Consider the following 111,847-nt stretch of genomic DNA (forward strand, 5'->3'; position numbering starts at 1 on the left):
AAGTAACTTCAGTATCCACCAACAGATGAATGGATAAAGATGTGAGATAGATAGATAGATAGATAGATAGATAGATAGATAGATAGATAGATAGATAGATAGATAGATAATGGAATATTACTCAGCCGTTAAAAGGAACGAAATTTTGCCATTTGCAACAACATGGGTGGAGGGTATTGTGCTAAGTGAAATATAAGTCATACAGAGAAAGACAAATACTGTATAATGTCACTTATATGTGGGCTCTAGAAAGTAAAGCAATCTAGTGAATGTAACAAAAAAGAGAAATACAGATATAGAAAACAAACTAGTGGTTACCAGTTGGGAGAGAAGGGTAGGGGAGTAAGAGTTACAAGCTACTATGTATAAAATAAATAAGCTACAAGGATATATGGTACAACACAGAGAATACAGCCAATATTTTATAAAAACCATAAATGGAATATAATCTTTAAAAATTGTGAATCACTATGTTGTACACCTGAAATTTTTATATTGTATACCAAATATACCTCAATAATAAAAAAGTCATGTAAAGTACCAGTAAGCCATTTTTTCCCATCCTTAAACTCTGTGGAAAGTTTTTGTTTTAAATCAAATTTTAAGATTTTATATTTATACCTGTTAAATATCAGTTTCTTAAGTTTAACCCATTGTTTACAGACTACTACCCAAAGGATAACACCTGAATTTCATTTACTTGAACAATATTTTTTACTGACTTTCCAAAACTGTAAGCCGTAAAAGGGCAGTGATCTTATTCCACAAAAATACACATCTAAAGCACAAAAAACAGTGCTTGACAGTATGCATTCAATAAAAATTTGTAAAATTGATAAATTACGGGCAAGGTACTATGACTGTAGATATGCAGATAGCTTTTGCTATTAAGATCAATATTTTGTATAGGAAAAAATCAATTAGTATGTAATGCAATAATTATATAACATTATGGCATATGCTAGGAAAATATGTATGGTTGGTATATGTTCATTCTCAAGTAGGTTCAAAAGAGGAGAGAGGTTATCAGTGAACACTCTCCCAACCCCAACATTGATTTCGGTGACATTTAGCACCCAGTAACAAGGCTTAAGCCTGGTCCTCAGGATTGGGCATTTTCTTAGTGTTGGACTGAAACAAAATTGGTAATTTGATATACCAATTTTGTTGTCTTAACACTAGTAAAATGCCATCACTGCACTTGTGATTAATCTTAAGGACTGTAGGCAGTGATGAAACTTGGGACGGTACTCAGGTGACTCAAGGTTACAGAAATGAACAATACATAGTTTTGAAGTCAATTTAGGCTTAAGAAGGTAGGATGCTGTGCTTTTTATTACACTTATTCTGACATGAGGTTCATGTAAATGAGATTTCAAAAACATTGAAAACTCTTAGAAAAAATGTTTTTATTATTTTTTTAAAAGAATTTTATCTATAATGAATTTTCATAAGGAGGGCTGTTTCTGGGTATATCTTCCTTCTAGTTCTTTCTTGGTTTATGACAACTGCAGAGAAGAACCAGCCAATGATAAAAAGTTATATAACTGATAATTAATTTTAATTTGGTGACTTTCTTATTTAAGGACTATAAGGCTAAATATAAAAGAGTAAATAATGGTCTTCCAGAGTAATTAATGATCCTTATTTTTCTGGGTCAAAATGTTACTCTGTAAATTACCTTAAGTTTCCAGGATATATATATGTCATCTATCTCTAGGAATTATTTGGGAATAGAATTAGGCAGGTTTATTGTGTGCTAAAAGGGTTTCTTGGAAGGTTAATTTGAAAGGAAAGAGTCCTCTAGCCTCCCTTTCTCTTATTGATCCTTTCTAATTCTCATTTAAACACTAATAAAAACAAACACTTGAGAAATGTACTGTATTCTGCAAAAAATATCAAATGCCAAAAATTAAGAAAGATTCATCTGCACTAGATGATTAAATTTACCTGGTCACAAATAACTTGGGTAACTACAGTGGGTAAGAAAGTTGGGGTACCCTGGCTGGAGAATCCTTGGGTATTCATCCTTTAATTGCATTAGGTATCTCAGTGCAAGGTCTGTGCTCAGCATTGTGTTCCTCAAACCTAGCCTAGAATCTGGCACATTAAAAGAAATCAGTAATTACTGGATATTTATTTATTTATTCAATATTTATTTGGGTATTGAGTATTTATTTATTTTAATATTTATTATTTATCCATCTAGATTCTATGTATATTCAAAGATGCCAGAACACACACATTTATTTTCTTATTTATTGTCTATCTAGATTTCTGTGTGTGTGTGTGTGTGTGTGTGTGTGTGTGTGTGTGTGTGTGTGTGTGTATAAAGAACCCAGAAAATGGGTAAAGGGTAGGGGTTGGGTATTTAATTTCTCCAGGAAAATATTAGATGCTTGGATAATAAGTTAGTCATCACATATTTTATAGGTGTGTATCAAATATTTACTTATTATGTTGTGTAGTTCTTCATGAATTCAAAACCAGTGGTCTTAGTTAGATTGCTATTATTATTCTATGAATAATTTTGTTTACCCTCTCTTACCATTAAGCCTTTTTGTAACTCTCTATCTGGAATTCCTTAGTGTATGTTTTGAGGTATAGATTTAAAGCAATTCTTCTCCATTCTAATATTTAATTGCTTTTATATGTTTTTATACTGTGTGTATTTTCCCATTGTTGTGTTGCATATTTTGTGTTGCTGATAGAATTTATTCAAAAAGATAACTCAGAGTTCCAATCAGCATAAAATAGGCCTTTATCAATTGATTGACCAATGAAGGTACATTTATGTTTTAAGTTAAAATAGTGTGGTTCTCATTTTAAACAATTGTTTTGATTAACGACCGGCCTCAACTACATTGAATAAGAGGGATTCTTTACACAATTTCTGCAACTACAAATAGACCTTGTTGATAGCTCTCTGGGAAGCCACTTTTGTAAAACTGGTATTAGTTTCAACAAATAGTGCCATTGCTGTGTGAAATTAGTTTAATGTTCTGGATTAGCTCTGTGACGCAGTGGCATACTCTAATTTAATGCAGTCTTGAGGGGCAGCAACTTTTTTGTTTTCCTTAAGTTTTGTTTAATTATGCGGTTTATAAAGAGAGGTGGGGGTCAGAAAGGGAGGAGTCTAGGTGTAACAGAACAGAGACTTACAGGGTATGTCAATTTCCTTTCAAAGTGGTTTCATTAATAGCTTTATCACCATATTGTTTAAATTATAAGTAACCCTCTTCACCCCCAGCAGACCCTGGATTGTGTCCCACTACCAATTTCACCAGTTCCACCCACCACCTGGCACACTGTGGAAGCCTGTAAATTCTGGGCTGGATGGGCAACCATTCCATATAGCCTGCTTCTAAGGGGAGAGGTTTTAGGCTGTGTTTTTCCATCATTAGCCCAGATCTTTCCATTTAGTCATTGCCTCCCAAGTATAATTCCCAATAAACCACTGTGTTTATGTCATCACCATGTCACACGAACCCAGCAACCATTTGAAACTGGCGTATCAAGAGTTCCTTTTTCAGGTTTTCTTTTTCTAAGGTGGGGTGGGGGTGGGAAGCTGGCAATCTTTTTTCTTTCAGTTTTTTTTTGAGAAATAATTGACATACATATGTTTAAGGTGTGCAGCGTAATGTTTTGACTTACATATATTGTGAAATGATTACTACTCTAAGTTTAGATCAGGCTTTCTATACGCAGCCTATCATTCTACAACTCCAATGTTTATTATGTTTTGAAATTTGGTGTCTCATGAACCTCATTTGTCGCTTTTCTTTAGATGACTCACAATCACTATGATACTGTTTTAGTGTTAATTGGTATTAAAAACATCTGTATGCTCATTTCCCTGAACATCATATCTGACTACATTTTATGTATCTTCTTTTATCCTCACTGGCGTTTTAATTTTCTATTAATAAATCTCAAGTATTCCAAGTAAAATTGATACAAAAAATAAAATGTTATATTTTATTTCAATAGAATCTCTTTATTGTGTGGCTTTAATTTATATGTTAAAGTTTTGCATCTTATTATGTTACACCTATAGTCACTAATTGTGTGACTTATTTTATGTTAAAAGTCTTGTAGCTTAAGAAGTTTTTTGTTATGTCCAGAGTCGCTATTAATTGTGTGGCTTTACTTCACATGTTAAAGCTTGTAGTTTAAAAAGATTTTTATATTATGCCCAGAGTCACTATTAATTGTGTGGCTTTATTGATATGTTAAAAGTTTTTACAGCAGGAATGATTTCATTGACTTCCTGAAGTATTCTGGGTAAATAATGGATACTGGGTTGCTTGACTGATGTATTCATTTTACCACCCCCACCACTTCCCAAATTACCCCTACCCTTCCCACCCCACTCCCTCTTCCCACCCCCAACCCTCCTCACTGTCCCATTCCCCACCCCCCGATGGCCCCTCCTCACTGTCCCGCCCCCTCCACGGTCCCCTCCTCACTCCTCTATTTTTCTTTACCCTCCTTTCTCCCCCTTCTCCAACCTCCCCCATTCCTGCTTCCCCTTCTCTCCTCCCCAACCCTGTCCACTCCCTCACCATGTTCCACTAATGCCCGTGAACACTGAAATGATCAAGACACAGTTTGCACTTAACCACTAAATCTTTATTAATTGAATTCTTATTATAACATCAATACAATATTAGTAAATAGAGAGAAATACAGAGTAAAGAGAATAAAGCAATGGGGAAGGGTGGGGAGGTAGGGCAGGGGTAGGTAGGAGGTGTAGAGTTAGGGAGAAGAGGCATGGGTAAGGAAGAGGGCTACTGACAGGGGCGTAAGCAACAGTTCTTATCCATCACTTTCCTGTAACTCCCATGAATCTTTACCATCCATCATTATCAATTTCACTCCAGCAACAATTTCTCAAAGGGCATCAATCTATCCTAACTCTCTAAAGACTTTGCTTACAATCTCAATCCCTGGAGTTAACACCCAGGGCAAAGATCCTCTATTAAATTATTTATCCAATCATCTTTGAACTTTCTCCCACTAGGGTTCTATCCAGGTCCAACAGCCCTAAAAAAGACTGATCTCCCTGCAGTTCCCTCCGAGTTTATTTGAAATCATTAGGGGTAGCAATCATGGGGTAAAGGATCACAAGTAAGTACACATGTCCACTTATAAAGATACCTAGTACATAGTATCATGCTTTTTAACTAATCCCACCCACTTAAGATTACTTAAGTCCCTCCCATTCTAAAATACTTATGATTATGATATATATCCCCAATTACTTAAACTGATTACAGAAAGAAATAAAAACAATGCAATTTTCCACAGACCAATTCAATAGCATTCTACAATCTGAAACAACAAAGAACTTTCCATCCCAACAGATGTGCATTCTTTAGATGAAAATGTCGTGTGGTTCCCTTCAGCCACTTCATCTCTGTACATGGTCCTTCCTTCATTTCTGCCCAGGTCTTTCCCGCAGTGTTCTCTGTTGCCAATCTTGGAATTCTGTCTGATGTTAGATGTCTGTGGTAGATGACAACTGGATCAATTCAGGAGTCCAAGAGGTACCTGCAAACTTAAACAGAAATCCAGACTGCACTATGTAGATGTGCCCCTCCTATTTTGTGTACCTGCAAGTTCACTGTGCTAGCTCACATGATTTAATCCAACTTATTCTCCATTTTCCAGTATCTAATACAAATACCTCATTGCTCAAACTGAATTGACCCTTCAGAAATGTATGTAAACTGCCTCCGTTTCAACAGCCTAGCATGGTGACCTTAGCTAGTTCTCTCTAAGTCTGCCTAACAATGGGAGCTTATATCTTCTTCACTGATTTTTTTAAACACTGAAAATTCAGGCCAAAAGTCAATCAATTTTGCCAATTTGTTTTAAAAGGCAGACTACTGATTTTGCTTAATAATTTTGATGTTGTGGTTTATATGTCTTGTTTTGATTTTGCTCCCTTTCCACCTTCTTTAGAGATTTAATTCCTTTGCTTTTCCCTTTCTTATGAATAAAGGCATTTTGTCGGAAAATGCCAAAAAAATTTAAACTATTCAATTCAAATTGATCAACAGCAACAAAATAAATCGAGTGAAAGGAAACTTAATAAAATTCTGATACCATAGAATAAATTTGAGATTACTTATCCTTAACACCTACACTTATAGATAGTATATATAGCTATAGAGCATAGCACACACTGCCAAAGTTTTTCACAAGCTTTACAAAACAGCCAAAAGTGTGTCAGGGACTTCATCCATGAGTTGTTAACCCACACCACCATACTCCCTTGATGATTGTTGTTGTTGGCTCACATCTCCAGACTTCCACTTGCAGTGATGGCAAATGTTCGTGTGCACATGCCGGGGCTGCAAACAATAGCCCATTTCTAGGCCCTTTGCAGCTTGAAGATCAATTGACAACTGTAAATTTGACACAAAACAACTGGAATTCAAATGTATGGAGGATGGGTTGGTATCTGAGGTAAACTGAAGTTAACGCTTCAAAAAGTCCAAAAGCACAAATGCACCATTTAAAAAGTAATTACTCAAACACATGAGTGACTGTCAAGCTTTCTGATTCCATTGAAAGAAAAAAAAAAAAAAAAAGTAAAAGTTGTTTTGGATTAAGTAGCCAATCAGGTATCTTCTCTGAATTTGTGTATCATTTTGTGTGATTTTTAAAGGCCCAATTAGAAAACAATTAGATGATATTAAAATAGAGGTTTGAAGATGAACAGGATGAACTATTATACAAATACTCCAGTTCTGAGGAGCCTCTCATTCACAGTGTTTTAAGAGAAGTTCACAGTAAGAAATATTTTACACTACGTTACCTATCAATTTTAATTAGTTTAACAATAAGAATTGGATAGTACTTTGTTATTCAATGGAAATAATTTCTGAAAGCAGAGTCACCACTTTAAAACACTGTTAAAGAACACTATCAATCTACAGCTAAAACTTTTAAGTGTTTAAACATGCAAGAATAGGGGTGGGTGATAATGAATATGTGAAAGATGATGTTGATGAAAAGTGAAACTTCACCATTAGACTCCTCTTCATGACAGGCAATTTGAAATATATACCACGTTGTTTTCTACTGCTCAAACTGTTTTGGCAATTGGGGGCTGTGTGTTGAAACAAATGCCCCAAGAAGCCTGCCTCTTTCTTCTTGCATGGCAGCAAAATGGAGTCTCGGCAACCAGGCAGGAAGGATGACACAAATCCTGCAGCAGGGTTAATGGCAGTAGTAAACAGAAAGAGAGAGGTTAGACAAAGAGTTCAAGGTATTAGCAAGGGACCAGGCTAAAGGAAGTCAGGCAGTCCCAGGTTAGCACAAAGCGTCTAGGAGACATCAGTTGATGTCACCAAATTGAAGACAACTCTTTTGTGTTGTCTGTTGCTTTGAGTTGCTTTCTGAGGCCTTCCATTCATTGGCAGCTTGTTACCAGCTCCATCCCCTACCGGGTGCTAAAATTATTTCCCCTCCCTAAGCATCCTAGTGCTACAATCTAGTGAGGGGACTGATGATGAAATGCCCAGATGCATATGGAGGCAGAGACATGGACAGATGCTCCCAAGACTTCAGGTCATGCTCTTCCAGCCAATTAACAAAGCTTGTAAAAATTCTGAAGTTCCAGGACAAGTTGATAACATTAACTCAGAGTCTCTTTTTTTAAGAGTTGGGTATGGGATTTAGGAGTCCTTTTGACTTGCTACTTGTTAGCCCTCATACATGACTGAGAGGTGATCACACTTCACAAACATCTAACACACCTGGAACCATCAAAGTCTCTGGTTACCAGGATTAACGTTGTGTGGAAGCCATTGCTGGCATGATGATGGTAAGGTGTTGTGACAGCCAGAGTTATTGGGTACATGTGATTTGCACCAGGATGTGAAGGCACACTCAACATGCAAATGTCCATCTGAGAGCACTTCCTTCTGAGGCCTGAGGTGTTTCTGTTGCAGGGGTTTTGCCTGCTCCTGGGAGAACTGGTCGAGTTGCTGCTCCTTGAACCATCAAAGTGTGGAGTCTGAAGATGGTGAAGTTTCAAAAGGTGCAGCAAAAAAGATCACGGAAGCCATTTCATACTGCACCATTAATTCTGGCTTCCTTAATAAGGCCTCGGTCCTCTAGTGATGTAAAGAGTACCGAAACTACAGGAAAAGTCATGTCCTCCTCCTCCTTGTCTCCCCCTCCATAAAGAAAACAGCATTTCCTGTGTTTGCATCAGCTTCTCTGTAAATGTTAAACGAGGACTTTGGCAGTCTTTAATTCAGATGGTGACAGTACTTTCAGCAGGTAAAACCCAGGCTTCCAGGGTTTGCTGGGAAGTAAACTTACTACGAATTCTAATTAGATTGGCAGTTAATTTGTTGGTAAATATTTTGTCACTCCCACCAAACAGTGGAGGTCCCTTGGTGCTTTAAGATGTGTGCCAGTCCAGGGCGGCCCTGACCTTCTGTAACCATTTCAGAGAAAACCTGTGCCTCAGGTTGGTCTGAAGGTGCAGTAGCTCAATTTAGCACACAGTCACTGATTGAGAAGCTGAACAGGAGTACATTTTGAGGGCAGAGATCCTGAAGGATGACTGGTATTTATTTACAGGGTGCTGTAAGAGGGCGGCGGTGGCGGCGGTGGCGGCGGCGGAGGTGGCTGCGGTGGCGGATACTGAGGCACCGGAGGCTGGCGGTACCAATGTGGATTCCAGGTGATCATCACGGGGACATAGAGCGATCGTCCATGTCCATCTCGCCCCACAGGGTACCAGGCGAATCCTACTGGGTAGGTTGGGTACGTGGCATACGCAGGGTAGGTCGGATATCCTGGTATTTGAGGTACATACTCAGTGTACGTCGCCAGGTGAGCTTGGTCTTCTAAATTTGGAATAGAGAGTCGAGGGTACTGATTCTGGATGGTGAAATTGTTGGGAGCTCGGCAGTCGTAAGAAACTTGCAGTTTCCATCCCCTTTTCACTTGGAGAACTTGGGCTCCGTTTGGTGCGATTGTTGGAGTAATCAGCCCATCTTTTACGTTTCTGGCCACAAAATCTCGCAGAGCTGCCATCTCTGATTCTGACAGTGAATACACGTGTCCGCTGGGAATACTGTGTGCTCCAGGGATCATTTCTATGTTCGGGTCAACCAGGCGGTGGTCTGGGTAGACGTTTTCATCTACTGGAGTGTACACATTCTGGACGTAGTAATACCTCACTGGTTGGTAAACTCTGTATCCTTCTACTGGGTAATAGAATGAAGGTTGTGCTGGTGGTGGGAGCGGTGGTGGTATTGGAGAATACATCCGGCAGTGGTATCGGCAATATTCGGAATCGAAGACGATCGATCGGGTGCTCCACGTGATATTGGGATCGTGTGTGCTCAGCCAACGCACCCCAAGGACGATGGGGAAGAATGGAGACTGAGTCACATCAAATGACAGCACTTCACGGTGATCTCCCAAGTCGACTATCAGGTCGTGTGTTTCATGGACAACTGGTCCCGATGCTATGGGACGTCCATCGATCGCTTCTACAAGTATTGGCCAGTCCTTGACTCGCAGAGGAATGCCATTCTGGGCAACGTATTCGTGATCAATGAAGTTGCCAGAAGCACCAGAATCGATCATAGCTCGGACGAACAGGGTGTGTCTGCCCGGAAGATGAATCTGGAGCATCACTTGCAAGTGTGGAGATGAAGCATCATCTTGTGGGGACCTTATTAATTCCGGCCCGGTCGCTGAAGGTCCCTCTACAGCGGGGCCGGGGAGTTTCCCGCCGGCGAAGCCTTCGAGGCCTTGGCAGGACAGTTGTCGGCGTAGTGACCTCCATTCCCACAGTAGAGGCACAGGTTCAGCTTTCTGCGTCTTTCTTTTTCTTCCTGGGTCAGGCGCATGCGGGCACCTCCCACGGGCTCGGTAGGATCTACCTGGTGGTGGCTGCTGACATGAGGCATCACCAGTGCACGTGGCGGAGAGCGCGGCTTGCGGGCGGCAGCTGCCCTGGCCAGCCTTCTCTCGATGTGGATGCACTGGCCGATCAGGGCGGGCAGTGACTTGGCAACTTCAAGGCGTGACAGCTCCGCCTGAATGTGGTCGCTGAGGCCCTCGTGGTACTGGTCAATCAGTGCCGGCTCGTTCCAATCCAGGTCCTGTGCAATCATCTGGAAAGCGTTGGAGTAGTCGATGACTGACCCCATGCCTTGGCGCAGACGTCTGATCTTGCGTTTGGCAGCCTCGCGCCGCTGAGGGTCTTCAAAGACATGCTTCATTTCAGTCATGAAGGCTGGGTAGTTGTGCATCAGGTAGTGGGATCGCTCAAGCTTGGCGGAGGCCCAGCGGGCAGCACGGCCGGTCATCATGCTTGTCACAAAGCAGACACGGACGCGATCAACTGAGAAATCTCTGGTGCTCTTTTCCATGAAGAGCTGGCACTGGGACATGAAAGGAACCAGCATGTCTGGGTTGCCGTCAAACTTCTCGGGAAGGTCATCTGGGCACTCTTCCTCGATCGGAGTGGCTGGGGCAGCAGCGGCTGCAGCACCACAGAGCTCAATGTCGTCTTCCTCGTCCTCGGGGGCGGGCTCCACTTGCTCACGGAGGGAGGTGTTCTCCTCTGTGAGTTTCTGCACCTGGTTCTGCAGGTTGTTGTTCTCCTCAGACTGCTTCATGACCTTTTCTCTGAGGTTGTTGATCTCTTCAGAGAGATCGTCCCGTCTTCGTTCTGCCAGGTTGGGGATGTACTGGCCCCTTTGGCCGCTGCAGGAGGCGGCGGAGGAGGTGGAGGAGGAGGAGGAGGAGGAGGAGGAGGAGGGACCGTTGGGGGGAGGAGGAGGAGGAGGAGGTGGGCAGTCGGGCCCCAGGGTGAGATTTGGGGTGGGAGGAGACCTCCCAGGTGTAGCTTCACTCCTGTGGGGATGGAGGCCTGGATCTTGGCCTCCTCTTCCACCCTTTCGGCGTTTGGTTTTCAGAAGCTTTTTGTTTCTGTAAATAATAGAAGCATAAATTCAACATATACATTCAAAGCAGCACAATATAAAGAAGATTTTAGCATTTAAAATATCTATTAAAGTACCTTAAATACATGAGTATTTAAAGTATCTCTTTGCTTTACTTGCTTACATCGGTAGTTAATAAACAGACAAAAACCCTGCAAAAAAAGAAATCAGTTAATCAATGAGGACAACAGATAATGAAAAGCACCCTACTTTTTCTTGTCCAAATGTCCTTTTCATCCTCAAGAATCACCTGTTCATTATGATTCAACAATACACCACTGTATCAATAGCACAATTACTTTTACTGGCTAATAAAAAAAGTGGAAACACTCCAAACAAGAAGTTTTATATCCAGAGAGCAAAGCAAGAAACTTTCAGGACAAAGACTGACACCAGAAAAGTTACACAAAATGAAGCCAAAATTGTAACTGTTATTAGAGAAGTTACCTGAAAACACCTACTGTTTCAGCCAATAGAGAACCAAGAAAAAGAAGAGAGGAATTAAAATCACGATGCCTGTATTCATCAACCCTGGGGGATGGGGCACTCTGGCCAGCCCTAATCCACATCTAGAAAGAAAGTAACTGGTTATGAGAACAAACAAGCACCACCACAAAATCCACAGGACTGTCTAAATTACTTTTTTCCTTTGGGACAGAAATGGCACTAGGCAGCAGCGTGTGTTTATCAGTTTCCTTTCTTATTATACAGTCAATTAACAGATGTTCGTTGATGCCTCCTAGGAGTAGTAGGGCTGAAAAATGGGGCATTCATTCAAAGAAGCCCAATAATAGCACACCTCAAACTTAAGGGTAAGGATTTAATTAAATAATGCAGGTAAAGCACATAGTGAATATTCAATAACTGTTAGCTAATATTAATAAAGTCACTGATAAAAAAACAAACTTTAACTTTGTGTGTAAAGAGGCTGAGATTAAAATAGGGAGGGGCTGCAACTATGGCAACCTGGATATGTACCTCCCACCAAAAGATACTAATTTAAAAAACAACAACAAAAACACTGTTTGTCAAACAAATCCAGGGCCTCATTAGACTTCCAGGTCACCAGTTTGCAATCCCTGGTTTTTAAGCAAGATTTGTCAGCATAGCCCCACCCCAAAGTTTGTGATTTAAAGTGGGATAGGGCTTCATGCTTAGGGGGTGGGTAGATGTATGTGCGTGGGTAGGGGAGATTAATTGTCCTAATTATGGGTATGGTAACAATAAATCACACATACAGTAACAGCACACATTGCCTGTATACTTCCTGAAAATAAGGTTAAATGGATTTAGAGTACTTATTTTAACATTTCAATAATTTTTTTAAATGGACCTTAAATTCTCATATTTGGAAAACTCTAGGAAAAGGCCAAAAAGTTTAAAAACTTAATATATAAAGCAGGCAGACTGCCTATTCACTACATTTTAATTTGGCAGTCCTGGCCACCTGTTCTTCTCTGATCCATCAAGGCAAAAATGGACACCAAATTAATTACATAAAATAAAACCACAAAGATAAACATGTATTATTCAGAGAAGTTTGGTGAAAAATAGCTAATATTTCAACCAACAGGGTACAAGGTAGGGAAAAAGGTGATGATAATCAAACATGATGCCTGGCTGTGGAGAAATATCCCTTCCTCCTTCTTTCCTAAGGCCTCTCCTAATTCTTTAGGCCCTCCCCTTTGCCAACCCTGCCACCCACTGCCATTTTCCCTATGCCCTGCAGTGTTGGTACGGCCTCTCCAAGGAGTTGCTAGATAGCAGAGTCCTTGAGGAACAGAATCACTGTGCCGTTTTAATAGTTTTAAACTGTTACCTAATTACTTTAATAACTTAGGCTACAAAAACAATTAACAGTTGATATTTAAGATAAGATATTCACGTTTAGAAGAAATTATAAGGTGTAATTAACACATCATAACCTGTGACATTCAGTTTCATTTCCAACTGCCTGAAGACAACTGTACTGGTGACACTCAGATTATGAGGTTACAAAATAATGCAACTTTTATTTATTAAATTAAGAGTTTTAATGTCCCATAGAAAAGCAACTAATAAGCACACAGGTGACTCAGGTGCCACTTCTGTCATCAAGACATTAATTAATACTTTCAAAACTTAGAGACAAGATTTCTGAAAAGGCATTCACAGCATGGTCTGGCGTAGCCTGACCCAGGTCAGGAAGGTTAACAGCCTACATGTCAGTCACAGTCACTGGGGTGGGCTTTACTGAGGCCCAGGTCTGATGGTTTTAACATCTGCAAAACACAATGATAGGACAGAAATAACAGTACATTAGGAAATCAGCAAACAGTCACTGTATTGTTTATGGAAACAAGAAATCAATAAGAGTTTAAAATTTAAATGCTGTTGGTAGAAAGGAAGATAATATAGAGGTGAGAAGGTTGGAAACAGGACAATAGTGAGGGGCAGCAACTATTTAACATGGGGATGCATTCCCCCCTGCCCAAACATTGAATTCTTGTAAAAATTTTTTAATCCAGTGCTGGTCTAACAAATTAATGGCCTTATTTGGCCTGCAAGGTCAACAGTTTGAAGCTCCTAACTTATATCAATATCAGGCCTAAAGCTCCCATCCCTGGGGTTTGTAATTTTGGGGTAGGACCCTAAGCCCTAAAAGAGATAACTGCCCAGAGCAGAGAAATTTAACACTAAAAGTGAAAGGGTAGTGGGCAGGCAAATTAACAGTGTAAGTTTACAAATGTTTAAACAGCAACTGGAGCACCAATTAACATGGGAACAGGAACACTGTGACTTGATTTGAATTACAGGACTATGGCTCCTTAAACGCCCCCCTTAGTAGGGGCTGGATTAGGGAGGTGAGGTCAAGAGGCCCCATTCCTAAAACCTGAAAGGACATACAGCTTAAAGCTAAGCAACTTGGGACAGATGCCATCTTTACATATGAAAAAGAGTTCAGTATTATTGTATTTAAGAATTAAATACATTTGATTCAACCTTTGACTCTTCACAATGACTTCTGAAAATTTCTATTTCCCTGACCCCCAAACATAGCAAAGTAAAATAGTAGCCAAAAACTGCCACACATTAAACAGCCCATTAGGAAATCGCACTTCATTAAACAATGCTTAATTGTTTTACATTTGCAAATATCCACATTTCTTTGAGAACTATGAATGCTATTTGTGAAATGCAAATTTTATTAATGTGCACATTCTTTTCTTACCATTGTTTTGAACCTTTTTAAAATGCAGACATATAACTTCCAAAGAGAAGGGGGGGTCAGGGGGACATGGTGCATAAAAGGGGCCTGGGGACTTACTGAAAGCTGTAATTATGATAAGCACATGATACCATAGTTTGTATACTTGTTGGGGCAGGGGGGGGCGTGTTGGTGGAGTGTGACAGATTTTTTGGAGCCAATGTTTCCAAACCCCCCTGTAACGAAGTCCTGGCTCATGGTTTATAATATATGGAACCAGGTTTTATAATTTCTTCATATAGTTAGAAACAAACATCTGACTGTCAGTAAATTTGTTTTATGTATATATTTTTAAATGCCAGCTAAAACCCTCAGTCTGTATTTTGCAATGTAGCCATTTTGTTACATTACACAAATTTTAAATATGACAATTATGGACCATTAAAAAATCCTCCTGCCCCAAATTTAAATAATTAGCTTTTGCTTTTTAGTTTATAAAAAAAGTTAATTATCTGGAATATTTTGAATTAATTTAGTTGTTTTAAATTATAATTAAAGCTAAATTATTGGAGTTTAAAATACATACTTTTTTTTTTTTTAAAGATCCTGTTAAACGTGAGAGAGATAAGGCAATGTCTTGGACATCCCAGGACAGCAAAGCACCATAGGAAAGAGACAGGTGCAAAAACCCAGAAAACATCTGCAGACACCAAGGAAGACAAGGAATAAACCAACTTACTCTGGTCATTTAGCACATATTTAATGAATGCCTACCATGTGCCAGGCACAATTAATAAATATGTAGGCAAGTTAGCCAGGGCTAATCCTCTAGCGTTCCAAGAAAAAAATCCAGCTTCATAGGCATGCAGATAAACACTTCATCCTCCCTCAGAGGCCAAGCTGCAGCACCAATAAGGCCACGTAAAACTCCTATGAAACAAAGTTCAAGTTGTTCTTTATTTTGTATTCACAAAAGCATCCGATTCCAGTAGATCCCATCTCAAAGGTCCACTAGTGTGTCAAAAAAGTCTTAAATGTTAAAGTATTTATAATATTTTATTTTTCATTTGTAGTAAAAACATTTAGCTGGATTGCTCTTACAGGTGCCAGACATGTCAGTTTAGAAGCACCCTTCATAACCCCTAATAGGAGTTTAAATTACGGGATTATGTTATTTAACATATGCAGAGTGCTTAGAAAACATGCTTATTAACGTCATGTCTAATTAATATTGTTGTTAGATTAATTATTCTTATTTATTACTCTTATATTTGTTAGACACCAGTGGATAAAAAGCAAAACAGGCGCAGCAGAAACCACAGGAGGGCGGGGCTGTGCAGCCAGGCTCAGACAGTGAAGGTGCGCAGGCGCAAAGGAGGGGTACCTGATGGGAGGGGTGGGGGCTCACACTGCGCAGGCGCAAGTGGGCTCTGGGGGAGGTGGGGCCATAGGCCCCCTCAGAAGAGGCTGGTTCAGGGAGGGGCCAAGCTTAGAAGAAGCGGGGTCTGGGCAAGCCACCTCAGAGGAGGCAGGCTCAGAGAGAGGAGGTCTGGGGGGACCACCTCAGAGGAGGGGGGCTTCAGGGGGAGGAGAAGTCTGGGCGGGTGGCCTCAGAGTAGGCCGACTTAGGGGGAGGCGGGGTCTGGAGAGCTGCATCAGAGGAGGCAGGCTCAGGGGAAGGCGGGGTCTGGGGAATCACCTCAGAGGAGGCGGGCACAGGGGGAGGCGGGGACTGGGGAGGCAGCGTCTAGAAGGCGCGCTCTGGGAAGGCGCGCTCTGGGAAGGTGCGCCGCAGAGGAGGCGCGTGGAGGAGGAGGCGCACGGCCGAGGAGGCGCGCGGCCGAGGAGGCGCGCTCTGAGTAGGCGCTGGGAGGCGCTAAGCCTGCTCTGAGCAGATACTGCGGAGAAGGCACGCTAGAATGGGCGGGGCAGGTCTGAGACTGGCTGCAAGCCTCTCCCAGGATCCCCCCTCCCAAAACCCCTCCCACAGCCAGATTCATTTCATGCAACAAGAGCAATCACCCCCAGATCCAATCCTCCCCCCGCTTTCAATACTCAGCGGACCAACAGTTTCCACAAACTGTTGCTGGACGCCAATTCGCGCCACCACTACAACTACACCGCCACTTCAATTAAACGCAACTAGGCATGGCAGTCCACTCTGCCACCACCAAAAGATTCCCTTTTACACTCAAGTCAATACCTCTCCACTCCACTGCCATAGCAGGAATGGTGTGGGCAGAATGTTAAACACTAATTTTTGCCCAGGGCTCCATTTTGTCTAACAGCACCATCATGTAGAGAACAGTCCTGTAGAAAAACATAGTGGGAGCCATTCCAAAGGTGTGTTAGAGACAAAGGGTGGGGTTCCTGTAAGAGAGTAATCTTACTCATGTCTGCTTCAGCTGGTTTCTTTGTAGCGCAAAGCAGTCCAGTTACTGTACCTCTGCAGTTGCTATTACTTTGTAGTGCATTTAAGGGGTAAAATTTTCCGCAGCTCATGTACCTCTGCAGTTCCTGTGTTTTGTAGCGCGATGAAGCGCTGTTAGGAATGGTAATCATATAATTTTTGTGGCGCCAATCTTCTGCAGCTCAGATTTTGTAGCGCATTTAAAGCGCAAATCAGTCATCAGTCTGCAGCTCATATATCGCTGCAGTTCATACTGGTTTTAGCGCAATGAAGCGCCCAACAATCCCTAACGCATTTAAGTGCCCAGTCTGTAGCGCATTGAAGCGCCCATCTGTAGCGCAATGAAGCGCCCATCAGTTTGTAGTGCATTTGAAACGCCTATCTATCTGTAGCGCATCTGAAGCGCTCATCAGTTTGCGGCACATTCAAAGCGTTTATCAGTTTGTAGCGCATTGAAGCGCCAATTAGTTTGTAGCGCATATCACTTTGCAGCACGTCTGCAAATTGTAGCCCATGTCTGTCTGCAGCTCATGTTTGTCCGCAGCTCATATCTCTACAGCCCATATCTGGACTTGGGTTCTGGAAATCAAAGCCCTGAAAGCTTGGTTTCTCCATCAGTTTGGGGGTACAGCCAGTAAAGGCGTGACAAGGTGTGCGTGGAGACATTCGGGGCGCTACTCCATCTCCCGCAGCTCCCGATAAGAACCGGGAATGAACGTGATCTTAAAAAAAAAAAAAAAGAAACATCCTCACCGCATACTCACCACGCGAGGACTCCTCTGCGAAGACAGGAGGGACTGGGTCCCACACCTGTGCCAGGCGTGGGCTCCGCTGGGTGCTCGGCAGCCCGGAGTGGCTCCGGACGCGAGCCCGCTCAGCGGACCTTTCGCGAGGCTCGGTGGACCCTCTTCGCTGTTCTCCTCAGGTCGTAGTCAGGTTTCTTCGACACACACCAACCGAAGTTGAAGCGCGTGTACCCGGAGCGCGGACTAGGAGCCTTATATAGGCTGAACAGAGAAGGGGGGCGCCAAATCCCAGCGTGCTCCGCGGGTTAGGGGGGCGGAGGGGGAGCGGGGGCGGAGGGGATGGGGGGATGGGGGAGATGGGGGTGGGGGCGATGGCCACGCTACAGTGGCCCGCCGCTAGAGGGAGTACGGGATTAAGGAGGGGGTGCAGGATGCTGATGCTGAACTGGCCAAGCTGGGAGGAAAGAAGAAAGGGAGGGGAGGGGAGAATCGAGGACGGCCGGCCTAGCCAGGCCAAGAATGCAATTGCCCCGGTGGTGGGAGCTGGGAGACCCTTGTGCTTGGACGGGACAGGGTCGGGGGACACGCAAGATGAGCCCCGCGACCACTGGCACCTTCTTACTGACAGGTTAGTGGGCTGCGCGCGACGGGAGGTCCTGGGGCCAACAGGCCGCCGCCTCCCCATCCCCCGCCCGGGTTTTGGGTACCCGGGCGCATTTTCTGGGCGTCAGCCCCTCTTGCTGCGGAGTCCTCAATGCACCCCTCCTCCAGGACGCCCCGCACTCCACTTCCCGGGCTTTTGCGTCTCTTACGAGGCTTGACCCCTGGCCTTTTTCTTCCGCGCCCCCGCGGGCCCCTCCCTGCCCAGAGGCGCCGAAATTCCATCTCCAGTTTCCATTCCCACCCCCAACCCCACGCCAGCCCTGGGTGGACATCTCCCGATCCCTGCAGCAAAGAGCTGGGGGGTCTTGCCCATTTGGGTGGGGGGGCGTTATCCCGTGAGTGGGCCTCTGCGGCTCAGAGGCGAGCTGTAGGAAATGGGTGTCAGGCTGCGCCCCCCTCTACACAAACAAAATCTTTTTCTCCTTTTCTTGAATCCCATCTGGAGAGAACACAAAAATGTGTATTTGAAACGCCTAATTCTCCTCTCTTCCTAAGCGAATTTCTTAGCGGCGGAAATCTCGTTTTTCTTAGGTTTTACGGAGTAGGGAAACGGAATCATGAAATGCTAGGAGCTAAACAAGGCGTTCAAGTCAGGGTTAACCCCGGCTAGGGGCCAGAGGCGCCAAAACAGAACGGTTTGCCCCACCATGTGCACAGTTTTGAGAAAGCAAAAACAATTAAAAACAGCTGTGGATGCCTTCTATGTATCTGGCGGGCTTTGGAGGCTCCCAGCTACGGCCTTTTGGTGGTGATTACGAGGTTTACGCAGAGACCTAGCTCTCCCTTCAACGTTACATTTTTCTAAATCTTGTAGGGTGAATGAAAACATTTAGTTACCGTAACCGCACGTTTAATCCTTGAAGCGTGTTGCCGAGATTCGGTCACAAATGTTTGTGCATATTTAAACGTATGAACATACATTTTAGGTTAGAGAAAATTGCAATGAGTTATAAGACTAAAATAATGATGAGAAAGGATGCTAAAAAAAAAGTCATAGCGTGGATTTCAATTTAAGCGCCACAAAGTGTTAGGCACTGAGAAAACGGACAATCTGTTGATGATCTTAGTAAAAGAAGTTTAGGTTAAAGTGAAAAACCAATTGTCTACAGCTGAGTGAGATTCATGAAACACAGTTGGGACACATTTGTATTTGAAGGCTAAAATTGAGCATAGTTAGGTAACATTGCTACAGATTATTTTATATAGAGAGGATAAATAAGAATTTGACCCATTGTAGATGACAGGGTGGCAGGGATCGCACTTAACGCGAGCCTTTCTAGGAATAAACAAGACTGTAGCACATTTACTGAGATTCTACTTTTTGTCAGAAATAAAGTGTTGACCATTAGATACATGAAGTGCAGATTTCCAACACTGAAAGGTATTTTTCTAGGAAGTTGGGTGAACACAATATACTCTTTAGAAGTGCCTAGTGCCTTTTAATGTTTAGAATGTTCACCCTTTTCTGCAAGATAGAATAATTTCAGAATTTCTTATGTTAGCTAGAGAACTGTTCTAGTAACCGTCGGACTGTCAAATTCTTAGCATTTTTTTAAATTCAGGAAAATTACTTCATCTAGTTGTTTGTTAACTGAATGAAGTGAGATTAAGAAAACAGCATAGGTGATAGAGAAAATTCAGGCTTAAAAATCTATCCCAAGACTTAAAGTTTGAACAAGTTTGAACCTATTTGAATTTTTATTTCAAAATGTTAGCCAGGATTGGGGGCAGGGGGGAGGGACTGGAATAGCTTTAGTGTTATCTTTATCATAATAAAAGTAAAATTCCTATTCATTGTACAAAATTTAGAGGAAAAAACTCCAGAGAACTGGAAGAAAAATCGAGAAGAAAATCAAGATCACCTGTAACCTCTTCATCCTGAGATAACCCCAGTAACATTTATGAACTCTACTTTCTCTATGCATATATATGTGCCTAAATAATATATTTTTTTCATAGAGTTGCACATAATTTCTAAAAATTAAAAATGTGATCAAATTAATTTCCTCCATTATTTTCTTTCTGAGGAGCCTTAGCTATCAAAATAACATTATATTTGTAGGGTTCTTTTTAAAGGAAATAATATTAATTCCTTTTTCTAATGAAAGTTTTGAATGGACAATGTTAGTACATAAACATTTAAAACCGAAGAATTGAGAATTTCCTCTGATCTCATTATTCTAACATGCACATAGTAATCATTTAGTATATTTCCTTGCATTTTTACTCCTCTACATACATGTGAAATAATTTTTACTTTGCTTAGATTTTCCTAAGGAAAAAACATCAATAGATAAGTAGTTTTGATAGAACTTTTTAACCTAAAGCAACAAAATAGCATTAGAAATAAAAACAAAGATTCAATGTTAATGGATAAATACTTTAGATGACATTTTTGTGTTACCTAAAACAACAAAACAACATTAAAAAACCATCCCTCAAATTAACAGACTAGAATTTTAAAACACTTTTTTGACATTTAATATCATAAGTGAATTTTGGATTTTCTTAGATATTTGTTTCTAGTGTTGACTGTTTCTTACCCGTTTTGACAAGATTTCCCACAAAGCAAAAAAGGTGCTAATGTGCATTATTTATCAGTTGTAACTGCCTATTGTATTTGAACATTTTAACCAATTTTTATGAGAATTTTCTGTGGATCTATGAAGCTGTTGATTTACCACCTGTATTTAACTTCTAGTGTAGTGGGAAAATTGTATTTCAAAACAAAGTGGTATTTTCACTTGTCAAATAATAGAGTTTCTAATTGGACACTTTTACTTATTTAAGACAAGTTACCATGTATCTATGAAGCTGTTGATTTACCTTATATATTTAGCTTAATTTCTAGGGTGGTGGGAAAATTGTCTTTTGAAACAAAGTGGAATTTCACTTGTTAAATAATAACTGGACTTTCTAGTTGGACATTTTGCCTATTTTAAATGACAATTTGCTATAGCTCTATGAACCTGCTGATTTACCACATTCATTTGACTTAACTTTTAGTATGGTAGGAAAAATTTATTTCTAAGTAAAGTAAAATTTTCAGTTGCCAAATATTAATTGGACTTAGTACTTGACCATTTTATCCATTTGTTATAAGAGTTTTGCCATAAATCTGAAAACTGTTGATTTACCTCTTATATTTAGCTTTAATTCTAGTGGAAAAATTGTATTTCTAAGCAAAGTGGAATTTTCTCTTCTCTCAGTTACTGAAAATTAGCAAGGGACGGCAACAGAGAAAACTGATGAGAGAGAAAGGTAACACATACCCAGTTTCTAGCACTGGTTTTAACTGATTAAAAAAACCATACTCCAGAGAAAATGATGAAACAGTGAAGAAACTCTGACGTGTTAAAAAATTCACAAATATTCAGAACGTCTGGAGTCGTAGTAAGTGCAGTATTTATGGGTCACATTTTCTCCAAAATAATCAGCTACTTTGTTTCTTTTTCTTTTTTACTAACTGTCCACACTTACTCTGATTCCTTTTCTTAAAACTTACCCTTACTTCAGTTCTAAGCATCAAAGTCTAAATTTTGCTGTTTATCTTATTTCCTACTCTTGGTGTGAAAAAGGACTCTAGGTGAAGAGATGATATGGGTTTCTGTGTCCATTAGAGATTCTTTTAGTCCAGAGCTTCACAGAAATATTAACACAATTTTTTTTTCTCTCGATCCTTTTCAACCTCTCCAGCAGAGACGGAGAGACAGACATGACAGAAAGATAGACAGACAGATGGACAGACAGATGGACAGAGAGACAGACATGTGCGTGCACACACATGCATAACATGAGACTTTGTGTAAACTTCAGGATCCAGTTCTCCAGTTTGCTATCTCCCTGATCTCTAGAAGTATTAAGTCAAAAGCAACAATGCAAAACATTAAAAAGTGGTTCTAAAGATCAACAAGTCTTTTCAAATGACTATTTTTCCTTCTGGGCTTTTCAGGTTGTTAGAATCAGATAGTCTCAGTGCTCTTAAAGTTATTTCACATTAACTGCTTCCAAGCAAAATTCTCTCTAAGCAAAATTCTGGTGTCTTCAATTTTTTAAACAATGTAACTATAGTAAAGACAGTATTGAATAAAAAACAATTTCCACAGTCTGACACTAGAACAAACATTTCCATTGATGTTCCTTCCCTTCTAATCTTTGTTCTGTGTGCATATATATTTTTACATGACTGTAATTTTAATACATGTAGTTTTTTTACACTTTGTTTTGAAAGATAAGTGAATCTTGCTTTCTGTGAAGCATTTGTCAAGGCTTTAGGATGCTCTTGTGTATGAGATGCTGTGTTGACTAGCAGGATTGCTTTGTGATCCTGAGGCAGGCTGAACCAGCACCCGCCAGGTGTGTGGGTTACAGGCTTTAGGTCAGGAAGTGGTCCTTGCTGAAGGATCACAAGACCTGGGTCTTCTCTGCTTCAACATTTTTATGAATAACTTGGATGTAGATCTAAGATGGTTGCTTTAAAATCCATGGATGACTTGGAAAAGGGACAACTGTTACAAATAGATGACAGAATTTAGAGTTAACAGTGTTTAAGTAGGCTGCAGTGCCAATTTAAAAGATATTTTATAGCAGTAAATGCATCATTATTCATTGATGTGTAAGGAAAGAGGTGACTTTATATGGTGGCAATTTCTGAGGAAAAAGACAGTTAATATGAACCAGCGGCATGATATGACTGTAAAAAAAAAAAAACAAATTTAGACTCCGGTAATAGTATAGTGTCCATATGTCACAAAAAATTAATAGTACCCTGCTCTAATTAACCACATCTGTAGTATTGTGTTCATTTCTGGCTGTCATATTTAAAGAGAGATATTGACAAATTAGACAACTTCCAGAACAGTCCATGGGGATGGTGAGGGGTCTGGCAAACCTGTCATAGGAGGTATCCTCAAAGGGTCTGGAAATATTTAGCTTGAAGGCTAAAAGTAGACATAAACTCTCTTCTGTTTGCTTCAGAAAGCTTCACTGGGTGAAAGGTAGAGATGGATTTTAACTTGAGACATTTCTAACTGTGCAGCTCAGCAAGGAAATCAACTTTATACCTTTACTTGGTCTATTCTTTTAAAGTATCAGGATATTCACCTTTATTGCAATGACTTTAATTTGAAGGCCATGATAACATTTTAGTGTAGGACAGCAAAGATACTTGTGATGGAAACATTTTATTTTTTTCTGATAAACTGTCCAAAAAGAATAGTCCTGTGTGTTTGTTGCAGGTTGATTTTCTTACAACTTGAAAATAGCTCACAAGAGGACAGTTTTAACACATTCTTTCCTCCCTTCTCATTCCGTTTCAAACATGAGAATCTGAGAAGTAAAGTTTTTTTTTTTTCCCCTGCAAAGTATCCTGGCTTTATCTTGCTTCCTAGAGTTGTTCCTTTCCTGGGATTTCTTGCTCGCCGAGAACAGGCTTCTCAGGCAGAGTGGCTGCAGATACTGGGGGCACCCTGGGTTCAGGAGGAGCAGACCCCCTCAGCTGCTGGTCCAGGACAGCTCAGTCCTAGGCTGCTGGAGCCTCTTACCCACAGGGGGAATGTGAGCTATTCGCCCTTCTCCAGTACCTGCCCCCCGCCCCCACTTCTATGTCCTTGTAATCCTTAGCGTTACAATTTTTAGTTTTTCAATAGAAGATAAAACCTTTCAATCAAAAGTAACTGCTGACCGTGTGCTCTTTTAACTTCTGTTCACTTCAAGTTAGGCTGGTTTCTGACTGCCTCAGTGGCACGGTCTTAGTGTCTGAAACGTGTGTTGGGGCAGATTTTTCTTTCCTCTCTCCATCTGCCTATTGATTGTTTGTTTTGATTACCGTCTCTAACTTTGAAAATGTGATTGCTCAAAATTAATTTGTGGAGTATGCACACAGAACCCCACTTCTAAGAAGTGATAACCCGTAACACATCTGACGCCACAGAAACTATTTTTATGCCTCTGACCCTTAGAAACTAAGGGGACTCTGATGAGAGATGTGAAGAAAGAAGACAATATTCTTCAATTATCTTTTTAAACCAACTTTTTCCTGCTTCATCTCCCCATATGCAGAACTTCCTCCTCCACTCATTGTTAGCTCAGAAATATGGTCATTCTAACTCTGACTGTGTGAGGTGTATTTTTAATGTTGAGCAAGTTTCTCCTCTGCTTATTTTCTCTATCTTTCATAAAAGTGTCATGCACTTTTGTGGGATTGTAATAAAGTACCGGGCTACTTGTGATGGCTGGGTTCCCAGTTGTTGAAGATGCCACAGGCATTCCTGAGCTGAGCTCATATTTCCGAGAGAGAAATGCTCAAAGATGAGCTTCTGGCTTGTCAACGATCGCTCACCTGATCTGCAGGCGGCTACTTGCAATTCCTTGAATGCAATACTTGCTCCTGTTTCTGGGTTTGAGAAGTAAATAACTCCCAATGTTTAAATTTTAAACTTCAGAAAGTTAATCTTAGGGAGTAAATAGGTAGCCTTGAAGTACGAGTTACTGGCATGCTTATTAATTGTATTCTTGAAAAAATCAACATGTTAGTAAAGCTCAAGTGTAGTTTTCTTCTTGGGTCACTATGGTAGAATTTTTGTTTTTTTGTATCCTCATCTAAGAATTCTTATGTAATAGTGGTTTAAATGTGTTTTATCACTTAAAAAGCACTCATCTTTAGCACATCTCATTTTCTACCTAATTGCCTCAGACTAATCAGATTTTTAGAAATAGCTTTTTGGCATTCTGGACCACGGGTATCGCCACGGCATATGTTGTGACATGGAAGGTAGACTTCTTTTCTAACAAATGAAGCCGTTCATTTCAAAAATGTTTAGGAGTTAGGCAACTCCGGTGTAAATTCTTTCCCATTCTTTTGCTTTTCATTCATTCATCTGGTCACCACTTTGATTATTATGGAGATTTGGAGTTCACTGTGAATTTGAAAGAAGAGACCACAGTTAATTTTCCTATAGCAGTTAAAGTGAAATATTTTAGTTCCTGATTTCTTTTGCAACAGGCATAGAAGTAAAGTTGATCTTTTTTCCTAGGATGTTTCACATGTAAAGAAGAGCGTGGTGTATTCATATGTGTATGTGTACAAACATGTTTGTGTATGCGTAGATTATGGGAAGATGTAAAGACTATTAAGACTAAATACCCTCGGCAGTGGCATTGGAGGGACGACAATAGATAATGTGAGAGAGAGCTTTTATTTTTTTACACCCTCCTGGTTACACTATTTGAATGTATTACAGTGAAAATGTATGGGTTTTATAATAAAATTAATGACAGTTTCAAGTTAATACCCATTATTACATGATTATTATGTATTTTATCTTGAACAGAATATTTTCCTGCAGTTTTCCTTCCCTAACCCAGAAGAGAAAATAATGAGCCCTAAGGATTTTTTTTTGTCTTAACAAATTGGTGTTTCTTGCTGTGCAGTAAAAATGACACTGATTTTTCTCTCCTATGAAATAGTTAATCAATGTAGCACCTTTAACATTTTATTTTCTATAGTTATATGGAGTTGATTCCGATCGAAGGCAACTGCTGCGGAAGTGGAAGCAGAACAGGTTACTGCATGTGCATATCAAAATTTTCAGTGTGCTTTATTTTTTATCTAGCCGTTTTACTTCTAGGAATTTAGCTTACAAATATACTCATTTAAATGATGAAAGGTAAAAGTATAAGGATATATGTTATAATATTAATTGTGACAGTGAAAAGCTGGAAAAAAAATAGTGGTCATCTTACTAACTAATATTTCTTTTACTCATTTATTTTTTGAGTATTGACTGGTTTTGAGTCTCCGTGTTAGATGCTGGTAAAAACACTGTCCCAGCTGTAGGGAACTTCTACGCTTGTGGTTTGACAAAGATTAATCAATTAATCACACATATGAATGTGCCCTTAATAAGTGCTACAAAACACTACTAGAATTTCTAAGTCAGGGATTTGGCCAGACCGGAGGATTAAGGAAGGCTTTTCTGCAAAGGTACTTGGATCCGAAGGATGAGTAACTATTAGTGAGGTGAAGAGGAAAGGTATATTTGAGGTAAAAGGAAGAGCTTTATAGAGGGCCTGGGGCAGGATGCCCTGGCAAATAGAGGGTGCTGGAAAGAGTCCAGTGAGGTTGGAGCCGAGAGAGAAGAGGGAGCACAATGTGAAAGGAGGCTAGATAGGAGGTCAGGGAGCAAATTTTGCAGGACCTGTTAGACTGCCTGAAAGAGTGTAATCTTCATCCTAAAACCTACGGGAAGTCTTTGGAGGGGTTTAAGCAGGACAAGATCAGATTTGCATTTCAAAAAGAGCACTTTGACTGCTTTGTGATGGAAGGATTGGAAGGGTCTGAACAGACTGCTGCAGCAGTGCCAAGGCTACTCTAGTACCCCGGAACAGAGGTGGTGACTTCCTGGGCTGGGGTCGCAATGGGGAGATGAAGCTCAGAGGGACAGTTTGAGGGGTAAACAGCAACAGGAGTGGGTCATGGATTGAATTTGGGGTGCAGGAGGAGATGTCAAGGATGATTTCTAGCTTTCCGTCATATTCATGGGGGTGACCGTTGGTGCCGTTCTCGGGATGCCGGAGGAGGACCAGACTTTATGGGAAGATCAGGAGTCCTCGTTTGGACAGGCTGAGTACGTACGAGGTGATGATAAATTATGATTGACCCACACAGTATAAAGCAAAGCATTCTTAAAATGTGATACCATATAAACATGTTCAAGATGCATGCTAAGGGAAAAAAGCGTGATCACATGTAAAGAAGAGCGTGGTGTATGTGTGTTCATATGTGTATGTGTACAAACATGTTTGTGTGCATAGAATACGGGAAGATGCAAAGACTATTAAGACTAAATACCCTCGGCGGTGGCATTGGAGGGACGACAATAGATAATGTGAGAGAGAGCTTTTATATTGTACACTCTTCTGGGGTACAATATATTTGAATGTATTACAGTGAAAATGTATGGCTTCTATAATAAAGAAAATTAATGACAGTTTCAAGTTAATACCCATTATTACATGATTATTATGTATTTTATCTGGAACAGAATTTTTTCTGCAGTTTTCCTTCCCTAACCCGGTAGCTCTTACTGCTTTGCCTTTTAATCCTTCCCCACTAGATTAAACTATTCTGCTAGATTTCACAGTCTCTGTACTATTTTGTATTCTACCTTTCACTAATTTTATTAATTTCAAAACAGTCCAACATTTTGCAGATGAAGACATTAAATTGTAATGGTGCATATAACTTCTACTTATATTATGTATCCTATTTTTTAAGGGTCCCACTGGTGCTCCTTATTCACCTAGTATTTCTGAGATAGAATACAGAGAGTACTGTTTCCAGGCAGTGAAAACCCAGTACATCCTTTAGTTGGGCTATTTGAGCAAAGGAGTAAAACTACAAAGACAAATAGATAACCTTCCCTTTTCCATGAACTATTTTTATTAAACCCATACTTCTTTTATTGGACATTTAATTTTTCCTCCAATTTTGATATGTATAATACAAAGTTGAATCTTCTGCCCATACAGTTTTTGCTTTTGTTACATGATTTCCTCAGAATAAATACCTAAGAGTTTCTGAGAGCCAGAGAGTACAAATATCAGTACGACTTGCTTCTTATTACATCTGGTTTTCCTCAAAAGGGTTAAACTGCAGCTCTTAACCAGTATGCCTGCCTTGGCCAGTGCTGGGAAAGAAGACTTGCTAAGATGTCACCTTCTCAGCCCCCTGGGAGGCCATGTGGAGTTTGGGGTGGTTGGAGCCTCTGGTGAGCAGCCTTTAGCCTTTACTTCACTCTGCCATAGAAATATCATTTTTCATTTATCTCATGACCGTGAAGAAAAAAAAAAGAGTGCTGTATTCTATAATGCCAACCGTAGTGACAGTGTTTTTTTCATTTGAACATCTATTTTCTAAAAAAATTACATTTAAAGAAATTAAAATTTCCTTCATATTAATTGAAGATTCAGTATAATAATAGCTCTATTTTTTGAGAACATCAGTATGTGGTAAGCACTCTTCTAAGGGTTTTAAGTGCATTATCTCATTTAATATTCACAGTGTCTCTATGAAGTGGGCAACATTCTGTCACTACCAAATGAGGAGACTGAGGTACAGAGACATTGAGTAACTTGCCCAGTGGACAAAAGCTTGGATTTTGAACCCCAGTAGCCTGCCTCCAGAAACTCTGATTTAAATACCACCTACTCCAATTTTTATTTCACTCTCAAGTGTAAAATCTTACCTAACTTGTGGTAAAATTATAAAATTATAATAATTTTAACATAAATAATTATTTATGTTCTACCCTGCCAGGCTCTTTTGTTTTAATGAAGTTTAGAGACTTCTTATTCTGGCATTCATGGTCATGGTTTAAAGTCTTGCTGTTACACTTCTCTCAAGAATATCTTTCCCTGACTCCCTTCCAGGTTGGGCTGGACAGTCCTCCTCAGTAAAGCCATTTTTTTTTTACCATGGGTTCCAACTAACCTTTTAGCTTTCCTCTTTTTAACAATTGTGTGTTTGTGTGTGTGTGTGTGTGTGTGTGTACATAATACATAGGACTAATTTCCATGGGTGTTGCCTCATTGCTAGCTACTTCTAATCTGGCAGTTAGAGGAAACTTATCTTTTTCTAGAAAGAAAAAGAAGTTGAAGAGAACCTACTAGTAATAATAATAATATTGACCTACTAGTAATAATAATAACACCTCAGATTACATTAGAAATACATAGTTTACAAATTGCTTTCCCATGTAACCATTTGAGGGTAGCATTGGTGAGCAGATGACAGTGACTTGCAGGCAGCCAAAAAAATGTAGAAGGCAAAGGAGCAACATAATGACATGGAGGGTGGTGAGAAGGGAAGAGATGTAGAGGACATGAGTCTTCTGTCCGGTTTATGAAAACAAAGTCTGTGTCCCCTTTGAGTAAGGTAGGAAAAGAGACAGATGAAACAGTGGACAGAGAAAGGCAACAGTTTAGTTCTAAGTTGAATGTGTTAATCAGATTAAATTTTATTTGGCGTGTCCTGCTGTTTACTTGGACAGTGATGTCAGACTAAGTTATTATTTATTATTTCTATCTCTTGACATTCCGATTAGCTCATCAGTGATCAGTCACTATTCACAGCTCTTCAACTGCTTTTATTAAATAGCAACCCCCTCCTCCCCGAATCAGCAAATTATTCAGATTTGGGAAAGAGTAATGTCTCTTCAGAGAGTGTTTGCCCCAGGCCAGATGACATGTCGTCATGCTGCTACAAGACTCTGGATGAATCATGGAATCTTAAGACAAACTTTAAGTATTGAATGGTTTCTAGGGAATTTAAGGGCATGCCAGCCACCATTGAATTAACTCAGGCTTTGACGATTTTTGAGAGGAAGCACTGAGGAACTGGTTAAATTGTATACCTTGCTATGCTAGCTAATTCTATGAATGTCGTCTTAATTTGGGCTCTGTAAACACAAGGTGCTGTTATTCTTTGCTTTTGTGGTTATGAATTAGAGCAAAACTCACATCCAGGTACAACTGTAGATAGATTATCACGAGCCCAGTGAGCACAGTGGATTTCCTTTCAAGATTTCTGAGGATGGTCCATTATCTTTGGAAAGAGTCCAAGAACCAGTCTATACAGGTTGACGTGTCTTTTTTTCACACACTAGATTTAATCTTGTAAAGTTATGTATAGAATAAATATTTTTAAAATTGAGTCAATTTTCCCATCCTAAGGAACTTTGTTCTCATATAAAAAATTCTAATGAAAATCAAACTTTAAAATACTAGCTTTTTCCAGTGAGTATTCTGCATTTGTCACTGTACAGATTACTACACATTGTACAGATTACATTGTACAGATTTTCTATACAAGAAGTTAGTTGAGTGGATCCATGATCTTGGGCACACAAACAGTTATATCCATGTTTTTTAGATTTCTTCCTCAAGATGTGGGGCTTGAATGTTTAAGCAGACACATTATCTGTGGTGTTACGTTGTGCCTTTATTGACATTGTCTGGTGAGTGGAGCCATAAAAAGTTGTCTTTTTATCTAGATTCATTCGACTGTGGTCTTCTGTGGTCAAGTAGGACTTTAGTAGGATGGATCAGTATGAAATTTAAATAAATGGATATACTCAAAGCATTGCCAACCTTAAAACAGAGCTATATATGTGGGATGTGTTTAAACTATTTTGCCCTGCTTAGTTTTTAACAATTGAGGCACCAATCAGATTTGACTTTTGAATATTGAAATTTGTCTGTAGAAGCCAACTAGACCACCCTTATATCAGATCTAGAAAGTATGAGCAATGATATGGTGGTTCTTTGGTAAGGGCGTGCAGTAGCATTAGATCTTATGCTGGGTTAGTGAGGTTCTAAAAGCCAGAGTGTAAGACATAAAATTCTGTAGACTTAAATTATTCTAGTAAATCCTTTAAATCACCCATGAAGTACAGTACATACAGTTTTGTGTTTATAACTCTGAACAATAATTCTTATGCTCAACATAGTCTGAGAACCACTGGGCTAGAATAAAGGAACAAAAGGGGTGCTGTCTGGACACTCAGACCATTCTTTCTTTATGGAAACTCCTCAGTCCGTGGTAAAGTGGAGAATTCTAAAGAATGCCTACTTGCCTGCAGGATTTACTCCATTCTGCTGTAGCATCAAGCCTCTGTAATCTTCAGACACGTGAATAGGGTGGTTTGGTTTTATAAGGATTGAACTAGACAATCTACATGAAATCACCTTTTTCAGGACCAGGCAATGTAGTGGATTTAAATGTAAATATTACTTGTCAGGTTTGCATATATACATTGTTCTTTGAAAAGTTATGGAGAAGAATTTGGCTACCTGCTTCCTGTCTTTCTAGGTTGGGATTTCCCACTGTCCAGCAGAGACTTACATATTCTTGCAGAAAGGCTGCACCAGTGGGTCTGTTGGAGGTAGGAGTGGGTGAGGTTTTCTGTCATAAGGTCTGCCCTACATTTGACACACGTGATGTGATTCAGTTGAATATCCCATATACCTTGGGTTCTGGAGGTCTTCTGTTGGTCTTCTGGAGTTCATATTTGTGTATGAGAATCACCTGATGAAACTGTATAACCCACCTATCTAGATTGTCCATTGTGGAGTCATGAATATGTGTTTTAAGTTTTTTATTATGTTTTTTTGGGGATTTGTGAATATGTGTTTTCAGAGAACTGCCTGAGTGATTCTTACATATATAATCAGAATGTTGTCTTTGGAATCCAGCATTTAGGAGAAACCTGGAGGATGGGGTATTTTGCTGTAAGAGACCAGGAACATTTTTGATCCTATGTTAGCTTAAATTATTTAGGAAATGACTACTGTATTTTCCAGCTAGAATTTAAAAGCATATAATTTCAGTTCTCAAGTGAATCAACCATTTATTAGGTGAATCATCAGTAAGACTGGTATTTTAATAGACATAAAAGTAGTATATTTAAGTTTACTTTTAAAAATTGATTACCAACCAAGTCATTTATTTGCTTGGGGTGGTAGGGCCTTTGATTTCCACTCCCAGGTATCACTGAAATGATCCTGAGGCTTTATTTGCTTGTTTATTTGTTTTTAATAACTTGGGTTCTGAATTATATTTTTTCACATTTTGGAAGGGGACTTAGTATTTCTCATAATTTAGTTTAAGTTTAGAATTTTACTCAAAATTCAGTTTGAAAAGGAAATAAGCATTTCATCTCTGATTCACTAGGGTGAGTAGCCCTTTCAACATTAAGTTTCATGTATCCCAACAAATGTTTCTGTCTTCACCTGTCCTTACTTTCTGACTCATGAAGTATTTACTTGTATATGCTTGGGCCCACTCATTGTAGTTTTTCTGGGATTGTGTCTCATCAGCTGTGCTCCTTTTCTTTATATTTAGTCTCTTTCTCTCTTCTTATGCCTTTTCCTTGGCTTATAAACCAAATCTGTTTCCCCACACTAAAATAACCAACCTTTCTCTCCACTTGCTACTCATCAGTCTGCCATATCATTTTATCTCTTTGTGTCACAATTGTGGCCAATGTTCTTGAAAGATTAACTGTACTTCTTACATCTACATCTTGACCTTTTGCTGTCTGACATATACTCTTATCACTTTATTGGAACTTCACTTTCAAGGAGTCACAGAAACTTCTCACTTTTCACATCTAACAATCTTTTCTAAGCTCTCATTCTCTTTGACCTTTTTTGCAGTAAGTGAAGATGTTGATCACACTCTCTCTTTTGACATCACTTCCACTGACATATATATATATATGAGATATATATATATATATGACATATGTATATATATATGAGACACTTTAGGCTCTGTTGTCCAACACTTCTGACTGCCATGTCTCTTATTTCTCTGCTTTGGCTATTTAAATGTATTTATTAACATGTTTTCCTGTCTTTGTTGTTCCACCCACTTTTGTGTTTTCCTTCTTGCTATATTTCAGCTCCAAGACCCAGGAAAAAACTATGTGGTATACTCTGGAGAATTTCTGGATTGAGGTGAACCCAAAGGGAGCATACCTGAAGTGGCTAGAGGAAGGGAGAATGAGATGGAGACCCAGTGTTGTAGTTAGGGAAATGGTACCCAGATATTACGCCTGGAAGGTGAAGGATCAAAAATGGGAGAGTAAGCAGTAAGATTAGTAGTTTGTGTGATGGTCAAGAATATGAATGTGTATCTTCTCCAGATCATTTTGTACCTGAGAGTCTAATGCATGCTCCCCGAAAGCATGATCTCTTTAAGGAAATGGACTGGGGCTTTGGCTTCCACAATCATTTCTCTGGGTATGAACTTCAAATCTGCATCTGAAGCCTGCCTTAGATTCTCTTATGAACCAGAGCTATATTTCCATCTTCCTTTTAGATGGTTTCATGTGGATATCCAGCTGGTACCCCAAATGTAATGTATCTAATATTAAATTTATCATCTTTCTTCTGGAATGGACTCTTTTGGGGGGTTCCTAATATATTACTGTTCTGTGTCATTCTGGATCAGAAATTCAAAGCCATTGTTGATTATTTTTTTAGCCCACATGCAGTAATTAGAAAAGTATTGTCAGTATTGTCTTGTAGCTGGCCCAACTTTTACTTTTCTTTTGCTTCAACCCCTGATTTATGGGCTGAATGATACCCTATACTCCAGAGATAGCCCCCTATTTAGTATCTCCTAACCCTAGTTCTGTTCCTTGCTGCCAGTGTAATGTTTCCAAAACTCAACTGTGAATTTAAAAGACACTGAACTTATCACATTCCTAGCTGGGGAAAATTGCTTCCCCTCTGTGTTATTGTAGCATTATATCTTCTACCATTGGGTGTATATGTTTAATTATTATAAATACACTATTTTATATTTTACATATATCTTTTTCTGTACATGAATTATCAATCCCTAAGATTGTAAGCTCCTTAGAGGGCAGGAACTGTGTCCTGTTTACCTTATATCCCCATATATTCCTTGTATTGACATGCAACAAATATTTATTGAATGTAATTAAACAGCTAGCTTGGCTGGAAGGAATCTGAACTGATCCCAGTTAATGTAGTAGGTGATCTGCGATAGTCATTTAATTTGACATTAATTTCGTTTTTTGTGCATTTGTTTTATTCTGAAAAGCTTTATTATTAAGCTGTGCTGATGGCATAAATGGAACAGTTAACTGGAAGACCAAACAGGCCAACAATTTTATTATCAGCAGAAAAATGACTGCTGGGAAGAAAGATGGTGAGTTTAGGTTGTAACTCTAACTCCCTTTGGGGGAGTCAATTAAATGTTCGCTTCCAGTATTCCTTTTGCTTTTTCAGTTGTGTGTGTGGATTTTTTGATAAGTCAATCTGAAAAAAAATCAAATTTTGTTTTCCTAATCTTCTAAAACTTCTGATCTTCCATGTTCTTAATTCATTATTTTCCAGGTGTTTTTCTTTGCTGTAGTTTTGCCTCTTTTTTTAACTAAAAAATAATTCTCGTTTTTAACCTGTCGTTGCCCTTATCCAGTCACTAGCTTGCCACTTAAAAAAATTGTCCCAGTGTGGTTATTATAACAATTTGCTTGTAATATTGAAAAACATTAAGAAGTACATTTAACATAAATCATTTAAAAACAGTTTTTACATAACCTTTGGAAAATGGTCATAAAATATTTTGGCTAATTGTGGATGATTTTTTGAATGATTTTTGTTGCAAAACCAAATTGATATGTTTTGCTATTAGATAATTAATGGCACTCATTTTCAATTGAAAGATGACCTGACCCTTGAATGATTGATTGTCCTTCTAAATTTTTCTTCCCTATCTTTAATGTGTCCATTAGCAATGTGTCAGGACCCTTGAAATAATGCATTTCATCAGGCAGAAAAAAACTTAATAACCGAAAGATTAGTTGTTTTAAAAATATCAATTATCATCATGAACTTTCACTTAATATTTCTGGATTATTTGTCTTTACAATCCCTCTTAACTGCCCCACCCCCAACGTACACAATTTTGGCTGTATGTGGTCATGAGCATTAGCAGAATAGTAACCTAATTTCTATAACTTTGAGGTAACCAAAGTGTCCATAAAAATAATAGCAGTTGAAAAATATTTTTGAAAGAACAGTAATTTGATGTGCTAAAATGGCTTCATTGCCAGATAAAACTTTCTAGGTCCCTTCTAGGAGTGATTCCTTGCTTACCTCATTTTCTTCATACATTCCTGAGTTGGAGTCACTAAATTTTTTCCAGCTAGCACCAAATTATTCGTCAGCTGGAATCTTCTGCTCCCAGATCTGTTTCACAATAGGATCAAGACCGACATCCCTTCTACTCTGCTGTCTTTGAAACAAACCCACAAACATCATTGCATTTTTAAGGAATTTTCATCACTAATATTTTTAAGAAAATGAAGTTTTATAACAATGACTTCCCAAGAAAAGAACACAAAAATTTTTGACGCACTTGTTCTAGGCTCTAAGCCCATCATTCTGTAGTCCTTTCTCAAGGTTCCTCAGATATTCTTACGAGTTCCTTCAGGAGAATCACCCCTGCCTACCTCATCTGGCTGGTTCTTTAATCAGGCTGAGGGCTTTCAGCTTCTTTGGCACATCCACTCTTCCTGTTTTCTAATCTTTCTGGTTATGGCCCCAGATGGCCCTCAGAGTTACCATCTGCAATGTACTTCTGTTCTGTCATCTCCCAAGGATTTGGGACCTGCCCTGATTCCTGCAGCCTCACATAAGATCACTAAAGACTCTTCCTCTGGACGTCACACCATTTTGCACTAAACTGCAGCCATTCTTTCCCTTTTCTTCGGTCTTCTCCTTACCTTTAGTTCCTAGACCTCTGTCCTCTTTGAGCACGTCCCTCCATTTCCTATTTGGTTTTCCATAAAGGTTCTCTCTAACCAGTGGTTAAGCCCAGTGTAGTCATCTACTATGGTGCTGTTCTTAGTGAAATGCACAGCTCCAAGTCTTTAACAGCTTTCTCTAGGCTCTCCAAGAGACACTTGTCTCTCCCTAGTTCAGATTCCCACTGGACCTCAAAGTGATTTTCTCCTTGGATCCTGAGCAATACATATAGCTCTCAAAATAGAAATGATCAGTAATACATCTTGAATCTACTGAGGTAATCATTTCAGGTTACCATGTTCTCTTGTTGCCTCAGTTTCTCTTGAACTCATCCTTTGGCTTCTTTTCCCTGCCTGGTCTCCTCATCCAATTTAAATCCTATCATTATAGTTCTGCATTATTAAAATATCTCATACAGAGTGATACATTTCATCAACTGTATGAAGAGAATTGTTTCTAGTGGCTTATATAGCAAGGCCATTTAAAATGCTATCTTAGATATTAAATGTTTTTTGAAATATTCTTGGCCATGAATCTCAGTCTTCTCTTTTCAATAATTTCAAAAGAGCACAAAATATTTTAAGAGCATTTCTATAGTAAAATAACTTTAGCGGTTGTATTTTTTGTGTAACTTTCTTTTAAAATAATATTCTAGTTTTTAACTTTAGCAGTGAGATGGTGTCTCTTCTAGAAATGGTATTTTGAGGAATTTTGAATCTTTCAGATCAACACATTTGGCATCATTCTACCTCAACATGCGTTAAGTGATTGCAAAAATCATAAAGAGCAGGCTAAATATGCATTCCCTTCTCTTTTTACTCAGGTAAAAGTAGAAGAACTTAAAATTTACCCCTGGAATAATTTAAATAGAAAAAGAATAAGCTTTCATATTATTTATTTATATACTTCACTTAGATAAACATCCTCAAATTCTCCTTTCTTACTTAAGACAACTCATGTTCTAAAATGGGTCAGCCTTAGGTCTACTGATAAGCTTTCATTGTTTTTTTTTTTTTTTTCTGAGAAACAAAGAGAAAGTATAAATGATTGTGACCAGATTTCCTAATTATTTTCAACTTCAATTCTCTTCTGCCGTCTCAAAGGAGGCTTTTTCTTAGCTTACTGATGGTCAAGGGACTGCATAGATCGAAGACAGAAATGTCTCTCTAGATGATTTCCTTTCCTCTGTTGTTGGAGGTGAGCAGGAAGTGCCCATAGGGCTGAAAATATGTATTCTTCTTGGCCTCTGAAAGGTCGCAAAGTCAGGAGGAAGGATCATAGAGTTCCAGGACTTCAAAAAGACTATCTACCAGAGCTGTGAGTTTCTTCTCCTAGACTCTGGCTATGAAGGCTGAAATATCTCCTTCTAAGCTTTGGGTTTGTTTCTTTCTTTAAAGAAACTTCAGGTTGGTTTCTTTCTTGACATCATGATTGTTAACTCACTTCTTCCAGTTGTGTAGTATAATTAAGATAACCTCATGAAATAATAAGATTATCTAGTCAAGCTCTGGTTCATGGTAAAACAAGAGAGATAATTAAGAAAGTTATGGAGTTATGCAACATAATGTGTTTACTATAGTGGATTATAATAAAATAATGGACAACCATCAAATACATAACCTCAATCAACAAAATACATGACTATCCTCGCTTAAAGTCCTAGCTCTTCCACTTGCTAGTCCTGTAGGTTCACTTAGTCTCTCTTGGTTCAATTTTGTTATCTATAAAACAAAGGACTGAACCCTCCAGGAAAACAAATGCATGCCAACTTGGATTGGTATTATCTGTCAGGAATCCTGAGTTGAGTAGATTGCTGAGGCCATATCCAAGCAGGAAGTAATGCAATGATCTGTCTCTTAGAGAAACTTTCTTGGCATGCCCCGACAGGATGGCATCTAAAGCCGTTTTCAATTGCAGAGTTCTGTGAGACCAATTGATTACCAATAGACAATGGTTTGCAACCACTTTCCAACTGACATTTAAGAAAAAAACAAAACAAAACAAACACGTGATCATTCTATGGAAAATCACGATATTTACCTTCACTTTAGAAAAATGGTTTTAGTAAGTGGCTTTAGTTGGGGGGGGAATCTCATGAAGAAGCCTTTCTGCTTTTTGTAGAAAAAGATCCAAGTAGTGGCTTTTCTTTTACCTCATGTAAAGAAAAGTGGTCCTATCTCTTAGAGGAATGAAGTTTTAAAAGGCAATTTAATGCTTTCCCTGGGATGAATTCTACAGCCCTGGTGTGGACTGTCTGTGACTGAAATAAAAACAATAGCTGACCTTGCTAAATGAATGGCCCTCAGTACTTTGATGTTGAGTAAACTCGAGGGTGAAGGGCAGACTGCTGAGAAAAGCTTTTGATTCTAAGCCAAGATTTATAAACCTGAATTGATAAAAAGATAAATCTTAATGAGGAAAAAAAAATCCAACACAGGTTCTATACCTGGCTGGATATTGATGTCTCAAAATATTTTTCTATAGCCATTATCTGGTTTAGTAATTAAATTTCAATTAGACTACAGAAGTAACACATTGAAAAATAAATTAGGAAGGAAACCATAAATATATCAGGCTCTGAAAACCCTGAAATGGGTTCTCTTGATGCAGAGGTAGCAAATGGGATTTATCTCTTGTAATCAATTCTGATGAATCGGTAGCAGATTCTTGGAGTGTTCTATATGCAGAGGCTCCGAGACTCATAATGAGTTTTTAGCTGTTAAAACTATAAAAGAAAAGACAAGTCTTATTTTTCCTGTCAGTACTAACAATTTTTAATGATCAGAGATAATCACATAGTAAAATACATTTTCAGCAATTGTATTTTTTGTGTAACTTTCTTTTTAATAATAGTTCAGTTCTTAACTTTAGCAGAGGGATGATGTCTCTTCTGTAAGTAGGATGTTAAGGAGTGGGGATATCTAGTTGCTTAGGCCAAAGTTTGTTTTAAAAGCTGTACCAGGTAAGTGGCTATTCAGTATTATCTTTATATCTTAAACATATTTAAAAGTCTACTTCATCATTCTTATCCAAAATTTTTTTCAGATAATACTTATTAAGGCAGTACTATGAACATTTGGGAAATACACACTATCTTATTTAAGTAATTTGCACTCATTTCAAGCACCGTTGTCACATTTCCCAATGCGTAGCTTACGTCTTAAAACTCTGAACATGAGAGGCAAATTAACAAAATTGAAATGCTTTTAGAAATAGGCTTCAATTTCTTATTAATGAATTACTTATTTTAGTGTGTTTATTCTTAGGCTGATATAGCTATTGCTGAGGGTAGTAGATCTCTTAATCCATAGATCTCTTTGTTTAAATTATGCAGTATATTTCCCATACATGAAATATGTTAGAAATTGTTTTACACAACACATTAAATCTATTCATTTTGATTTGACAATACATATAACATATGGGTTAAATTAATAAGACTTTCCATGGTACACTTATTTATTTCTGAATGTGTTTCATACACAGCTTATGCTGCCATCTCCTCAAGTAACGGCTGTCTCCCAGTTATAGTAAGATCATTGTTTCAGAAGTACACTGTGTCAACTAGGAATCAGAAAATATGATACAAGAGGGTCTCTGGGTAGCCATAATAGATGTGGCAAATGTAGGCTTCTGTTCTTCACATCTAGCAGAGCCTTGCATGCATTGAGACGGCACAGATTTGTTCTTACTTTAACACGCCAGTCCACCTCATTTGGTAGTCTCATTTCTAAACCTGAAGCAGATTAATAGCAGCAAATTAGAAGGGAAAGAGAAGCTGTTAGAGGAAACATACTGATAGCGATGAGAAATGACAGCTGACAACTTATCTACAGATGAGAAAACAGAAAATCTATAAAACACACAACCTTAAAAAGCATTAGCAGAAGGCAACCCGCTAGCGCTACTGCGATCGGTAAAAGACAAGGTGACCAAACAGTCCATAAGGGCTTCGCTGTATAATAGAGCAGGGTGCAATAATTGGTGTGCCAAATGATGATCTTAAACCATCATGAAAAAGGACCGACCGCTGAGTACTTTAGAAAACTAAGCTCTCTGAAATGTTTCCTTCCTTGGGCTTCCTAGTAAATTAAGATTTTACTGTATACTCTTAAATCTCAAAATTTAGAAAATGATGATATTAGTAGATCTTTTAAAGTGATTAATTTGTTGATAAAGCATCTATGAGAGAGAGATACACATTATAGGTACCTACTAAAGGTCACCTTGACGTGAATACCGACAATACTTTATGACTTAAAGATTTCAGAGGAGGAAGGCTTTAAGATATAAGTCTAGCTGAGACTTGCAGGGTCTCACACTCAGCAACCAGTGTATCTTTATAGTCATGTACTTGTTCTTGCTGATGCAGAAAAAGGGCTGGTAAGTGTTCTCTGGACTTTTTTGTAGAGAGTGGACTGTATGTGCCTGTGCACGTCTGTATGCCATTAAAAATAATCATTGTAGTAATTGTGATGTGATATGCTATAGACTCATTAGCAATGCACCACCACAATCCTTTCAAAATTTGATGTTTACTAAATACATCCAGATTTGTTTTTGTTTTTAAGTAATTATAAATAAGCATACAAATGCACACCCTCATATTTTCATCTCCCATAGGGAGGAGACTTCAAATGGACTATTAATAAAGGAAGATAGGATGCTATTTAGCTAGCATGAGGTCCGATTTTATTGCACTGCCATCACCGTCTGTTACTTGGTTCTTGGCTCTCTGCTGTCACATAATGTACATCGTTGAAATGGTCTGCAGTTTTTATGCCTTATGACTAAAACATGGAGAGAACAGTTTTGCGAAAAGATTTTGGTAGCGTGGTAACAAGGAGCATTGGAGCTGCATTTAGGGAGGGTGAAATATTATCTTTGCCACTTGCCCACATACCCTTTTGCTCTTCTCAACTCAGATATATAATTTTTCCTTAAAAATTCTGTTATTTATGACTACCTGTCTTCAGTTTTTAATCTTTGCAAATCTAGCTACCCTTGTTGTTTGAAGATGATGTCTTTGACCCCCTGTGGGTCGGACTTTTTGGTTTAATTGTTTTGCCCATTAATGGTGATGGATTTTCACGGATTTAGCCACACACTGGTTTCCAGTTTCGTTTGTATCCAGTGGCATGCATTTGCAGAGGTAATGGATTTGCAGCCGTAGACGATTGCAGAGCCATGTGATGCACAGAGCTGCCAGACAATGTGACCTCAGCTTGATTAGCATGGTGAGGTACACATGTATATTTCAGAGACTGTTTCAGAGATATGTATTTCAGAGATTTTTAGAGTGTTTAAATTTGATTTTCAAGACTTGCTTTTAGAGAAAGCAATATGCTTCAAGCTTACTGTTTGTGAGTACTACTTAGACACATGTGAGTGCAACACGTGTTCACTGTTTAGTATCAGCCTTTGTTGGTGTTAGTGCAAACTTATTAGTATTATTTATATAACTCATGTTTAGAACAAGAGCCTATAACTTTGAATTCTCTGGCATTTGTTGTTTTCAAAAGGAAGCTAGGTGGAAATACTGCCCAAATAGCCGCTGTTGAAGAACTATTTGTTTTCCAAGTAACAAATGGGAAAGGTAAGGCAAAGGGTACTTCTCTAAAATGTTGTGTGGGTGCTTATGATTTAAACTGATGCTGCAGAAAGGAAATATTATTTTCACAAACAAAACATATTGGCTTAGTCATTTTCCATTTCTAGATGATGAATGTGTCATACATCTGTATCATGTTTTTCTTAAAGTGAATAGCATACTATACTTAAAGTGAAGCAGGCTTTACTGTGGAGTTGCCAAGGTAACTGACCAGCAAGTATGCAGTTCAGCAGATTGCAGAAAGGCAATTGAGTACACATGAATAAAGAAATGTGCATGTCATCTTAAAGCCCAGGAGGGCCATGGTAGATTGTGGTTTGGCTCTGTAGATAGTAGAAATGTTTTCTTTATAAAAACAGAAAGTGAGATGTTCTATGCTAGTCCTTGAAGTGAGGTGATAAGCAGTGACACGTACCCTTTTTTGGTTCCATATCAGGCCCTGCTATGGGCCGTATAGAAAATAAAATCATTTCAATATTATTTAATATGAACAACCTTTCTTTTTGATTTATAAGCTAGCTGTTACTACCTTATGGTAGCAAAAACGAAGGGAGACCGTTAGTAATTTATAATGTAAATAGAGGATAACCCAGAAACTGCTACACACATATGAGAATTAATTTAAGTTACAAAACTGAAATTGAAGCTAAGTATTATATATATTTAGTCCTCAAACATGAGAGCTGTGTTTCCCTCTCCAGTGCTTTGTACTAGAATGTATTCATCCATTCAGTAGGCATTTATGAAATTATTCACATATGCCAAACACCTTTTAGGTGCCAAGGAAATAACATAAGTGAATAAAGTTTAGCGCTGGACTTCAAGATGTTTTTAATAAACCCTAGAAAGAGTAAATTATATAAGCTCCGAAGAGTTTCCTTTACATTATTCAAAATATTCCTGTGCTTTGGTTGTAGGGTTGTGATCTAGAATTTAAACATGATTATGTATAGAATGAGACAACTTCTCAGCAGGAGTTCACAGTGCTCCATAATTTGATCTTCTTCCCAATTTTCCTCCCCCTACCTTAAATACATCCCAGTGTCAAGCATCACTGGCTTAATTCCCTTTCTTGAAAGGGCTCGACAGGATCCCATGATTGTATCTTGCATGTATTTCACCAGTGAAATTGCCCATCTCTGCATTTCAGAATCCTGCTAGTACTTTAAAAGCCTTGTTGAATTCTACTTCTTTTTCCAGATCTTTCCAGCCTCCATTGCTTCTCCCCATCTCTGCAGGTACTGCCAGAGCAGTTTGTATCCCTGGGATCATACCTAGTTAGGTAGGCGTTGGTCTCCCAAACCAGATGGTGAACTCATGAAAGACAGGGATTGGGTCTCCTTCATCTTCACATTCTCCACAGCACCTAGCGTTTAGGGGATGCCATGGAATCCAACTGGTGAAAAATCTCCAATTCTCATCCTCACTATTTTCCTATGATTCGTTCATTCTTGAATGGGACCATTTTCACAGGTGAGTAAGTTGTTCTAAGGTAGAAACTGGGTACTCCAAATGCCATAGGAAGATTGCGTTCAGATGCTAGTACAAAACAAGTCAGGAAAGAACGAGTCTCCCTGCATACCTGGTTTAAACCTAACTTGCGGCTTCCTTTCCTCTGCTACAGAGCCTTTGAAGTTGTGTTTTTAGTAGTAAAGCTATGGCTATGTGAAGCTCCAAGCCAAATATTTTAGTTCCATTTCCCATTTTTGGCAGCCATCCACAGAACTGCAGGGACAAGTTTTCACAGATAAAGAAACATTTTGTGGGAGTTGCTATTTTTATGCTGAAAAATTTACTGTCAGTGATTTTGCCATCCAGGGCTTTTAGTTAGTCGTGAGCTTGGAGTGAGCAGCCTTGAGTTCTTAAGGTTAATGACTACATTTACAAATCTATCAGTGACTAAGAGAAAGAACTTACCTGCTAGAGCTTATCTGTTTAAAAATTGCAGCCACTAGCCAAACAGGAAGATAGAAAACCGAAAAGAGATTGTAGAGGTGACAAGGGTAATGGCAGTAATGTGTTGGTGGAGATGATGATATCAGAGGAAAAACGATAGGTTGAAACTAATCAAACCAATTTGGTCATTTTAATGTACTCACATCATATATCTTAAGTAACCAGTGAATCATGAAATCTGCCCCATTTCACTTGAAGAAATGATTTGCACTGAATTTTATTATGTAACTGTTACTGCTTATTTAGGAGGTAGCATTATAGACTAGATTATATGTGTGAATTGTTAATTGTCAAGATCAGGTAAAGTGGAATAAATCACTTCTAGGAGAGAGATGAGGAGTAATACTCAACAAAAGAGTATCCAGTGCATTTTTATAAGAATATATGAAATTCACCTTACATAAATCAGTGGTGGTTTAAGGTCTGATGTGCTTTGTCTGGCAAACAGTTAAATACAGTGGAGGTTCTTACCGTTTAAAAAGTACTCTTTATACCTTGCTTTGAAAAAAGGAAAAAAAATACACTGTAGCAATCATATAGTTGGTCAGTTCTCATGAGGTATTTTGTTGGTAATAATTTCCATAAAAACTTACCAAAAAAGATACGATGGATGTCTTTATTATATAATAACAATTAAAAATATTAAATGTGCCTAATTCTGCTTACACAGTATTTGAAATGTCTATAAACACACCAGGTTGAGAGTTGTTCCACGTTTTGTCTTAAAACCACTTCCCTTTAAAACAAACTTCTTAACAATATTTTGCATGTTGCTTCAGTTTTCTCAGAAATTTCTACATAGTGAAACCTTTCTTCAGAGTGTAAGTGGATTATCAAAAGCAGATCTCATTATTTGTCTTTCTATCTCTTATCTTCCCTCTTGTTTTCAGTGTACACTATTTTCTCCAGGGTGCACTCTGACCGGAATGTCTACCCATCTGCAGGTGTCCTCTTTGTTCATGTTTTGGAAAGAGAGTATTTTAAGGGGGAATTTCCACCTTACCCAAAACCTGGTATGTTCTTGGTGGGGAAAAAAAAGTGGTTAATGTACTAAATTTTCTTTTTGCTCAGTGTGCGTCATCTAAATGATACATGGGCAGATATTTGTAGCATTAATTGAAATGGTCTGGATGTGTGATAAACTGATTGTTGCAGGATATTTTCCAATTTAAAATTAGAAATTTAATTACAGAAGAAAATAATTCATTTTTGAACTTTAAAAAAAGCATATTTCTGATTTCCCAGTCTTGAGTTTTGTTCTTCTGACAAATGATCTACCTGTATTCTCATAGAAATAATTGTAGCTGTACAATTGTGATTTTTACATATTAAGACTTAGAGTCTTACATAGTACATTGATTTTTAGGAAACTACATATGTTGTAGAAGATTATGAAATATGATATTAAGAAAGGGTTCTCAAGAAAGCTTTTACAATGTGAGATAATTTTATACAACTAAATAATAGTATAATGGAGATTAATTTTTCTTCAAAGTAATAGCAATTATGAAGTCTTACTTAATTTACTATTGGTTTAAATTATGTTATATTGGATTGTCACAAAAGCCAACAAATTAATGAGGATATAGAAAGAATAACAAGAGAAAAATATATTGTTATTATAACTCTTATTTAAGTAACAAATAAAAGTGAATTTTTTGAAAATTATAGCATTAGAATTAATATAAACATTATTTTTATGGATTAGATGATGAATAGCATACCTAACAACACTCATAAAATATAGTTAAGCATGTTCTCAGCAGCGCTCAAGAAAAAAAGGTGGTCTTTTCATCAATTATTTAAAAACTGTTTCCTTGTGAGGCGTTCTATGTTTGCAAAACTATACAGCTCAACCTTTTGAACAGCTGCTTCAACATTGGAGAAGAAAACATGTAGTTAAGAGCATAGTTTCTGGAGTCAGCCAAGATTAAATTCTATTTCAGCACTTAATAAGACCATGAAGAATTAACATGGAAAATTACATATTTCATTAATAAAATCAAGGCTAATAATAGTACTACTTTTATTGATATATTTGAAAATCAGATGAAATAAGGCCTGTAGAGGCCAGGCACAATAACAGGGCCAGGCACATGCTAGTCAAATGATGCTGTTATTATTGTTTATTATTAATAAATGTCATATTATTACAGTTCTTCTGAATTTGTAACATCTTTTTCAACTCATCCTCCAATGTTTTTAAATTGCATTATTTTTGTTTTGGTGACACTTTAAAAATTTTGAGATATCCTTTAAGATTAGTTTGATAGTGTTCAGAGTTTCATCAAAGGAAGGTTTCTCAAAAGAATGAATATACCAGAATGACTGGGAGATTTTCCTGAAAGGTAACTGTCTTATTGGCAGAACTTTTTCACTGCTATGTGACCAAAAAAAAAAAAAAAAAAAAAAAAAAAAAAAAAAGAAGAAGAAGAAGAGGAAAGAAAGAGAGAAAAGGAAGGAAAATTGTATGAATATACTTTTCTTTGTTTCATCAGATTTCTAGACAAACTAAACAACCAAAAGGATTGTTTTCTTTACATGAGGCCCTAATCTAAATTCCCAGATGGATTTTTTTTTTTTTGGTGTGTATTTAATTTGCTACAAATATAAGAAAAAAATTTAGACAGACATATTTTTATTGGAACTATCAAAGCAACGTTTGAAAACAACTGTCTCATAACTTGCTTCTGTGTTTCTTGTCTAGGTGAGATTAGTAATGATCCCATAACATTTAACACAAATTTAATGGGTTACCCAGACCGGCCTGGATGGCTTCGATATATCCAAAGGACGCCATATAGTGATGGAGTCCTATATGGGTCTCCAACAGCTGAAAATGTGGGGAAACCAACAGTCATTGAGGTAATTTACTTAGATAGAGCAAAATTATATAAATGTATATATATTATATATATTAATTTGAGTTTCAAATGTTGTAATTACAGTTATGTGGCAGTGGGAGTCAGTATTTTTGCATGGAAACACACTAGATAACATTTGGAAATGTACCATCCCTTTCTGTTCATTTACAAAGTTTTTTTGTTTCAGCTTTTATATAAAAAGGGGCTAAATTAGTGAAAAAAACAACTGAGACATTTAAAAGAAACAGATTACTATAATACAAATTCTATTGAAGAAAATGAATACAAACTTAAAAACTGATTCCCTCCGAATTTTAATTTCGTATGTCATGTTCATTCAAATACAGTCACTAAGCAGACATCTAATGAGCCCCTCCCATGTGCTAAGCTTTATGACAGGTGGTGGTAGGAGAATGATGAATGGTAGCTGTGTCCCGTCATGTCTTCAGTCCAGGGGTTGAAGCACTGGAATGGAAAGCCACACTTAGCCAACACTGACATAACTGTTATAATAAGAAGGTGCTGTTTGATGCAGAGTTGTAAGAGGGTAAATAGAAATTCACAAAGTAGAAGGAAGGCTATTTTAGGCAGAAGATACAGCACATCAAAATCTTGGAGGCATAAACAAAACCAGACGGTCTTAGGGAACTCCAAGTGTGGCTTGAGGACAGGATGCACGCCAGAGGGCAAGTGATGGGAACAGAGGTGTCACTGTTGCTAGGGGCAGATCTTTGAGGGCTCTGAAAGCCATGCTGCATGTTTAACCTTTATTTTGGAAATGGTGGTGTTAATAATTAATCAGATTTTTATCAGTACCTGGTTTCATACCTGGAAGATATTAGAAATTAAAACAACAACAAAAGCAATGATGACATTGACCCTTTAATGAGAATTAATCTTTTTAAAAAATGAATGAGTATAAAAGCTAAAAATGTTTCATTCTTTACTATATCCAGCAAAATCAGAATTATAATGGCAATTAATGACAGGAGAGTCCTACTATAGTTTTAGGCCCAGATGCCTTCAGGATCTTAAATTGGAATTTAACTGTTCAATTCCATAAGGATTTCCTGGTACTGACCAGGGCAGCAGCATAGGAACTGTTAGTGAAATTGTTGAGAGTTTGTACAGGTCCTATATGGCATGTTTTCTACCTGGTACAAACTCTCAAGGGATTACATCCTTTGAGTTTTTCTCCAAAGTCTTAATCAGCCATGGATTGTGGATATGAGCTTCCATATTGGCTAAGAGAAGACGGTGTTTCTTCCTTTGAGCTGAAGTTTGTATTAATGTGACTTTTCAATGATTTCTGTCTATAAATCTGTTTTTTTAAGATATAAATATGTGTAGCTATAAGTAAAAAAGTTATTTTGAGTTATTGTCAAAATGATTGTTAAAAATATTCAGGAAGTTATAAAAGGAATATATAAATGTAAGTTATCACATTGCTAGATTAAAAAAGAAAAATAGCACAATCACCCTGAAAGATGCAGAGAAAGCATTTAATAAAATTCAACACCTATTCTTGATAAGAAAAAAACAACTCTTAGCAAACTACGAATAGAGCTGAACTTCCTTAACCTGATAGGTTATTTACCAAAAATAATAGCAAATACCATTTTTAATGGAAAAAAACTCTAAAAGAATTCCATTTAAATTCAGGAACAAAACAAGAGTGACCCCCTCTACAACATCTGTTACAGAATATATTAGAAGTCCTATCCAGGGCAGTAAAGAAAGAAAAAGAAATTTTTAAAAATTCTTAAAAAATTAAAAAAATCAAAATTAAAAAAAAGTTTTTGAAAGGAAGAAATAGAATAGTAAATGATATGAAGAGTCCATAGATTATTAAAACCTTCAGAAAGCCTAGTAGTAAACTACAGCATCAATATAAAAATTTAGTTACATTTCTACACCAGAATAACAAGTATTGAGAAAATACATGTTTTTAAAACATGCTATTTTTAATAGCAACAAAAATTACAATATACTTAGAATAAATCTAACAGAAGATACTCAAGGTCTGTATGGGGAAAATTATAAAACTTTATTGATATTAAAGAATTCCTATGTAAATGAAAAGATCATTGGTTCAGGGATATGAAGACTCAAAATCATAAAGGCATCACTCTCCCCAAATTGATCTGTAGATTCAGTGCAATTTCAACAAAAATCTCAATAAGTTTTTCATGAAACTTGACGACTAATTCTAAAATTTATAAAGGAGATAATGGCTTAGAAAAATCAAGACAATCCTAAAGAAGAAAAAAGAGGGGAAAGATTTCTTTCCTCTCCAGAAATCAAGATTTATTATAAATCTTTAGTAATTAATCATAAGGTTGTATTGATAGAGGGATAAATAAATTAACCAGTGAATAAAATAGAGAGCCCAGAAACAGATCCATCTACATAAAAAGTAATGATACATGTCTAAAGAGATAGTGCCACCGATCACAGATTAGGGAAAATAAGGTCTGTTCATTGGCTGGTGCTCAGCTATATGGCAAACATAAAATTAAATTCTTATTTCACAGTAAGTACAAAACTCAAGTCTAGGTAGGTTAAGGATTTAGCAAAATTTTAAACTATTCTATGAAAATGTAGAAGAATATCTTTCTGAGTTTGAGAATAGGGAAGGATTTCTTAAATAACATCTAAATATTTTTATTTAAGAGAAGAGATTGATAAATTTTACCATATTAAATTTCTGGACTTCTGTTCATCAAAAGAAAACATTAAAAAAAAACCCCACATGCTGGAAGGTGATATTTTAAATATATATAGCTGACTAATTATAAGTATGTAGAATATAAAAGAGGACTCCTACAGTTTCAATAAGAAAAAGACATGAATAGATATTTCACTGAAAAGGAGACTTAAATGCCAATTAAGTAAAGACACTTACTTTCATCAGTAATGAGGAATATTCAAATTAAGACTGCAGTGAGAATTTTACAACAGTAAAATTCATTACCGTGGACGTGGGAATTGGCATAACCATTTCGGAAAAACTGAGTATTTCACATAGCTGAGTATCACTGTACCCTGTGATTGAGCAGCCCCACTTCTAGGTATACACGTAAAAGAAACACTTGCAAATGTCCACCTGAAGGCATGCACAGTCATGTTCATTGAGCAATGTTTGTATAGCAAAACACTGGAAACCCACAAAGCATTTGAGACCCAGGAGTCTCTAAGTCTGTATTGTGGAGTATTCACACAGTGAACATTCATAGCAACAATGAACCTAAGTTTGCCTGGCAACATGAACGAATGTTTTGAATGTAATGTTGAAAAAAAAAATTCCCAGAAGACTACATAACAGTTACCATTTTGATAGAGCTCAAAACCCAGCTAACTGAACAATATATTTTAAGCATACATGCATTTATAATAAAACTGTATTTTAAATGGCTGGGATGATAAACACAAAATCCAAAATGGCTGCTCTGGTTGGAGAGAGTCAAGGGGCTAGGATAGAAGAGAAACATATGTGTTGAGCCAGGATTCACTGTGGTTCATTACATCTAAATACCAACATAGAATATTAGGAATATGTATCAAGTAGTATGCTAAAGAGATGATGATGAAAACTTACATATCTTTCATCTAACACAAGTAGTGATTTATCTGTAAATAACTCATTTCTACATCCATGTATAATAATGTTTTCAGTATTTAAAAGTATTCCATTAATAATATAATTAAAAGATTTTAATTATATAAATCCACAATTATAAATACATTTATTCAAATAAATCCACAATTTGTTCAGTAGATATTTATTAAACATCTAAAAAAGATCAGCCACTATTTTAGAAATAGGGGATCAAAAAAAGCACATATGCATGCACTCCTCTGCTGTGAAGGGCTTCACGTCATGACGACAAGTAAAATTTGATTGAGGATATTAACAGTATTTAAATATCTCATTAGAAGTGATAGAAGGATTGCATTCTGTTATAGCTGTTAAAATTAAACATTAACTATAAATTCAGATAATAAAATTCTTCCTCCTGATTTATGAAAGGTTCTTCACTCTTGTGTAGCCTATGATTTAAAAAAAAAAGCTTATTAGAATTTATGAAATTTATAATAATGAAATTTGTGATAATCATGGGAAGGCTCACCATAAAAATATTACCATTAATTTGAAAATACCTAATCTTTCTGAGCATTAACTTTGAGATATTACTTCAAATAGTATCTAGTATTTTTTTTTCCATTGAGAATATTCTTAAGTTTTTTCCAGGATAAACTTCTAAAATCATGAAAATCCCCAAATGTTTTCTGCATTTTTTTTCTTTTGCTCTTTGTGAGCAATAGTGCCTAGTTGATTTTAGTGGCTAGTCTTAATTTTAGTGTTCAGTGAGAACCTAATTGATAATGTGTCCCAACAGAGAGCAGCAAAGAAGTCATTAAATCCAAAAGAAATTTGACAGATTATGGAGAGAGGTCTTTTAATTTTGTGGAATAATATGTTTTTCAGAATATATACTTTTAAATATTGTTAAGGTTTGGAAATTTTTATTCCAAAATTCGGGTTTTTCACTCTTCTCTCAAATAATATTTCTGATGGCTGTAATGTGTTTTATTTAAAGCTCATATGTGATGCTATTAAGGTCTTTGATACTTGTTCTTAAATATGCAAGGTATTTCTTTTTCAGTTTCAATCAGTTTTGTCCTGCACTCTCATCTCAGTGTCAAACTACAGCTGCAATGACTGCCAGAAGGCTAGTGCTGGGATGCTAAGACTTTTACACAATCAATTTGGTTTTTTTGGTTTGGTTTGGTTTGGTTTTTTTTGAGGTACTGCAGGCCTGAATGAATGATTTAATACCTGTTATAAGTTAATCATTCCTTGATTTTTTTTTTTTAAGCCGTATCTTGTTGTTGGCCTTTGCTTTGTTTGTTGTTTGCAGTGGCTGTTTCTGAGTTGACTTTGATGTAAGTTCATTGGCTCTGCAAACATTTACTAATATTGGACTCTGCAAAGGGATTGATTTTTGTTTTGAGCATGTGCCATAAGCTGCATAGATTGTGATTCCTCCTGCTTTATTTCCATTTTGAGATATGATTTCCAAACAGTTATTTTATGACATTTTTTGAGTGGTTGGTGTGCAGTTTAGTACTGAATGCAAACAATACAAAGATGTGCTGGTATGATCCTTAAGTTCCATTTAAAAGTACACAAATATATTGTTTGGTTTTTTTTGAAATTTTAGAATGGCACTGGTAAGTGATTCATAATGGTTAATCCATTTACTAATGATGCATCTGCATTACTACTAGCACTTAACAGCCTTCTATAAAAGGATTTTTCTGATTTTAACTTGTTGTTTTAGCATGTTAAATAGACCTGACTAATTATCTATTTTCCCATAATATTGCTAAAAGCTCTGAGTCCTTGTTGCTCAGAGAAGGAATATTTTGTAAGTATAATAAACAAATAATGAAAATGGAGAGAAGGACAATTTGTTTTCATTTTCTCCTTAATGAATTTCATTTTCCAAATAACATTTCACTTCCTTAATATGATTTTCTTTTTCCAATAGATAACTGCCTACAATAGGCGTACTTTTGAGACTGCAAGGCATAATTTGATAATTAATATAATGTCAGCAGAAGGTAGGTATGGAAAAATAAGTCACTGATTGTTTCCTTATTTGTAAGAAGTATTTCATTATGTTTAATATGTATGTAAAACATAGTGAAGGATTTTAAAGTACCATGAACCTGCTATAACTAATGAAATAGTAAAATATAGAAAAGAAACTAAGCAATATTTAATTCATTATAAAGTATCATGATGCATTATGGTGCTGAAAAGCTCAGGATGGGGAGCCAAATATCTATGTCACTTATTTCCAGACCGTGATTGCATCATCTGTAAAATGGGACTAAGAATACCATTTCTCTCATAAGTCTAGGATAAGGATTCCATCAGTTAAGATTCAAAATGTGCTTAACATAGGGCTGAACATGCAACACGTGATCGATATTATTTTACTTTAATACTTGCATAGGTGGTCCAATTGTATGTGACAAGACAGAGTTGTTGACAGACAAAAATAAACCACAACTTGGGCCACAGTCTCCTTTCAGAATAGCTAATCATGCATCAATAATTGCTGGAGTCCATCAGCGGTTTAGATTTACATATACCCAAACTGTAAGTGATGACTAAGATGTAAAAGGTTAAGGACACAGAAGATGCTCCAAGAATTACACTTAAATATTCTGACCCTATTTTGGCATTTGATTGGGAAAAGTACATACCACTAAAAACTTTGTAGTTAAAATTTAGAGATCATGGAATACTATACCAGATATCATTTATTAGGGTAACAGGAGAAGAACTAGTACAGCATTTACCCCCCAAAATACAAGAACACAATCATGCATCCTGGATAGGAAAATTCTTACTTCTATTTACTAGTACAATTAAATACAAATGAATGAATACAACACATTTTATCAGAGCCTGCTAATTTGGAATTCATAGTGACTTAGGAAGGGCTGGGTTGAAAACTGCCTTTACACTATATGAAAGAAAGCAATTTCTGTAGAATTGATGACACAACACATAATTGGGGAGAATGCGTGAAGCTTTTGAACCCCTTAAAATGAGATTTCCCCAGGCATTTTAGCTGTATAAATTGCAGACAACAAATGTGCTCATTTAAAATTTAGAGTGACCTTCATATATGAAAAGAAAATTCAAGTACCTGTCCCATTGGCCTGGATGGAAGACCCACTATTCCACCTCCTAAGGACTTTTGGTAGGTATCCATGTTTGGATCATGGAGATTTTTATTCTTGACTCCAGTTGTAATTGGATACCTGCATCTAGTCCAAGCTGTTCTTATAGAATTGGAATACCCTTAGTGAGCAGAATGGCTATGAAATTTCCTTTCTCCTTGAGAATCTACCAGTATGATTATATGCTTCCATTACAGTGGGCTTGGACCACTACCTCGGTATTACGCTCTCAGGGGGACTCAAAATCCTATGTCAAGTATGGAAGTCCGTACAAACTGAAAGGTAGCCTGGTGTGCAGTTTGAACCTCTTCCTTGTCAAGTCTGGTCTCAGTCCTATTGATACAGAGTACGTAGGCATCCTAACAGGAGATGCTGACATGTGGGGACCCACGTTCAAGCGGATACTAATGGAAGACTGCTAGATGACTGTAAGTTGGTATTAGGGGCTATTTATCTAAATGAGAGGTGAGGAAGGATGAATACACGGGTTTTGAAAGCCTCCTTTCACATAGAGGTCAGTGGCCAAAACTCTGAAAAGCAGTGAACCAAAATGGGAGGCATTTTTCCTTGCTCGTGTAGATGGAATTATATGAGCAGTAGGATGTAAATCTTTGAGCATGGCCTACCCACGTCATTTCTCCCAGATAAGGTTAGGAAAAGAAGTAACAAGAGTTGAATATTAGGATAGCCATGCTCATCAGTCCAACTCCCTGCCCAGCTGCCTCCTGCTCTGGGAGACCTAATGGGAAATCAGTCATGTAGAATCACACAGCATGGAGCTCAAGGAAAGTACATAGAGTGATTCTCTAAATTGGATTTAGTGCCTCAGAGGCCTGCCACCAATCTGTTGGCCTACTGTTCCCTTGGCCTCTGTGATGTCCAAATATAGCAGGCATGGGATTTCCCCAAAGTTAGAAAGCTACTGTGAGTCATCTCGGGGAGACCTGGCAGCAGCACTTGGCTGGGTAGACAGCAGGCAGCTGCACAGCCTGGAGCCTTGAAGGGGTGTGGCAGCAGCGGGTCTCAGAAAGGAGCCGTGAAGGGGGGGTCACATGGATTAGGGAAGCCAAAAAACAGTTCTCCAAAGAATAGCATTGATAATAAGGAAAAAGTTTTGCACGCTTTTTTAGAAAAAGTAGATAGAAAAACACTGAATGACAGTAATAGATGATAGATTTCTAGCATACTCAAAAGCTATTTGGTATTATTTATAAATATTATTTATTGCCAAGAAACTGTTCTTCATGACATTTTTTTGCATAACTATTTTTCAGTATGGGGGAAAATGTAGCATGATTAAGCTGCTGTTTTTCCGTATAAAGCAGGAAATGTGTCTGTATAAAACAGGAAACTTATCTACATAAAAGAATAAACATCATATTTTAGAAGATTGCAGATGGGCTATACATCAAACAAATCTAACAAAATCATAAGAAGAATAAGTCACAGTGTAGGAGATGAGTAAAGAACCTTCTGTGATTAGGGCTTTGAAAAACTTCATCTCTGGGAAGAGACACCACACTCCAGAAACACTTCTGAAAACTCAAAAGCCAGAATATCTCCCTGACTTCAACTCTGACATCCAATGTCCTTTAATATTAAAGGAGCTTCATAATAAATGAGGTCATCAAGATTTCAGTTACTCATTATATAACTTTTATTTTTCATTTATTAAATAAGAGTGGAGTACTTTACAGATAGTACATGAGTTTTAATGAAATAAATCAGAGTATGTGTGTGTGTATATGTATATATATATATATATATATAGTATAATTACTGTTGGGGACTTTAAATCTGTGTATGGTCCAGAAGTTTTTTTTCTTTATAGGGCAGAATCCAAGTAATCAACCTGTGCATATTATTATAATAATTGCTAACGTTTAATGTTTTCTGAGTTCTTACTCTGTATTGGGAGCTCCACTGAGCTCTTTATAAATACAGTCTCCTTTAGCTTAAATAAAAGTCATATGAGGTAAGTTCAAATGATCTAGAGATTAGCTTCTGCTTCTGAAAGTATGAAGAAATGTACAAGTACCTGCTCATCTAGTGGTTGTGAGTATTAAATATAGTAATTTACCTCAGTCTCTTAGCTTGGCCTGCTTCATAGTAAGTATTCCAAAAATGTTGCCTTTATTATTACAGAAATACTATTAAACAAAAAGAAAACTATTTTTTGTCATAATTGGACAACCAGAATATAGGAAATTATAGTTTGTAATTCAAAAGTAATATTTGAGAAAGTAAAATAAATTATACTTATTTAGAGCTTCTTATATTGAGAATCTGAATTGGACTTTGAGTTGGTTTACAGTATTATTTCTGGAATCTTTAGAGGGAAATGATTGATGAGACATTGAGGGGGAAAAAAGCTAACTAAATCTCTAACAACATGAGATACAGAATTTCATGAGAAATTTAAATTATGATTTCTCTAAAATATTTAATTATGGAGTGATGAAAAGAGTGAAATTGCTGTGATTTCAGAGTTGTTAATGAAAATATGATCAATAATTATTTCAGTAAAATGTAATGTTTTAGCATACCCCAAAAGATCAATAATACTGCATGTTGTAAAAATACGGTATTTCATATCATGTGTAAACAACCCACAAGAAAGTACAGATATTTTATAATGTGTTCTCTGTTTGGAAAGGATGTTGCTCTGTGCCTCAGCTTGCTCCCCTGTCCAAATGGAAATAGCAGTACCAAGGATTGTAATGATTAAATTTATGATGTATTTGAAAAAGATCTGTGAGTTTTAAAACACTACAAATACAAAATATTTTTCTAAGTTCTAGAAGTGCACCTTCTACCTGGGTGCATTGGCAGAGTCAAGAGGCCAGCAGATGAAAGAGACAGATAGGGCATCTTTTCTTCTTGCTTTTTTTCCTTAACTGTGTATTGCCCTGCTGTTTGCCGGATTTGATTATATTGTAGATAAAATTCTGGGTCAAATATATGTTATGTTTTTAGATGCATCCTCTGTTATATAGAAAAGCCTTTAAAGTCAGTAATAATACTGTTCCTCAGAGCCAGGATTGTGACAGAAATCAATAAATCTCAAATTATTCTTTTGTTTCCCTTTCAAAAAACTATTTCATTAAAGATATGCATACCCTTTTTCACCAACATTAGACTTCCCGTTACCATACCAAGCAGAATTCTTCATTAAAAATATGAATGTAGAAGAAATGTTGGCCAGCGAGGTTCTTGGAGACTTTCTTGGGGCAGTGAAAAATGTGTGGCAGCCTGAGCGTCTGAACGCCATAAACATCACGTCGGCCCTGGACAGGGGTGGCAGGGTTCCACTTCCCATTAATGACATGAAGGAGGGGTAAGCAGACCTTTATCTTGTTGCCTTCAATATGGATTTTTAAGTATGATGATCTTATCAAACTTATTATAGATGGAAGGTGGCCTGTTGCATTTTTCTTTTTAATAAGAAATAGGTATTGTAAAGACGTGAAAAAACTAGCAATTTTCTATATTGACAAAGAGGTTACATTAATGGCTCTTTATATCTGATGTTCCAGGCTGTGAAATCTAATTGTAGATCAGGATCAGCATCATAAATTATAGCACTAAATCTTTTGTACCTTCCATAGAGAAGCTGCTTATTTACGGCCCTGAATTTCAAAGGAAATTGATGCCCCAGTTATCAGCTGCAGGACATGCAGACTTCTGTAACTTTATTCTAGGAAAGTATTTCTTCGCCTTTAACATTCTTTCCACCATGTGGCGGTGATTGATGGCTGGGGTGGATTTGAAATCCATTCCTAAAGTCTGGCCTTGTCACTCACAAGCTGGGTGACATTGGGCAAAATGCTGCACCTCTCTGGGCCTCAACTTCCTCATCTGCTCCAATGGGGATGGGAGTCTTCCCCAGGGTTGTTATAATGATAAATGATACCATGCATTTGAAAGGGACTTGTCTATTCTCAAGACTTACAGATATGAAGTATGATTTACACCCTTGAAGAGGTTAAGAAACACTCCTTATGCCTGGGTAAACTGATAGATTGTATGAACCTATCAAATTAAATTTTACTCTTTAATTTTTAGTCTGTAAATTGAGGCAGCTTTGCCTTTTTTTTCTTTCTTTCTTTTTTAACCAATCCCATAAATGTATGAGTTACAGGATAAATTACATTTTGTATCACATACCCCTTTCCATCTCCTTTGTCCATGGTCTCAGTAACATTTTTATACAGATGATATCTGAGATTAACTAAAATACCTGGATTAATAAGAATTAAGTTTAAGGGCACCTTTAACGGAGGACTTTGTTGGAAATAAGGGAAAAGATCACAAATAGCATGGATGACATATGAGGGAGAGGGCAGAATGGGGATAAGGGATAAGCAGTGAGCTGTAAAGTCCAACTTACAAATTTCAGAATTAAACTGTACGTTGTATGGTACAGTAATAGATTTTGAAGTCAGTCAAGCACACATAGAAGTGCTTCGAGGAAAATCGTTGCTTTATCTCTTGACCATCTGCTGGTTGGCTTTCTCTATGAAAACATAATTCTGGAGCTTAAAATTTTACTTCACAGGTACAACGTGGTTCTCTTTCCCAGTCAGTAATTAAAGTAGAACCATGGAAAGAGATGAACAGGGGTATCACCCCTGAAAAGTAAGGAATCTTTCCAATGGTTACTTAAAGTAATGTGTTCCACAATGACTGTTAAAACAGTGGTCAGAAGATGTTGGAGGAAGCAACGTGAAAACCAAGCATTGGTAGAGTTTTCCGTAGTTGTGCTTTCTCCTGGGCTCACCCCCTCCCTAATCAGTAGTGTAGGTGTCACCAGTAGAGGCACTTTTAGAAATAACTAAACTAAATTGAACTAATAACTCTCTAAACCAAACTTTGTCCTAAGACAGTGCTGCCCAAGTATGTCTAGCCTGAGAATTGCCAGTAGAGCTTTACTAAAAATGTAGCTAGGTTCCTGTCCTCTGATTCCCCCTAGAGATTCTGGATCTTTGAGTCTAAGGCTGGGCTTGAGTATGTGACTCTAAATTAAGAACAGAATTTTTGTCCTACAAGTACTTGTTAGAGAATTCAGTCATTAGCTGAGTGACCCCCAACACCTGCTAGCGGGTGGCATGTGCTGTCAGATATTTGAGAGAGTCAGTCCCGTGGCATTTATTTGGACCCTGTTGTCTCAGATCCCTTCCCAACTTGAAATGCTTTCCGCGAGTTTTAATTTAATGTTAAGCCGTAACCTTTACAAACTATTCATATGATAAGTCTTTTAAAATAGAATTTCTATAAATTGTACCCAACGCCAACTCTATTACTCCAATATCCTTATACAAGCACCAGTGAAGTAAGATCCTACTTGAGTATAGTTCCAGAAGAAAAATTTGTCCCTGGAGATGATTTTGCATATTTTCCTTAGTTGTTGTATAATGTCATGGTAACAAAAATAGGGTTGGTTTTTTTTTTTCACCCGATTGCCTTAAATTTAGAGATAAATCCAGTACTTAACTCATCTCTTGTGGCTTCCTTTCTTTTTAATGGTGTAAACTGTGATTCTTAATTCACTTATTAAACTTTTTGACTCTGTACTTCCTTTTGAAAATAACATAGACTATAAATCCCTTTAAAAATGAAATACTGAAAAGATCGAGAGGGAGGGTTAGAGATGGCAAAGGAATTGCATCCCTTTCTTTTCTAAAATTGTATTTAAAACTATATTCATACACTTTGGAAGTATTAATTAAACACCTAATAACTATGTTCTACTTAATACTTAGTGTAAGTCTTAATCTCTGATTAAAAAAAAAATCTCCATGAAATTATTTCCTAATACACATGGCAGCCAGTTTACTAACTGCAGATTTTTCCGTATTAGTCAAACCAACAGCAGATGACCAAGAGAAGCTCTCAGTAGTAGACCTCAGAGTAAACCTGCGGCCCTTCCACAGCCCAAAGCACCATTGTGTCAATCATCAAGAGCCCCGTCTGCAGCACCCCAGCTCCTTCCTCATCCTTCTTGATCTGCTTATTTTCTTCATCTCTTCAGACCTCACTGACAACTTTCAAACTGCTTCTGAATCTAACAGAAAATAATTATAAAGATTTACTTCAAAGTTAGTAAGCCTCTGCAAAGGAAGGGTGAGCCTCCTGAAAAGATTCCCTTTCACTTTCCAGACCTATAACCCCAGGGTAACGGTGCTGTCTCTGGGCATGGTGGCCAGGCCGCTTTTGCTCCCGACACTGAGCCAGAGGCTAAGGACTTGTGGGTGCATTTAGCCTGGGATAAAGCTGGTGGAAAGAAGAGCAGGTTCATATTTCATTCTGGCCATGGCAGAGCTGCCAGCCCAGGGTGAGTGATGTGGTGTAAATGGTAGTTATGAAGGGAATGATGGGGTGTGAGGATTAAAGAATATGCTCACTTTTCATAAGAGATTGTCAAACCTACCACTATTTCCTCTGGTTACCAAAGCCTGTGGATCTAGCCTCAATCAGCAACAGAGAATCCCAGTTTATTCTCTAGACAGTCTCACAAAGTGCTCCTTCTAATTTAATTGTCTGCTTTTTGCCCTGTAAAGGCCTCGGTGAGAAGTTACATTTCAGGAAGAGAATGTAAGTCAGTGGCTGCCAAAGACTGCTCTGATGCAAGGTCATAGTTTTAGGCCAGTCTGTAGTGATGGGCTGAATCTGTCCCCATGTTTGGTGATTTACAAGGTAGTCCTTTATTCTTAATAACATGCCTCTTATATTTTTTATGCAAATCTTCTGTCATTTAGGAAATGGCCATGATATGAGATTGGAATTTTTGAAAAAAGCCTTTAATAAAATAAAAATTGGAAACCAGTATAAGTCCACTTTTATAAGTATGAAAATAAATAAATAAAATCAATGCAACTATATGTCTTTAATATCTGTTCTTAGATCTGTTCATAGATTCATTTTTTCTTTCATTTATTCAGCACTTATTAAGTATTTTTATAGGGAAACAATTTATTAATCTCTAGGATACAGTGACTTAAAGAATATAATCTATGCTCCCAGTCTGTTAGGGACCAGGCAAGTAATCAGATAATTAAAAAACAGTATTGTCCTTATCACAGTTGAGGTATTCATGGAGAGGGCTCCTCCCCTGCTTCTGCTCCACGCCAACGGTTTCACAGAGGAGATGAAGCCTGATCTGAGTTTACAATATGAATACAAATCAACCTGCTGAAAAAATGAGAACGGGAGAGTCTAGGCAGAGGGAACATCTAGGGCAAAAGCCATTAGGTGGGAGGAAGCTTGGTTGATTTGAGAACCTATTTTTTGTAGAAATGGGGGCCAGGGATCCAGGAGTGATAATAACCAAGGAGGCAAAGACCACACCATGTAAAGCCTTGTGCACCAGGAAGAATTGTTGGGCTTATATCTTTTGGAAGTATTAGGGACATTTGCAGAAAAAAAATTTCATTTTCTCGAGTAGGCCTGCAAAGCCCCATCACATGGTTGAAAGAGTGGACCAAACCCAAATGCCTTCTTTCTGCAGGCAGGAAAACTGCCCCCGCAAAAAACCTACAGGCATCTGAGCTCTGTGTGCCAGTTCCCTCTTCTGACAATTCATCCTTTCTTCTGGAAAAAGGAGCAACAAGCAGGAGAACTAGAGCTAGAAGTGACCTTTATTCTTTATTTTATTTTTTACTCTGAATTAGATTAGCTATTTAGTTTTGTTTATTCTTTATTTTTCGTCTTTTTTTTTTGATTGATATTCAGAAGCGCGATGGGCTACGGGCAAGAGTCATGAAGCATTTTTATATAGAGCTCAAGAGTTCTGAGAAAATGTGTAACATGTGTGGACACTTTCTCGTCTAAACTGTCCTTTATCTCCTATTTACACAAAATAATAAAATGCATTCATTACTTGGAAAATGAGGTAAAAAATACGATCATCGGATCTTTCTGGCTGTTGCTGAAAAAAGGAGAGTTTTGACTTAAATTTTTTTACCTGTTACTTGATTCTCCACATTGTATGAGTAAAGGCCTCAGTAAATGCATTTTATCTCAAAGGAAAGTGAGTTGTTCAAATTGGAAGAAAAAAAATCCTTCATAAGGAACATGTTTTATTCAGTGTACTCAATTCCCAAGATTTTGAGTTACCATGTTTTGTTAACATTGCTTGAGAGCCTTGTACTTGATAATACACTCCCATTTCATCTCTTTGAGTATATTTAAAAGTTTGAAAACATGTGGTAAGGTCATAAAGGTAAAAGATCATCCTCCTTTCACTCATAAAATTTTGAAATTTCTGCATATCAGAAAGCTAGCCTATAAAAATAGCAGCAGATGAAAAAAAAGCTGCATATGAAAACAGTAGATTATGAAAAATGCAATTTTAGCATGTATAGCATAGAATTATTACTGTTATATATAACCTCATATAAATTAAAAGTCAACATGTTGAAACTTACTGGCTAACAAGAAAAATACACATTTTTTTTTTTGATTTACAAGGCAAATCCAGTACCAGCTTCTCTTGAGTAATCTGGTTGCATTTTATTAACTTATTTATTTTCCCCATTTTATTGTGATATAATTGACAGTGTAACATTGGATAAGTTTAAGGTGTACAGCATGATGATTTGATATAAGTATATATTGTGAAGTGGTGACCACAATAAGTTTAGTTAACATCCATCACTTTACATAGTTAACAGTTTTTATTCTTGTGATGAGAACTTTTAAGAACTACTCTCTTAGCAACTTTTGAATATACAGTTGTTTCTGTTTTTAAACTGACTTTCATTCTGTAAACAGTTTCCCTGAGGTTAGCGAGAGAGACTGGTTTCAAGGAGAACAGTTAGGGGCTGTTGCTTCACTCTCTGTGGGAAGTGATGGTGACCAGCACTGGGGTGGTGGCAGTGGGATGGAACAGAGTGGAAAGTTGTGTTTGAGAGTTCTTTCAGGGTAAACGTCAGAGACTGATGATGGTTTGAATATGTGGGGAAAAGGACAGGAGTCAAAGATGATGGTGCTTGAGCATCTGGCCATGCCAATCACTGAGAGAGAAGAAGATCGAAGGAGTAACAGGTGGAGGTGGGGTGGGGTGGTGATGAGCTCAGTTCGGAACATATTAAGTTTGTGAAGCTTCTGGATCATCCAAGTAGAGATGAAAGTAATTTGGCAGTATGTGTCAACTGTCATAAAAATGTTTCCACTTCTAGGCATCTCTTTTAAGATAGTAACATTAAGGAATATCCACAGAGATAGTCCTTACAATATTATTTATAACATCAGAAAATTGCAAGCAACTTACATGTTTAACTCTGAAATAATTACTGACTAAATCATATGCACTTAAAAATTATATTGCTATGAAACTGTAATTACAAAGACTGTACAACATGGAAAATGCTTATGGCACATTAAGCGAAAAAGCAGGGTGCAAAATTGTATTTTAGAGATGATTGCAATTAGGTTAAAATATATGCACTTGAAAAATATTCTGCAAGGTACATTGGAAAATTAAAATCGTGATCTTGGTAATAGAAATTAATTGTTTTTAATATCCCAAGTTTTATGTAATGTTTTCATATTGCTTTTATAATTTGAGAAAAAAATAAAGCATTTCAAAACACCTAAAACTTATGCACATTTATATTATCTTAAAGTGAATTAACTTAAAATCTTACTAATTATAAATGCAAATCAATGTTATGTAAAAGCAAGAGGACTTTTAACAGTTTTTTAAATATTTCATTTCTATATTTACAAATATATTTCATAATTATCAAGGAAAAATATGGTCTTTGCTAGGTAGTTTATAAGGAGATAGAAATTGGCTTTACATGAAGCTTACAAGTAAATTGTTGTAAAAGAAATATGTATCTGTTCACTAATCATCTAAATTATTTACCAATGGTTTCTTACATCTACTTTTGTTCTGAACTTTAAAATTTTTAACCTGATTTTAAATTTCAGTCTATTATACACTTTTTATCTCCCAAAGACACCATGTTTTTTTAAAAAATTGTCTTTCAAATGAATTGTAAGTCCTAATATAAATTTGACATAAAGAACAACCAAATGAATTTGTGTAATCGTACTCTGGGACAGAGTTGTCACCTCACAGTGTGACTTTGTACTTACATTAACACAGCTTTGAATTTTTATGCCACACTTCTATTTCATTTCATTTAAAAAACAGCTTACTGAGCTATATTTCACATATTATACAATTCACCTATTTGAAGTATATGGAGCTCAATGGATTTTAGTTTATTGACAAAGTTGTGCAGTCATTACCATAGTCAGTTTTAGAACATTTTTATCCTCCCAGCACTCCCTTTGCATACCCATTAGCAGTCACCACCACCACTACCCCCAGCCCTAGGCAACCACAATTTATTTACTTGCTGTCTCTATAAATTTGCCTGTCCTGGACATTTCATGTTAGTGGAATCATACAGTCTGTGGTCTTCTGTGACCAGCTTCTTTCACTTAGCGTATTGTTTTTAAGTTCCAACCATGTTGTAGCATGTACTGGTACTTCATTCATTTTTATGGCTGATTAATATTCTATTGTATGGATCCTCCATCTTTTATCCATTCATTAGTTGATGAGCATTTAGGTTGTTTCCACTTTTTGATGTTACAAATAATGTTCCTAAGAACATTTATGTGCAAAGTTTTTTATAAGCATATGTTTAAATTTCTCGTAGGGCACTTACTTAGGAGTGGAATTACTGGGTCATATGGTAACTCTGTATTTAACCTTTTGAGGAACTACCAGACTGTTTTCAAAAGCAGTTACACCATTTTACATTCCCACCAGCAGAGTAGGAGAGTGCCAATTTCTCCACATCCTCTCCAGCTCTTTCTATTAGCTATTATTTTCATTATAGCCATCCTGATGGGTATGAAGTGGTATCTCATTGTGGTTTTGATTTCTACTTTGCTGATGGCTAATGATGTTGAGCATCATTTCATACACTTATTGGACATTAGTGTATCTTCTTTGGAGAAATATCTATGTCTAGTCCCTTATTAAATATATGATTTGCAAGTATTTTCTTTCATTCTTTGAGTTGCCTTTTCACTTTCCTGATGGTGTCCTTTGGATCACGAAGTTTTAAATTTTGATGAAGTCCAATTTATTTTTTTTCTTTTAATTCTGGAACTATTGGTATCATATCTAAGAAACCATTGCCTAATCTAAGGTGATGAAAATGTATGCCTGTTTTCTTCTCAAAGTGTAATAGTTTTAGCTCCTACATGTAAGTCTTTGATTTATTTTGAGTAAGTTTTTATATGGTGTGAGGTAGGGGTCCAACTTCTTTTGCATGTGGATATCCAGCTGTCCCTGTACCATTGGTTGTAAAGACTGATTCTTTCCCCCGTTAAATTATCTTGGCACCTGTGGCAAAATCAATTTACTAAAGATTTTATTTCTGTGCTCTGAATTATATTCCACTGATCTACATGCTTAGCCTTATGCTAGTTCCACATTATCTTGATTAATATTGCTTTATAGTAAGTTTTGAAATTGGGCATGGTGAGTCTTACAAGTTTTTCTTCTTCAAGAATTTTGTGTGTGTGTGGCTATTTGGGGTCCTTTGAATTTCCATGTGAATTTTAGGATCAGTTTGTCAATTTCTGCAAAAAAGGCAGCTGGAATTTTGTTGGCTATATTCCATTTTGTAAGTAATTATATAATTGTCATTAGGAAAAAGAAAAAAAATAGTTATTTAGAGGAATTTCCTGGTTTTCCCTTTTCTTTTGAAAAACCCATGAAATTCCTACTTTCCCAAGCTGCTCCAAGATGATTTAAATACTATTATCACCATCTTCTCTTTTATTGTGAAAATCTTATTGGCCAATTTTAGAGTTCTTTCCCCCTATTGCTAAGATACACATCAAGAAAATAAATTTTGTTTGCCTAATTTGTATTTACCAAACAATAGTTTTTCTCTTATATTAACTTCTTAGATAAAAAATTGAGAGACCTTATAGTGAGAGACTAATGGTAGGGGTCTGTGCAGTAGAAAAGCTGGCAGACAGAACTCTTAGGTAGAATAGATAAGTCTGCCTAAAGCTCCACACCTCCAGGATGTAATATCACAATCTTATTAAAATGCAGTCAGATGAAGATTTATTTTGGTAATATTTTGGTGATAATGTTATTTTATAAACAATTTAAGAATAATTTTTGAATGGAAGTAGGCTATCAAAATATGATACATGATTATTTTGAATTAAATAAGGTGAAAAGAATTTTTAGAAATTAACAGAGTCTCAAGAGAGTGTCTGGTGCACCAGAGGACTCAGTAAATATTGGTTGAATAAAGGAAAGAATGAAAAGAAGCCCCTACATGAATCACTGCTTTTAAAGCCCAGGCCCCTACCTTAGGGATGATTCTAGATAATCCCTCAATTCAAAAGGATAAATCCTGCTTTCAGGGTAGATTGTTTTTCAGTGCTTCCAATTTTCTTAAAGGATAACCTGAAAGTTTCACATTTTTGCAGCGTTTATGTCATGGTTGGTGCCGACGTCCCATTTTCTTCTTGTTTACGAGAAGTTGAAAATCCACAGAATCAATTGAGATGCAGTCAAGAGATGGAGCCTGTAATAACATGTGATAAAAAATTTCGTACTCAATTTTACATTGACTGGTGCAAAATTTCACTGGTGAGTTTTTATTTTGTTTTTGCAAATGTAATTAGAGGTCATGTGGCTGGAGATAGCATTTGCTATCTTGAATTGCTTTTAGGAACAAATCCTGGGTTTACTTTGTTAACTGCAACTGACTTCTCTTGACTTTAAGGATTTAGCAAGCTCATTGACAGTGCATCCATTTAAGAAATAGTACCTCCACTTTTGTACTCAGTCCACCCTTGGTTAGTTGTTGGGGCCAGATTAGCTTTGCAGGTGGTCCAAGTGATCGCCCTGGACATCCAGGTGGCTGCTAAGTCCAGATAGATTTTGGAGTCAGTGTGACATGTGCAGGAAGCCTCAAATATGCTGCTACTATCCCACTTTGGAAGGAGACTGGACTGCAATAATAAATCAGAAAATAAAGCAATGTTGTACTCTGATTCAATGCCCTGGAAACTCAAGTTGTAGGGAAAGATCAAGGAATCAAAGAAAAGAAGAGGAAAGTCAGAATCTTACTGACAGCCCAATAAATATTAAATATTTCTTTCTAAATTACCTCTTAATTAGCATACTCAAAAACGTAAAATGTGGGTAAGATTTTATATATATGTAATATATACATATGTATAATTTTATATAAAGTATTATATTTTTGTTCCTACTTTTTGTAAGATAGGAAGTTATTTTATTCCTTTAGTGACCTTTAGATTTAACTTCTGTCAACTCTTGATGATTGGTGGTGAGTGAATCAGGTCTAAGTTTAAAGTTGACATTTGAACAAAGTTATTGACACATAAACACAACTGTCACTTCATGTCTTAGAGAACCAGCTGCAGGCACCTTTCCCGGATCCAGGACGGGAGAACATACTGCTCACACTGTAGCACTTAGCACCTGTGGCCCTTGGCCCCAGACTCGTCTTTCCATGTTGCTTGTGTCTTAGAAAAATAATGCTCCTTTCTTTGTCTTCTTAAATCGAGTAAAATCACTTAAATGCGGTGGTGGATGTGTATTATAGATTAATGTTGAATTTGCAGAGCTCAGTATTTCAGTCATGGTGCTAAGTGTACAAGGGTGCAAAAGCCTGAATGGCTAAGTCACAACGTAGATAAACGTAGATACTCACCAGAGCCAGCAGACAGTGGGCCCTGACCACGCCATTTTACTTGTGCTGTCCAGCATTCATGTTTAGGAATATTACCTAATTTCTAAAGGTCTAAAAATGACTTATGCTTTGAAGATTTTATTTTTGGTGGTGAGACTTTCTAAGTAGAAATGTTGGGAATTTTCATTTTTTCTTTTACATGTATTTATTTATAGGTCACATCTTACCACTGAGTATTTCAGGAGGCTTAAATAAAAGGGTCAGTGAACATAATATATTAAATATAAAAGAAATGGAAAATCAGGACCTGAACTGTACCCCAAAATAAACCTAAGGTCAAGTTTGACAACAAGCCCCACAAAGTCCAGGATTAAATGAGGAAACTCAACTGTTACTTAGTTTTCATTCTTAAAGGAACATCAATTCCTTGGCAGAAAATAAAGTTTTTACTAGCACTATATTGTGAACAAAATTCTTTAGGTGGAGTTTTATGGGAGAGGATTACTGAGAAATGCCACAAATAATTCTCCCCAACATTTGTTTAAGGAGGGAGCAAATGTAGTGACGTATTTCACGTGGCTATTTTTGTAGTGTCCTTCAATACAAATCATGGCATAATTAAATGCAACTCAGTGAAAGCAGTTCGGTTAATGTGGAGGTAAATTGATATAGTGCAAGTGTTGTACATTTTTTCGAGCCCAGGATAGCATTTAATAAAACTATATAATTGGATGGATTACCTGTTTCTTATATTGTCTTTCCAAAAAACAACTGCTGTCAGCTGGATGGCAGAAAGATTAAGGTTGTACTCATTTAGAAATTCTCTTTTTTTCTTTTCTGTTTTGCTAACCTTAGAAACTATACCTGAATACTGGTTATCAGCCAGCCAGTTCACGGCTGCACCAGAGGTTTGTCACTAGGAAATAAGAAATTTCCATAGTAGTATGAAGGACTTCTGCTTTGGGGAAGTAAACTGAAAAAGAACAACTCCACACACACACATGCATGCATATTTCTCATGTGTGTATACCTTTGTGTATGCATATATGTTGTGGGAGGGACATAGAAAGTAGCCAGTATAAACTCTTTAATTTATTGCTTTTATTCATTATTTCTTCCTACCTTCCAGAAATTGCAAGTTCAAGGTGATAAAGTAATTGGAAAAAGTTGCTATTTAGAAATGTGTCAAAGACTGTCTTGATATGTCTAAATTTTAAAGTTTCATAATGTTTGCAGCTATTAATTTGATGTGTAATTGTCTTCTTTTGTATCAGGTTGATAAAACAAAGCAAGTGTCCACCTATCAGGAAGTGATTCGTGGAGAGGGGATTTTACCTGATGGTGGAGAGTACAAACCCCCTTCCGATTCTTTGAAAAGCAGAGACTATTACACGGATTTCCTAATTACACTGGCTGTGCCCTCGGCAGTAGCATTGGTCCTTTTTCTAATACTTGCTTATATCATGTGCTGCCGACGGGAAGGAGTGTGAGTACTTTAAAACACTAATAAAAATTATAAAGCCTACTAAGGTAACAACATATAAGATTCCATTAAAAGCCAAGTTTCATTTAGTTCATAAAACACTTTATAAATGAATTGAAATCATGTGCAAGTCAAACTACAGCACTTTATTTCTTTAAATGAATTAAAATAGTTTCGAGTCTAGGAAATCAAATTAAGGGATATAGTTACTTCATTCAAAAATTCTAAAGGCTAGATGTAAATTCATGCTGGCAAAACAGCCCCAAGAATAATTGAGGCTAGATATTTCGGTTGTACAAGTCATCTTGTGTAAGTAGAGACTGTGGAAGCTATTGACAGTGTAATTGCACTTTAAATAAATAAATTATCTCAGTCAGTTTGATCAGAAACAAGTGTCAGAATTCTTCTTGAAATTGTTCTGTCGTCAAACAGGATGATGCAATCTAAATGTTTTTAAATATATGTACAGATAGATATATAAACACTTAGGAGTAAATTAATGAAAATAAGATGATAATTTGGGTAATGAGTCCTCACTTTGTGAATCGTTAGTACTTTTGGGGCATCTATGTCAATTAAAACAATCTCCCATGATTATCTGGAAGTCAGGGGAACAAAGCAAAGGATAAAAAATTAATAAAGCAGCAAGTAACAAATTCTTCCATTTTTTACGTGTAGCCTAATTTCATTATGTCATAGAATTTATTTCCAAGAGCTTGATTCTTAATCTCCACTTCTTTTTCATTTTTTCTGTGTTTCTCATCAGTATTCCATCTCTGTATGTATACTCATCCAAGTAATGTCATAAACCTGGTGGCAAATGCTTCCTGGTTGCATTAATAGTAGCAATGTCAGCATTTCCACCTCATGCAAGATCCATGCGCATATAGTCTTAATGTTCCAAATATCAATGCTATTATTTAATTCATAAATTTTGTTTTGTTTCTAGGGAAAAGAGAAACATGCAAACACCAGAGTAAGTGTCTTCTTTCCTGTTATTTTCTTTATCATTTTTTTTCACTTCTCAGTTGCTCATCATGCTCCATACATGTGTGTCATGCTTTTTTCCCCCCATTCATCATCTTTCATAGTTTATTTCATAAATGTGAAAGCTGCTTTCTAAATAGAAATATTTAGGAGGGGTAGAAACTAAAACTAAAAAGGATTTGAAAACTAAGATTATAAAGATAAAAATTAAACCTAAAATATTTTAGATTCAGAATATTAACTTGCCATTTATATTATGTGATTTCCCAATCTGCATTTCTATAAACCAGAGAACAGATGAAAAGACCTTGCATACATGTTTTCCTGACTCTACAGTAATAACCTACCATAAAATGAAATTTCTGTGAGTATTTATAAATGCCCCGTCAGAAACAACAATATAAAAGCTATGGTAGTTCTATCTTAATCATAGCAATTAAATAGAATACTAGTTTCTTACCTAGGGCTGTAATATTAACACAGTGCTTTATAGCTTAGTTTAATGAGAGACACATTTATTAAAAAATTACTGTATAATTTTCAGTTTTGCTATGTCAAAAGTATATGAAATGTATCTTTTTCTGGGTTAACCTGTAGAATGCCCAAAGTGCAATAAATAATGTCTTCTTATTTTAAAAAGGAAAAAAGGTTCCATTACTTTTTCAAACTGATGACTCATGGGACTAATGTATGATTTTAAATATATGTTGTTTTATTTCTTTTTGACCTAGCATCCAACTGGTCCATCATAGTGCTATTCAGAAGTCTACCAAAGAACTTCGTGACATGTCCAAGAATAGAGAGATAGCATGGCCCCTGTCAACACTTCCTGTATTTCACCCTGTGACTGGGGAAATCATACCACCTCTACATGCAGACAATTATGAGAGCACTAACATGCCATTGATGCAAACCCAGCAGTAAGTATCCACTTGGAACCATAACTGTTAATGCATGAATATATCTACTTAATGTCTGTAAAGACCAGAGTTCCTCATTATTGCATTTGTTTGTTTGTTTGTTTATAACTGAAAAAAAATTACCGAAAGAACACTGAAAGTATAGATCCCAGCCCCACTTTGCTGATCCAAATAGAATTACTTCCAGGAAGTACTTTTTTTGCCTTCACTGATCCAAAGAAGATGACATTCACCTTAATATTTAAGAAATTGGCGCTGCTGGTCAACTAACATATGTTTGCTCAAGGATGACTTCATTGTGAAAAGAGAAGCATATCCTAAAGCATAACAAATTGATTATTTTTTAGGGCTATTATTAGAATTACTTGGTTCTGTTAAGCTATTTTTTGAATGTTAGTGCCATAGATCTATTTAATCTAAATTTTTTGCTTCAGGATTTTTAGGTTGTTTTTTGTGATTTGCTTGTGTATCAGAATGAGTAGTTCCAATTTTGGCTATAAGCACAGTTTATGAGTGCAGACTTTCTCTGTAGTGCTGGAAGGACTATGATCAAGAAGCCTGGAAGAGGCTTTTGTCAGGGGTTGGTATGCGGGAGACTGGTTAAGAAGTTCCTCTTGAGAACCCATGTTATATGTCTAGAAGCTTGGTTTTGATATGAGGAAATTGTAGGGAAAACTGTCATTTGTTTCTAAGAACATGGCTCTTTTTTCTTTTTTAACCATGTGTTGAAATGGATTAAATTCATTTTCCCTGAAGAAGTCACAGATTTGCTTTTGAGATCCTCCTCTTTTTCACTTTACTTCTGTAAGTAATGGATATACAGAAAATTCTATCATGCCTCCCCACCTCCCCCCAAACAAATAGAATGGGATATGAGTAGCCTCTTACTGATTAAAGATTTATGTGGAAACCATATTGAGTGCAAACATTTTCCTATTGCAAATGCTTATTTTGTAACCGTGCAAAATGCATGTGGTAATTTGAAGATTAAACAGTAATTAATATAAATAGTATGGACAGTCAGATTATAAATTTGCCCAAAATAATTTGGTAATCTAAAAATATTATGAATATTTTCCTGAAGTCCTCTAACATCATTTACTTATTGTTGCATAGGCCAAGGTATGTGTTTGTATGTGTGTGTGAGTAATTAAATCAAATTCTATTAGCAGTGGGGAAAATTGCATACATTTAAAATTTTGAGTTTTAGAAACATTAATATTCTGTCAGGGATGTAAATATGAAAGTCTCACAAAATTTAGTTGTACTGAATGGAACGGATGGATTTCTATGTTCTTTGATGGTTAGTGAGTGGGTCATTGTAAAACCCACTTTACCAGAATTAGATACTGATGAGAAAAATGAGGAAAAGTTCAAGAGTATTATACAGTTTAGCAATCTGCCTTGTCTTTTTTAGATGTAAATTATGAATAGCCTTATCATTCATTTTCAAAATGAAAAGAATTAAAGAATCCCTTAAGGCTACCATTTCCTTTATTTTTTACTGAAGATTGCTAGTGAAATGATGATACATATTCTTCAAATTTTGATATATATCCTCAAAAGTGAAATGGTCAAATACATTTGAGAAACAGGATTTTTTTGTTTTTGTTTTTTTAAACTATAAGGGTTCTCAGATCCTTTAGTGTGTTGATATGCTTTGTGAATCCACAGGAAAAGTTCAGAAGAGGTAACTCTATTTAAAGAACATAGTTTGGGAAATGCTTCTGTTGACAAAATAACAATTTTATCCAATTTTAGAAAAGAGGAATATTTATTATAATAAGTAGGGTAACTTGAATGCGTTTTTAAGTCAGTAAAATTTTATTGCTTGTGAAGTTTAAGGGAAGAAAAAAGGCTGGGTCATTTTTTAGATATGCTTTCTAACCGTATATATTAAAAATTACTCCTTAAAATTAATTTTGATTCTCTGTGGTTAGGATTTTGCAATGTTGCTACTAATATACAAAGGAAATAAAATTTCCTCTCTAGTTTATAACCAAATGCATCTTCCTAGTCCCTCCATAACGCCATCAAGACTGTCACTGTGTTGATCACATCTCTCTATTTGCAAATGCAATAGGTTATTTTATAGAATTGCAACAATTTGACCATATATGTATTTTTAAGTCCAGAGAACCTTTATATTATTCAGATTTCTGCTAATGGAAAAAGTCCATTAACAAGCACTTCTATATAAATAGGGTACATAGATAATTGATGATGTTCACAATGATTATTCTGAGGCACTGCAAGATCATCAAGTGCATCTGACTCATCAGAGGAAAATTAAATTACATTTGATGTAGTTTCAGTGTTGAGTGTATATTATCTTTTATTCTTGGAAACAGATAATATGTGCATGGTCTCTATGATAACTCCCCTCCTTATAAGCCAGAATGTGTGATTAACCTCATTTTCCAACCATACCAGATAATAGGGAATTTATTGTATCAGGTTCATCACAGCTGTCCTTTATGCAAATTCAACTTTTACTCCTTACCTGTTTTTAAAGGTTTATTTCAGCACCAAGTACACATATAATGTAAATATTTTGGTCATTTGGATCAAACTGAATTCTCAGTGTTAAAGTGAGATATTTTATTTGATGAGACATCATAGTACCTGATAACCAGGTGTATCTTTGGCTAGTGTTGCCTGGCATTTATTAATTAACCCTTCCTAAAAGGGCATGCATTTCATCTTCACTTATTTATACAAACTGTACTGAATTTGTCATTCATAAATAATTTGGCTAGTTGCATCAGTTGGTGTTTATTCCTCAGACTTGACATCAGAAATATGCAGGCGTAATGATACGACTGAAAGTTTATGTTGGCTTCTAGACAAGACTCAAGAACATTCAAAGCTTTCTTTCACAGCTGCATAGAAACTTGTTTGGGTCTTTTAAACAGGTTGATCCACGAGGAATAGTGAACCTCACAACAGTGAGGGTCAGAGAAGAGAACGTAGAACAGTTGTGTAACGGGAGACTGCCGTAGTTATTAGTCAATTTGACAGTAGTATTTTCTTTTTGGTAGAATGCTTCATAGGACTCCAGACTGGCACCTTCAATTGGACAGTAAAAAAATGTTTAATTATTTGCTATTAATAAAATTCCAACATGGATAAGAAACAAAGCTAAATTAGGTCAAAACTGAGACTAGATTATTTACCTGTCTTGATATCAAGTCAGATAGATAATGTGGTCATTGACCCCGAAGGATTTCTGTTTCAGGTTACAGGCAAAGTGGATGAACAGATAGTGGAAAGGGAAACTGGAGTAGGCCTGGGAGACAGAACACCTGCTAGAAAGGAGGGATTTCATTTTGTGCAGTGTTCTTTCTACTTGTAGATTACAGAGACAATATAAACAAGCTTTTAAAATTATCACATAGTATAGAAATAAAAGGTAAATTTAGTTTACTCTTTGCTAATGTATTTATTGTTTAATGAACTTTTTATTTTGGAATGATTTTCAAGGTATAGAAAAGTTACAAAGATAATACAGGGTTCCCAGGTGTTCCTCACCCTGTTTCTCCCATAGTTAGCATCTTACAGTGCTGCGGTGTATTTGTCACAACGAAGAAACCATCATTGGTGCTTTAATATTCACCACACTTTTTTTTTTTTAATAGATTTCACTAGTTTTTCTCCAAATGTCCTTCTTTTGCTCCAGGATTCTGTCCAGGACATAATAATTGGCATATATCTCTTCAGTCTACTCTGGTCTAAGCAGTTTCTTATGACCTTGTTTCCCATGACCTTGACAGTCTTGAGGAGCACTAGTCATGTCTCCTGCAGGATGTCCCCCATCCCACAGAATAGTCAGGCTTTCTGCGTCTATACTTAATCAGTTATCTTTGCAGCTCAGAGAATAAATGTTACCATTAATAGGAAGTAAATTTGTTCCTCTATTCAGTCCCCTGACTTATTACAATTCATTGCTGAAAATCACATTCTAAAGTAATTCTTAAAAGTAAATTTGCTTTGCCCAAAGAATCATTGTTGTGATTAGGGGTTATGTTTTTGACCAAAGACTTAACATCAAAAATATATTACATATTTGACTGAAGTACTTCAGAGATAAGCTTTTGTAATGATGTAAATTAAGAAAATCAAATTCCAAGGTGTAGCATTTGAGGTCCTAAAAGGAATGTCAAGAGATGGTCTAGTCTGGTTGTAGGTCAAACCAAGTTGTGGGTCGCATTCACCTGTAAGGCTTTTACAATCCAGATCCCAGGGCCCTGCTTCTGAGGGTTTGGGAGCTGGTGGATATGTGTATAATGGGGGAGCAGGAAAAAAGGTTGGAAATCCCAGATCTAAATAATTAAAGGACCTGCGCTTTAGGGTTCAGTATTTCTGGCATTTCTGCTGGGGATGGAGGTGGAGAAAGGATTGTTATTCGTTCTCCTCCACGTAGAGTTTTAAAGGGGGACCGGTTTCTCCTAATTCCCCCTGAGGAATCTGTGCAGAATAAAATGTGAAAGGGGGCAGTCCAGAGTGTTAGGTCTGCTTGTGTGTTTCTGCTTATCAGCCTCTACACTTTCACACTTTCCTAAACTGCTGGAGGAGGATGGGTGGAGAAGTAAGAGATTAGTGCTGATTAGAGAGTAATGTCTGAATGGGACAGAAAAATGAAAAGCTAAAAACCACCCCAAAATTGTACTCATTTTGCAATTTTATGGGAGGCATTGACTGGCAGATCCCAAATACTTAGTTTTCTAAAAAACAATTTATTCTTAAATTTGTAATGTATAGTATGGTCTTTTAGGAAGTAGATCTGCCTCATTATTCTTTTCTTATACCAACATCAATATCAGTTGATTTTTCCTGAATGGGAAGCATCTTCATAGAGGAATTTATATGAGGAATAATAGGGGAAAGTACCCAGCCATTTTCTAGGAAGATTTTAATTGGCTTCCCAAAAATTGTCTTTATTCATTATACTAAAAATAGTACTTAATCCAGGGCAATTGGGTCTCCCTCAAAACAGGAGGTAGGTCATGTTTAATCTTTCACAAATTAAGGTGTGTAAAAGTAGAACTAAGTCTTCTAATTATAGATATTTAGTAATTAATCATTTTAGCTTTTATCTAAAGTATTTTTCCATTTGTCTTCCCTTGGGTACTAGTGAGAACCAACTTCATGGTAAAATTCCATAAATAAAAAATTAAGTTTCAATAAAAGTTAATAACAGTTGAAGACAATGTTGCAGGGGATCAGATAATGATTTACTGGGTTTTTTTTTTTTAACATTTTTTATTGATTTATAATAATTTTACAATGTTGTGTCAAATTCCAGTGTAGAGCACAATTTTTCAGTTATACATGAACATACATATATTCATTGTCACACTTTTTTCTCTGTGAGCTACCATAAGATCTTGTATATATTTCCCTGTGCTATACAGTGTAATTTTGTTTATCTATTCTGCATTTTGAAATCCCAGTCTATCCTTTCCCACCCCCTGCCCCGATAATGATTTACTATTGACAAGAAGTGTCAAGCAGCCAAAGATTTTGGAGCCATTGACTTTAAAAAAAAAAAATCAGCGAGCATACACTAAAAGCGATAGATGGAATATCTCTGATGGAGTTTAGTCTTGGAGGTTAGGACTTCAGTTTAGAGCTGTGGTAGGTTTGCTTTTGGCTTTATAAAGGTAGGGGAAAAAACTAAAAGAAAGAAATGGATGTCTCTTTTCTTCTTTATATTCTCTATATATTCTATATTGATTTTAATTAAAATTAGATTTTGAAATTTAAAATTATGGTGATGTTTCCAATTTCTTTGTGTCCTTCCTTCCTTGGCCCAAATAATGGCCTGGTTCCGTACTAGAAGTAGTCATAGGGTCCAAATCAGCATTTTTGTAGAAAAAAATTTGTAGAAAATTCAAGATTTGGGTAATCAATTTTGCTGATAATTGGGAAATTCCAAAAAGCTAGTACTGTTTCACATTGTTAAATGAATCCATACAAACTCAAAAGGGAGTGTTTTGTATTCCATATGACTAAACTAATGTCATTTGTTTTTAACTCTGGCACAGATTTTGTGGCTTTATAGAAGTCACTTAACCTCTCTTTGCTTTTGAGTCTTCAAGCAAGTAGGAATATAATGAGTTGATAATCATCAACCTTACTCATAGCATTACTCTACAGGAGATGCAGGAATGTCGAATTACCTTAAAATGGTTGTACAAATAATAAATAATTGTGTACTCCCTCCAAATCACTTATTTATTAATTTGCAAGTTATTACCTTTGCTTTCTTAAAGGGTAGAGTTTGTGCAATGGCTAATTTACGTAATTTTCTACTTAAATGCCTGTAATTAATGGTAGTAAAATTAGAAAATAATTAATGCTAATAATTTAGAGAATTTGCAGTTTTCGTAAACCTTTTTTTCAACATAATGTGGTTTACACATAATAATCTTTCAGTTAGTTCGTTAATAACTTAATTATTCCAGGTAGTTCTATGACTTTATAAAGGTCCTTTCTTTGAAGGATTATAAGACTTCTATTTGAAGTCAACCCCCACTTTCTTGTCTAATTGCCTTCAGCAGCCTGCTTTCAACCAAAGATGGAAATGTTTCCGTTTTCTTATTGCATTCCCTCCTTAACTGTAGCAAAGTCAGTTGTAGGCATTTTTCCACTATGCCTGAAGCAGCGCTCTTATGAGATGCCTCCCTTCAACTTTTAAATGGAATACACACTTTAAATATGCTCATCATAGATATATTAACACTCTGACACTCACGGGCTCACATGTAGACACTAGTTTGGGCAACCACAAAATCAGAGTTATGCGTGCACACCTTGGAGACTATGGGGTTGTTGAATCTCCCCATATTTTTTTGTTGAGCACCTTTTTGTACACATAGCACTTGTATGTAATTCATCTGAGTTTCCATTGAAGTTGCAAAAAGCAATGTCATTCAGACTTAACCAGCTAGGATACACATTGCAGATATTTTTAAATCCCTAAACCAGTGTAATACACACAATTGCTCATATATCTCCTCCAAATTTCTTGCTAGTTTATGTGTGGTATTTTCTCAACCAACCATTTCTCTTTGAACCTAAGCAAGCCCATTGCTATTTAGAAAGTTCAGCGGTTTCAGCAGAAGAGGGAAAAAAACAAAGGCTAGGGAAGAAATGACAGGGCATAGATGAGGTCGACTTTGATCAGTGGTTTTTAAAGGTGTGTTGCATAGAAGGGTAAGCTGGACTAGCCAGCGGGAGAGGGGGTTCCAACTACTTCATGCACATATTGATTTTGAATTTGGTTATCCTTGTCTAGGGCTTTTGAAGGGCTTTCTTTGTCCTCTCTGGTATCTTAATTTTGTCAAAATGTATTGATTTAATCCATTAATAGGCTAGGTAGAGCTAGGATGACAGGAAATGAGGAAATGTGTGTGGGCGTGTGTATGTATGCTGCATTTATTGCTAATGTAGAATAGACCCAAAGTAGTTGTACCTGAGAAGTTAAAACAAAATTCATCTCCCCCTCCCAAATACCCATGAAATTGCATTTTGACTTTGGTAGTACAGATGTTTGTTTTCCAATCTTTAAATCTATAACTTAATTTCCTTTTTGTGGTTTATAAATTAATCTTTTTACTTTCATGATCAAAACCACCTATAAATACACTGTGTGAAATACTGAAAGAATAAACAAACCAAGAAAAATACTCCTAGAGACCACACAAGGATAAGTAGGGCTGAAAGGTAATAGCAAGAAAAGAATGTAATTATTGAGATGAATTAGTACGTAACTTCCTCCAATTGAATTAGAATTGATTTTATTTCCTTAACTGTATATTTAAAATGGAACGGATTTTTTTAATTTAATCACTTGGAGTCATTAACATTCCTATGGATTAGTTTTGGTGTTTAAACAGTATTTAACTAGCATGTACTGTTTTCCAGTTTAGATCGTTGTATTTGGAACATAATATTTGCCTGGCTGAAATGATTCAGATCAGTGGTTTTCAAACTCTGTTTCTTGGAGGTTTCTTAGAAATGCCTTAGGGGCCAGCATGTGAGGCAAAGGAAACAAAGCAGGCTGGATTCCTAGCTCCCTGGTTTCAACCGGGGCAACTCACATTTATCTCTTTTGTACATCAAGAGTTCTGCTTAGGATTTCAATTAAAAGGAATTCTATTGCTGACGAGAAACAAAAAACCTTGAAAATCCCTGGCTTGGATCAAGCCCTGTTCTGTAGCAAGGGGCTGACTCTTAGAATTTCTTCTGCACAGAATATAAACTGTCCATGTTTGTATCCTAATTTTAACATCCAAATTTGAAACTAAATGGGTGTATGTGAGTGTTAATAAACATGTGTGTGTTATGTGAATCTTTGTAAATACCTTCATTTTTGCATGTACCCATTCAAGAAATATTTACTGCATGCTTACTACTGGGGATACTAAACAAAATAGGATGATTTTACTGTTAAGGCACTTTGGGGTAGTTAAACCTTGTGTGAGGAAAATGCAATGACAGTCAGTATGTGTGTGAAAGCATGCTAAATGGTAACTGTTTGAGGAAGGGGTGCTTAGAGAGTGAGGAGGCATAGAACAGTTGGTATTTGAGATGTTACTTTTTTAATTAAAAATAATAAGTTAGATAGTTTGATTAACATTCCTTGTGGGATAGTTTTAAATCGCAGAAGTAATCTGAGTCCACTATAACCATTTTTGAGTTGAGTTTGCAAGGACAAATGGGAGCTGGTTGGATGCAAGAGATGGTAGTAGCCAAGGTGGTGGTGGTAGTTGTTTCAAGCAGTTCAGAGACGGCTCCAGGTACAGACCAGATCTATAGATAGCCTTCTAGGCTACACTAAGAAACTTGAAACCTACCTTGCAGGGAGATAAAGGGAAAAAATGAAACATGTTCATTTGAAGGACATAATCAGGTTTGTGTCTTAGAAGATCATCTGACAGCAATGTGCATAGTGGATTATAAGGGAGCAAGAATGGGGATGAGGAAACAATTCAGATCAGTTGCAAAGTTCCAAGTGAGAAATGATGATGGCTTCAGCCAAATAGCAGTGGAGGTGGGGAAGATGAAAACATATTAAAGAGATTGAGGAGCATCTTCACGAGTTCCCAAGTGACTGGATGTGAGGACTGAAAGAGAGAGAAGGGTCAGTGATGACTTCTATATTTTGACTGGTGCATCTGGGTGGTTAGCCAGTGTCATTCCCTCGGATGGGGATGGAGGAGCACAGGTTTGGAACTGTGAATGAAGATGGTGATATATGTTGTTCTGTGAGTGTGTATATGTGTGTAGACCTGGATCTAACAGTGTGCAGATTATAAACACAGCCCTGGAGCCCCTGTGTTCACATCTTTATTCACCACTTCCTGGTTATGTAACCTCAGACCTCTAAGCCTGTTTCCTCATCTGTAAATTGGGGAAAATAATACCTGCCTCCTAGTGTTGTTGTAGGTGTAGCAGGAACTCTGAATATTATCAACTGTTGATATTCACCTTCCTCAAACCTCGGTTTCCTCATCCATAAACTTATGAGGAAAGGGGGTGGGGCATGTTTGTGCTAGATTAGGTGATTTCTGGGGTCCTTTCTAGCTACAAAGTTTTTCATTCTAATGTGCCTGCTCTATGTTTACATGTGTATGGACAAACACACTTTTACTAAAAATGTTAATCGTTTCCAGGAACTTGCCACATCAGACTCAGATTCCCCAACAGCAGACTACAGGTGAGTACTAAAAGTAATACGTCGATGTTTATGGGTGAAGCTAATAGATTAAAAGATAATTATAGTGCTATATAGTTTATGAAGCTGTAGCTTCACCAAATAAGGCAAAACAGTTGTGTCATTTCTTAATCAGAGTTAGAACCGCAGAATAATAGCTTAGATTATTGCATACATTGGCGTCAGTGTGATAAACACAGAGTAAATGATCTTAGAGCAAAAGCATCCATGGAGGTCCTGTCTAATTAAGGAAGACTGAATAAAATCCCCTTCCTTCAGCGAAGCTCCCCATTCTTCCCCTTGGTATGAAAGATTCTTAGCTTGGATGCTTCCAGGATTTGTCTCAGTAAGTGAGCAGCTTGAAACTGACTCTTACAAAAGGAAACCATTGTGACTAATCACTGAGGCTTCAGGGGAATAAATGAGAAATGGTTGGCCTGGTTTTAATGCCACTTTAAAAAGCTGTTATAACATGACCAGTGACAACAAGATGGCGCACAATTCTCCCTGGACTATTCTATGTCCCTAAGACTTGCTTTCTTTAAATCTATTTCTTTCAAGTGTTCCTTAAAAATTTCCACAGCCAATTATTTCATTCATCTCACCACTGAGTACATGACTTATTCATGATTGTCTTCTAATTAGTGGTTGATTCCTGGTTCTAATTGCCGAGCAACCAGTAATGCCTTTGTAGCTCTTTTGGAAAAGCAAGAGCAGTTCTAAAAATGTAAGTTGGATGTGGAATTCTGAGTACGAATAGTGGTATTGTGGTAGGGAAGCTATTAAGTAAGTCTCTTTAAAACTTTAGGCACATATAGAAAGTTATTACATGTTTCCATTCAAAAAATTATCTTCTCTATTACTGCTTTCGGGAACTTAAGGAGATTTTCGTTTGACAACTTTTCAAAGATTTGAGGCAAGTATAATGAAGTTGTTCATCAGATTTTAGTTACAAGATAACGTTTGTAAGAATTTTCCCCCACAATTTTGATTGCTTGTTTTAATTAAATGCTAACATGTTTCAACAAGACTGTTCAATATATTGATGCGGTGGTGCTATGTGTTTGCCTTCAGGAGATTGATGAAGGAAAAAACTGTTGTAAATTTGTGTTACCTAAAGAGCAAAGAAATAAATGAATCCCTGCTACCACTAATTTCATGACTTTTTGTTAAAGAGGAAAAGTATTTAAAGAATATTTCTACAATGGAAATGCTAGAACCTCTTCCTCCTTAACCTCAGAGATTTCTCTCTCTCCTAAAATAATCTTTCCTCTGATTCTTAATTATCTCAGAAAAGGGGTGAAGAAAGACAGTATCTAGAAAAATAGTAACTATTTTAAGAAAAATACTTTAAAAATCCAGGTTTTACTTCTTCCTTCTCCCATTGGGGGAAATAAGGAAACCTAAGTAGATGATCTTGGGGAGATTTACCTGATAGTTGTATAAATTTGCGCAGGTAGACTTCATTAGTGTGCTGCATTTTAGTAATAGGTGGCATTTCCAAATACAAGGACAATTTATGCCTGAGCAAATGTTATAAGAGCCAGGAATTTCCGTAGGGGGACTTTAGGTCGTTCAACCTAATTTTCTAAGTTATTTTTCTAACAGGTTTTGGGGAGCATTTTGCTCAAGTTAGGAAAGCTTTGATCTCCTTTTAGTTAACACTACAGCCTATTACCTTCTTGTTTTCTTACATTTTTCTGTAATATGGAGTATATTTTTAACGAAAGTGCACTCTCTCTCATCTTGGTTGTTTTCTCCTTGTTTTTGTTTTCGGTGAGCCCCCAAAGTAGTTAAGTGCAAAGGGAGAGAGACCACCCTCGCATTTCATGTAATTATGATATATTGTTGTGTTTCTGCCTCTGATAAATTCTGAAGTAGAGCCGTGCCTCCTGGAGAGAAGATCTAAATGGGCAGGTTACATTCTTTATTCCCGTTCAATTCATTTGAATGAAAAAGTAAAGTTTGTTTCTTGATCTGTAAGGTATTCTCTTCTGTCTGCGCATGCTTGGATTCAGTGCTGTGTATGTGTTTCCATGGTTACTCCATCCTGGTTATCCTCATATCACTAAGAGGCAACAGCATTTGTGCATCATTATCAGAATTTGCATTTTCCGAGTACCTCAAAGCTCTATACTAGTGCCACAGTTTTCTTTATGAAGGTAATTTAAGTACAAGAGTTTTTCCTATGGATATCAAGTAATTTTATTGGTAGCTTCCTATATGGAATTTGTCAAGAGAGAGTATGTCTGAAGTTTGTTTTATTTAGTTAGTTGTTTTCTTTTAAATGATCATCCAAAGTTGGAGAAGTGACCTAGCTGCTGGTGTTGTAATCTTGAACTTAAGCGCTAGCTGAGCTAATAGAGCAGTTACAAGCTGACGACAGTACTACCTTTTGGCCCAGGCCCAAGCCATTAGGTTGGATGCTCTTCAGGTTGTCTCATTTTCTCTGCCCTTCCAACCCACACGGTATTTTCTAAAGAGCCACGATTAAAAAGCACAGTCATACATCCCACAGTCAAACTCACTCCTTTTGTTCATTGTGGGAGGAATTTTCAGGGCGTACCTTTTGAGAAATACAATACGTTATAGCCTTGGCCCTAGAAGGAGAGGACTAATTTAGAATTTACTTTTTTTTTTTTTTTGAAAACCAAATGCAGAGAAATAATGCAACATAATTATTTTAAATTATGCTAAGAAGAGAGAAAATTACACCTTGCCTTAATTTGTTTGCTCACAAACTCAAAGTGTCCATGCCCTAACTCATGCCCATATTCATTCTTACACATTGCAGGTAAATGGTATCCCTGAAGAAAGAAAACTGACCGAAGCAATGAATTTGTAATCAGACAGTATAGCACTTATATCTTATTTTTCTTCTCTTCCAATAATGCATGAGCTTTTCTGACATATGGCATGCATGTCGACAGTATTAAGTATATGCCAAATAATACAATATAACATTCATTTTACTAATGTATTTTTTTTGTACTTAAGGCATTTTTGACAATTTGTAAAACATTGATGACTTTATATTTGTTACAATGAAAAGTGATCTTTAAAATAAATATTATTAATGAAGCCTGATGTTTGGCAAAATTTACTTGAGAAAGTTTATTGGATTGCCTCCCAGATAGCAGGAGTCTTTCATTGCTAGGAAGGGGTTCACCTTTATTCAATAAGATTTTATTAAGCATTTCTTAATGATATATAAACCGTCTGTGCTTCTTTGTTGCAGGTGAGCAATCTATTTACATACTTTTATCCTTGTGACCTATAAAGCTTGTTCTTTTATATACCACTTCTTGGAGTGTTTTAGGGTAAACCTGGTTTTCTGGATTGTGGAGCCGATGATCCCCAGTTCATGAAGGGCAGCCCAGGCAGCACATTGAACTTGACTCTATACACAGATACTTGGTTTTAGAAGCATGTCAGGAGTTGTTACTCAAAAAGAGAATAGTTACCTGCTGATGGCAACGTGTTTATCTCTAAACCCCCAGGCTCCCTGGTGGTAACACCGCTTTCAAGGCTTAGCCGAGTCTCCTTAGCCCATGTTGGTCCGTCTCATGCATCTTGGACACTATCAGATGAATGTGGCCATCAGGCAACTAGCAAGCCACTTTTGTTACAGACTCAACCATCTGGAAAACCTCCTTTGACTTTGCTTTGGGCAGATTTCTGTGTTACTTGTTAATTGGCCAGAGGATACACAAGTGCTGTCTAAATATGATTCCAGAATCCAAAAAGATTCCCTGTTAGTATTGTGTGCAGCAACTTGTCTTCCTCTTGGGGCGAATACTCTATCATGTCCTTGACATTGAAACTCCCACTTCCAACCACACTCTTTCCTAGAACTTAATGGAGGATGTACGTTTTTTGATTTCTTAAAGATTTATCTCATATTCCTTTCCAAGACAACTAGGGCACTGCCACTGCTTGCTGTTCTCCAGAACTGATCAGCTTGAGGTTGTAAATGAGCTAGGAGGAAGGAAAGTTTGCCACAACTCCAGACGACTAGATTGTGGCACAGGGTGGAGAGTTAACAAGATGTTGCTCCTGCCAGGTGAAGTCAGATGGTGCCTGGTAGTCCACATGAGTAGAACAAAGTAATACAGGATCCACAAAGCAAGAGCTGCAGATCAGGGATCAGAAACTTTATTCACCTGTTCTAGAAAAGAGACTGCTATGGTGATTGGAAAATGCAGTGGAGTTACCCTTAGTTTTCACACTGCCCATTTTAAGGAAGTGAATGGGGATAAAGATCATTGGCCAGCATCTCACAGCTCTTCGATAATTGCCTTAATCTCTGCAGTTCCTTCTAAAAAAAGTGATCTTGCCTCTGACTTAATATTTTGGTGGGGAAGAAGGTCCAAATAGTTTTCTCAGTGGTTGTTGCTACCTTAATAGTCCTTACCTTATGGGTTAAAAAGTGTGAAGATTCTGCCCCATGCTGAGAATTTCTTTCCCAACTAAGTACCTTCATAGTAGGCAGGTAAGTGCATGGTGAGTTTGGGGTCCCAATGGTGAACTGAAATTAGAACACCCTTTTGCAGTAAGCCATAGCCCTAAAAAACATCTGGTTGTCTGTACCTTCAGGAACTCAAGAAAACTCAGATCTATATTCCAGATATCCCCTAAATTTTGTGACTTTTCTTTCCTCTGAGGTATGGCTACCCAATAAATTATGACCTCTCTTTGGGGAAGTTCACATCTGTAGGTCAATACTGCTGGTAGAAAAGAGCGTTCAGTAAAAATGTTAAGGCTAAATTTCAGACTAGGAGAATACTTAGAAGATAATTAAGTAGAAAACAACATTGAGTCTGGAGCCTCCAGGAACAAATATAGCAAGTGTGTAGGATGTGTGACCTCTGGGATTAATTGTCCAAGATTTGAGCTATCACTTCCCATGTCTTAACTATACCCAATTGAGGGGATGTATGAAAACTTTCAAGCAAACTGTTCTAAGACGAAGCAGCTTCACAAATACGTATTTTGGAATTTCCTCTGGAACACTCTATTAGCTGCTTATCTATTGCATGCCCAATATGTTAATATGAGTAAAATCCTGTTCTGAGGACACTGTGGTGGGCCGAATAGAACACAGGCTATGCCCTTGTGCAGTTTACATTATATTAGGAAAGACAGATATTAATCAAGTAGTCAAACAAATAAATGTCAAATGGCAATTGTGATAAATGCTATAAGAGAAAGTAATTAGTGCTATAAAAGCTTACCATAGGAGGACTTGACCTCGTCAGCAGGGTCAGAGAAGATTTCTTAGGGAAGTTTGCTCTGATACCAAAAGGATGAGTAAAAGCTGATAAGATGAATTGGAGTAAGAAAGAAAGTTTGAGGCAGAGAGAAGAGTATTGCTAAGTTATTTTGGGAGAAGAGTTTCTAATGAGTATAGGGTTCTATTAAAAAGTCCAGTGCAGCAAGAGAACGGAGTATAGGGAAGGGGTGTTGCGAAAGTGTGGAGGAAGGCGAGACCCAAGAGATAGGTAGGATCAAACCATGCGTGACTTTCAAGACAGAAACATGAAGTCTAAAGCATTTTAAGAACAAAGGATGTGATGTCATATTTTGCATTTTTATACAATCTAGCCAGCTATAACATAGAGAAGAGATAGGGTAGATGAGCAGAGTGTGGATAGACTAGTTAAGAGGCTGTTGTAGATGCAGTTAGAGAAATATCTTTGATTAGGGGTAGAAGAGATGGAGAAAAATGGACAGATTGAAGAGCTATTCAGGAGGTGAAAATCAGCAGTTGTGGGTACACTGACACTTTGGAAATGATGTTAAGGGAAAGAAAGGGGCCAATTCTGGTGGGGGCTGGGGGGCTGGGCATATGGTCATGCTGTCCATTGTGATAGAAGATAGCAGATAAGGACCGGGATTGAGGAAAGCAGTATGAGTCCAGTTGTGTGTGAGGTAAGCTAGAAGTGCCTTTGAGAAAACCAAGAGAAGTAGGCAGTTGGGTACATGGATTTGAAGCTCAAAGCGAGGTTTGGACTGGGGATATGATTGGTAAGTCATCTGAATTTAGATGTTCATTGAAGCCATGAAAATCGATGAGAAATCTGGTCCTTGGTATGTCACCAGAACGCTCAATGAATAAGCCACAGTTTGTGGTACAGTTATTCCTACAGTGGCTAGCAAAAAGGGTAGGATACAGAAAGTTGGGTATTTGCCAGAATCTAATGCGCAGAGAAAGGCAGGGATGATGTTTTATTTATATTTCACAAAATTAAAATGTAATATTACTTATGTTTTTACTGCAACTTTACTACTTTATTAATGGAGGTTGTATGTGGCTACAGGGATTTCTGTGGTTGGATTGTCTCCCTTTACATTTCATTAATAGGCTGCAGTTCATCTTAGGTAATTTATCATGTATTTTTCATATTGGTATTTATAGTTGTTAAAACTGTGGCAGCCACGTTGGCTTGCTGCTTGGATCTTCTTTCAGAAGGAATTTGCCATTCAGCTGTGAGGAGCATGGTTAACTGACAGCTTCCAGTTGTTCGCACCTTCGGGACCTGCCTTGGCCTCTGAGCAGAGGGACGCTTTTCCTGGGCAGCCACCTCCATTTGTGATGGAGCATGATCTGGCTGCTAGGGCCCAGGACTCCTCTGATGGGCAGTCTTTCCTCTGGAGCTTTCTGTCGGGTTGGCTGTGTCTTTGTCATGTGTGCATCATGGTCGGATGACCTCCTTGCCCAGTCCTGCTTCCTCCCTGTCTCCATTCCGAGACGTCAGGTCTCCATGATGGATTGAAGGTTTTCCTTGCCCAACCCTGCATCCATCCCTGTCTCCTCTCTCACAGCTGTTTCCCCCAATAGACCTGTGCACTTCCAATTCCATTTCAGCATCTGCTTTCCAGAGGACCCAGATGATCCTTTCAGTATTGCTTTACATTCCCAATCACAAATGTGGATCGATGGTTCAAAAATGGTTCACTGAAGGATAAAAATGATTAAAAAAATAAACACACTATGCCAACAGGTACACATACTGGAATTTCAAATAGTGCTGTGAACATAAGGAGTGATTAGGGCTGCATACAAATATAGACTATAAGTCTCTTTGTACTAGAATACATGATTTTTGGTTAGAGTTTTACATAAAAGAAGCCAAAACAGAAAAGTAACAGTGGATTTTATTGGATCAGAAATCTGTTCACTCATACCTCAGTAACTCAGTTTATTGTTGGTTTTTGCATCATTTTCAAACTGTGCAATTCCTTTTTAATAAACCAATTGGAAATGAAATTGCTAGATAAATTCACGAAAGGTAGCATTGCCACGGGAGCATTGAATTAGTTTGGTTACCCCCAAAACAGGTCATTCGTTTGGGACATGCTTCCGGGAAGCCAGAGGGTAGAAACAGAACGAGTGGGGAGGTTAGGAGGAAAGACCACAGAGGGAATGTCGTTGATCTGGCTATCATTCTGGAAAGCAGAGCTCAGTCCTACTGGGGATCCTCTAAATAACTATGTAGAATAAACCTCCAAGTGACAGGAGGTTTAGACTTTAACTCACTGACTCTCCATCCTGTAGCTGAGAGTTGCCCTGGGGGCATTGACTCTCCTGCACTTGTGGGCTCTGGTTGTGAGTAGAATGAGAGGGATCCTGGTGTCCTGGAGACAAGCTCAGGGCCGAGAAGCTGAGAGATACTGTGGACAACTTGAGGTGAGAAACTGAGAAAGAAAGCTGAATAAGCTACTAGCAAAATGTCTTGATCCGGGGACACTGCTGGCTTCTGTATAGTATTATCAGCATACAATGTTAGAAGGCAGTTGCTATCACTTGTACTTACTAGTTGACGTTTCAGTCTGCAGTGAGATAAAATCATTGATGCACAGCATACAAGTCAACTTGTGATACGCGTGAGATTCCTGTGTAAGGGAGAATTGCTTGATGAGTTTTTTGCTCTATCATTGGAGTCTCATGCCCTGGGAGGATTGATTTTCATTAGGGAGAAACTGTTTTGTGAGCTGTGTAGGTGTGACAGATATACCCTGAAATCACAGTGGCTTAACACAGTAAGTTTACTGCTCACTCATATCGCAGTCCAGTGCAATTATGTCAGCCTTCCTCCATCTTGTATGCTATATGATTTGGGACACATGATACGCAGGATTTCTATGCAAAAAGGAAATTAAAGCTGAAAGGTCGTGTGGGATGTTTTTAAGAGATGGGCTTTGAAATAGCTTCTCTCACCTTCATCTATGCTCTGTTGGCTGATAATGTCCTATTACCCCAACATAATTGCTGCAGACATGGGAAATGTAGTATTCCTGTGTACTTGGGAAGAGGAAATGATGTGGTAAACACAAGCATTATCTTTGCCACAGGTGTGGACTGGACAAAACATGTGATCAGTGCTTGCAGACTAATAGCTGATATTAAAATGAAGGACATAATTATGCAAATAAGTAGTTCTATCATCCCCAGTGACCTAATTTGTCAGAATTTTTAAGTCAGTGGAAATAAAAACAAGAAAGAAACTGCCTCGGTATAGTAATCAAGCTAGATAAACAAATTTTGGGGAAATACTGCATTAAATTCTTATAGAAAAATATATGATTTTAAGTTCCTGGTCCCTTATCTGCAATTTCCAAATCCAAAGATCTCAATTTCTTTCATAGCTTCATAGAATGTCCATTTAATGATAGAATTTGACCTGAACAAAAAGGAGGATGTTTATTTTGTCTTTCCTAATCCCACTTGGTGTGAGGTTTTGCTATAGAAAGTTTAATATTTATTACAGGGTATTGCCCTTACCCTACTGAATATGTTACATAATAAAAGGAACATACCTTATAATAATTGCACTTATAGAATCTTCAAATGATTGAATATTAAAATATACCTGGTCCCAAGAGTTTCCAGTAATGTAGTATGGACTTATACTAGTCATTTAAAAAAAAATATGTAATGACTTTTATATGACAAGCTTCTTTTTATTACCTAAATTTGGGGGTCCATGTGTGTGCCCAAAGCAAATTAAGTGGTAAAACAATGAGGCAAGTTTGAGATAAACTGGTCTAACAGAATAATATATCCCTGTTCTTTTTTTTTCTTTTCCAAACCACCTCAAAATATCTTGTTGGATGTAGTATCAGGTCGCTTCATTTGTTCGTTCAGTGAATATTTACTTAGAGCCTGTTATGTTCTAGGCATTGAATTATGCTCAGTAAATAAAATGGACATAATGTGTTATGAAAGACGATAAATAAAGTCTAGTACACTGTCTGGCACTAGTTGGTGCTAAATAAATATTTGTTGAGGGAGTTAATCTAATGTCAATAAGTAAACACTATGAAAGTTGAAGGAGTGTTGTAATAGGGACTGGGAAAGGGAGCTGCTTCAATTAAATGATCAAACTAGGTCTATCTTACGAGAAAGCACTTAAGGCAAAATTGGAAAAATGATCACATGCCAGAGTCACACTTGGGAATTTTGTCAGGTGGAAGAGCATGAGCATAGACCCAGAGCATCTCCTCTTGCCAGAGAATTTGTAGATGCTCAAATAATGGAGGTTTATCAAAAGAATTCAGGAGCCAGCTAGAAGGGGCTCACGCTGCCCAGGGATAGAACAACTTGATTAACAAATTAAGTGTAGTACTATATTATAAACGCTACATAAAATTAGAGTTCCTGAATCTCTACTGATACAAATGAATGAGTGCATTAATGAATGAATGAATGAATGAATGAGTGCTTCCTCATAGTAGAATGCCATATAATGTAGAAGATATGATGGAGCTAGAAAAGTCATCATTTTGCAGCCACCACAGAGATAACTGATTAACGCAAGAACCATAAATAGATAAGTAGAAACCAAGACCTGGGTTCTAGATATTCTAGGGTGTCATTGCTTCTAAGTCCTTCCAACGAACAGAACTAGCAAATATACAGCAGTATGTGTATATATATGTACACACACACACACACACACACACACACACACACACACACACACACACACGTGCGTCTATCTATCTCAATAGTAAAATAGGACATTTACATAGTCTCAAAATATCTCCCTACAATGTAATCATTAATTACTGTACTAGTTTCCTAGGGCTGCTGTAATAAAGTATCATAATCTGGGTGGCTTAAAACAGGAGAATATATTGTCTCACAGTTCTGGAGGCCAGCAGTCTAAATCAACATGTCAGCAGGGCCATGCTCCCTCGAAAAGCTTAAGGGAGAATCTTTCCTTGCCTTTTCCTAGTTTCTGGTGGTTTGCTGGCTGTCTTTGGCATTCCTTGGCTTGCAGTGGCAGCCCTCCAATCTGTGTCATCACCTGGCATTCTCTCTCTGCGTATCTTTGTCTCTTCTATTCTTCTCATAAGGACACTGGTCAAATTGGATTAAGGCCTGACTCTATTTCAGTGTGACTTCTTAACTATTACACTGATAACAACCTTATTTCCAAATAAATTCACATTCTGAGGTACTGGGAGTTTGGACTTCAAAATAGCCTTTTACTTCCCTATGTTTCATGTGTTTATTGCCAAAATGCTTTAAGAAGACAAAAATCTGTGCCAAGATGGGTTGGGAAAGATGACAAAAATAATATTTATTGCCATTACTGGTTCTAATCAGTATTTCTTTGAGTACCTCTGAGGATGAACACTTTTTACCTAGTGTTCTGGCCATTTTCCCTTTTCTTTTACTGTAATAAAACAAACAAACAAGCATAACATCAAATTTACCATCTTAACCATTTTTAAGTTTGCAGTAATATTAACCATATTCACATTGTTGTGCAACAGATCTCTAGAACTTTGTCATCTTGCAAAATTGAAACTGTATACCTATTAAACACTAATTTCTTCTCACTATCATCTCAGCCACTGGTGAGTACCTTTCTACTTTCTTTTTCCCTGGTTTTGAATACTTTAGCTACTCCATATGAGTGGAATCATATACTATCTGCTCTTTTATGAATGGCTTATTTCAGTTAATACCTTTGAGGTTCATCCATGCTGTAGCATATGACAGGATTTCCTTCTTTTTATAAGGTGGCATAATATTTCATTGTAAATCCATATCACATCTTCTTTATCCATTCATCTGCTGATAGACATTTCAGTTGCTTCTACCTCTTGACTATTGTAAATAATAGAGCAGTGAACATGGGTGTGTAAATATTTCTTCAATGTCCTGCTTTGACATCAAAAGTATCCAGCTCATGGAGATACAGACTGAGAAACTCCAGATTAAAAGAGACTAAAAAGACATTACAAATGCAATGTGTCATCTTGAGCTGGAATTCTCAGCTCTTTTAGAAAATGAATTGTATAGATAGAGAGATGGGTGGATATACAGATAGAGAAATGAAAAATCAAGTGTGGTAAAATATTAACATTTGGTAAATTTGAGTATATGGTAATAGTTGTACTATATTTAAAATGTTTGGCAAATCTGAAATTATCTAAAAATAATTTTTTAAATTGAAGTATAGTTGATTTACAATGTTGTGTTAGTTTCTGGTGTGCAGCATAGTGTTTCAGTTATACAGATAAATATTCTTTTTCAGATTCTTTTTCAGTGTAGGTTATTACACGCTATTGAATATAGTTCCCTGTGCTGTACAGGAGGACTTTGTTGTATACCTATTTTATATATAGTAGTTTGTATCTGCTAATCCCAAATTCCTAATTTATCCCTCACTCCCCCAAAATTAAATTCTTAAAAATAGTACTATAACTAAAATATTAAGAATGCATAAAAGGGCAAAGAGTAATGCAGAAGAAAGAAGACCAGTTTTAAGGAATAGAATTAGGCAGAAGAAATGGATAGATCTATGTGTCTTTGAGAATTATTTTGTGCATAGAATTGATGGGATTTGCTGATGGCTTGGAAGTGTGGGGAAAGGAGGAAGGAAAATGATTTCGAGTTATGGCCTTAGTTCCTGTGTATATTTTTGATCTATTTACTGAGTTTGAGAAAGCTGAGCAAAGTATATATACCAAGGATAAAAGCAAGAGTTTAGTTTAGAAGTTTTTTTGTGTAGTTACAAAGGCCCACTTTTACTAAAAGGGCAAAGAGCAGGGTGGACGTGCCATCTCAGGAATTTTCAGTGCCACTTGCCAAATTTTTGTGTATATAAGTTTGTGGTAAGTCTCTGAAACAAATTTCATTGGCTACAACAGATAGTAAAACGTTAACAAGGCATGTATACTGATGCTAGGTGATGTCTGTATCAGTGCAAAGTGTTCAAAGGTTCTCTCATGGATACAGATAATGAAGTCCAGGGTTCTTGTTTCAGGTGAATGTGTAACACAGGGCTATCTTAGACAAACCTAAAGAGGAACAAACACACTTCAAAAGTAAATAGAGTTATGGCCTAATTTATCTGTGGTGATTCCTCATGTCTGAAAATTATTGGAGTATTAAAATGAATAATTAAAATTGCTTCCTCTTTGTGTTCAGTGATCTGGGTGTTAAGATCATGAACTCCCAAGCCAAGCCAAGTAGTGAGGGTCGTTGAGATAGAAGAGTTCTTTATTGACTGTACATGGAATTTCTGGTGAGAAATAGCAATGACATTGATGACACAAATTAATAGCTGATAATCATGGATTAAACGTGTAAGAGCACTCTTAAAAGAGCTTGGATCTATCATGTCTACAAACTCTGCATCAGAGTAACTCACAAGCCTATTTGAGAGAAATAGTCTTTTGTGAGAAATGCCAAGTTCATAAAAATTTTAAAAATGGGATGGAAGTTGTAGCTTTCAGCAAGATTATGCCATGTAGCTTATTTCATGATATGTCATTTATCTACTGCTATAATTCTGCTGTGTAACAAATTACCCCCAAGATAATAAGCATTTTTTAGCTCACCATGGGTCAACTATTTAGGCTAGGTTTGATTAGAAGTTTCTTCCAGTCTTAGCTAAATTTCCTCATTTGTCCTGGAAACGGCTAACTACAGACTGATCAAGAATGGCCTCAGTTGGGATGGTGGGAAAATGTGGTTTCCCCCAAGATTATTTTATTTAATTGGATTGGCATGGACATGTTCTCATAGCATGGCAGAAACACAAAAGGGTTAGCAGGAAATGTACATCTTCTTTCAAGCCACTCTTTATGACATAGTTGCTATTAAGTAAACTGACTGAGTCCTAAATCAGAGTAGGAGAAGGATGTAAGATTACAGGGCATAATGAATATGGGGCAGTTATTAACTGGGGCCATTAATGCAATCAGTCTACCACAGTCTGTTTATGTTCCTCTCATGTGCAGAACACACTAAACCCCTTTTAAGACTCCCCATTCTCATCTAAACATGGCAACAAACTTAAAGTAGAAGATTTTATGATCTGCATCAGGTTCAGATGCTTCTCCTTGGTTGTGGCCCCTCATGATAAGGAGACAAGTACTAAACTGTGAGTAATCTGCCTTGCTGCCCCACTTCCACATAGAATGGTGAGACAGGGACTTGATAAACACAATAGATACTTATTTTTAAAAGAAGGATTCATTGGAGGTACATAACAGTTATTGATTTGTTTCCAAATGCTATACAAAAATCATCACAAACTTAGCAGCTTAGAACAACACAAATGTATAATCTCACAGTTTCCATGGATCAAGAGTCTGGGTATGGATTCGGTGAGTTCTCTGCTCAGGATCCCACTGGGCTGAGATCAGGGTGTTATCCTGGGCTGTAATCTCATTTGAGACTCAGAGTCCTCTCCCAGGCTTACTGACTGTTGGAAGAATTCAATTCCTTTTGGTTATAGTACTGAAGTCCCTGCTCTCTTGGCTTCTGTAGGTTGGAGACCACTCTCACCTCCTAGACATTGCTCTTAGTTTCTTGCCATGCAGCCCCTTACATAGTTGTTCAAGTCAACTAATTAGAAACCTAATCACACTCTATTTCTTGGTCCCATCTATACTCAGCGAGAGGGGATTATACAGGGCATAATGATATCACAAGTATGCATATTGGGAGCTATGTTAGAATGCTGCCTATCACAGTCTTTCCTGTGATTCCCAAAGATTCATGTCCTTCCCAAACATTTGCCCCTTTCCCAGTGCTCCTGACAGTATCATCCTAGTATGGCATCTGTTCAAATAAAAAAAAGAAAATCTCATCATCTAAGTTTAAATGTCATTATCTCATCAGCTTCAAGTCCAGAATCTTATTTGCAACATTATTTAAATCTGGTGCAGATAAGGCTCCTAGATGTCATCTATTAAATGCAGTTCTTGAAGTTTGATTTCTCTTAACCTGTGGACCTGCAAAACTAAAGAGACAAGTTATTTTCCCTCAACACACCCTGCATACGACGGTGAGAGAAGTATAGGACAACAGTTACAAACAGTCTGGCTCCAAAGGTGGGGGAAATGGCAGATAAAAAGGAAACGCTGGTCTATAACAGCTCTGAAACCCCATCGGGCTGATGTTTTTACCTGGATTAGGCTTCAAGGCCTTGAATAATCTTCTGTGACCCTTGGTTCCATCCTCTGAGTTGTTCTTTCTTTTTCAGGAAAGGTAGCGTGTATCTACAGCTGAGTAGTTTTATCAGCCTGATTCCTGCCGGTAGAATTTGGAGGTGGGTGAGAGGTATTGGAAACTTCCTTTAATCTGTACTTTTGCTCTCTCTTTCGGTCCAAGCTGGCAGTGTTTCCACTGGAATGATTTTCTCAAGAACTTTATGGGCCTTCTATGGATTTCATGAAAATCAGCGTCAGTAGACAAAAGCCACATCCCTAGATTTTCTTTGAGATAACACCTTCTCTATCTTTGCCTCCTGCTGAGATGACCGAGGCACCTTTATATTTCTTAGAGGCCCTCTGGTTTGATTGGGAAGATCTGGGAGGCACACCCTTAATTTCTTGCAATGACCATTTATGTGACTAAATAAAATTTTAATTAGTTTATATTTTTTAGGATAGCAAAGGGAGATGGTATAACATGTAGAAGAGCTCAAGGCTTGCAAGTAGACCAGTAGGTTTAACTCATTTTGTTTCTGCCCCCTTGACGAGCTGTGTGAGCTACTATGCAATAGGCTGTGGGACTCTTGTCTCCTCAACTGTAAAAAGGGCAGGATGAACACCCTCTGGGGTGGGGAGGGAGTATGAGTGTCAGGTAGTGGTTAAGAGTATAGACTCTGGGACCTGGTTCCCTGAGTTCAAATCCCAGCTCAACCATGTATTAGCTATGTGCCCTCAGCCTTCATATCTGAAGGGTAAGAGGATATGCCAATAATGCCAACTTCAGAGGACCAATTGTATCAATCAGAGACACACAGAGAATCTGACCTTTTGATTATTTTGAGGTTTTAGCTAAAGGTTGTACAGTCCATGCTCAGCCTGCCTGCCTGCCTGCCTTCCTTTCTTCCTTCCTTCCTTCCTTTCTTTTGTAAATAGTCCCTTTATTGAACTCTCTTCACAGGTCCATTTTCAGTGTGCCATCTGCTTTCCAACTGGGACACTGATCGAATCTTTTTGTCATTACCATAAAATGTGGTTATTTCTTTTTTAAAAAATTGAAGTATAGTTGATTTACAGTGTTATGTTAGTTTCAGGTATACAGCAAAGTGATTATAAATATATATATAAATGTACTTATATATATCCTTTTCCAGATTCTCTTCCATTATAGGTTACTACAAGATATTGAATATAGTTCCCTGTGCTATACAGTACGACCTTGTTTATTTTATATATAGTAATGTATATCTTTTAATCCCAAACTCCTAATTTATCCCTCCCACTCCCTTTCCCCTTTGGTAACAGCCTTTTCTTTACACCACGCCTTTGGTAGCCATTTCTAACTCGAGGCTTACTTTGCCACCTAGAGAGGCTAGAATTTTAAAAGTTAACTTTTTGTATATTTTGTGTAAAATTTCTTCCCTCAATTTCTCTCTTTCCTCCTACATTTAACTGTAAGCAAACCAGGAGTATCTTTGACAATTTTCCTTGAAAAATACCTTATTTATATGTGCAGATTTATTACTTATGAGTCCTGTTTTCCTCATTACTGCAGAAAATAATTTCTCTAAGCTTTCTGCCACTATACAGTAAGACTCTCTCTTCCTACAGTTTCATATAATTGATTTCTTACTTTCTTTTGAGCCCTTACCAACAGCATCCTTAGAATCCATATTTCTACTAAAAATCAGTTCCATGCAGTTTAGGCTTTTCCTATCATTTTCCTCATGATTCTTCCAGCCTGCGGGGCACTGGAGGGGGACAAAACCCACCAACAGGATTCTATATCCAGTAAAACTATCCTTCAGAATGAGGATGTAATTAAGACCTTTCCAGATAAACAAAAGCTGAGGGAGTTTTTGACCATTAGATATGCCTTGCAAGAATGCTAAAGAGAGTTCTTCAGGTTGAAATGAAAGGACACTGAACAGTAACTCAAAGCCATATAAAGAAATAAAGATGTCCAGTAAAGGTAAATACATGGGCAAATTTAAGAACCAGTATTACTGCAATTTTTCTTTGTAACTCCACTTTTTTTGGTATGTGTGTGTGTGTGTGTGTATATATATAAATTTGTTGAAGTATAGTCAGTTTACAATGTTGTGTCAATTTCTGGTGTACAGCAGATACTAACTGCTATATATAAAATAGATAAACAACAAGTTTCTCCTATATAGTATAGGAAACTATATTCAATATCTTGTAGTGACTTATGCTGAAAAAGAATATGAAAATGAATATATGTATGTTCATGTATGACTAAAGCATTATGCTATAACTCCACTTTTTGTTTTTTACATGATTTAAAGACAAATGCATACGAAATAATTATAAATCTTTTACGTGACACACAATACATAAAAACATAGCTTGTCTCATCAATTGCATAAAGGGGGGACACTGCTATATAGAAGCAGAATTTTTATATGCTATTGAAGTTAAGTTGGTATCAATTCAAATTTAGGATGTTAAATGTGAGCTCCATGTAACCACAAAGAAAGTGTCTATAGAATGTACACAAAGGAAATGAGAAGGGAATTGAAACATTTCACTAGTAAAAAATCAACTAAACACTAAAGAAGACAGTGATGTAAGAATGAGGGGCATAAAAGCTGTATGACATGTCTAAAACAATAAATGAAATGGCAGAAGTAAGTCCTTTCTTATGAGTAACTGCTTTAAAAGTAAATGGATTAAACTCTTCAATCAAATCTCAGAGGTTGGCAGAATGAAAAAATGATGCAACTAAATGCGGTCTGTAAGAGACTTCCAGGTCTAAAGAAACAAATTGGTTGAAAGTTGTCAACTGATTCTCAACATAGGTGCCAAGAATATTCAATGGCAAAAAGGGCAATCTTTTCAATAAACTGCTGGGAAAACTGGATGTTCACATGCAAAAGAATGAAGCTGAGCATTTACTTTATACCATATACAAAAATTAATTCAAAACGGTTCAAAGACCTGCAACAGGGAGGGTACTTTCATTAGCTATAAAGCCATATTATTTTATAACATATTATGACATTATATATTATAAAGCCTCTATAATTAAAGTTGTGTGAGGCTATTGCAAGAATAGCTAATGATACAGAGTGAAAAGTGCATAAATTGCTCTACACACATGAATTAATTTAGTATATATTTTTATTATAGAAAAGGACTAATCTCCCAAACATGCAAAGAATTCCTTGAAGTTGATATGCAAAGGACCGACAATAGATAAATGAGCAAACAATATGAGCAGACTATTCACAGAAATGGAAATATTAATTGATTTTAAATATATGACAAGATGCATTTTGATAAGACACTGCATTGATGGTGTAGGCTGTAGGAGCCAGGCACTGATGCACTGCTGGTTGGAAGTATAAATTGCTAAGGTCCCTAGGAAAGCAATCTTGCAGTAACTACCAAAATTAAAAATGCATGTACCCTATGACCCAGTAATCCCACATCTGAGAACTCAAACTTATACATATATTGGTGGAAAATGACACATAAATAAGGCTATTCACTGTAGTGTTATTTGTAATAGTAATTGGCTGGAACTATCTAATAGAGGAATGGTAGATTGTTCATGTGACACTCATGCCATGTAGCCCTGTGCAGTGGTGACAAAGAATGGGGAAACTACACATTGATTGGGAAAGATCTCCAAGGAACAATACTAAGTGAAAAAAAAAGGGACAAAAATCTCGATAGTATAGTATAGTTTATGTTAAAGAAATGGAAGTATTTGTTTCCTTGTGCTGTATACAGGAACTTTGTGAGAATACATAAAAATCTAGTAAAAGTGGCTACATGTGTGGGCAAGTAGCAGTCATGAGAATTTGGCAGATGAGGGACTGACTGGGGAAGAAAAATAAAACTTTCCTTTTAATGTTTTTTCATTTTTGAACCATCTAAATATGTTCCCTTTTCAAAAATAAATACCTGAAAATAAATAATGAAGGAAGTTGACCTTGAAAGAAGCAGCTAGAGGACATGGCTGGCGCCAGTATACATTCCTGTTTCGGCTATCTCCACTTATCTCCTCTGGTATTTTAAAGACGACCAGAATGTTGAGAGAGAGGCTTACCAATCCTCTGGTGTCTTCTTTCTGATCTCCTCTTATAACTCCATTGGTATTTTCAAAGCTAGCACCTTGCCAAAAGTGAAGTGTACACATGCTTCGTGTGAGAAGTGATGGGCAATTTTAATTTTTGTTCCAATAATATGCCTGTTCCTTTTACTTGTCCCCACTCAGATAAAATTAGAACTCTGAGGAAAGAATTAAAGGTAACCACTGGTATGGTAAAGCAGGGTCTTGATGAAGTCAGTAGAAAAGAAGGAAAAAACCTGGATGACTGTAGTAGGTTAGAAAAGGGAAAAATAAATCACAACAATAAAGAGTAGTAAATTAAGATAAAACAGGGTGGAAGCAGTGAGACTAAAAATTACAGTTAGCAGAAGAAATAGGAAAGTGTAACACACCCTCCCCCCCCGCCCCGGCAATACCTGGCATATAGCTGTTCTGTTTGGGGGATTCAGAGTGCAAATGTAAACAGTAACTGACGGGACAGAGAGTTTAGGACATTTTCTCTGCATTGAAAACCAGAGGAACCATCCTCGTGATGAGCTGTAGGGGGAGTAAAGACCCAGCCAAGATATTTCTTGGGAACAAACTTGGAATGTGTTCTTAATCACAAACAGATGGGCCATTGAGGGCCCACATTTCTGCTCCATATAGCACAGACTCAATAATTTCATTCTGTAAAATGTTTAAGGAAGGTGTAACCAAAAACCCACTGCAGCACATTAAAAAAAAAAAGGGAAGACTCAAAGCTTCCATAGAATGACCAGCTTTGAGTACTGTTCCTTCCTGATACCCTCCCCGTTAAACTCTGTATATAGCGTAGCCAAAATCATGGAATGAAGGGATTTACTCCATGGAATCAAAAACTATAAACCACGCATAAGTTGGAGAAAATCTTGTTTTAAAAAAATAAAATTGTAAGGTTTTTAAATATAAGAATATTCAAAGTTAGGTCTATTCATTAAAAAAAAAAAGTTTCAATTTGCCTTTTAATTTATTGATGGCATTTCTTTTGACCAAGAGAAATACTTTTTTTTTTTTATAAATAAGTATTATCACAATTTATGCATTTTGATTTCTTCTTTTGTGTATGCGTTTAAGCTATTCTTTCTGTATCAGAGGTTAGATTAAAATTAAGTTGTAGTTTTTCCCCCTCCTTTTCTTGATTATTTAAAATTCTGTGTCCTCTACATTATGAATTCTTCTATAATAAGTGACTCTATTCTCAGTTTTTTCTTCTGTTCCTTTGATGTAGCACATGAATTTAATTGTAAATTTCTGCATTTCTTTACTACAATTATTGAGGACAAATACTTCCCTCATTATTCTTTGTTGTGGCCATGGAGCTAGGCTGCTCAGATCTCCCCTCAAAACACCCTCTGTGTGAACCGGCAAACAAGGAGAGGAGGCACCACTTTGGAAGGGGCAGAGGATCTCCATCAGTAACAGGAAGTAGGGCTGCTTTCACACAACTGTAGATGGAGAGAAGGTGTGTGAAACTGCTGGATCCACTGGGGTTCTACTCGGTACTCCCTTGCCCTACTGAAACTGTGGATGAGAAACTGCATCAACCGCAGCCTAGCAGGAATACAATGACAAAGAGCTCAGACCCTTCCAGAAGGAGCGTTTGGAGCACAACTCCAGGTGAGCTGCCAAGAGCTGTATGGCCAAGGGCCAAAGGGATATAGAGTTGAAAGTGGAGGAGGGAGACGTGAGCATCAGTGTGGCCTGAAGGCTAACTGCAAGCAAAAGGACTAGTTTGTCCTATTAACCTCTCTTTTGAAAATTCATCTTAAGAGTGGCCCATGGAAATCTTGTAGGACCAATTCCCTAAAAATGTGTGGCTGTTGATTCATGTACGACACTGGGGTGAGCTGTGATGGCGGTGGAGGTGCCCCTTCATCTCTCCCTTCAAGAGAACCCAGTGTGAAGAAGGTCATAGGGGACAGTCTGCAGATACGGCACCTTTGCACCTACTTCATTGTTCAGGCTGAGGTCTCAATCTCCCTGGGCTGCCCCCAGCCAACAGTGAGCACGATTGGGGGTCCATTAGCCAAGTCATTCCTCCTGGATGCAGGATTCCTCTGAGTGGGTGACCTTTGCTCAGGGGCTCCCCAACAGCCTGGCTGAGACTTTCTCAGGGTTTCATGCACTCTGAAGCTCCTCTTACCCAAATTTCTATGCTTGCTCCTCTCCTTTGACAGGTGTCACAAATGCATCATGGTTGAGAGGAAGAGAGTAATAACAATGACTAATAAATTTTGAGCTTGAACATTTTTGTGTAAAAAATTATAGTGTCAACTTGGAAAGGTATTTGCAAAATTAGAAAAGGGTTGTTATCCTTTTACACAAGGAATGCTCATAGATTACCAAGAGAAAGGCAAGTTTTTAAGTTACATATGCACAAAGGAAATGAACAGGCATTTGATTAAGAAAATAATTGAACACTGAAAATAAATAATTATTACTTGATTCTCCTATTGGCCCAACCCCCAAAACAAAACCAAAAAAAAAAAAAAAAAAAAAAAACCAAAAACCTTTCCTCAAAGAATTCTTTAGCTATGTATGAGTTTCCCAATTTAAATGTTATCTCCTGAGACAGGCCTTTTCCAACCTTTGCATGGAAGAGGCCTCTTTAATGTTGCCTTTTTGCAAAATATATGGAAAAGGGAATAAGGAGGGAAATAGTATAGCCCCCCATCTTGAGTGGCATACTTAGTGCCTTCTCCAAGTTCCATGTCCCTTCTCAACACTCTTCTCTGTCAGGGGTCCTGCTCACTTTGACATAAATTACAGATTGGGAATTCATGGGTTAGAGCCCCTCTAACGGTAATACTGCTATTTCTCTCAAGGCCTCTGTGTGTAGGGTGGGGTTGAACATGGGGTGAGCCTTCCTCTCCTTTCAGTTACTATCATATCAGATTGCTACTGCGCCTCAAATTTTTCTGATGGGCCAGCAAAGCTAAAGCCACAAGAAAGGAAAAAGAGGGCAGTTGAAACTACATTCTCATCGGGAGAGAGCATCTGATCCATGGTCTAAAATGTAGCCACTTGCCGGGGCCAGATGCTCTCAGAGCAGTAGCATAATGATGTGGCAGTAAGAAGCAAGTCTCCACAGAAGAGGTCACTGCCCTTTCCCGAGGGCAGATGGATACCAACACCCTGAGGTTGTGTCTTGGCATCTGGTCCCCAGAGCAGTAACCTCCAAGAGGGAAACAGAACTGGCAGTTTGGAAAGGAACCAACCAGCACAGCTACCACTAGAGTTTTTGGTGATTAAGAAAAAAAATAGAAATAGGATTGGCTGAGAAGGAAGAAAGAATGTATAGGAAACAGGAGGATAAGAACTCTCAGCCTTGTTTTTATGAAGAGTTACGGAGAACTGTGAACATCTGCCATCAGGACATTTACAAACTACTCTGGATATGCCTCTGTCACTATGCTGGCTGGTATGGTCTGAAGAAACACATGACCGCCACACTGCCTTGTTCCAAAAAAGAATGTAAGATGGCTTACAGGGCTAGGCAAAATATAGTCCAGATGAGAAGGAAAAAGGGGCCAAGAATGAGGTGAATATAAATAATGAAGACCAAAGTGCCCTATGTTCTGGGATGGAGTACTAATTTAACTCTAGTTTTTCATCAGCAAATTTGAAAAACTAACTCATGGTGTCCATACGATAGGAGCAAATGAACTAACTGTTCAGGAGAAGCACAAATATCCAATGCTAAGGCCAGAATGCAGTAACTCTTGAGTGTCCACGTAGAGAGGCTATTGTGTAACATTATCAACAACATTCTTACAGTGGACGTGATGGTAAAGGTTTTATAGAGTGTCCTGCCATGCCGACCAAGGGCTTCAAACCGAGGAGAAATCCTAGGGTACAGAAGGAAGATATTGCATAGGTGGCCTTTGCTGGGTGCTTGCCTGACTTAATTCTGAGGCACCTTTGAAAGGATCTGAAGAAATAGTAAAAACCAGATCCTTAACATTCCTTTTTAAATACTGTTTGCCTCTGCAAATCCATAGCTGATAGACATTAGGTAGCTGGGAGTTCAAAACAGAATAGCTGGAGTGCTATTATTCCAGACATCTAGGTGAAAAGTAGTAAGATAATGGACATTGAGCAAGTGTATGAGCGACATCTTTTGGGAAAATTTAGGAGCTTAATAATCAGGAGTTTCTGAGGGAGTACTCTAGAGCTTGGCCAAGATTCCCTTTAGGAAAAAAAAAATTGAATATGCACTTGCAGACAGATGGGCCATTTAGTTTCCAAATTTCTGCTCAATATAACCTAGTCTTAATTACCATTAGTCTGGAAAATGTGTAAGGAAGGCATAACTAAACATAGTGGCCATTAAAATAAATCTTTCCCTCCCCCAACTCTTGAAAAACATCCACAGAAAGCCTAGCCTTGACTACTATTATTTCCTGATGTTCTTCCAAGTTAAATTATTTGTGTAATGTACATCAAGGTATCTGAATGAAGTGACCTTCTGTCTAGAATTAATCAGAAACCAACTGAAATTTGGAAAATCACTTGGTTTTTCTAAACTTTAAGAGCTCTCTGTATATTCAGGATATTAGATTTTGTCAAATATTCATGTTCTAAAATTTTCTGACCTGTTTTTTCTGTTAATGTCTTTTGGTGTGTTGGTTTTACATTTTTATATAATGGGATGTAACAATTCTGGTTTTATCTTTTGTTTCATCCTTAATGGTTTTTTTCTCATCTTGAGATATTCACTTGTAATAGGGAAGAAACTTTGTATTCTATTACAAGTTAATCACTAAGGGAAAGTTGCCTGTATGTTTAAGTTATTCATAATGGCCCACCTCTGGGAACCCTGACTCCCAGTTAATGAGCATTAAGCTAAAATATCTTTGTTTAGCTCACAAGAAACATCCTGACTAGGCCCACCTGTGAATGGCTGCAGGGAGGAAGAAATTAATGTACCCCCTGGCTGGCTGGAACCAGGACTTTTGCCCCTTCCCCTTTCATTACAAAAGAAGCCTGATTTATGATAAGGGAAGATGCTTCTTGGGGGCTCTAGTCCACCATCTTCTTGGTTTACTGGCTTTATAAATAAAGTGGCTATCCCTTGCCCCAACAACCCATCTCTCGATGGATTGGCCTATAATGCGGCGAGCAGTAGAAGCTTGGTCTCAGTAACAAATTTTGGTGAAGTCAGCCCGGAACCTTGCTGCTCGTGGCCAGCTGACCCGGTGGGGAAATTTTCAGGTACGGCCCTAGCAGATGCCGGAACCACTTGCCCTGAGGATCCTGCCTTCAAACTTCACAGAAGCGGCACTGGCAGCGGCTGCCCCAGTGCTTCGATTTGGATCAAGGAATTGACATTTGGGAGCGTCTGGGCTCAATACAGTAGGGTAAGTTGCTCCAGTGTGGACAGCCGGAAACTTTTTCGTCCATTTGGGGCTCTTTTCCTCCTGAATAAGCCAATTTGTTTTGTATTTGAGTGGGATACCCTGTTGGAGGGAGGAAAGCAGTTGTCTCAGTTTGACCCGATTTGTGAACTGGTTTGTTTCTTTGGATGTTAGCATTTGTGTGCACCGTTTGTGTCTCGTTTGTCTTGTATTTCTGTCTTTTAAAAAATGGGGAATGTTTCAGCTATCCCTAAAGAAATTCCTCTGAAGTACATTTTGGATAACAGATCTGATTACAGCTAAGTACTCCAGACTGAAAGGAAGATGATATTTTATTGTGACAATGTATGGGCACAGTACCTGTTAGGATCTCCCCAAGGGGTTTATGCGAAGTTATCTTGGGACCCTGTGCACCACATACCGTCACCTTTGCTGTGTTAATTACGTTGATTGTGGTCTCCTGTGTCATTGGTCTGGCTCCAACAGCTCTCCAAGGATTCACATTGCATGAGGGTTGAGTTGATGGTTATTGTGGTAAGTAAAACCCCAAGACCAAACTTGAGGGTTTTGGGGGTTTTTTGTTTTTCATTAGGTTTTTCATTTCATACATACCTAATGGCCCATCATTGGGAACCCTGCCTCTCAGGTAATGAGCGTTAAGCTAAAATACGTTTTGTTTAGGTCACAAAAAATGTCCTGACCAGGCCCACCTATGAATGGCTGCAGGGAGGAAGAAATTAACGCATCCCCTCTGGAGTCTCACCCCAACCAGGGCTTTCCTGGCTCCCAGTATTAAGAGTCTGAATTCTAACTCAGGGAAGATAGTTCTTTGTACCCGTAGTCAACCTTCTTCTCAGTCTGCTGGCTTTACAAATAAAATGGCTATTCCTTGCCCCAACAATTTGTCTCTCAATTGATTGGCCTGTCATGTGGTCAGCAGTATGAGCTTGGACTGGGTAACACTTACATTTTCTACCTCTTTATGTCTTTGTACCCATTAATCATCTTAAATGTCTTTTGGTATATTGAGTAAGAAAGGGAATTACTTCCCTCACTCCCGTAATTGAGCAATTGTCTCAAGACTTTTTTAAAGACTATGTCTATCTTTTCTTAGTAATTTGAGAGCAAACTATTACCTTATTCTAATATCTTCTGAATTAAAATATTTCTGTCCTTCCTTTTCTGTCCATTAATCTATCTATTCTTGCATCTGTTATCCACACTGATAATCCTGTAACTTGATATGTCTACACATACAATTGTACAAGTCCTATCCCTTTCATTCTTCTATTTAAAGTCATTGTTGGATAGCTATGTCACATATTACTTCTCCATAGCTTCCATTTTTAACTTTGTTGTCTCTAAGTGCTTCAGGTCTACGTCCCTTGTGTGCATATGTATTTGGAAAGTGCTGGACCTTTAAGCCTTCCATGAAATGTTTTTCCATCACTTTTTGTCTCCCAGCAATAGTGTCATGAGGTGTATGAAATGGAAGGAGGGTGGATTCCTAGTTCTGCTTTACCCTCTCTATACCAGAGATGGCTGTCCAGATTTTTCTCCTGAATTACCCAGAAAAAACTCATCTTGCCACTCCAAACATTAATTATCTTCCCAAACCTGTCTAGTCTCACAGAGGAGAGTCTATTCCTTTCATTAGCAGGAACTTGACTCTATGACTTACCAGACACAATAAAACAAAACATACTGACCTAGTTAAGAAAAAGCTGTGGTCAAAAATCAAGTACTTACTGGAACTAGATAGAAAGTAGATTAAAAATTTAAAAATAAAAAAAAAGAATGAAAACAAATAGCTGCCAGATACAGAATCAAACATTTTTTATTAATGTATAATGGCATAAGCCTTTAATGTAACAAACATTTATAATATTTGATACTTTAAATTTGCAAATAAGAAAGAATATTTAATTATGACATCTTTCTTGATTTACCTTGAATTTGGTATAAGAATTTTCTGTTGTTTTTTTTTTTTTACTAAAGTGTAAAATGTCAGAGTTTTCATTGTGATGTTCAGTACAATTTTACCTTTGAATCCTTTTTGAATCCTTTAAAGACAAAGAATATTTGATCTTACTCAGTTTCATAGTTCCCAAAATTCTTTGGATAAAATATCTGCATAATAGTCTTTATATTTTAAAGTAATGATTTCTAATGTTATATAAAGAATTCAGGCATTCCAATTGTGTTGTGTCTACTGAGTGGCAGCTATACAACTTCCACTTTTTTTCTCATATCATTTTTACTATCATTATTAATCTGAAAAGGTAAAACAAAGAGTGCTATTACATTTTTATAAGATTTAAAACCAGAAAACCTTTTCTAGAATTCAGTCTTCAACCCCACGATTTTGGATATAGTCGTCAACATTTCCTTCTCTGGAAACCATTTTTAGTATAGGAAAATGAACCAGAATACACTTGGCCAAATACATTTCCCCAAATCACAATTATCCTGAGAATGAACAAGTCTTATATATATGCAGTCATATTTGAATGTCTTTGCAGGAGAATAATCAAACTGGTAAGATGGGTTGAATTACCAATCAAAATCAGCCATCTTTATTTCCGTCTTTGAAATTAGGCTAATGGGGTCATTTTCTCTTGAATGATGTAAAAAACTTAATCTCTTTCAATAGTTCTAAAGATCACTATGTACAATGCCATCTAACCTCCTGTCACATAGCAGGCTCCCATGTGGTAGATCCAATATATCAGAATACTGACCTGCCTATAAGATAAGCCATAAAACAAATCCAATTTGATATCAGTGACTATTTAAGTCCATGGATCATCATAAAAGGACTTTGTTATCGTACTTTAACTTTATTAATATAGCCTGCATCAAACTAAGATATTCTCAATCCAATGAATCAGTATAGCATTTTCTTATAATGAACATGACATAGGTATGTTTCTGAGTCACTTGGTTACAGTAAAACTTTCAATGAAAGCACAGATAAATATAATTAGGTGGTGTGCTTATTTTAGGTGGTATATTAATTACCTGGACTTTCAACTGCAATAGAAGTTTTCACAAATTATATTTCTCATGAACTTCTATAAGTTCTCAGTCATATCTTGATATATGGAGGGAGATAATAGTTTCCCTAGTTACTCTTCTATTCCCCAAGTTAGTCTTCTATTTTCAAAAGCTTATTTCTTTTTGGCATGTAAATTCTGCTTATTTCTTTTTTGGCATGTAATTTCTGCTGCATGCAATGGATATGCTTTTAAAACTTACCATCTGTTAAATTTTCTGATGCATTTTTTCACTCTAACATATATCTGAATTTCACAGCATTATCATTTTTGAAATTTTCATTTAAAATCAAGCCCTGTAGAAATTTCAGACTTTCATTTAATTCATTAATCTGATTTTACATATATTGGCACTCACATATACATTTCTATATACTGGCAATAGTTTTTAGTATAGTTTATTTCATAACAGTTTTTAAGTGGTATTTCTGTATACTGGCAATAGTTTTTAGTATAGTTTATTTCATACTAGTTTTTAAAGTGGTATTTTATGACATAGTCATTTTGTCTGAACACAGGAATATTTTTGATTTCCACAAAAAGCACAATCTCTCTTAAGATAAACCAAGAAAACCATGCATTTTTTTCCTGTTCCACTTTTGACAGAGATAGGATTCCAAAGAAATAATTGTCTGCTGTAAGAAATATAAGTGCAATGACAAATGGCAATTGACATTTGTCCCCAGAATAAAGCAAGAAATTAAGGAACGGTAGGACCCATAGTGAGTAAAAGACTTGTTTTACCTGGTATGGCCAGCGCTCAGGTCTGCAAGTAGCTGCTATCCAGTATATAAAGACCCCTACCCTGCTGCAGTCAATTTATCTGGTTGCATAAGTGGGTTAAATTTTTTTTGTAATATTACTCAAATCAACATCCTAAAAGCCAGATAAAAGATGTCTTTAGCTTCTTGTCCAAGTCACTAAGGAAAAGGAAAGTTATTTTCCCAACTGCTTTATCACTTTCAGGGATGCCCATCTGCCTTGAGTAGGGTTCCACACTGGTGCTGCAGCATTTATTAATTAGTTGATTCAGCAAATAATTGAGAGGTATCATTCTAGGAAATGTGGATACATAGAGAATAAAACAGAAAAATCCCTGTCTTCAAAAGATTACGTTCTAATGGAGGGGGGTGGTGTGGAAGATTAAAAAGGTCAGCAAAAAATGTATGTCAGAACTACAGAGAAAAATGGAGCTGACTATTACCATAATCCAGGAAAGAGCTGGTGAACTTTTGAAACAGGGTGATCACATTGGAGGTGATAAAAAAAAGTGACTGAATGATTGAATTTTGGATGTATTTTGAAGATGAAGCTGACAAGATTTACTAAAATACAAGACAAAGTATAAGAAAAAAGAAGTCAAATTTTTTACTTGAGCACCTGAAGAATGTAGTTGCCATTTACGGAGAAGAGAGACTGGAGGTATTTTTGTTCGTGGCCAGTAGTGGGGAAGCTTAGTTTTGCTCTAGGCTTATTAGGTCTGAGATGTCTTTTAGATTTTCAAGTGGAAATGTTAAGTAGAAATGTGGGTATTTGAGTTTGAATTTTAAGGAAGAGGTTCAGAGTAAAGATACAAATGTGATAGATAATCAGAAATATTTGAGTCCATATGACTAGGTGATATCATTTAAGGAGTGAGTGTGGATAAAGGTCCTCAGACCTCAGACGGAGGGGGTGAACAGGATCCAGGACACAAGACTGAAGGAATGGCTACTGAGGTAGGGAGAAAACAGGAAACGGTGATGTCCTGGAAGCACGGTGAAGGAGATGGTTGAAATGGGAGGCAGTAAATCAACTGTGTGAATTATTGCTCATAGGTCAAGTAGAGTGGAAACTAAGAATTAATCATTGGATTTAGCAATAGGGAGACTCCCGGTGACCTAGATAAGAGCAATTTGGGTTTGGAGAAGATAAATGAAGTGGTAGCTTTGGGAACGCTAGCAATGAAGAGGAATTTTGTTTTTAAGATGAGAGAAATAAAGCCAGAACCCCTTAGCTGATGGTCAAGCTTCTCTATACCTACTTTGTGTATAGCATGTTACTATAGTATCCATCTTGGCTATGGAGTTGCAATTTTACTGGAGGAACGGAAGAAATGAGACCAGGTAATTCATACTAGAATAGTTTAAAAGAAGATAAAGTATTGGTTTCACAGAGAAGGTGGAGTTTAAATTTTACATTGAAAGATAGGTTAGATTAGTTGGATGAAATGAATGGAAACGAAGGAGTAGTAAGCATGAAGATTTTTGCCCTACACATGACAGATACTTTAGGCAACCACAAATTCCCTTTTAAAATATTGATCTATCCCATTTTTATACTTTGAAGTGGTATTTTTAAAATAAGTTTTCAATTATTTCTAATAATTGGATATTTACAGCTCATAATATATTCAACTCTACTCTTGGAAAATAGTCTCTTGTGCAACTTTATGGATCCAACTTTTAAGGAATTTTTAGAGTATTTCTAATTCATATCATATAAGACACTACAAGGGATTTCATTAAAGAAAGACAGATACAAATTTACTGAAGTATGGTTAATTTATACTGTTGTATTAAATTCTGGAGTACAGCACACTGCCCAGTTGTACATATATATATTCCTTTTCATGTTTTTAATTATAGGCTATTACAAGGTATTGGAAATACTTCCCTGTGCTACACAGTTGTACCTTGTTTACCTAAATATGAATTTAAAGGTACTATTCAAACATGAGTATCTTAAATTTTCACCAATCCTCAATCATCCTGAATATAAGCAAACTTAATATTTAGAATTTTCAGAATAGCTGTCAAGATCAGTTCTGCAGATAACTACCCAAGTTTTCTTTCAATAAGGTAAGCTGTTAGGTTGAACTTCATGAAACTGTCATTTTTGTAGGTCAAAAATTGTAACACTTTAGCACTTTATTCCTTTTAACATAAAAATTCCAACTTGGCTCTCCAAAAGTTTGCTAGATAGTCCTTCTCCCTTTAAATTTGAACTTTTACCAATCTAAAAGGGCACATTCTTTGACAAGTTGTCTTCTATTGAGTCTGTTTTATGAAGGTTCTGTCCTAGGTCCTATGGTTTATTTAGCCTTAATGGTTTAGGATCTAACTAAAAAATTAAGCATATCTGTGTTTGATTGTATTTCTCATTAAAGTTAATTTTACCAAGCTTAAAAAGCTTACTGTGCTAACATTTAAAATAATAAGGCATTTGTAGAAAATAGTCACTCATTAAAATTTTAATGGGTCAACTTATCTTAAAATGGAATGGTAGGGTATAAATGTTTATTTAATACCAGCACCTAAAGCAAATAATAGGATCTAGTTCATACATACCATGAATGCTTTTAGGTGAAGGCAAGGCTCTGAATTTTTTTTTTTTAATTGAAGCATAGCTGATTTACAATGTTATGTTAGTTTCTGGTATATAGCACAGTGATTCATTTATACATATATGTATATTCTTTTTCATTGTAGGTTATTATAAGATATTGAATATAGTTACCTGTGCTATACAGTAGAAACTTGTTTATCTATTTTTATATACAGTAGTTAATATATGCAAATCCTGAAGTCCTAATTTATTCCTCCCTAACTATTTCCCCTTTGGTAACCATAAATTTGAATCCTATGTTTGAGTCTGTTTTGTAAATAAGATTTTGTAAATGTGTGTCATTTTTTTAGATTCCACATATAAGTGATACTATATGATATTTGTCTTACTCTTTCTGGCTTACTTCACTTAGTATGGCAATCTCCAGGTCCATCCATGTTGCTGCAAATGGCATTATTTTATTCTTTCTTATGGCTGAATAGTATTCCATTGTATAAATAAACCACAGCTTCTTTATCCAGTCCATCTGTAGATGAGCATTTAGATAGCTTCCACTTCTTGGCTATTGTAAATAGTGCTGCTATGAACATTGGGGTGTATGGATCTTTTCGAGTTAGAGTTTTTTTCCAGATATATGCCCAGAAGTAGGATTGCTGGATCATATGGTTAAGTCTATGTTTATTTTTTTTTAAGGAATCTCTATACTGTTTTCCGTAGTGACTGCACTAAAGTACATTTCCACCAACAGTATAGGAGGATTCCCTTTTCTCCACAGCCTCTCCAGCATGTATCATTTGTAGACTTTTTAATGATGGCCATTCTGACTGGTGTGAAGTGATACCTCATTCTAGTTTTGATTTGCATTTCTGATAATTAGCAATATTGAGCATCTTTTCATATGCCTATTGGCCATCTGTATACCTTCACTGGAGAAAATCTGTTCAGGTCTCCTGCCCATTTTTTGATTGGGTTGTTTCAGTTTTTTTTGTTTGTTTGTTATTGAGTTGTATGAGCTTTTATATATTTTGGAAGTTAAGCCCTTGTCAGTTGTATCATTTGCAAATTTTTTCTCCTGGTCCATAGTCTGTGTTTTCGTTTTGTTGATGATTTCCTTTGCTGTGCAAAAGCTTGTAATTCATTAGGTCCCATTTCTTTACTTTTGCTTTTATTTCTATTGCCTGAGTAGAATAACCTAGGAAATCATTGCTACAATTTTATGTCAGAGAATGTTCTCTTCTAGGAGATTTACTACTTCCTGCCTTATATTTAAGTTTTTAAGCCATTTTAAGTTTATTTTCGTGTATGGTGTGAGGGAGTGTCCGAACTTCACTGATCTACATGCAGCTGTCCAGCTTTCCCAACACCACTTGCTCAGGAGACTGTCTTTGAATTTTTAATGAATGAAAGAGTGTCTAAATTTTTAATGGTATGTTGGCTACCCATAAAAATGGGAAGGTTTGGCAAAGGAAAGAGGGAAGGATTGGGGTAAATTTGAGTCAAGTAAGTACCTTCTGGGACCAGATAATAGATTTTTCAGTGTGATTTATATTACAGAAAATTTTGAGTTTAGAGAACCTCTGTGGCTTTATCTAAGTTTTAGCATATCTAAATATTCTGTTAAACATCTTTTTCTGAAGAATGTTATAATTGAGTAATGTAAATGGTATGAGTCAATGCAGAAAAACATTAAAACATAACCATACATAGATGCTATCATTGTGGCAACTTCTACCATAATAACTTCTTATCCATAAAGACTCATTAAGAAAATCAAACATAAATATAATATGCATTTGTAATTAAAATACATTCTATTAATTATATTACCATATATAAAATAAAAACAATGGGCCAAGTTGAATGAGAGATATGATAAAGAAACAGGGCTTGCCAGATAAGTTTTAGGCTTAGGAGAGAAAACTTACATTCAGTTGGGTATCACTATCAGGCATAAGTCCTTCTAAAAAACAAATACTGGTCATCTTTCTTTTTCAGTTGTTTCATCAGGAAGAATCTTTCAGGTGATAAAACTTACAAGCTAAATTAAAATGCACTCTACTCACTGGCAAGCCACACCAGCAAGAAAATGTGATCACAGTACTTGGAAGTTTTTGATTTATAACTATACTATTCTCTACTTATAAGCCTGCAGTCTAGGAGGCAGAGCAATGAATCATTACAATTGTCTA

General features: G+C 37.0%; 2 protein-coding genes across 6 annotated transcripts; one reads left to right on the top strand and one right to left on the bottom strand.

Moving 5' to 3' along the window:
* Positions 1–4,610: 4,610 nt before the first annotated feature.
* PEG10 (paternally expressed 10) lies at positions 4,611–17,567 on the bottom strand. The gene is given in 3 exon segments (XM_010979661.3): positions 4,611–9,770; positions 9,773–10,974; positions 17,339–17,567. Coding segments are annotated over 3 exon segments (2,379 nt in total). The 5' UTR covers positions 17,344–17,567; the 3' UTR covers positions 4,611–8,598.
* A 169-nt stretch (positions 17,568–17,736) lies between these two features.
* Positions 17,737–82,424, top strand: SGCE (sarcoglycan epsilon). 5 transcript variants are annotated; one of them, XM_031454917.2, is made up of 11 exons: positions 17,739–17,959; positions 33,629–33,736; positions 43,795–43,917; positions 45,612–45,769; positions 51,324–51,396; positions 55,669–55,867; positions 65,011–65,173; positions 67,520–67,731; positions 68,678–68,704; positions 69,447–69,635; positions 79,316–79,370. In XM_031454917.2, exons 1-11 carry the CDS (start codon positions 17,851–17,853, stop codon positions 79,368–79,370), a joined length of 1,416 nt encoding a protein of 471 aa, XP_031310777.1. In that variant the 5' UTR covers positions 17,739–17,850. The 5 variants fall into 5 exon arrangements, with proteins under 5 accessions (XP_031310779.1, XP_031310777.1, XP_064343633.1 ...); XM_064487562.1 differs by lacking the exon at positions 33,629–33,736 and adding an exon at positions 80,238–80,525 and having other exon boundaries at positions 17,740–17,959; positions 79,316–79,359; XM_010979662.3 differs by lacking the exon at positions 33,629–33,736 and adding an exon at positions 82,151–82,424 and having other exon boundaries at positions 17,742–17,959; positions 79,316–79,359.
* Positions 82,425–111,847: the final 29,423 nt, after the last annotated feature.

The sequence above is a fragment of the Camelus dromedarius genome, chromosome 7, assembly GCF_036321535.1.
Source record: "Camelus dromedarius isolate mCamDro1 chromosome 7, mCamDro1.pat, whole genome shotgun sequence".
Classification (NCBI taxonomy): domain Eukaryota; kingdom Metazoa; phylum Chordata; class Mammalia; order Artiodactyla; family Camelidae; genus Camelus; species Camelus dromedarius.

What these genes read in the sequence shown, in the direction of transcription:
- SGCE (XM_031454917.2), top strand. Translation starts at nt 17,851, where the DNA reads ATGCAATTGCCCCGGTGGTGGGAGCTGGGAGACCCTTGTGCTTGGACG. An exon ending in TAATATAATGTCAGCAGAAG is followed by an intron (nt 51,397 to 55,668) that starts GTAGGTATGGAA and finishes CACCAACATTAG; the next exon opens with ACTTCCCGTTACCATACCAA. An exon ending in ACTGGTGCAAAATTTCACTG is followed by an intron (nt 65,174 to 67,519) that starts GTGAGTTTTTAT and finishes CTTTTGTATCAG; the next exon opens with GTTGATAAAACAAAGCAAGT.